At 33.0% G+C, this 144179-nt stretch overlaps 10 protein-coding genes and 1 long non-coding RNA gene across 16 annotated transcripts in view; 6 read left to right on the forward strand and 5 right to left on the reverse strand.

The window, feature by feature from the left end:
* Positions 1-24453: 24453 nt before the first annotated feature.
* LOC108904523 (MPN domain-containing protein CG4751-like) lies at positions 24454-32069 on the reverse strand. Of its 3 annotated transcripts, none has more exons than XM_018707117.1 (8): positions 31814-32069; positions 31547-31660; positions 31184-31324; positions 30899-31130; positions 30735-30837; positions 30508-30677; positions 30207-30455; positions 24454-26034 (listed from the first exon to the last, which is right to left on the reverse strand). In XM_018707117.1, exons 2-8 carry the CDS (start codon positions 31658-31660, stop codon positions 24908-24910), a joined length of 2136 nt encoding a protein of 711 aa, XP_018562633.1. In that variant the 5' UTR covers positions 31814-32069; the 3' UTR covers positions 24454-24907. The 3 variants fall into 3 exon arrangements, with proteins under 3 accessions (XP_018562633.1, XP_018562632.1, XP_023310841.1); XM_018707116.1 differs by having other exon boundaries at positions 30735-30849; XM_023455073.1 differs by lacking the exon at positions 31547-31660 and having other exon boundaries at positions 30735-30849.
* A 55-nt stretch (positions 32070-32124) lies between these two features.
* LOC108904515 (zinc finger protein 2 homolog) lies at positions 32125-39828 on the forward strand. The gene is made up of 5 exons (XM_018707104.1): positions 32125-32312; positions 32367-32932; positions 33003-33296; positions 39342-39556; positions 39618-39828. The coding sequence occupies exons 1-5, from the start codon at positions 32163-32165 to the stop codon at positions 39794-39796; spliced, it is 1404 nt and encodes a 467-aa protein (XP_018562620.1). The 5' UTR covers positions 32125-32162; the 3' UTR covers positions 39797-39828.
* Positions 39829-40565: 737 nt separating this feature from the next.
* LOC108904511 (pickpocket protein 28-like) lies at positions 40566-43364 on the forward strand. Its single transcript, XM_018707100.1, has 5 exons — positions 40566-40716; positions 42230-42404; positions 42465-42610; positions 42803-43094; positions 43158-43364. The coding sequence occupies exons 1-5, from the start codon at positions 40589-40591 to the stop codon at positions 43362-43364; spliced, it is 948 nt and encodes a 315-aa protein (XP_018562616.1). The 5' UTR covers positions 40566-40588.
* Positions 43365-45258: 1894 nt separating this feature from the next.
* LOC108904531 lies at positions 45259-45953 on the forward strand. Its single transcript, XM_018707127.1, has 3 exons — positions 45259-45535; positions 45669-45757; positions 45813-45953. The coding sequence occupies exons 1-3, from the start codon at positions 45345-45347 to the stop codon at positions 45938-45940; spliced, it is 408 nt and encodes a 135-aa protein (XP_018562643.1). The 5' UTR covers positions 45259-45344; the 3' UTR covers positions 45941-45953.
* A 504-nt stretch (positions 45954-46457) lies between these two features.
* Positions 46458-47316, forward strand: LOC108904530 (protein lethal(2)essential for life). The gene has a single exon (XM_018707126.2). The coding sequence runs from the start codon at positions 46621-46623 to the stop codon at positions 47164-47166; it is 546 nt and encodes a 181-aa protein (XP_018562642.1). The 5' UTR covers positions 46458-46620; the 3' UTR covers positions 47167-47316.
* Positions 47317-47668: 352 nt separating this feature from the next.
* LOC108904529 (mitotic spindle assembly checkpoint protein MAD2B) lies at positions 47669-48492 on the forward strand. The gene is made up of 4 exons (XM_018707125.1): positions 47669-47721; positions 47775-48060; positions 48120-48285; positions 48350-48492. Exons 1-4 carry the CDS (start codon positions 47697-47699, stop codon positions 48476-48478), a joined length of 606 nt encoding a protein of 201 aa, XP_018562641.1. The 5' UTR covers positions 47669-47696; the 3' UTR covers positions 48479-48492.
* Positions 48434-52617, forward strand: LOC108904527 (histone H4 transcription factor-like). The gene is made up of 8 exons (XM_018707123.2): positions 48434-48689; positions 50103-50244; positions 50376-50702; positions 50757-50909; positions 50969-51167; positions 51630-51765; positions 51828-51946; positions 52005-52617. The coding sequence occupies exons 1-8, from the start codon at positions 48516-48518 to the stop codon at positions 52480-52482; spliced, it is 1728 nt and encodes a 575-aa protein (XP_018562639.1). The 5' UTR covers positions 48434-48515; the 3' UTR covers positions 52483-52617.
* Positions 48760-49736, reverse strand: LOC108904528 (dysbindin). The gene has a single exon (XM_018707124.1). It carries the CDS (start codon positions 49648-49650, stop codon positions 48937-48939), a length of 714 nt encoding a protein of 237 aa, XP_018562640.1. The 5' UTR covers positions 49651-49736; the 3' UTR covers positions 48760-48936.
* Positions 52618-55178: 2561 nt separating the features above from the next.
* Positions 55179-116943, reverse strand: LOC108904526. Of its 2 annotated transcripts, XM_018707121.2 has the most exons (17): positions 116734-116943; positions 78210-78306; positions 63602-64140; positions 63145-63545; positions 62625-63096; positions 62235-62564; positions 61744-62181; positions 61484-61682; positions 60993-61425; positions 60632-60937; positions 60334-60578; positions 59968-60274; positions 59581-59757; positions 59279-59455; positions 56289-56456; positions 55987-56230; positions 55179-55916 (listed from the first exon to the last, which is right to left on the reverse strand). In XM_018707121.2, exons 2-17 carry the CDS (start codon positions 78302-78304, stop codon positions 55597-55599), a joined length of 4851 nt encoding a protein of 1616 aa, XP_018562637.1. In that variant the 5' UTR covers positions 78305-78306; positions 116734-116943; the 3' UTR covers positions 55179-55596. The 2 variants fall into 2 exon arrangements, with proteins under 2 accessions (XP_018562637.1, XP_018562636.1); XM_018707120.2 differs by lacking the exon at positions 59279-59455 and having other exon boundaries at positions 116734-116942.
* A 4331-nt stretch (positions 116944-121274) lies between these two features.
* On the reverse strand, positions 121275-138235 carry LOC108904518 (inactive hydroxysteroid dehydrogenase-like protein 1). 3 transcript variants are annotated; one of them, XM_018707109.1, is made up of 7 exons: positions 137917-138235; positions 131720-131901; positions 129889-130011; positions 129436-129546; positions 124536-124756; positions 124251-124478; positions 121275-121493 (listed from the first exon to the last, which is right to left on the reverse strand). In XM_018707109.1, exons 2-7 carry the CDS (start codon positions 131892-131894, stop codon positions 121356-121358), a joined length of 996 nt encoding a protein of 331 aa, XP_018562625.1. In that variant the 5' UTR covers positions 131895-131901; positions 137917-138235; the 3' UTR covers positions 121275-121355. The 3 variants fall into 3 exon arrangements, with proteins under 3 accessions (XP_018562625.1, XP_018562623.1, XP_018562624.1); XM_018707107.1 differs by lacking the exon at positions 137917-138235 and adding an exon at positions 137756-137885; XM_018707108.1 differs by lacking the exon at positions 137917-138235 and adding an exon at positions 137752-137885.
* A 5113-nt stretch (positions 138236-143348) lies between these two features.
* Positions 143349-144179, reverse strand: part of LOC108904522 — a 23399-nt gene continuing 22568 nt past the window's right edge. Inside the window, exon 2 of the long non-coding RNA XR_001964234.2 lies at positions 143349-144179. This exon is cut by the window's right edge and continues 456 nt beyond it. This is a non-coding gene — a long non-coding RNA (uncharacterized LOC108904522).

The following is a 144179-nucleotide window of genomic DNA, read 5'->3' on the forward strand; positions in this document are numbered from 1 at the left end:
ATATACATATAACTCGTAAAATTCAAAAGATATTATTAAATCTTACTGCATTCAATAATACATTTACCTACTGGCATATCATAATAATAGATATATTAAACTAGTTGCTTTGTTTTCTTGTTGTAGTTGAGCATGCACCAGCATCTCTTCGAATTGCTAATGAGATTTTTTTTCTTCTGTTAGCTGCAATTTTCTATATAACCTTCAGTTACAGTATTACTTTTCCAACCTCGGTAGCATTTCACTGGAACAAAGCAGTACCCAATTCCGCCAAAAATGAAGAAGAAGCATTGGCATTTTCCTCTGGATGTACTTCTTTTAACTCTTTCTTGATGAATGAATTCCTACTGGTTGTTTTATAGATTCATTATTTTTAAAGCAACTTAAAGGAACCCAAAAATACGTTGAGCATATCGCAGCATATTGTCTAACAAATTCGACCATACCTATGGCCGAAATATTCCCAGATCTGGCAAGAAATTCTCGCACAACCTTTATCTTTTTTGTATGGAATATAATTCAGACAAGGAAGCCTTCGTCTATAACATCTTTTAACAAATCCCTCAATTCCTCTCCTCTAGAGGCTCCAGTGAATCCACTAATCACAGCTAGTTTTGTAACTAAATGTTTTATTTTCGGCTTCTGTCAAGAACTTTATGATCGATATCTCGTTTATTAGAGATTTTATACTTTTTCTGTACCCATCCAATTTACGTTTCAAAAATGCAAATGCAAAAGATGAATTTCAAATTTATTTGTGTTTTCAAATGATGTTAGTGCTATGGAACTGCAGTCTTTATAACATAAAAAACTGTTTTGGAAGAATTATATGAAAAAATATGTTTTATTACGTTCAGGGCCTGTCAGAAGCGCCTCCGGAAAATGTCCTATAAACTTTTTCTAAAAAGTTTTTCACACGTGGAACATGTTTTATTAAAATATCCAGTCTTTACTCTAACGGGAAACGCCGGAAAGGGAAAATTACGCCATAACCATAACCATTCCGTAGTTGGCAGTAAATCGTTTTCTGGATGAAACTGCTGCGCAAACTGCATCTCACCGCGTCAGCAATGCATCGTGAAATACGGGATATAATGTTTTAATGCTACGCCATTTACTGGGATGCGGCACTGAGTACCATCGTTTCCTTCATCCGCATTACGTATTAGATATTAGTAAATAGCTCGTATCGTATGCTAAAATGACGATTTTAAATGTTTTAAAACGTAGATTTATAGGCATTCAAAAATAATTTTCATCGTCAGTACGTCAGTATAAAAATTTGGGCAATAAAACTGGTGTGTGCTGAACTTGAAATAAAATAATGCCTTAGAAAATAAGACATAAGTATGAATATCCAGTAGACATTGTCTTTGTTGTCAAATATGTATACAGGGTGTCCCATTAATATTGCGAAAAAAATCAGGGAGAGTTTCCTTGACCGAAAATGCTTCGTTTTGGAGATACAGGGTGTTAAAATTTAGAGAAAATACAAGGTTTTTCCCTCGGTTTTTCCTAATATCTGGAGAACCCTAATTCCGATTTTTTTTATATTTGGCATTTTTGTTTATAAAAACGGTAGACGTCTTCTGAAGTAATTTGATTTATTTTATCTATTCCAGCGGCGTCCGGGGATTCACTCCTGTTGATATTATAAACCTATGAGACGTCACTGCTGTTTCTTTGAATTTGTTGAATTTGGGGCTCCACAAGGTGTCATATTTTTTTCTAGTTATGCGATTAAAAATACAACTTTTTTGTCTCTATTTTTTTTTGATATCTTGCTTCGTTTTCGAGCAAAAAATGAATATCCTTCCATATGCACATTCTTAAGGGAAGTAGAAAACAAAAATAGAAATTCAATGTTTTAGTTATTTACTAATCAACTTTAACAATACATAACAATAATATTTTTTTAAATAATTAATATTAAGATTAATAATAAGAAAAAGTATTTAACAGACAGCAATGATATGAAAAATACTTTACATATACAGGCGTTACAGCAGTTGCTGAAAATGTGCACCTTCAACTCTAATACAGGATACAGGCATCTATCCTGTGACACATTGATTGGCGAACCCATTCAAATATTCCGACTGTGTTACATTGCGAAATATTGGACAAAATTCTCGCCACTCGCCAATTTTCATCGTCTCGTCGTGATTTTTTTTTTAATAATCTCGTGGTAATCTGAATTTTCATATTTCGGTGAGGTTTTTTTCGAAAATCCCTTTATTTTTTTAATGCTTAGTCAGCGCCCCAACCTCAATGTCGAAGAATATTTTTTTAAATACTCGATGTTCAGTTATAGAAATTTTTTTTTAAAAAGTATCTGCTATTAATAAAATTGAATATTATGACCTTTGATATATCTTTTGTTTTTTCTTCAAAAACTTAACCTCAAAATTATTTATTCTAACCTAAAAGCCTTAAACGAAATTTACATTGGAAAAAAAGTTTTTTTTACATGTCAAAAGTACGAAATAGATTCAATAGAACCCTACGTAACATGTTACACCCAAACCATGAATTTGAATCTAAAAAACAACCTCAAAACCAACATTAACTAAGTTTAAACTCAGTAAATTAAGGATTAATAAAAAGAAAATGAAAAATATCTTTATTGTACAGAGATTCGATCAACAATTTTTTCCGAGAGCACACACCTTGTGCCATACTGTACCCAAATTGCAAATTTAATAAATGGTTAGTAATAATAAGCCACAATAATGTTTTACAAACGTTTTATTGCTATGTAGATGTTTTTATGGAATTTTTCTAGCAAAAAATTCGCATTAAACAAAATTTCAGGGTCTTTAGGTTATGTTTTCAGTTTTGACTAAAGGTATTGACGATCGCGATGATGAACACTCAACAAAAATACATTTATACTTTTTATTAAAGAAAATAATTTTGTGACAATTTGTTTCACTCTAATGATTTGATTTGACAATCTTTCCAGTTTTGAGGTTAGGTTCTTGGGTGAAGGTGTCAGATTTGGGTACAGTATTGCATAAGGTGTGTGCTCTCGGAAAAATTGTTGATCGAATCTCTGTACAATAAAGATATTTTTCATTTTCTGAGTTTAAACTTAGTTAATGTTGGTTTTGAGGTTAGGTTCGTTAGATTCAAATTCATGGTTTGGGTATAACATGTTACCTAGGGTTCTATTGAATCTATTTCCTACTTTTGGCATGTAAAAAAACTTTTTTCCAATGTAAATTTCGTTTAAGGTTTTTAGGTTAGAATTAATAATTTTGAGGTTAGGTTTTTGAAGAAAAGACATCAGATATATCATCAAGGGGCATAATAATCAATTTTATTAATAGCAGATACTTTTTAAAAGTATTTTTCTACAACTGAAAATCGAGTATTCAAAAATTTTTTCTTCGAAATTGAGGTTGGGGCGCTCCCTAAGCATTAAAAAAAAAAGGTTTTTCGAAAAAACCTCACCGGAATATGAAAATTCAGATTACCACGAGATTATTAAAAAAAATCACGACGAGACGATGAAAATTGGCGAGTGGCGAGAATTTTCTCCAATATTTCCCAATGTGTGTGTGTCTAATTGTTTCACAGGATGCGACAATGCGGTTTCTTAATTCGTCTATGGTTTGCACTGGAGTTGTATAAATCAAATGTTTGAGGTGACCCCAAGGGAAAAAATCCAACGAATTTAAGTCGGGAGACCTCGGGGGCCAGGGTAGAGTGCCTCCTCGACCTATCCAGCGATTTGGGTAGATATTGTTCAAATATTCACGTGCAGCTAAACTAAAATGAGGTGGAGCACCATCGTGCATAAAATACATTTGCAACCTTAATGGCAATGGGATGTCTTCCAAAAGTACGGGCAATTAATCCTCAAAAAAACGGCGATAAACATATCCAGTAAGCCTCGGTGGTAAAAAAATGGGTGTATTAAGTGGTCTCCCACAATTCCGACCCATACATTAAGTGAAAACTGGTGCTGATGACGGCCTTCTAATATTGCATTTGGGTTCTCGTCCGCCCAAACATGATTACCTATTATGGAAGTTCATTATGGCTTTTCTAGAAACATTCGCCTTATCCGTGAATTAGTCCTGTAGCCAGGGGGGTCCCAATTGCCTCCTTCATTTAGATGGAGTTACCCAAGTGTTTTTTGTGTATTTTCAGCTGCAGAACACGAATTTTTTGGGTAGAAGTTTGCCCAGATGTCGATAAGTTTTTTATTAACAAAAAACTTGCAAAATACTGAAAACTTAGTTTTTGGCAAATTCTATTCTACATTTTTCGAATTTTCACCCCCCAAGAACGGCGGTGACAACATACCGTTGAGCGAAACTAAATGTGTATAGGACATAGCTAGTACCATGCGAAACATCGCCATAATTTTAAAAATGTTGTCACCGCCGTTCTTGGGGGTGAAAATTCGAAAAATTTAGAATTATTCAAATTATTTTGCCAAAAACTAAGTTTTCAGTATTTTGCAGGTTTTTTGTTAATAAAAAACTTATCGACATCCGGGCAAACTTCTACCCAAAAAATTCGTGTTCTGCAGCTCAAAATACACAAAAAACACTTGGGTAACTCCATCTAAATGAAGGAGGCAATTGGGACCCCCCTGGCTACAGGACTAAATAGTACTGCTACTAAAAATTGAGAGTTTTTCACAATTTTTTGTCATATCCATCGACATAAATCTAATCTTAACGGAAAATCAGTCGGTAAAAGTGCCTGAACCCGTTAGATGTGATAAGGGTATAGATTATTTTTTAAAATCTTGAAAATTACAATTTTCACGATTTTAAAAAATAATGGGTATGTTTCTGGAAAAGATATAATTCATAACGTCATTCTGCCAAATCCCAAAGATAATAGTTTCGATTGAAAATGGATCTTACCTCATCCCATTTAACAACTCGTGTCCCAAATTTTATTTAAATTTTTTGTATCCTCACAGTAGGCCCATACTATCGAGTTTGAGACACCCCGTACGTCCAATTTTATAATTATTGATTGTTCGCTACTGAGAGCGCAAATATGTTCAAAATGCCGGGAAATTTACATTTCCATTTCCAACAATGCGAGTTTACAACCGCGACCCACTTTTTCACAATAGAGCTCGTCAAATAAAGTTCACCAAACAATGTTATACGCCTGGGGCCTGAACTGGAGACCAAAACACTGTTAGAGCCTCCGTACATGGTAAATTTTATCCGCGAGTTTTATTCGTGACATAAAATAAATCATAAATTTTCTCGCTGGATTGTTATATAATTTCCATAGTTATTAAACGTTTGTATTTTGAATATAGTTTTCAGCTTCAGTTTTTTTTTTACATCGAACCAAAATAAAACGCGCAGTGATATTCGTTGTGTGTGGACCTAGCCGGCCATTCCGATTCAGCTGGAGCGACTGGAATTATTCTGGAAACAAATTTATCGGGCCAGTCAAGTTGGCTTCCGGCACTTTCGTGACTTTATGGCAAAAAGTTGGCAAGTGTGTATGTGCTCGGAAAAAGTTTAAAGGAATAATGAATCGGGCACTCGTAAATACGATGGCCGTTTTAATTGTGGCGGAAACATAAAAGGGCGGAAATGAAACGGCAGAATACAGCGGCGCACCAATGTAACATATCCACAGGGTGCGCTTTATTTTGGCATAACCAATAATAGTCTAGGACCCAGATAGGGTTCCGTGGCCAATCAGAGTGCCACGGCTGCAAACAACTTATTCTTAAGTATGTATTTTGACCTCCTGAATCCAAAAAACTTGGTCGCAATGCCTGAAAGTGATCAGTTTAATTGTTATTAACAAATTAATTGTTTAAAAGGCTGTAAAAAGTTTATTTTTATAGCTAGTACAATTTTTTATGCCTTAATAGTTACATTTTCTCATAACATACTTTTTTGAAAATTAAAAAAATATTAACTTTAACCAAAGTTATTGCAAATTTAGTGCAAATATTGCGTCTCCGCGCAAACCAATTTTACCATATCTCTGGTATTAGACGGATTGAGACGTAGGACAAGATAGGTAAGTTCCATTAATTAATTAATTTATTTAACAATTCAAGCAGCTTTGAAAGTTGTGAAATTTCAAGGAAAATGCTGGTTATATTTGTTTATAAGGCTTTTTTTTATTCAACTTCGATGAAAAGCCAAAAAAGTTACCGGATATTGTTTCTCGCATCCTAACAATCATTTCATGCCATATATTTATAAAGGTTTTCTTACAAAATTGTACTAACTATAAAAATAAACTTTTTACATCCATTTAAACATTTAATTTGTTAATAATAATTAAACTGACCACTTTCAGGCTTTGCGACCAAGTTTTTTGGATTCAGGAGGTCACAATACTTAGGATTAAGTTGTTTGCAGCCGTGGCACTCTGATTGGCCACGGAACCTTATCTGGCTCCTAGGCTATAACCACTTAAAATTAAAACCTCGCCTTCAAAAGAACTGTACATTTTTAACATAATTTTTTTCGTGATAGTGACACGATTGGAAACGAACGTTTTGACGTACGATCGTTTCGTTCTTTTGTTCCTCATAGTAAACTACGATCGTTATTTGCAAACAACCCGATGGAGACGTAGGCAGAAATTAAGTTTCGACCGGGTCCATTCCTCTTTCCAGTTCAACTCGGAGTCGTTGGAAAAGCGGTCCAGAGCAGAAATCTCGATAAAATATCTCCAACGTCGAATCAATAATCCCTTTATTGGTACGGCAGGGCCGCGCACCGCAGGACGGCCAATAAAAACAAAACTGGCGGCAACAGTAGTAAAAGAAAAACTAAGACGATTAGACGAAAGAATATTGTTTCGTTTCGCTGCCAGCAGAGAGCGTTCATCTCTCGCGAACGTCATAAATCACCTCCAAATCCTTTTACTAGATCTAGTGCTCCTTTTTAAGAGTTCTGTGAATGGAACAAATATGTCTATGTACTATAACTGCCGCTGAAGTTGGAGAATAGAGTCTATTGTTCAATTTCTTATAGAAAAGTTTTCAATCCGTGTTGCTCAAATTAACTTCGAATATCAGAAGTGGGATTTTTTAACGGGAAGAGTGCTGAATGTAACTCTAAAAATGATGATAATAATAATAATGCTTTAATGGCCGACAGAAATCCATTGCAGAATATGAATAAATAGTATCAATAAAATATACAAAGTGGGTTCCAAAGTAACATTTTAAAAATAGGGACTTCTAGTGAGGTCATCTAGAAAAATCATCGGAAAATAGGCCAGTCAAATTATCGAAAATACCTAATTTTTGCCAAAATTTATTTCAGTAAATAAAGACATACAAAAATTAGGAAGAAGTCAATAAAATTGAATGAACTACTTTACCCCAGTTGAATGTTAAGGCTTCATTTTTTAAATGGCGCCCAAAGTTCGCAAAAAACAATTTTTTTGATTTAAAAAGAAACTAAACATTTTAGAAAAAAATGTTTTAGACAAAAGTTGCAGAGCTTTTTATAACAAAAATTTTGAGCCCAGTCCGATATCAATTGATAAACAAATGTATTAATTATTGCAAAAAACGGGTAAAAATCGCATTTTTGAAAACTGAAAACATCTTTAAAACGAAAAAAGATTTTTTTACAAAACTTTCAGAATATGTAGTACTTGGCAAATACAATAAGTGCATTTTTGTAAAATTGTTAAATATTTGATAGTTTCTGCAAAAATTGAGTTTTTCGAAAAAAATACTTTTTTTCAAGTTTCAATAAATCATACAGTAATGCAATTAAGTGACCCATATTGAGCTTACAATTTTCTCTAAGAGATGTACTTTCCTGTGCAAAATAATCGAAAATATGCGAAAAATCTACTTTTTTAGTTCGAAAATTGTAGATTTTTTTATAGTTGAAATTTCGTCGGAATGACATTATTGTCATTTGAAAGTTTACATTTTTTTATAATTTAAAAAAATTTCCTACGACTAAAAGGAGTCGAGAATTTTTTTTTTTTCAAAAAATCGCTACCACCTCATTTATTAATATTAATTACACATGCTGTAGTTGAATACTGTTACTTCAATATACAAAATAGTTCCCAATGATTGAGCCCCCTTTTTTAATAGTAAACTTAATTTTGTTGGGCGCCATAAAATGCTTGCACCGTTGGACACGTTGAAGCGCGTGGTATATAGTGAATATATCGTCACACACTACATACAACTTACAACGAAGTTGATTTAAGGCAGAATTAATATCATTATATTCAGACAAAAATTTCCTGTCAACTATATGGACTAAATTATTAAAAATAATTTTTTCTTTTTGAAATTATACTTCTTTCTATATAAATTACGTAAAAACTAGAGCTGAGGAACTTATGAAAGTATATTAATGTCTATAACATTAGAAGTAATAATAATAAGCCAAATAATCTACCCAAGTTATATTGAACATGGTTAAATTCGTTAAAGTTGAATAAACTTCAAAAATTGTTAACAAAGTTTATTTTTCTATCAACAGAATTCAAATTGACAAAATTTGAAATATCTAAAACGCCCACAATGATTACATTATCTCGTTGCATCAATTCCAGTTGAGCAAGAGTATAAAAAAATTTGTTATTTATTGTTACAGATGTAGAAATGTATAAATTAATAACAATAAACGAATAAAGAAATCAACATTGAGAAGATTTAAGTTGAAATCTATTTTTACAGCAATTAAAGCACCTCCACCATTCGCTTGCTGGGATGGACCTGAAATTTGCGACTTTTCCTATACGCTACGTATAAATCAGGAAATAGTTCACTATTTAGAACACAATTCTTCCATATAAAAATATTGTTCCTGATACACTCTGTACCATATTTTAGGAGGTTTTTGGCTGACGACTTTAAAAGCGCTGTATAATTAAGGCCTGTCCACACCCCCATTGTCCTAACAACTTAATTAGTACGTCCCGGTAAAGCGGAAATGGTTCGGAAAAAGGAAACTTTCGCTTTGAGACGTAATGTAACCAGATAACGAAACGGACCCGACGGCAGGGTACAATTTTCGAATTATGGTGCGGTTGCCCTCTGGTTTTTGCGCCTTGTTAGAGGGAAAGACTGTAGAGTGTGCGGTCGACGAAGGTTTTACTTCATCTGGACAGTGGTGTCGTTAGGGGGACTAACGGACTCGGGGTGAAACTATATTGGAACAGGTGCTATACGTCGTTCATGTTTCATGTAAATAAAATTGTAATTGTCATATTACCAGCAAATATTATTGTGGCCTTCGTATTGTGCGAACAGTGAGTAAAAAATGTCACCCATGTATATACAGGGTGGGACATTAGTGTGAGAACGTAAAATAACTCCCTTGTTACTCATAATACAGAAAAAAATATATATATAAAAGTTATATAGAATCAAGAAACCTAAACTGCAAAATTATTTTGATACATACAGGGTGATGAATAAAAACAGGACACGCCAAATATTACATTTTTAAATGGAACACCCTGTATATTTTTACACATATGGATTTCCGAGGAAATTCTATATATAGCAATATATACAGTCTATCATTTTAGTGCGAGGTTGCCAAATTATATTAGTTATGTATTTTTGCTCCAAGTGTTAGTAGTTGAAAATTCCAAAATTCGAAGAATTTTTTACATAACTTGGCAACACCGCACTAAAATGTTAAACTGTTTATATTGCCATATATAGAATTTCCTCGGAAATCCATATGTTTAAAAATATACAGGGTGTTCCATTTAAAATACATATATAATATTTGGCGTGTCCCGTTTTCACTCATCGCCCTGTGTGTTTGAAATTAATTTTGTCCTTTAGGTTTTTTGCTTCTGTACACTTTTATACAAACTTTTTTTCTGAATTACGGATAACAAGGGAGTTATTTTACTTTCTCACACTAATGGGCTATCCTGTATACTTAGCTTCAAATTAATCAAAATTCGTCGAAATAGCTTTAGAATCTTCAAAAGAAAAAAGAAATTGTAAAATATGTCAAGGAACACCGAAACGCTTTTAGAATAATAACAAAATTCATCAAAAACCCTGTATAGAGCGTTTACGAACTTCGAGAGGATTTTTTAATGGTAAGTAATAATGAAAAAATAAAAACTAATAATAATAAAAATTGTTAAAACTTATTGAGAACCTCTTGAATTATGTCTTACATAGAAAGAAGTGATTAGTTGTGACCAAAGATAGAGCGCCTCACCTTTTTATCCCGGTGCCTTTGTGATAACAAAAAATTTGTCCGTCTGTTTTAGATTATCATCAGCCCTCGTTTAATTTTCAATGCGGTAAAGTGCAGACAGAGCCAGTCGAGCTATCGATGGAGTCAGCGATTCCAAAAATGTTTCTTCGTACTACTGTGGTAATTAGAAAAAAAATCGATCTATTTACTCTCCAAATAAGCTCTGCAAATTTGTAATCACCCTGTATAAATTATACTCATCTGTGCTACAATCATTTACAGATTTAATAGGTATAATTGATTTTCGCTTACAACTAATATAGCAGAAGATGAACAAATTCAGCTTGCTAATACTAATCTATATATTTTACATTTGCGTTACCCATAGAAATATTTTTGTAACGCGATCTTATTGTTCGTGACGAGATTTACGTCTAGTTCGTGACCTGTCGGTAAAAACGCGGAGCAAAACATAACATCTTGGCTCTAGCTTACTCACGACCTCTCCATATGATATTGCCGACCCCTCGACTCGAAGACGCCATATTTTTACAACCAAAAATATTTTGCGACCAGTAATATACACGTTATTCTGAATTTTATCGAATACGATTTCCAAACTGTAACATTTTTAAATACGTCTCTATTACACACAGGGTGTTCCACATAAATTCAAAAACGCAATAATATACAGGGTGTTCCATTTGAAATAACAAAGTTATGTAGTGCCCACGCGAAATGGAACACCCTGTAAAGCTAAAAATATTTCTTTACATGGCCTACATTCCATACAACTTTTATTAAAACTATTTTTTTATAAATTTTACAGTTATACAGGGTGATTCAGTCATAATGTCATTAATTTTAACCACGTATTCGGAAGGCTTAATAAAGACAGAAAATCGAAAAATAAAATGTTTTACTCGACTTTTAAAAATGAAGGAAATCAACCCATAACTCCCGCTAAGAGGGCGGCCCTGCCAGGTGCCCGGAAGCTCGGAAAATTTTGTAACGTAATGTCACGAACAAATCGTCAGCTGAAGCGAACAGCGTTGCCAAGTTCACATCATAATCTGTGGTTCACATTTAATTAATCCGCCTTAGTATACGGATACATATGTACGAAACCAATAAAATGTAAATAAAGTATCATGCTGCATTTTATTATAACTAATTTTAATAATTGTATTAACTTCAGTCAGCTTTCGTTAAAAGAAAATAAATAAAGCAGAGGTTTGTGGCACACCGTATATTATCAAATAAAAAAAGTCGGCACACTAAATACCCGAATATACAAAATACACTACACACGGTTACAAAACCTTTACCTAACAATTTAAAGCGTTTATCAAATCTACCACCCTCCATATCGCCCGCATTTTTCCCGCAAAGGAGTTAACATAACACATTTTCAAAAAGTTCAAGCTTTATTCCTAAATCGAAATGCAGCAAAACTTTATTAACAAAGTGCTCTGGACGGATGAATGCTATTTTACTCGTGCTGGCAGTTTAAACAGGTAAAAAACATAAGTATTGCTTTCTCAAAAACAATAAGTACCTACCTAGGTTACTCCAAAGTTTAGATTTACACTAAAGTTTATATTTATTATGTAAACTTTGGTTATACGCAACTGGATATTGAATAATAAATTGAAACACTAAAATTGTGTATTATTTAACAAAAAAAATTATAAAACGTGAAAATGTTAATAATATTAAAAATGATAAATTGTAATAACCGTACATTCGAAAACAATCATCTCTATTAATTCCATTCAATTTGATGACACGATTTTCTTTTGATAAAAAACCCACAACTTTTTGCTCTACTTTGCATGGAATACGATCCTACTACAGTTCGTATTAGTCGTTATCGTATTATATTAGTATTTTTCGTATTATATTATTATCGTATTATATTAGTATTATTCGTATTATATTATTCGTATTATTCGTATTATATTAGCCGTTATCGTATTATACTCATTTTTCTCTAGCTGCTCTTAAAATTAATGACATTATGACTGAATCACCCTGTAGAGTTACAGAAGAATCCGTCTTAGGTGGAACACCCAGTATACAAACAGCTGGTGACATGTGGAGGGTCCCTGCAGATTGAAAACAATCTGTTATGCGCTCATCTGAATTTGCTGGTTTACTGAAATTTGCAATGAAATATGCTGTTTGAAAAATTGAAATATTCTCATTCTCGATTACTTTTATGTACTGTACTTCGAAGACATGTTAAAATAGTGTTATACGAAAACGAGTACATCTAGGAGAATCTATAAAAGGTAAGACATACGCTAAATTGAAACAGCTACAGACAAAAGCACCGTCTTGCACAACAAAGGAGCTATCGATGCATGTATCGTCAAATCCAATTATACTGTATCTAAAACAACCCCTATGTTTTTTTCTTTAGCGCTATCCCTCTGGGCAGCGATTGCATTTTAGATATGTTAAGCATCAATACAGAGCATTCTTTGTGAGGTCCTTTGAAGCCCTTGCTATTTTTTGTCCTTTCTACTTATCAAGATGCTTTTGATCAGCGTTTGCAAAGCCAGTCTAGCCGAAGAAGTTAGTAAGCCGGTCATTACTCGCAAGACAAAAAAAATGGACGCCTCCACAGCCAACTAGATTTGCCGATCGGGCGAGTAGATGGTTTTTTTGTTTTAGGAAGGTAGTGATGCTTCTATTACGATAGAGACGCTTTTTTGTGAAGTGAGCGGAAAATTCTTCTTAAAAGTTGTATCAGTCTTTTATCCTTTAAGTTCATTAGATGAAATATTAATTGAGACAGAAAATAATTTCGGTTCAAATGTCTTCTTATTAAAACGTGTTTTCCTTTGTGTAAATGTCCCCGATATTTACTCACGTAAAAGGACAAAATTGTGCCTTGAAACCAAGTACACGCTTGAGTAAAAGGCACCTAAATCAAAAACGTGAAACAATGCGGATTGAAGTTTTTGTTCGATACGTGATGTTCGTACAAAACTGCATTAAATGGGTATTTTGTTAGACCCACCGAGCATGTTTATTACCTAATTTACAAAAATTATAAAACGCTTGCACGCGCTGTTGTAAACAAACTAGCTCAACATCTAGTAGGCGACCAAAGAAGTGGGGAAGACAATAACGATATCATTTGTTTAAGAATTTTGTATGCAGTCGAAAGGCAACAACGAAATACAGGGAATGAATACAAAATTATTGAATTCTACTTTAATTTAATTTACCTCCATGCAATTTGCGAATTATATTTGTTATAAACTAGTCATAAAAATTAAGGTATAAATATTCCAAATTTTTGGTGATATTCAAAGAGCTGTAACTAGGAGTGAAATGGTCGTGGAGAGGATAAAAAAAAGGAAATTGAAGCTTCAAGTTTCTAGTTTTCGGATATGAAGTTTAAAATTTTTTAGCATCGGCGATTTTTGAGTAAAAATAAGAAAACCAACGAAATTTTTTTTTTAATTTTCGAAGTCTAAAAAGAGGTCTATGCTTTAATAACATTTTTTGGTAATTTCACCGTAAAGCTCTTTTAGATAATTTAAATCTCTTCAATTTGAGCTGTTCCAGAGCTCTGTATGATGATTTCTCACAGTTATCGTCGATCAAAATAAAAAATTAATTTTGGCTTTGGCAATCAATTACTCGGGAAATGATTGTACAGAAAATCCAAGCAGGGTTTTGAAAACTGCAAAGTTTTCGCTACGAATCGTATTTATTGGTTTTGATAAAAAAAAAATTTCGAAGTGAAAATGTTGGTTAGTTTAGAGGTTTGCATAATTGGGAAATTTTTTAATGTGGCATAAATTTGCGAATAATGGATAAACTAAGGATATTGACTGTAACTTTTCAGCCTCAAAGTGGCCTAAAGAAGTCCTGACAGTTTTAAAGCGCTGCGATATTTTTTCCTAGCGATCGGAACGTTTAAATTTGTCGATTTTGCTGAAAATCAATGTAAAGAATAATTTTTCAATTTTTATTAATTTTTTAAGCCATATTTTCTTCATAAAAACCGTTAATTATTGTAAAAACATATTAAATTATTAAAAAAATATATATATACAAGGTGATTTATAACTGCGCGTCATTAAAAATACCAACCACGATCACCAAGAAATTTATAATATTCGCAGATTTCGAGAAAAAAAATTTAAAGTTGCAACGTTTACAAGCACTACGTAGCTGACAAATTTGATTTGACAAATTCCTATTTATTCAGTATTACTGTGGTTTCCATGGTGCTCTTATCATCGTGGTTTATTGTCTACATCAGCCTTAAAGTGTTCAACCTGGCCTACGTGTATAACAATACAGATTTAACGAATATTGTTTTAATTTATGACGTGGGCAAGATGCATTAGCAACTTTTTGCTTCAACGCTATACAAACAATTTTTTCAATTTTGAACATTTTGAACGTAATTATCTGAGGTTCGCAAATAACTCATGTTGTCGTCTCCATCGACGTCCCTTCAATACATTTTTTATATTTACACACCGAATTCGCTGAGGAATGTCTTTTCCAGAGAAGTTTATACTGCATCGAGGATATTCGAACGAAAACCTCGGTTTTCTGCCGATCGGCTAGAACGTGCGCAATTTGGCGTGGATGTAATTCAAAGTTTCTCCTTATTTACTGCTTCCTTTTGTCTTATGCGAACTTTTCGGGGAATCTTTATTATATACGAGCAGTTTCAACATTTCCGGGATCGTATATCTGAATATATTACCCCTCCGGAGACATTTTTAATGTAATTAAATCGTACATTGTACGAGAATCTTTATGGTCAGGAAGATCATAAAATCGTAAATATGTGTATTATATTCAGAATAATTCGATGAGAATGTATCTCTCTTTTGATTTTGCATACTTATATGTAGACCCAGACATGGTACGGGTAAAATGAGGCTGGTTCACGAATTCCCGCAATATGATTCTTATAATAGACATTTCATTTCTTGGTATACTTATTTATTTATATATTTATTGCATTTATTTGTCCAAAGTAGAGATAGACGCATTTAGGAAAGTTAAAACAGGTAGGTACTATTAAAGTTATAAAATCCTTACAGAATTCGGAACGTTTTTTTTTCTCTTTTCTTATTCAGCCACTTCATCAGCTGAATATAATAATAATATTTAACAGCAGAAAAAGCCTAATGTTAAGATTATTTATTATTCTTTGCCCGCAACCAGATGTCAACGGTAAACCCTGCACAGTATAAATTTAAGCAGAAACCGATCCTGATCCGAACGCTTACTAAGGGCAACGGAGGCTAGAAACCAAAACTAAAAAGAAATACAAGTGTCTAGGTATTTAGATTATGGAAATAGAAAACAATAAAAGCTACATTGCATTACATTAACTTTGCATTTAGATATATTTAAATTTAAATGATTTAAATCACATTCCACTAGCCTATTTAAAGAACTCTGAAGATGAACTCAATTGTGATCATTTGACACAGAAGAAAACATGTTTAAGTCATCTGCATATATTAATTTATGGCGACTGAGAAAGGTAGTAAATCATTAACAAAAGTAGATAAGAGAAGAGGGACCAGATTTGAAACCCTGGAGTGCTCCAGACGTTAACAAGCTTTTAAGGGTAAGAATACGTGTTTCCTAAAATACTAATCCGAAATTATTTTTTTTAGTCAAATAAATTCAGTTTATTTAAAAAAATAAAATTTTCGTTTATGTGGGATGATAGGGCTAATGGAGAACATCCACTCTAAAAAGTAAAGCCCCAAAGAGCAGTTACTTCACGGGACGATGTGGAAATTTTCTTTTTAATAAAATTTTCCACCTTTCCAAATGTACAAAAAAAGAAAAGTGGTACTCCTTGCCTTCTATCAACAATGATCACAGAATTATGATACAAATGACACCACTGTTTCTGCCTCGGTTTCTGCTATACTTATCGGTGGCCTTAATGTCACAGCTTTTTATAGAAATGACATACGTATGAAACACTTCTTAAAAAATCGTGATGAGTCACCACTAGTTGACTTTAGCGATTTTAACGATACCTAATACAATTTCTGTTCGACGTTTGTATTTTGATTCAATAGTTTATACAGAGTAACAAAATCATCGAATAGTAGCCCCATTTAAGATAAATAAGTAATATACAAGGTGGAACCGAAACTTTGTGCAAAATTGTAATGGCGAATTGTATTTCAAAAATTAAGACAAATTGTGCAAAATTGTAATGGCGAATTGTATTTCAAAAATTAAGACAAAGTAATAAGTATGCGCAATCGCTTTGCTTTCGAAATACAGGTAGACTACTTGTTTGTTATTTTGTGAAATAAAGGATGGAATGTCGAAGGTCCGATCACGCCACACGCCCTGTACAAGAGAAAGCAACGCACGGTTCGAAAAAATCCTTTCCTTTTCCAACAACTAAATATATTATTGTCTACGTGGACTTCACAAAGAGACCGGATAGGAATACTAAACTCGAGTATTGTCTCGAGTTAAATAGAGCAAAAATACAAGGAAAGCAAGTCCCATGTTTTTGTATGTACTGACCATCACTGGATGAATGGACACAATTACATTCGATTGTCTTGCTTTTATTTATGGTGGATACATGTGCATATATTTTCTGTGCATCCTTTCTAATAGGCAAACGGTTTTTAAAAATGATTTTTCTTCAAGTGAAAATTTATATAGGGAGGGAGAAATTCTCTATATGAGTATAGATCATTTTAAAACTGCATTTTCTCTTTGAATCTGATTGACAAAATATACCAACACAACTTCAGAACATCAGCAACCATATACACAGGGTGTTTACTAAGCACTTGTACAAAGTTTAAAGGGTGAATCTTTGACTAATTTTAAGATTTTCGTAAAAAGTTCATATGAAAATGGGTCCGCAACGGCCACAACCAAGACAAGTTAAAAAAATGTATAGTAAAGTTCCATAACCCTGAGATCTACGAAAAAACTTCCTTGAACACATCTAGTGAAGATACAAGTATTTAAGACTGTATACCTACAGTTTTTTATAGAGAATATTTCTTATTTTTTGCCCACTTTAGTTTTAGTTAATACATGGATCTGATGGAAAATGTTAAAGATCAACATGAAACCAAATTATTAAATTAAAAATATGTCATTCCCAAAGTTCTTTGTTATGAAGCATTGAAAAAAAATACCTAATTGTATGAACCTAGAAATAAAAATCTGTCTTATAATTTTTTTTAGAATCAATACTAGAATGACTAATCATATTTTTGATCCCTTTTTAAGGAAAAATACTTACTCTACAAGCTTAACATTAGTTTGTATTTGTAAAAATAATACGCAGAAAGATTTTTTATAAATTTCAGTGAAAGTAAAACCGGAAACAATTTATTACCAGAATTCATTTTATGTTATCTCTGACATATTGAATAAGTAATTCACATATTTAATTCCAACTATTTCTGATATATTCGTGTAAATGTAATTAAATCCACGCTCAATCGCTTTCTAATTGGCAAAAATAATCCATTACCCAGCAAATTACTTCAATTAAAGCGCTTCGCGATTACATAAAAACTAACAGCTGCAACTAGAAATTTTATGCAAATATATGTAGGTACATTTGACCATATGCCTCCGGCAAGTCAATGTAATTACGAATTCTCAATACTTTTACTTTTTGGCAAGTAAAAAAAAAACAAAAAAATAAATAAATGAAAAACAATGAGACTACCGGGAGGTCACAGTTGCATAAAATGTAGGCCTAGACGTAGACAGAAGTCTTTTGCGGCTCTGGTAATGTCAATACGTTATGTAATATTAACATTTGCCATATTTTAAATATCTCCGTAATTAAATTTGAACAGTATTCGAAAAAGATGTTCAAATACCAAATAATTAATTTGTTACGACTTTTAATTGGGACAATTTTTTGTATTACCTACTTATTGATATTACCACAACTAGACGGGACATCCTAGATAGAAGTGTTCTGTCATTGAGTTTTGTCACTTTTTCACTTCATTTTCTATTACTTATAATATCTCTACTCCTCATTCTAATTACGAGAATTAGCCCAGAAGTCGGAGACTTGTGCGGGAGAGGAGGCGGCATATTATTATTACGCAGGCCGCATTTGCGCCCAGGAACGACTTATGTTGGTAGGCCCTAACCACCATTCAGTGCAGGAATGAGGGAAACCTGGAAAACCTCATTAATTAGGGGGGTGGTCAAATGCCAGCCGGTGTCAATCTCTCACATTGACCCAAGCCAACATTCTTCCACCCTACCATACCTGCACAGAGGGCGCCAATCCTCCGTACAAGTATAGATAATCTACGGTCACCGGCCGCGGGATTCGAAACCCGGGCAGTTCGACACATCCATTTAAGTACTGACGCCTTAAACCGTGCGGCTATCGACCGGCCTAAGACGACTTATTTATTTAAAACTCCATTTAGTAACTTGTAGACAAATATGAAGTTTTCCTGAATAAAAACAACAGTTTTTATCTCATTGTCAGTTTATACGTTATAATATACATTTTTATTTGTATAATCGAATACAGCAAACCAGAAAATTCTAATTTTTTAGCAATCTCTCCCTCTCTCTTTCTCTCTCTAAGAAGTTACAAATTAGTTGCAAACAAAAAATCTATAAAAAACAAAATTAGAAGGAAAACAAAACTCCAAAACGTAGAAAAAAGATCTCTAAAAAACACCTTACATAAATATGTGCTGACTCCAAATTTGCGAAATCCATAAAAAAAATGTTTACACTTTTTAAGACAAGCTAAAATATGTCAAATTTGTAGTACACATGTACTTGAGACACTTCCAAAACTTCGACAGTCTAGCGAGCATATTATTATATTATATATTTTAAATAACCAACTGCAATAGCATATACAAAATAAAATAACCATCAGGTAATCTACCTATAAGTACGTACCTACCCGTAAACCTATCAAAAATTTTAAAACATCGATTATATTTCCTTGCGCGTTCATGGCATTATCCCAAACAAGAGATACTATTACGCTTATGGTTATTATTAAAATTACAACACAATACACAACCATCAATTAAAAACACCACGTAGGTATAAATATTTAAATTAAATCATTCTTCTAACTATGAGAATAAAAACAAGAATCCACACAATCAATCATATAGGTAGAAGGTAACGGTTGTAACAATCAAAACAAATGCAAACGCAGAGTGCAGTGACCATCTCTGCTAGTTTTTTACTCATGTTCTGTGCATAACAACACACAATCACATAATTCATGTTCTCAGAAAAAAAATCAACAATCGAGTAATTTCATTGCACAAATTATTTGTTATGTATAAACACTGTATGCACTGTGGTGCATTGTAACGGCTCTATTGCTAATCTAATTAAAAATACATGCAATCTTTGGTACAAAAAACACATTCACCTGTTTGCCGGCCTCCCAACTTCAAACATCCACTAAGAAAACAGAAAAAAAACAAACTAAAACCACAACAAACACGGTCCTGCACTGAAATAAACAAAACTCAAATCAAAACAAATCGCCGGTGTTTGCAAACCAAAACAACCCGTAACGCAATCGGTTGCGTGATCACTTGAATCCTAGCTCGGCCCCAGGATTTTCTTCGATCAAAACATCAACACATGTTCGGACGAAAGTCCGGGGAACAACAAATACTTCCTCTACCATGTACAAAGTCGTACTATGGCGGGTTCGTACGCGGCGGCGTAACGCGTGACAGCGGCTTGCGCTGCGCCCTGCGCCAGTGTTTTGATCGAAGTGGAAGTGTGTGGTGAGGAGTGCGCGTGCGCGCGCCCTCGCAGCACACCTTGATTTTGGGGTGAGGAATGAAGTAAGATGACGTCGATTTTTGATGGATGTTTGAGAATTTTTTGGGAATTACCTATGAAGCGTTTAATATTATACAATTGTGCAGGTAATGCAATGTTTAATGGGTGTCTGTTACTGTTTAAATTAATGTTTTCTCCTGCTCGTGAGTTATATTCAATGCAGAGGAAACAAACCTGATTAAATCGGTTCGTAGATTTTATGGTTGGAAACAATTCAGTGACGTCTATATAAAATATTCAATAATGAAAGATAGATCACTTGTCACTTTATTTGTAAAATTCCGTTACAAAGAAACTCATCAATATGTTATGTCTTTCTCGAGTTTTCTCGTCTTCGAATGGTGGAAATAATTGAAATTTAGTAAATTTACAGTGGCTTTTGCTATTGGCTTTACAAAGTCCTTAGCTTTGTATCCTGACACGCCATCTAGTACACAAAAGTTATATTATACAAATTAATAATATAAATTGTATAAAGTTATGAATGAATCTTTCAAGTAAAAAAAATCAAAGCACGCGGAAATGTACCTATTTAGAAAACTTTTTGTTTTGATAAAAAAAAATTAAATAAACAGCAAAAAAATTAAGGGAGCAAAAAATTTTTTTTAATGATTTTTGAAACGCTGTAATTTCAGGAATAATGATATCGAGAAAAGAAAAGAAGCATCTTGAAGCTTGAAGATTCTAGTTTTGAAATCTTGAGATAAAAAAATTTTTTGAGCAACATTCTCGTTGCAATTAAAAGGAATAATATAAAGCAAAAATTTTACAATTTTTTTTTTCCAAACTGTCATGCGCTCAGAAAACTTTTCTGGCTTAATCAATGCCAGGGTCATTTAGCGTGACTCTTCAGCTTCAATTTGCTTTTTTTTTATTTTCTGAACGATTATTTCTCATACCGAGATATCGGCTATTGAGTGAAACATTATTTTTTTTTTATCATCGATATCTCATAAATTAATGATCCTGATCCTATAGCGAATGGAAGATGGGTTTTGGAAACTTGAATCAATCCTCTTCAAGAGCCTTTTGGTATGTTTGAGAAAAAAATATTGTACTCTATTAATTTGAGGAAGTCCAAAAAATGACTGCTGTTTTAGAAAATCGACTTTGCTGCGAATTTTGCGAAACGTACTAATGTTTGTAAGTTTTTTTTTAGCTCAATACATGCCCATGAGGCCCGTAAATTTTGAAATCGATCAGTCAAACCGTTTCCTTTTCTTGAATCGTCAGTTTTATAAAAAATTATAGAAGTTTATTGCTTGTTTTTGCGTTATTTTTCTCACAATTTCGGGTTAAATACTCATCAAATACCGAAAAAATAAAAAAATAAGAATTTTGAAAAAAAATCAAATTTTTAAAAATTTTGTGCGTTATTTTTGTCACAACTTCACATTGAATATTTATCAAATGTCGGAAAAAAAATTGTACAAAGATTTAATTTTCTTTTAATGCAAAAAAATTTGGAAGTTTTGAAAAAAAATGTTTTTAAAGCTTGAGAACTTTTGAAAAATTTATCAATAAATCGTACAGCGATGCGTGTAAAATAAATGCATGAAGTTTTATTTGGGGATATTAATTTAAATGAATGAACTGAATGAAAATTGAACAGAAAATTCAGTATAATTTTCTGAATATTTTAAAATTAAAAAAATTCAAAATTTAATTTTTTTTTAATTTCAACATTTGGCCATTTGAAATATTGAAATTATATATTCGAATACATTAGGGATATTCGAATTTTAAAAAAATAATGCAAAAAAAATTTGAAAAATTAAATTTTTTTCAAAATTTCGATATTCAACGCGAAAAATAAAACAATTTTTTTTTCATCTCAATCATCATTAATTGATGTTTAAGGAGCAATAAACCTCCTTCCTGCTTCTTTAATTTTTTATAAAACTGATGACTCAGGAAAGGAAAACGGTTTCGTCATCTACAAACATTGGTACTTTTCGCAAAATTCGCATAGTCGTCGATATTTCGAAACAGCAGAGAAAGTAATTTTTTTTGCAATTTTTCAAATTAATGCGAGTATAACAAAAAAAAAATTCTCAAACATACCAGAAGGCCTCATATTGACGGTCTTTCAAAAATCACAAAAAAAAAAATTTTTTTAGCTCAATACATGCCATAAAAATTTGGAAACTTTCCTGCTCCCTTAATTTTTTTGCTGAGTGTATGAACAACCTTTTTTATTTTTGCGACAAAATCGGGAAGAGGAGTGAAATATCAAACCACGAAACTAAATATAAAGCTTTAATAATTCATTTTACATCAATTTAACATGATACACTTTTCAGTTAGACACTACAAACTCGAATAAAAAAGTAAAAAATATATTAAAAAGCATTTTGATATAAATTAATAAATATCACACAAAGCTATCATCTAAAATTTTGTTATTCATACTTAAAAAAAACATTCAGCCTATGTAATGTTGGACACAAACATAAAAATAAGCTTTAAATATAAATGTGCATATCACATATTTCATTTATTTCTACAACCAAAAAAGCTGCCACTGTCAGAAACCGACATTCTAGGTTCAAAAAACCTAAGCTTAATTATTTTTACTAGAAATTTCTATAGTATAATAGTCACTTTTTTTCAGAGTATATAGTGTGGGATTTATTTTTTAAAAATGTGTAATTGGCTACCTAGCATTCATTCGGCTGTACTATCATTGTCAGTGGCATACGCAATGTGGGGCTTTGGGAGTTAAAATGTCAACCTCCCATAATGAGTAACTTCCATAGATTTTTTACCTTGAAAAAAACAAGGATATCTGGCATTATACCGATACTCCAGTCGAATTAGATCATAAAACATGAAAATTAGGGCGGCCCAAAAATAACGAATATTTTTTTTTTCGTGTCTCGTGAATATGTTAGTTTATCATGTTTCAAGAGCCCCCTCAAAAAATCAGCTCAAAAAATTTTTTTTAGAAGTCGCTCAAAATTTTTAAAAATTTCCAAAATCGTCAAAAATTGAATTTTTTTTAACTTTTTTCTCGTTATTTCATCATTTTCTAGGTTGAAAAAATCTCGATTCTGAAAATTTTAAATCGATATTTTAATTTCTAAAGGTCACTCATAATTATTTTAGCTGTATTAACATAAACTATTAGAGATACAGGGTGGCCCAAATTTTAAAAAACTGAAACAATGTTTTACTGAAACATTTCTTAAAATGTGGTATCAAAATTCTTGAAATTCAATTAATAAACTGGAAACAAGTGTTTTTTTAGCTGTAACTCACGTTTATAAAGATAATTTAAAGAAATTTGGTTTCTGGGCTGGTGTCATGGTGTTCCCTAGCTTTCAGTATACCGGGTGTTTCTGAGTTGAAGCGATAAAAGCCTAGGGGAGATTCCCCTCAGCAAAATATGTAAAAAGTTCATATGAACATGGGTCCGCAAGTGCTGCGTTACCAAGATACGGGGTGATTTATTAAAATAGTTTAAAAAAAAACGCGTTAGCCGATTTGAATAAAATTTTTGCAGTTTTAAAAAAATTATTGACGGTCGGTTTTGGTGTGCAGCAAATAAAATCCTCTCTCAACGGAAAAATTAAAGTATTTTATTGAAAACAAAAGAATAAGCGTTCGCTGGAGAGTCGTCGTGGTGTGGAGTCCCTCGCAGGTATAAGTATTTGGTCCTTGGCGCCAATCTGCCGTGATCCTCTTCCGGGAATAATATCCCGCGTTACACCTTATTTCTTGTCGCTTGCAATGGGTAGACCGGTCCGGGTGGCATTAGACTGACGCTATTGACGTAATACTTAAAATGGAGACATGTATACCCATATTATCATACATCAACTGAACCGATTAGATTTGATCCAAAATTTTCAGGGGCAAACCCAGCGAGCAAGTCGTTTTTTTGTAGGTTCTCGAAAACGAAGCGAGACACTAAAGAGAGTTAAGAAACACAAATGCACTATTTTTAGTGGGTTTATCTAAATATTACATAAAAACCGCAAAAAAACTACAGGGTGATATTCTTTTCTACAGAAAAAAAAAATTACTTGCTCAAATCTAATTAGTTCAGTTGATGTATATTAATGTGGGTACACATGTCTGCAAGCGGCCCATTTTAAGTATTATGTCAATAGCGCCAGCCTGACACCACTCGGACCGGTCTACCCGTTGCAAGTGACAAGAAACAATGTGCAACGCGGGATATCGTTCCTGGAAGAGAGGACCACGGCAGATTGGCGCCAAGGACCAAATACTTATACCTGCGAGGGACTCCACATCATAACGACTCTCCAGTGAACGCTCGCCCTGACAACACTTATTCGTTTCTTTTCAATAAAATACTTTTATTTTTCCGTTGAGAGTGGGTTTTATTTTGCTGCACACCGAAAGCGACCTTCAATAATTGTTTTAATAAACCGTAAAAATTTTATTCAAATTGTTTTTTTTTTAAAAACTCAATTTTTTAAAAACAATTAACACACTGTATCTCGGAAACGAAGCACTTACGGACCTAAGTCCATATGACCTTTTTTACTTTTTTACTTTGCTGAGCAGAATCTTCCCTAGGCCTTTGTTACTTCAACTCTGACACATCCGGTATAATATCAGAAAATTTTAGTGTTTTTCCTTGAAAACTCCCGAAAAGTCACCTTTTTCGCAACCTCTCAAGTGGCGTTACCACTTAATAGTTTACAATATCAATGTTTTTTTTTTCTGTTTTGGTGGCTAAATTTCTTTTATCGACATTTCAGACTGCGCTGGAAAAACAATTCAAAATCTCGATTCCCGCCTATGCCACCGAAAACTATTATTCGAAAAAGCATTAAAATCGCGTCACCACCTCCAATAATTCGAATAAAAACACCTAAATTTAATAAACCGTCTCTCTACATCCACCGAAACCCACTCTATTCCCCGGCCAAATTCAACGGCTTATCCTCGCCCGCTTCCTGCCCGCCCATGAACGTCCCGCCATCCCCCATTCCAATACTCAAGTCTGTTGGCGTGTCAGAAACATTCTCCGACGCAGCGCTGCCCTTCGAAACGCTCAAATCCAACATCGACCCCGAATAGTCCATTTTGGGCATCTTCGCCATCCTATCGCCCAGATCCCCTTGCTTCCCCACGCCGTATAGGTAATCGCTCAGGCTGGACTTTCCGATGCTCAGATCCGGCACGGAGAAGTCTTGTTTGCCGCTCGAAAGCTTGCTGAGGTTCGAAATGTAGTCCGTCATGGAGTATTCCTTGCCGATCTTCGACAAATTTAAGTCCGGCATGGTAAAGTCCATCTTGCTCTTCAACCCGAGGATGTCCATGGAGTAATCGGAGGGTTTCGAAGGTTTTATGTCCGTGGGGATCTTCAATGGGGTAGAAGAAGACGAAGAGTGTGGTTTGTGGTCGGTTTTCGATTTACCCGTTATCGGACTGCTCGTAGACAACGGTTTTAGTAATTCTTGCATTTTGAACAAGTTTGTTTGCAGGAACATGTTATTCGCCGCTAGGGTGCTGTGCGCCATTGGATCGGGAAGTCCTAGGAGGCTGCTAGCGCTGGGAAACTTCCCGGAATTGAATAAAATACTGGATATGTCAGTCGGAAGCATCAGATTCGAACTCAGGCTCACGGGGGTGTTTAAATTGGGTAAAAGTTGGCTGGATTTGCTTACGTTCGGTATCGACAACAGCGTCTCCTTCTCGTCAGACGAAATACCCAGTTGCTCTCGGATAAAACGCCACAGAGTGGTCTCGCTTTCGTCCCGAGGGAATTTCGAGATCAGGGTGCTTTTTAATTTGTCGATGTAGCAAGTGGTGCCCAAGTAACGCTCATTGAAGTTCACAAAATCGTTTTCTTTCCTGTAATACTCGACGCACTTCATCATCTCGTCTTTGATGTTCGGGGTGAGTATGGAGTCCTGTATAACGCTGTACGACATGAGCATAGGCCGGCCGTACTCGTTCGGTTTAGTTTCGGGGGGCGGGATCACCCAGTAAGCGATGATGCTGGACTCCAGCGAGGCATTCTCGTAGTTGTACGGTGCTGAAAATGTCCAAAATATGTTTCACATCATTAACGCACCAGTAATAACAGTAACACAAAAAAAAATTGTTGTACTTTTCATGCGACATAAGTTATCCGTAGTATTTTTACCTCCTGATCACGAATCTGGTATCAGAATTGAGCTATCACATCACAGGAATTTCCTAACCTCAAAAAACAGGTCAAAAATAGCAAAAATTCACAAAAAATTGCTAGGAAAAATAGAAAAACTTTTTTTTCTATATTCAAATGTTCATTTATATAGCTAAGACCCTGCCGAACGTGAATTAGCGGTCAGAATTGATGGTTCTTTTTCTAACCTCAAAAAAAAAAACAGGTCAATTAAGGTCAGATATCACGAATTTTCAAAAAATAATAAATTTGCGCCAAATTTGGTATACGGGGGTTTTCGGGGTCGCTGATCACGGATCCGAGGTCAATTTTGCAAAATTCAGGATGGCGGATCCAAGATGGCTGACCAAATTTTCAAAAAATAACAGATTCGCATCAAATTTGGTACAAGGGGGTTTTCGAGGTCACTGATCACAAATCCGAGATCAGATTTACAAAATTCAACCCGTGAATAGATCTTTTACAGAAAAAAGAACAAGATATAGCCGAAAAAAGTATGTTAACACATGATTGGGTACTCAGGTTGTAAAGTAAAATATTACAAAATGAATTTCGCAATTTTGACCTAGAATACGTTATTTTTTGATAATTTGGTCCGCCTTCTTGAATTTTGCAAAACTGACGTCGGATCTGTGATCAGCGACCCAGAAAACCCCCGTATACCTAATTTGGCGCGAATCTGTTATTGTTTGAAAATTCATGATATCTGACCCGTTTTTTTGAGGTTAGAAAAAGAACCATTAATTCTGACCGCGCAAAAAAAACTTTTGTATTTTTCGTAGCACTTTTTCATGAATTTTTGCAATTTTTTACCTGTTTTTTGAGGATAGGAAATTCCTGTGATGTGATAGCTCAATTCTGACACCGGATTCGTGATCAGGGGGCAATAATACTACAGATAACATATGTCGCATGAAAAGTACAGACAACTTTTCTTTTTTTGCGTGGCTGTGTAATCGGCCCAATTTCGAAATTGATTTTTGCACAAACAAGTGTTGTTTTGACTGCCTTTATTTATAATAATTATAGGTTTATTCAATTAAATCGGATTGTAATCCCAATTTTTCTGATCAATACATTGTTTTACTCACATCACTACGTTATTAATTGAGAAACATAAATTTGACGATACTGAAATCGTACTCAGATACAGATAAAAGAACACCGATTGATAAAACATTAATATCCAGCTTCAAGTATAAGTCGTTGATGTGAAGCCATTATTAGAATAGTGCCTATTAATTTTCCCCGTTTGTTTTTTTTTAATTGATTTTGTTCTTTATTCTAAGTTTTTCTCATAAATTGGTGTGATTTAATTTAACTGTGTATCTCAAATAATGACAGGAATAAAAAAAATCGCTCAGAAAATACAAGACCACAGTTTAAATCAAACAGACATGTCATTAAAAATGTCTATATTAGTGGTGTTACTGAAAGAGAGTAATTTAAAAAAAAGCATCAAAATCAGATAAGACATTCCCAACAAAATCAACTTTGAATTTGGGGCCTATTTTTAGCGATACATTAATTGTGTCTTGGAGTTTATTTACACAAATAAATCAAAACAGAAAATTTATTAAATTTTGATACTGTGCAAAGCAGACGATTCTTTATACAGGGTGTCCCAGAATATGTGGGCAATCTCTCGGATTTATACAGGGGATGTTAAACATGACAAGTCCCTATAAAAATTTTCCTAAAGGTCCCCCCTATCGATTTTTTTTTATAGCTTTTAAAATACTTTGTGTGATTAAATTATTTTTTAATACAATGGACAACAGATAAAACTCCTTAAAAATTGACCCCTGAAAGAAATATGTCATTTTTTTACATCCTTTAAGATAAAGGCACAGAAATAATATTTTTAGATAACTTAAACCTTAAACTAAAAAAAGGCACTCTTGGTTGATATCGATAAAATGAACTGTTTCCGAGAAGAAATATTTAATATGTTTTTTATTAAATCCGTAAAGAAAAATAAAAAAATTTCTTCTGACTATCTAAAAAAAAAACACTTATTTACATTTGTTTTTTTCTAAAAATAATTGTATTACACAAAGTATTTTAAAAGTTATTTAAAAAAATCAATTTTCAGTCCTTTGTATAAATCTGAGCGATTGCCCACATATTCTGGGACACCCTGTATGTTGACAAAATGTGACGACATATTGAATATCTGTAGGCGAGATATAACCTACAAAGTGTATTATATCTTAAATGTCACTGTTACTCAACACCTACTGCCACAAAGCATTACTTTGTATGTACTAACAGAGAGCGACCTACTAATTCATAGGTAGTATAAAAACAAAACTAGTGTTGCACTAAGCGAAATAAAGGTTTCAAATAATGATATTGTAGGAAACATTTGAGATAAGGTTCTTTCCTACAAATTCTTACAGCTGCTTAACTGGGAATTTTTATTATATGACCTAATTTTTACGTTTAGTGTGTTATATTCTAATGCATGCATGTGAACGAATTCGATTATTTTAAAGGAAATAAATACCTAATTCGGAAACCATTCAATGTATCGTAACATATAACGTGTAAAGGAAAAACTGACAGTAGTATGTCACTGTTGGCTCAAGCGGAAAAAATATACTTGGACGAAACTAAAGATAAGAAAAATAGGGCATATTTTAGCTCTCTAAAAAGGCTGGTACAGCAAAATATGTTGTACTTTTCACTGATACGTTTTTGAGAGAACCACAGAGGTCATTTTAATGATATAAATACTCGTATATGCTAAAGTCCATTTTTCACTAGCAACAATCCGAGACATTGGTAAGTTTAGTCATAAAATTATCGACAGGTAAGCTTTGTTTCCTGTGAATCGCGAGGTAGCAAAAATTGACCGCAAAAATCGCCCGTTTTTTCACAATTCGCAGAGAACTAAAGAAAACAGATAAAAATATGTTTTTGGTCTCAAATTACTCGTAAAAAATTAAGATGAGCATAGCTTTTAGTTTTTTGAAAGATTTATTCTCATGACTGTAATAAGCATGTTGGATTAGAAAATCTACCCTTAAGCGCGCTCAGGGGGTGGAATCATCCACAAAAATAGAGAATATCAGAAATAATTGTAAAGATACAAAAAAAATATATTAAGATAATTCACATGATAATAGTTTTTAATTGGTAATATTCAAATTCTTCATTTTTCGCATTTTTTCAACCCCTAAGTAGGGGTGATTTTTAAAATTTTAAAAATACTAAAAGCTATGCTCATTTCAGTTTTTTACGACAAGTAGCTTGCGACAAAAACATATTTTTATGTATTGTTTTAAATTCTCTGTGAATTGTGAAAGAACGAGCGAAAATCACAGGTTTTTTGCGGTCACTCTTTAGGCTGAAGTTCTCGTAGGAAACGAGCGTTGTGGACGAAGTGCCCAATGCTGCACAAAATTTTCGCAGCCTGTAAGAATTCTGGACGGAAAGGGAACTCGGGAAATGGCGTCGATAGTTCGCCTGGTAGGAATTTTGGACAGAAAAAATTTTCGAAGAATTTGCAAAATTTATACTTGACTTGAGATAGTTTGGGCAGGTAAAATTTTAAGACGGACTAGATAAAGAAGTCAGTGCGGGGCTCACCGATTCAAAAGTTAAGGTAAGTCTCTTTCTTCGTCGTGAGGTTTTTTCTAGTGCAGGGCACTAAACGGGTTTTTTGGGGTTTTGAGTGATAGTGACTTGTTATTTCAGTCCAATTTCTGATTAAAAAAAAATTGGATGCACATGCAACATCATGTGATCAGAAACGTTAATTTTGTATAAAAAACTCCACCTAAATCTTAAAATTTATTCATTCTTCACTAATACCGTTTATGGAATAATTAATTATTATGGCCTTTGTTTCGTGTGAAAAACAGCAATTTACAACTAAATGTATCGAAATTTAGATACATTTTTTATAATTAAATAAATTAATGCAATGCATTTGCGGTAATTTTTTACAAATAAATTTTCAAATAACCGGCAAAGCGTAAATGCAGATTTAAGAGAAGAGATAAATCGTTACGGAAAATTAAACATACACTTACAAATAATTATTCCGACACAGGGAGTGTAATTATTGTCCGACGTTCCTTTCATTTTGATCTGATAATCTAACTGGGCATCTACGTCCCTCAAAGTGGGAGCCGCTGCTGCAAACGGATGGGAATGGTACCACCCGACTAGAGTCAACTTTTCTCTGTCGATCGCCTTGGATATTTCCAGTTCGACCTGTTGAGCGTTCTCCCTGTCCGTTTTGGTGCAACGGCAGGGAAAGGCGTGAGTTATCTGCAAATCTAAAAAATACGTGAGAGAATTACTTGTTACATTCAATTAGGTACGCCTTACTGTGAGCGTTTACGTCCCAGTAGCCGGCTAAGTAACCCGATACCTCGGATTTTGTCAAGTGGCAATGGAAATCCATTAACAGTGCGGCGTTCGTCGAAAGAGAAACCAGGAACGGCTGAATTTTGCCCAGATTGGAAAAAGGTACGCAGTCGATCATAGTATTCGCATCACTAAAAATAAAACTCACCTTATAAATCGCACCACGTTCACAAACACTCAAAACTTACTGCGTCAAAGTCCTATTGGCAATCGTGTTGTGTTTCACAACAATCCTTTGATACATCAGGGAATTCGACATGTTCTTCTGCAGTAACTGCTCCAGATTTATACCTAGAAAAAGACCTTCTTTTGAGAATTACACTGAAAATAAAAAAAATACACCTATACTAACTTTCTTTCTCAAGTTTTTCCTCTTCTTTCTTCTTTTTGTACCACACGTTCTTGTATGCATCCAGTTTTCTGCCTTTGTATTTTACAGATGCCCAGCCGCAACCCGATTTCTTATCGGGGTTGATAAATCGTTTACAAGCTATGGCCCAAGCACTTGGAGACGCAAATACCACGTCGGTTTCTTGGCTTTTTATTTTTCCGTCTCCTAGAAGATCTCCAACAAATCTTTGCCCCTAAAATACACCACACATTAAAATCTAGACGCTAAACATGTTCTTATCCTTACGAGATACTCAATAGTCATAGTACCAGGCCCAGGCTCTAGGATACCTGCAGACAATAACATCTGCAGGGTAACTGTTCTGTTATTAGATTCCTTGCCGTGTAACTGCTTATTGTGACCTTTTCCATGGTCCCCATCGACGTCCTAAAACATAGATAATCTAAGCGGTTCCAAAACTAAAGGGGACAAAATCTAAAAATTGGAAAAAGGGGAACAAAACATGTGAGTGTGTTAGTCAGACAAGTAGGTACTTATAATACCTAAACATAAAAAAACCATAAGATATAAATATTAAAATCTGCAAACCGGGACATGCAATTAGCAAGCTATGAAACAAATCACAACTCAATTAAAAACAAAAGAAACCTCATCAAATTCTTCGTTATCTTCCGTTTCTTCTTCTGGGTAATTGTTTTCGTCGTCGTCATGGTTTAAATTAGTACTATGACCTAATAATGCTGCTTCAAGTTGAGACTGCATCTTAAGAGAAATAAGTGTTAATAGAAATGCAAATAAAATTATGATAAAAAGTACTATCACCTCAGAGAAGCCAAAGCTTGTAAAATAAAAGAAAATATAACCTTAACCTCAATTCACTACTATAAACGATCTGTTGTATATCAAATTACTTACCTCTGATTAGCTTTCCCCTTGGCAATTTATTCAGGATAATTTTTACACACCTTTTATATTTACTGGTTAATTTTTGAGTCCCAAATTCATCGACGTCTTGATATCAACAATTCATTCCCGGAAAATGTCCAAAATATAAATGGAATCTTAAGATATTTTTGTCAAACGATCTTTTTCGAAATTTTTCCTTTCATGTTTTAATCTTGAATTGTCTTGAATGCTTCTATTTATTTGTTTATTTATTTAAATAAAACCAACGCCTCAACTACCCCGAAAATGACATCTGTCAACAGTGTCAATTGTCAAAATATTGGAAAATGTAAATATTTTTGTCGGCAAATTTAAAATTATGGAGAGTGAGCAAGTTTTATCTCAAAATAAATTGTGTAGGACTTGCATGACTTCAGGAAACGATCTTACATCGTTATTTAACATTTTGAATATCGGAGGTAAAGAAGAGCCACTAAATTCTATACTTCTGAAGTGTACTTCAATACAGGTATATTTTATAAAGTAAATATTACTTTAAAATAAGTTATTATTAAAACTTTAGGTAACGAGCAACGATATATATCCTCAGCATATTTGTAACTTGTGCTTGGACAAACTGACAGCATGTTACTTGTTTCGACAACTTTGTTACCAAACTCACGAAAGACTGGGTCAGATGTATCAGAATGGAAATTTACCGTATTCCTGTATGAAAGGAGGTGATTCTCAGTTACTGGAAGGAAATACAACAAATGACGTGTTTTATAAACAAGAAGTAGTGGAGAAAAAGGAAATAATTGTAGAAAAAACAGAGTGTGTAAGTCAAGACGATTATGGCAATCAGTACGACGATATAAGCAATGATCCTTATAGTTACGGCAATAACAACAGTAATTATGATGCTGTAAGTGATTGTAGAAATAGTGATGACAGTAATGATAAAAATTTTGGTCACAATGAGAATTTATATCCTGAAAATGTTCAAAATTCTTCAAAATCAAGCCCTAATTTCAGTTGTTCTAAATGTACCAAAGTATTCCGTTCTAAATATACAATGCTCAGGCACATGAAGGTCCATTCCAATTCTGAAAAGTTGAAGTGCAAAATATGCCAAAAACAATTCACCAGGTAATAATAATATTTCTGTTGATGTTAGGTCTTTTAATAATTTCTTAAATACTTCTAAATAAAATTATAGGTATCGTTTCAGAGTTTCAGACGTGAAGAGACACATGTCGGCGCACACGGGGAACAAGCCCTTCTGTTGCATTGTGTGCCAAGCGTCTTTTACTCAATCGGGTTCGTTGGCGGTTCACATGAGAAAACACGAAGAGTTCAAATTCCCTGCTAAAAAGACTGCTAAACAGCTAGACGAGAAACCCCATTTGTGTTCGATTTGCGGAATGGCATTCAAACATTCCTCCAGCCTCACGATACACATCAGGAGGCATAAGGGCGACAAACCGTACAGCTGTAAAGTGTGCAATATGAGGTAAACGCAAAGTTGATAAAATTTTTCGATAATTGTATTGAAAAAATTTCTGTTAGACACTTTAGTTTTGATGTCTCGAAAGCGCTTACACATTTTAGGGCAGTAGATATTTTTTTCACTTTATCTGAAACTTTCACCGTTTATAAACGCTTTTAGGTGAGAATGGTTTATTTTAAGTGTGGATCAGTTTGTTAGAGGTAATATTTAGTATTGTTTCTTTCAAATTTATCATTTTAAACAAATTATATTAAACTAAAGGAGTGGCAAAAAGCAAAACTGCAATGGAAAATAATTTTGTTAAAACATTTGCATTTTATGACATTTCCGACATGTTGTTTTAAAGTCATTCTGATATATTTGAAATATTTTTTAATTTTTAATAGAAAATAGTTTTTAAAGCACTATGTTTAGTCTGTGAATGTCAGTGTCGATGATCTCTGACATTGATCTAATTTAGGTGAACTATACAGTGTCCCACCTAGAATCGATGGATATCTAGGAAACTGTTCGAAGGATTTTTTTGAAATTGTAGTATTTTGATACGGACCGTGGGGCCTACCAAGTTAAAATATTTTCAAGGTCATCGTATTTCCAGTTATACCGGAAGTCAATACTAACTTTCTTATTTTAAATGGAACCCCCTGTATATTATTGCATTTTTGGAAACAGCATCCATTTTTAAGTTGAAAACATATAGCACACTCCGTATTTAGGATTGACCGTTTCCGAAATATTTTGATTTTTAAGCAAAAACTGACAGATGCAGACAGCAAAAATTAGTTTTCCTGGAATCATAGGTTTATTTTTTTGTGCAAATTGGACATTTTGTAGAGGAAGACCTAATTTATCGAATTTGACATGAAAATTTTCCAGTTTTTATACAAAGGTGGTCAAAAAAAATTGTCAAATATGAAGTTCAGAAAATGTAGAAAACTCGAAATTTTTAAATGGAAACCCCTAATTTTTTTAACGCATTCGCATTCTGCACAAAAATTAAGTGTAACTTTGTTAAAGTTTCCCTATACCTAAACCCAGTGGTTTTCATTTTATTTAACATTTTTCTTAAAATGATGTTTCCATTTGTTTCGCACATTCTAGGTTGGCAGTGACAGGTAAATAACAATCAACATAACTACTGTCACAGGCTTTTAATTGTCAAATTTATTTTAATTAATGTTCAAAATGCCTTCTTTCAACTTCCCAACTTTGTTGTTACTGGAGTACTATACACACTATTTTTTGGTGTCCCAAATAAAATAGCATATATCACCGGATTCTATTAGAGCACTGACCTACAAGGAACTGAATAAATTTGAAATTTAAAACCTGTGACAGTTGTCATGTTGTGTACCTAAAATGTGCGAAACAGATGAAAACATCATTTTAAGAAAAGGGAAATGTTTATTCGTAAATAAAATGAAAACCACTGGGTTTAGGTATAGGGAAACTTTAACAAAGTTACACTTAATTTTAGTGCAGAATGCGATTACGTTAAAATAATTAGGGGTTGCCATTTAAAAATTTCGAGTTTTCTACATTTTCTGAACTTCATATTCGATAATTTTTTTTGATCACCTTAATAATATAGATAATATAGATAATAAAGATAAAAACTGAAAAATTTTCATGTCAAATTCGATAAATTAGGTCTTCCTCTACAAAATGTCCAATTTGCACAAAAAAATAAACCTATGTTTCAGGGAAAACTAATAGTGTTTTCTATTATGTTGCTCTCAGAGTGCTTTGAGTGCAATCTGTGACGTTATAAGTTCTGTTACGGAGCACTCCGAATCCGAGCAGGAGCAATCCTTTTCAGAGCAAAATGAAACACACATTGGAAAAGTAGAGGGAAGATAACCTCGAAATTTCCTTCAGCTAGAGAAGATTTCGTTGTGCGTTGTGTTGTAGTACTTGTCATCAATTGAAATAGAAAAGATAAAACAAGTCAAAGTAGCGACATAACAATTTTAAACGTATGTACTGATTCACACAACCGACGTTTTCTATTCATATCAAATTAAAAGTAAAAAACTAACACGAAACGAAAAAAACAAATCGCCTGTGATGTTTACTCAACTCAAACCTTCAAATTAAATATGGCCGCTTTGTTTACATTTCCCTTGCTCCGACAAATTTTTCAGATCAATAGAGAGCGCCCTGGGAGCGTTCCATCACAGATTTCGAGCAAAAATGGAACGCGCACTCTGAGAGCGAGCGCCAAAAGGAACACGCGAATCTGAAACAGAGCACTCTGAGGTTGTTCTGCGAGCAATAATAGAAAACACTATAAATTTTGCTTGACAGTCTGCATCTGTCAATTTTTGCTTAAAAATCAAAATATCTCGGAAACGGTCAATCCTAAGTATGGAGTGTGCAATATGTTTTCAACTTAAAAATGGATGCTCTTTCCAAAAATCCAATAATATACAGGGAGTTCCATTTAAAATAAGAAAGTTAGTACAACTTCCGGTATAACCGGAAGTACGATAACCTTGAAAACATTTTAGGTTGGTAGGCCTCACAGTCCGTATCACACCATCACAATTTCAAAAAAATCCTTCGAGCGGCTTCCCAGATATCCATCGATGGAGTTCGTGGTGGGACTTCCTGTATAATATCTATAACCTGATGCGATATGACAACAGGGTAGCCCCCTGATAGGCAAAAAACAAACAGCCAACATTAATTTGGCAAAATAAGAATGGCCGAATATGACACCACTTTATTACATTTATTTTAGTTTTCAGTTTATAGAAATGTTTGTAATATACCAAGAGTTAACTTTGCAACTTTCTTGCTTGAAGTATTAACTTGTCTTTTGTACGGTGTGTGTGTCTTCATTATTAAATTTCTGAGTGTTATGGAAAATCATATGAATAAAAAATAATAAGGTTTGACAACAAAAATGCATGTCATAGCTCTCACTTAGGTATCTGCTTGTTGCTAGCTTGTGTTGCAATGTAGCTTCCATATAAATATGACCCCATTCGAAGTATACATACACACCCTGTATATGAGCTGTATTAGTTGAATATAATTTTTTATTTTCTGCCATCGTTTCTTAAATGTCGTCTTAAAACGTATATTTTTTTAAACGTTTGTTACTCTGGTGGATCGTAAGTAGTCCAAGCATTATAGAGAAATGCTTACAGAAATTATTACCTGGACAAAAAAAAAATATGACCGTATAGAAAATTAAATTTTAAATTGCGTTTCTTGTTCTTTAAACTCGATCCAATATGGCGAACATGGTTAAAAAAAAATCGCAAAGTTGAAAAAAACGTTTTTTCTAAAATAACTAAAAAAATATAGCACGGATTGAAAAATTTTAAATGAGAAAGTTGTAGGTTTTAAAAAGGTCTATCGACTGATTTTTTGAAAGTATCGATTGCTTTGTTACTTTTCGAGATATATCGAAAAAACCGTTAAAAATCTTCTCTTTTCACTTCTTCTATAACTCGTTTACATTTACGTGCCCATATTTGCTATTTACTGCAAGCATAGCCCGCGGCAAGCCAAAAAAGTACATTTTTGAAAAATTTAAAAATATTAATTATTTTTCGAGATATATCGATTTTTTGAAAAAAAGGCGCTCTCGAAAATTGGCTAGATCTTCTCAGCGGATAGCCCTACAGTAACGATTTTCGGTTTATTTTCTTCGTAAAGAGTTATATTATCATGCTGTTAAAAAATGTTGACGATTTTATTAATTTTAAGGATCAAAAAATGACTTTGAATAAGTTGCACTTTTTTGGGTATGTTTTTTTCAAATTACTATTTCAATTTTTATTTTATGAAAATGACTTTTAAAGAAAGAAAACTAAACATTTACGGGTCTATTTTGCTTCTAAGGCGAAAATGCTATAATATTCGTGTTTAGCTACCCCAGATTAAGTACAAAAAAATAATAAAAATTGAAATAGTTATTTGAAAAAAACATACCCAAAAAAAGTGCAACTTTTTCAGTCATTTTTTGATCCTTAAAATTAATAAAATCGTCAACATTTTTTAACAGCATGATAATATAACTCTTTACGAAGAAAATAAACCGAAAATCGTTACTGTAGGGCTATCCGCTGAGAAGATCTAGCCAATTTTCGAGAGCGCCTTTTTTTCAAAAAATCGATATATCTCGAAAAATAATTAATATTTTTAAATTTTTCAAAAATGTACTTTTTTGGCTTGCCGCGGGCTATGCTTGCAGTAAATAGCAAATATGGGCACGTAAATGTAAACGAGTTATAGAAGAAGAGAAAAGAGAAGATTTTTAACGGTTTTTTCGATATATCTCGAAAAGTAACAAAGCAATCGATACTTTCAAAAAATCTGTCGATAGATCTTTTTAAAACCTACAACTTTCTCATTTAAAATTTTTCAATCCGTGCTATATTTTTTTAGTTATTTTAGAAAAACAGTTTTTTTCAACTTTGCGATTTTTTTTAACCATGTTCGCCATATTGGATCGAGTTTAAAGAACAAGAAACTCAATTTAAAATTTAATTTTCTATACGGTCATATTTTTTTTGTCCAGGTAATAATTTCTTCAAATTTAACATTAATCGGTGACAGAATGCTTGGACTAAAGTATTTTTGGTTTATTTTGTCCTTCCATGTTGTGAATGTTCTATTATTTTGTACTTGCTTGAAATTGTTCATTATCGTTAATTTTTCACATATCTACATGTCTTCCTTATTTTCCATTCTCACTTTTAAGATTCTAATGTTTTTTTTCGATTGCCCCGACAGACCCCTGTTGAATACAAATGTGAAATTGTTTCGAGACGGTGGAATACCAGTTTCCAAAACATCCCTTGTCTGGCAGAAAATGAATCTTCTCTTATGCATTTTGTTTCATCCAACTATAAAATAATCCAACTTAATCTAACCTAACCTAAACTAACCTCACTTATTATATCCTTATCTAACCTAATTTTTGACGACAATGGCAGATATTCACATACTGATAATTTTTACCATATACTCCAGTTTTTACCCAAAACAAATTTCATATCGTTTTGTGTCGACCATGTACCATTTTCTAAAGACTACAGAAATCATTGACGATAGGTTAGGTTGAGTTAGTAGGCTATCGATTACATCCAGAAAACAGGGTTAAAAGGAACTATGACGTTCAAGCAATTTTATTGCATGAATCGTTGAAAGGGTCATTTTAGATGAAAAAACCGCGAAGTACTATTAAATTAGAGGGTGGAGATAGGGGTTAAAATGCACCCCTTTCAGTTTTTTAATTGTAGCTCGAAAACAAAGCAAAATTTCACTATTGTTCATAGAAAAAATTTTGTAGAGAATTGAATTTCCCATCGAAATGGCTTATTTAAAAAATTTAAAAGGAAAATTTTATGCAAAAAATCGTTAATCAATTTGAAAAAAGCAAAAAATTCGATTTTCTAATTTTTTAAATTTTTTGCCTCTAGGTTTTTTTTGTGTAAAGATTGCGATAGGCATTGCTTCATAAAGAAAAAGTAGATAAAATTTCCTTCAAAAAAAGAGGTTGTACAGTAATTTTGGATGAGAATTGACTCAAACTCAAACTTAGCCAATTTTTCAATTTTCGTCGTGTTTACCCTTATACATTTTAATTCTCATTTTTTGCAAAAAAGGAAGGATTCGTTCAAGGATTTTCATTACATGACTTGTTCAAAGGGTAATTAAAAATGAAAAAACCAGAGGGTTGAAATTGAAGATAGGGGTGAAAATGCACTTTTGCAGTTTTTTAAATATAGTAGGTACGAAAACGAAGCAAAATTTCGGTATAGTTCATAGGAAAAATTTTGTAGAGAATTGAATTTCCCATCGAAATGGCTTATTTAAAAAATTTTATTCAAAAAATCGTTTATAAACAATTCTAAAAAAAGTAAAAAAATAAGATTTTTTCTTTTTTTTTCTTTTTTGACCAACCTTAAAACAACTTCAGATTCAAGTTTGGGAGTTCAAAATTAACTGCTCTATAATACCAATTTATCTTATTTAAAAACAAATTGTATGTACGTTTTCAGGAAATATGTAGTTTGTTTTTCTTTATAGATTTGTGTCAAGTGGGCGACTAACCTCCCACATGCGCGTGCACACGGGAGAACGACCCTTCTCATGTAAACATTGCGGAAAATGTTTCGCACAGTCGACTGTTGCGGGGAAGCACCTCAAAACTCACTCCGCCGTGAAGCCGCACCAGTGTTCGTACTGTCTGAAGACTTTTTCCACTGTATACTACCTGAACATTCACAAACGGTCTCACACAGGTACTATCGACTCTTCCATTAATTATTTTTTTGTTATATTCCACGTAAAAATGATTGTTAGGTGAGAAACCCCACGAGTGTAACGTTTGCCACAAGACGTTTGCGGATCCGAAGAATTTGAAGCAGCACAAGAATATACACTCGGAGAACAAAGCGTATTTGTGTATTATATGCGGGAAGTCGTTCAGGAGGAGCCACCACCTAAAGAATCACATGAAAATTCACACCAAGGGTGCCTAGTTGTATATTTGTGAATAAAAATGTAAATAGTGCGAGCGTTTTATTGTAATGTGTTGTTCACAAAATCTTTGCGAGTTATAAAGCAACTAAACAAACAACCGGAGTTCCACAAGGATCATATTCAAGGCCGCTTCCGTGCCACTTATTTGATACAAGATTTTGGATAAATTGTTTTTATTTTGAACATACTGGTGAGAAATGAGACTTCTTTAAACAAGGTACGTATTAGTTTGCACTCTACTCTTTATTATTTTACGTTATTATCTTTAAATTGATTTTTTTATGCTTACACCCTGTATAATAATTTACAAACATGTCCCCGTTAATAATTTAAATGCCGCAGAGGATATCTTGTGTGTTTATCAATTTGACCTACTTTTCAGCACATTTTCTTTTTTATAAAATGAAATTTATTAGAGTTAGATGTTATCACGGAAATTTTCTATTTTTCACATATTTATTTGTCATGCTATGACTTTGTCACACCATTTCCAACAAAAGCAACATTAAAACAATCCTCAGCTTGAATAGTTAATCAAATAAAATGGCGAAGTCTCGAAAGAGCATACGGAAAATCCTGAAACATTTTTTTGACAACACCACCATCCACGCGTGTAATTTTCTCACTATGGAGCATATTTCTATCTACGAAAAGTAAGTTTACGTGTGAAGGGTATTAATTTTTTTTCCAATAAAGTACAATTTCTCAAATTTAGAATATTTTGGGGGTTGGTAAACATCGTGACGATTTTTCTAACGATTCTTTGGATCCGCTTCTTGTGGTTGTGGTATATGACGGACTCCACCTTCGTCAATTTTGACGGCACTATTCCTCTTCAGGAAGTGGAGCACCCTGGGGTTGCCATCTGCAACATAAATAAAATAAGCAAGAAGCGAGCTTACGAATTTGCAAAAAAACTGTAAGTTTGCACATTTTTTCAATAATTCCAGCATAATTAGTATTCACAGTTATAAATAAGTATTTTTCTGTCTTAAATCAAATAATGGTATGCGCAATATAATTTTTCTAAAATCTGGTACCTATACAGGGTGTCCCAACAGGAATCGCCACTATCGATATCTTGGAAAGTACTGATCCGATCAATCTGAAAATTTGGCAACTTTGCAAAGGCAGTAGGGCCAACACAGCTAAAAATTAGACCATTTAATACTAGGTGTTTCATTTCTGCTGTTACATTATTTTGGTAACTTCAAACAGCTATAACTTTGTTAACTTAAATAGTACACCCCATATTTTTGTACTTTGTCGTATGCAGATTGAAATTTCCTTTCAAGCCATATAAGCATTGTTAGGGTTACCATTATTATTTTTAGAGATATTTGCAATTTTCTCTTATCAGACCTGCAGACCTGTTATCAAATTGGCTATGACTAGAAGCACTCCAAAAACAATTAGTTGTCAGATTATTGTTACGTCTGTAATAGTTTTTTCTGAAAATTTCAATAAAAATGCCTGGAGATCGTTTAAAGTATACTAATCAGGATTATTTTAATTTGTTTGTTATTTATAGACATTGTGACAAAATAATTTCAAGAACATGTAAAGAATTGCCCATAAATAACAAACAAATTTAAATAATCCTCATTAGGATAATTTAAGCGATCCCCAAGCATTTGTATTTAAATTTTCACACACGATAATAATTTGACAAATAACTTGACAAATGTAAGGTTCTTTCAATTGTTTTTGGAGTGTTTCTGATCATGGCCAATTTGATAACAGGTCTGATATGAGAAAAACTGTACAGAAAATAGAAAATTGCAAATATCTCTCAAAGTAGTAACAGCAACCCTAACAATGCTTATACGGCTTGAAAGGAAATTTCAATCTGCATACGACAGAGTAAAAAAATACATGGTGTACCATTTAAGTTAACAAAGTTATAGCTGTTTGACACTATGAAAATGTAACAGCAAAATGAAACACGTAGTATTAAACATTTTCATTTGTTGATATGCCATAATTTAGTGTTACCTATGCCCTTTCCCGGTACCAAAAATCCAATTGATATCGCGCTTCTGAAAAGAATTACTAGCTTCTCCGGGGACCCTTGCATCTATCAAATTTTTTCTTTAAAAATTAATATCTCAAAATCTATAACTCCTAGATATAGGGAATATTTAATAAAGTGACCCTCCAAATTCATGTAGAATCCGAAAATGCAATAATATATAGGGGAACAAGAATGTCAACAATTGGTATAACCAGACGTGCCATAAATTTCTAAATATTTTAGCTGTGTTGACCCTACTGCCATTGCTAGGTTGCCAAATTTTCAGAATTATCAGATCAGTACTTTTCGAGATATCGATAGTGACGATTCCTGGTGGGACAAGTACAAATATGACCGAAAGTTACAGATTTTTAAGGTGCAGCTCATTTATTTTTTACTATTTGTTTGTTTTTAACAGCAGTCCCTTAATAAAAGAAAATAATATAACGGCCATAATGGAAGATATTAAACTGATCGGGAATCTCTACAATTTTAACAATTATGGCGAAGAAAGATTCGAAAAGGTCCAGGAAATGTTGGATAAATATGACGGAGAGATCAATTTCTATGATCCAACTGGGCAAATTATAGAGGTAAGTTGAAAATGGTAACTATATATGTAAATTTCCATAAATGTGCCCGATTTAATTCAGTTGACTACACCGTGTGAGGAGATATTGCAGAAGTGTCGATGGAACAGTCAGAATTACCCTTGTGAGGACATATTTTTAACAAGAATGACGTTTGATGGGGTCTGTTGCGTTTTCAACTACATTAGGCCTAGCGAAAGAGCGTCTTTGTAAGTACTGTCTTTTATTAATTCGTGTTTGATATATTTTACAGCGAGTTTTGTGAAATTGAACCAAACCAAATTACTAAAAAAATTGTAGCTCTTTTATTACGTTTAAAAAACACTTAATTACAAAGTTAACTATTACGCCATTACTATTTCACGATAATGTTATTTTTATTATTGTTTTCTCTTTATTAGATATATAAATCAGAATCGACATGCTGTACCGTCAGAACCAGAAGTGTCTCATGGCTCTGGCATGCAGTACGGTTTGGAGGTCGTACTAAATAATGACGTGGACGACTATTTCTATCCGACACTGGAAACCACCGGGTTCAAAGTGCATTTTTTCCATTGCAAGGATTTCCCCGATGTGCTAAGCGGTTCGTTGAAGGAATATCTTGTCGATGTAGGCAAACGGATCTTGTTCAATATAGAAGTTGACGTCATCAGGTCCACACCTCAAATCAAATCTATTCCCATACATTCGGTAACGAATTTGCTTTTGCGTAATAAATTCGTTGTTAATAAAAGTTTTAAATGTTTATTTTAGAGGAAATGCATGTTTGACTCCGAGGCCAACACCTCGTTTGGAGCCTACAGGCAAAGCGACTGCTTTGTAGAATGTAAAATGAGGAGTATGCAGGCATTGTGCAACTGTGTTCCGTTCGTAATGCCTATTGAACCTGAATCTTCCAAATTTTGCAGTGTCTGCACTTTAACTGATATCCCTTGTGGCAAACAATATTTTCGTACGTAAAAATCTGATCCTTTATACGAGAGAGATGTATCCATGCAACAATAACTGATTACGTCTATTCTACCCCAAATGAATGATAAAGTGTTTGTCTGGCTAAATTCATAGTCGTGTAATTCTGAAGAATATATCAGTACCATTGGGCGCGTTCAACAGATACAAACGTTGGCAAACTGTTTATGATTAATCTACTGAACGTACAGTTGAAAATACGTTAAATGTAAACATGTTTTCTAAGCTGTTGCCATTTTCGCAAGCGTAAAAATAAAGCGCTTAAATCTGAAAACCTGTTGAAACGTAGCGGGAAATTTTGAATTCAGCTCCTGATTGGGTTATGTTTTATGGTGGTTATGTCAAAGTGTCTTATTGTTGCTGCAATAGACAACGAATTCGAATATTTCGAAGTAAAATATGTATATAATGGTGTCGAATACACGATTGTGGAAATGTCGACAGTACACAATTGTTTAGACAGTATTTATTTGAGAATAATATAGTTTGAAGTTATTATTATTAAGTTAAAAATTACTGACCTCAAATGTTGCACGAGACATTCTAAAATGTTTTCTAAATTGTAAGTCTGTGTAATTGGGCACTATAGTTTCACAAAGTATGTTTGTTATTACAAACCGTCGATCCTTTGGAAAAAATTCTCCGTCGTGAAGGGGCTCCAAGAGGTCATTTGCTGCCAGTACAGTTCCAACAACTATATTATCTTTCAAAAATTATGTTTTCAAATTGATAATTCATTATTTGAATTTGTTAAAAAAAACAAGGTTATGTCAAAATAAATATTAAATAGGCCGTTCAGCAGATCATTAAACACCACTAACGGTTTACGATTTAAAACAAACTAAAACCGTTGTATAAGTAAATAACTTATACAATGCTAAAACTCAAACTGCTTCTAAATAGTTTTGTATCTGCTTCTGCTGAACGCGGCCAAATTGATCTTTGAAAATCACCGCGCCATTATTCTATGGCTAGAAATTGGCCTCAATGATTTGGGATCGAGGGGGATTATCCCTCTTTATCCTGCCTCATCTCGTGTAGGCCTGGACAGCCTTCGTAGGTGGGCCCCATCCGTCGTCTACCCCGACCGCAAATGCGGCCGGTGTAGGCGCTTTGTGGGACCTCCTTTTGTCCTGGCTGGGCCCCGCCGGCTAGGGCCCTTTCTTCTGGCGCTCTTCTTGCTTCGCCGGCTCGTCTGTGTAAACCCCGGGGGTAGTGTCATGTTTATGTGTGGTATGGTTGGGTAGGGTAGTGCGGCTATGCAGCCTGGGATGCGCTTTGCTAAGGTGGCCCTTAGGCTAGCGCGGGAGGGGAGGGTTAAGGAGGGTATGGGGGGTGTGTATGTGTGTGTGTGTGGGGGGGGGAAGGTGTGTAAGTGTTAGTCGTGTGGGGATGCCCCCTCACGGGGGCGTACGTGTCTTTTGGTGTATTTGTCTGTCTGGTATATTGTTTGTCGGGGGTCGCAATTTTAAAGAAATGTATTCTAAAGTAATGAAAATAACTGATAAATAAGTAAAAACTTACCTGGGCATAACCCCGGCACAGGTGCTGTAACAAAGATGCCGACGGCGTCTATGCTTAAGCCGGGGATTAGGTCGGTGATTAAAAGGAAAGAAAGGGATTCTTTCCAGGTAGCCTTAATAAAGGCAGGTAGAATTTGCTCCTTGCACTACACTTTCACAAAACACGTGTGCTCTGGTCGGCTGCCCGCTAGGAACTGAAAATCACCGATTCAGATTTTAGATCTACTGGAATTCTTCTTCTTCCTCTTTTATTGGTCTTTGCCGAATTTGGCAAAATATAAATACATTTTCAAGGAAACTATTTGATTTCAAATTTCTTCATTGTTATTTTCAATCTTTTATCTAATGACACAAACCAATTTTGTTGTTAAAAAAGTTATACTAATAATAAAACCTTTTGTTGAAAATTGGACTACATTTTCAAATACTTGTTCAAGATTATTTATACATGTATATATATAGTTACTTCCTGAAAACTGTTTTTGTAGAAAAATGGACTAGATATTTTCCCAACGGTGAAGACGATGATAATTTAGAATTAGAAAGACATGATTCACTGAACTGTGACTGTTTACCAACGTGTGACAGCGTTTATTACAAGATGTACACCAACAGCTTCCCTCTGGGGGAATCAAATAGGTCAGACTATTATTATTTTTTTTATTTATATGGGATGCCCGCTATAGCTACACCCTTTCTTTGCGTCTTTATTGCGAATATTTGGCATTAGTTATGTTTACATTATATACCTAATGTATAAAAATATTTCTAGGAACATATCTAAGATAAACATATTCTTTATTAATGGCTTTGGTAGCCTCTACAAGATCGATATGACTTTTACTTGGTTTGAAGTTATAAGTAAGAAATAAAATTTATCATTACAAGCATATTTCTGAGTGATGCAGTTTTTTAGGTGCTTACGGAGGTCTGATGTCTTTAGTTATGGGCTTGAGTCTTATAAGCATCATAGAAGTTCTCGTTCTTCAGTATAAATTAATATTCTATTATGCACATAAATTATATTCTCAAACAATAAATTGAAATTATAAGAGAACGTTTTTATTATTTTTTTATTAAAAAAACGTCTACCCTCAAAATACCTACCTACATAAGTGCAGTTTTATGTCATTGTCATTCTCTACAATTATCTAATACCTTTAAGATAAACTTATTTAAAATGTAGGTGCAAAATTATTCTTTGGAATTCCTTTGTTAAAAATAACTAAAAAGGCTCCATTTGTTCTAGAAAAAAATAGCAGTAAAAAGAATAAAACTTTGATGGTTATCACTTACCGTTCTGTTGATAATAAAGAGCCATGAAAGCGAAATTTTATTTCAATAAATTTTTGTTTTTGTGAATGTAATAGTAGAGTGCGTAATTTTTTCTGATATTCATTACAAGTTAGTACCGTTAAAAATCTGATAAATTAAATGACAACATCCAACTTCATAGATTAAATCACTATTGATCTGTCTAGGCACATGTTTAGTATCGGATGAACATATGTTTTCTGGATTGTTCTACTTCCATCGCCATCTAATGGCAGATCGCGTACTCGAAAGTTCCAGAATCATCCAATCAAGTATAAAAGAAGGCTTAGGCGCGATTCTCCCCAGTTCAAACAAGTGAAACAAATAAAGTGCCAAATCGAGAAATAAATCGAAGCGAAATCGAATATTTTAGTGTTTTCGGAGTTGCAAGTGAAAGAAATTTACAGAAAATGTCGCTCTTACCATATTTCCTTGACGATCCTTGCTTGTTCCGGCCGTCGAGGCTTTTGGATCAACATTTCGGGCTCGTGCTGGACCCGACCGATTTAATCCAACCTATGAATGTCCCCAGCTTATTAATTCGTTGTCCTGCTGGTTACTTCCGGAACTGGAAATCATCAGCCTCCGAACGAGATTCAGGATCGGCTGTAACTTATGATAAAGACAAATTTCAAGCTAATTTGGATGTACAGCAGTTCAAACCCGAAGAAATAACTGTTAAAGTTACCGGGGAGAATACCATCACTATCGAGGGTAAGCATGAAGAGAGACCGGACGAACATGGTCAAATTTATAGACATTTCGTGAGAAAGTATGTTCTGCCCAAGAACTGTGACATGGCTAGAGTGGAATCGAAGCTGTCTTCGGATGGTGTGCTCACCATAAGTGCCCCCAGAGTAGATGATAAGCAGATTGAACACAAAACCATTCCAATATGTCAAACTGGAGAGCCAGCTAAACCAGTTGAGCAGAAGAGTGATGGGGACAAAAAATAAATTTTGTATTTTTTTATTGCCGTTCATATTGTACCAGTTATTAATACTTTTGTACCAATTTTGTTAAGTCTGATGTAGCACTTAGTTTTTTTAATTATTAATTATTGTTATCTGTTCTTGTATGAATTAAATAAAACGACGGTTTTTTTTGTTTTTAATAAATGGAGCAAAATAAAACTAAAAAATTTTAGTATATATTTTAAGTACAGAACTTACTTCTAATTTCTCCTAGGCAAAATACATAAGTTCATAGGCTCAAAAACGTGGGTTGCGACGATTGGTTCTTAGATTCTTGGCAACATTCACCATATCACCTAGAACAGTTTAAAAAAATAAAGTTTTTACCTCTACCCTCCATAATTTGAACGCCTAATACCAGGCAAATTTTCTAAATTGTTAATTAAGCCTACAGTGTGTAAGAACTACGTAAGTTGTAAGGAATATTGCCTCCAATGTTTTAAATATTGAGAAAAAAAAAACTCAAAATAGTTGTTAATAACTTAATTATTTGACCACCTGTTGACAATCAAATGTCTTTGGCTTCTGTTAAAATAAGTAAGATTTTCCTTAAAAACTTCCAAGTGCTACTTAAAACTGAGATATTCTAGATGTTGCTGACATTCTGTGCGAATTTTTTGAGGTTATACTGCACAATGTCTTGTATATAAGGAAACTGTATCCAGAGACAATTTTTGTACCCAAAAAGAAGTATGGGGTTGTCGTTTATCAGTCGGTTCATCCAGATCTGAATGAATACATCAATCAGTGTTTAAGAGCTGTCGCCTTTCACGCCAAAAACAACAAATTGAAAAGGCTGTTTGTATGTTTTCATGACGATGTAATTTTTGAAAAATATGTTTTCGAAGTGTTAGAATTGACAAATTTTGTAGAGAGGTTTGTTTACATTAGTATTTGTATTTCTGACACATAAACACTATTTGCTTTTGTTTCAGTGATCCTTTTTTGGTAGATTTAGAACAGTCGTTAAGAGATTTTATGTTAAAATTGCATTCTTCACAAAACTATTTGGAGGACTTATCAGATAATGCTACGTTTAGTGTTAGGATAGAGACTACTGCATATTCTAGCTTAGAGTTCAATCAGAATCCTGCATTTGAAGTGAGTATATTAATCTTTCAATAACAAAACCGTTGTAGGATATATTAAAATCACATTTTTAAAGAACTTTCCCTGGATTGAATTAAGTGAAGAAAATGGAAATTATGTTAGTTCTCCAGACATTGTTCCAATACACTCGGTAAAAACGTCATTTTTGACAGTCCAGGTGTATGTAGAAAAAGAAACCGAGTAATTTTTTTAATTAGTTATTTAATATCAGTAAGATAAAGATGGAGAATGCAGAGGGGGGACTTAAAAGAAAAAGTCGTTTAGCAGTTTTTGAGCATGTTAGTGAGAGACAAAAGGATCCTAAGAAAAATAAGTTTCGACCGAATCGGCTCGATTTAGAAGATTCTTCTCCGTCCGAATCCGAATTGGTTATTGACGACGAAAAGGAAGAACCTGTAAGTCATTTCTAATAGTATAAATTTCTTTTTCAAGTACTTAGTAGTTTGATCTATCAAAGAAAATATGTTTGATTCATGATTTATTGAAAACTTTACATATACAATATAGTCATAAATAAAAAAATAAACTATAAATTATTTAACAATACCTCAACAGTATTTAAGTATAGTACAGTACAGTAACAGTATATATTTAGCAAAATACAAGGCTGTTGTTTAGACCAAATCGTTTACGAAACAACCTTCATGAATTTTCATTAAAGAATTGGTCCAGTTCACTTGGATCATAATCGATCTGGATTTCTTCTAGTAACGCACCGTTTTGTTTCCTTTGGTTAATTTCTGGTAAAGTTCCCAGACTTTTGTATACCTCTAGGTCACTTTTGAAAGCATCCTGGAAGGCTTTTTGCCTTTCTTCCATCACACTTTTCTTCTTCGCCTCATATTCGGCCACTTTCCTTGTATGGTTTTCTTCCAAAGTATTCTTAAAACTCTCCAATGATTCTTCTTTCCTCAACTCATATTGTTGGAGGTGGAACTGATGTTGCACTTTTAGCTTCTCAAATTCTATTTCGTCTATTAAATTTTCTAGGTCAATCAATCCGCTTTCTATTTTATCTGATAGTGTATACAAACTTTTGATGTTTTCTAAGCAGTTCCCAATGTTTCCTGGTAGGTTTGAGTTGGAGAGTATATGTGTAATTAAAGACAAGTTTTCCTTGCTACAAGTAATGTTAGATGTTATTTTAGTGATATCTTGTGCCACAATCTCGGCCTTTTTGGCGTTATCTTCATTAATTTGATGCAATTCCTCCCACTGGTTCTGAAAATGCTGTAAAATATCGGCGCCCGCATACAGGTTTATGGCCTCTTTTTCTTTAATTTCCTTGCCTTCAGTATTGAATAGTGGAACATTTTGTTTGACGTTTAAAATCTTTTCTTTCAAACTGGACAACATTTGTACCACATCGAGAAGGTTTTTTGTTAAAAAAGATATTAAAATGAACTATTTTAATCTATCATCAGTCTTGAAATAGCTGACGTTTGACGTTCTCGTTCAGGGGGGGGGTTTGCGGTTTGCAGTAACGCGAATTTTCATCGCATAAATGTAGTTATAGCAGTAGATCAAATACACAATGTGTCAAACCGTGATGCACTCAGTAGGTTGTTGTTTTTGTTATCGTGATCAGTAACCTTACAAAATAATGTCTTGTGTTGTTCGTTATTGGATACTGTGTCTGTAGGCGCATTAACGTGACGTCACTGTCGTAGTATTTTTAAACTTTTCTTCTATTTTTCTAGTTTATGAAAAAAAATTGGAAAATAATATATTGACGTTGTACGTACTAAATACTGTTAATTTAGGTTAGAACTGACATTTTTGGATATATTTTAAGAAATAAATTTTAGGTAAAATGTAAAAAAAATGTTTTGATACCTTTGACAAAAGAAATATTGAACTTAAGTTGTGAATGGAGTTCTTGTGATGAAATTTTTTACTCTTGGGACAAATTTAATGCACATTTAATGGAACATGCTTCATTAAAGTCAGGTATGGAAATTATTTGATTTATCTTTTTAAGTTTTCTCTTTATAAAAATGCTTTATTTGCTATTCTATTTCCCAGTAACTATTTAGTAAAGGTGATGCGAGTGATTTAAATAAGTGCAATTTTTCTTTTAGAAAATTTTGAATGTCTTTGGGGCAGTTGTGAGGCCACTTTTTCATGTTGTTATTTCCTATCACAACATGTATCATACCATGGTTATTTGACCAAGTTAAAAAACATCGGTCAAAATGTTTTGGACAGAAACGATTGGCCGACTTGCAATTTGGAAGAAAACTACAAGATACCTGTGTCGCTCGAAGGTTATACATGTAGATGGGAATATTGTTCGGTTAATTATTGTACAATATATGACTTTTTTTCACACATGGAAGTACATGTTCAGAACAACCCTCGTGTGTCGAATGAATCGTTGAATGAAATCATAATGTGTTGTTGGGAAGGTAAAAAGTTGTTGTGATTCTAAAAGCATTGGTTGATTTTAATTTGTTGTATAGGTTGTAATACGAAATTCTCTACAAAATACAAATTGTGCGAACACGTCCGTACGCATACCAAGGAAAAAATTATCGCCTGTCCCACTTGTTGCACTAGTTTTTCAAACAAAACCAAGTTGGGCGATCACAGAAAGAGGCAACTGGCAACTGATCGTAAGTAACTCTTTAGTGTGACGCATTCCGAGATTGTTTTTATTTTAGTGTATTTTTAGTGCAAAGTTATCAATGTTCGCAATGTTTAAAGCTGTTCCCTAGCGAGCGGTTGCTTAGAGAACATATGCGCTGTCATATAAACCATTATAAATGCACGATGTGCGACATGACGTGTCCGAAACCTTCCATACTAGCTAAACACATCCGATTCAAGCATATTAAGGAGAAACCGTATAAGTGCACATCATGCCCAAAAACGTAAGCAAAAATTTTTCTTGTGAATCTCATTTGTGACGCATTATCTTGTTTATGGGCGTGCCGTGCCGTTCCTGGTCAGCATGGTATATTTATAGTTAGACAACTGGGTGGCGACACTTCCGAAAAACCCCTCTCTTGTCTCTTTTAGAGTTTTATAGGTCTTTAGTCGATGCGCAGCCAAAGAGAGTTCGCGTTGTTTTAAAGTCTAAAGGAGACATTACGAATTACTAAATAATAAACTTTTTTGTCCGAACATTTACTTGCCACCATATTTTCTAGTTTTTCCCATTGCAGTACAACTTTTTTTTTTTTAAATTCATGTCGATCGGATTTCTTGACTACTGAATTTGTAGCAGTCATTTGTGTGGTCGAGGTGAATTTGGAAAACCTCGTTTAAAAATGGCATTAAATTTGTAATAAATAATGTGCCGTTCGAACAAAATTATTTCTTTTTTTTTTTAGATTTGTAGCAAGACATAATTTGATGACCCATCTGAGGTCTCACAATGGAGAGAAAATAATGAAATGTGAATTGTGCGATTTTGAATGTCGAACCAAATTGAGTCTGAGCAATCATTATGTTAAAGTGCACGAAAAAGTGAGTCTTGCAATAATTTTACAGTTTATTTGGGGGAACCTTGACGTGTTCCTTATTTTTAGGTCCGCCCCGTATACGAGTGCCACTGCTGCAAGCAGAAATTCCGACGGGGGGGTTACCTGACAAAACACTTGATGAAGGTTCACAACTATCACTGGCCGTCTGGACATTCCAGATTCCGGTAAGAGAATTGTTTGCTTTCGGCTGAAAATCAGTCGATAAACTTAATTATCTTCCAGTTATCTTAAGGACCAAGACGGCATCTACCGCTTGCAAACGGTACGTTACGAGAGCCTGGAGGTGACCCAGGAGATGATAAAAAGCGAGTCGTTGCAATTCAGCAATAAAGCCAATAGTGTGAATTACAGTCTAAAGTACGACAACGATGGGAAATCGAATTACATTCTCTCGGTGTTTGAGGACGGCGAGCAGTCCTTTAAAATGACTGAAGATGAAGAGAAGAAGAACATTCTCATAACTATAAACGACGTGGACGAGGACGGGAACATCGTTCGATCCGAGGTAGTCGAGTCGGGGGAAATTGTGACGACGGTTGTTCGTAATTCACAACAGATCGTCAGAATCAGTGCGGGGGCAGAAGAAAATCAAGAAGGCGCTGGAACAAAACGCGGGAAAGGCAAGAAACGGAGGAGGAAGCGAAAAGCGCCGAGGAGGAAGACTCGGACCTCATCGGCGACAAAAACAGATGGAGTATGATGCTTTTCCGAAAAAGCGATTTTGAACGATGTGTCGAAATAAGACCATCTAAAAGTGAGTAATATATTTTACTTTTTTTTTACTTTATTCACTTATTTCTGTAAATTTTCTTGTTGAGTTTGGTATTTTTTTAAGTTTAAAACTGTAAGTGTAAATATCGTATTATTTTTGTAAATGTATTAAGTTCACAAAAAAAAAGCAAAATGTAGAACTAGCAAGCCAATAATAATCTCATATTTTCTGCAACATGGTAATTTTGTTTCATATTTTATTTAAAATCACTTTAAGCAACATTAAAATCTAGTACAAATCAAAGGAGCACATTTCTTGCATGAAGAATGCTCAAGTTTAAATTTCTGTAAAAGAAAATCATGTTCTACTGTGACAGTATTATTTTGTTCGTTCTTTCGACGGCGGTAAAGTGCATCGGTCAATATGACGCCTGAGTGGCAGCGGTTACTTCGGGCGCCCGTTTCTGTTTATAGTTTGGAAACACCACTGCTCAGGCAACTACAGTGAAGAGATGGTATGTCCAGGGATCAAGAGAGACTTCACACAGAAATAAAAGTCACACTTGATAAATACTTGATATACTATATGTATACAGTCCTACAGGTTTTTAAACATAATAGTAGGTGTTGCCATATATATTTTTTTTAATGAAATAAGTAATCGAGTTATAATTCGTTTTTTAGACTCTCGTCTACGCCATTACTGGGCAGCTCCCGATCTCTGTTGTACATGAGCACTTGTCACTGTTCCCTGATATACCTTTTTAATCCAACTGTGTGAAACCTACAAGGTACCAGAGAGTGAAACTGCCATGGAAAATAACTTTGATTACTTTTGTATGGCTTTGTGACATTTTAATGCTAATCTGATGGATTTGAAATATTTCCTAGTTTTAAATAGAAATATTTGTTATAATCTTAGTGACCTTTGATATTGATCAGATTTAGGTGAACGACATAATCAATCCACCTGATGTGATATGACAAGGTGTTAGACGAACAAAAAAACAATAATAATTGTTTAAGGTTACTGCGCACCTTGCATTATTTGCAATTGAAATTTTATTTTGTACAGAATCTTCTATATGTCTCCATTACCGTACTAGAAGGCAACCCTCCATGTCGTTTAATGGTGGTAATATTGGCCCCTGCTTCGGCTAACAGAGTGGCGGAAGAACATCTAAGCTCTGCCCTGTATAAGTTTCGGATGAGGAAAATTGAGATAAGTTGCTATTTGTTTTGGCGCGTTCCTTACTCTGTTGACGCCAACCTTTTTCCCTGACATACTACACAAAAAATCTTCGACTTGTAGTAACTGCCAGACGTAAAGCACAGAATTTGCAGTATGTCTTCATTTGGTCTGGACTTGAACGTCTCTGTGTATGATATTTGGAATCGGGAATTCTTATAATAATAATAATTGAATTTTTGTCTTTTATATCATCGATTGTTATTTTTAGTAGCTCATCTCTTCTCAAAGCTCCACAAACACCAATTAATTATTAAAATGACTTGAAAAGTTGTTCAAAATTAGTTAAATCTATTATCAGGTGCTTCTTGTAAAAATCTCTCAATTTCTTCTTTCGTTAGAATTCTGAACTTTCTCGGACGGTGTCTAACTGATTTTCTTTTCAAATATAGTATTAGTTTTGGAAATTTTCAGATATTTACATTTTTTTAGCATTCAGTGTAGTTTTTAACATGGCACATACCGACCATAAAGTCGAAGGTTTAATTTTATTAATTTTATATTCGAAATATGCCAGTAATACCGCTTCGTACACTTTTTGAATTTTCTTCGAACTACACCACCCCTTGAATTCGTTTTAGACAATCTCGTACTGTCTCAACGATTTTTTGGGGATTAATTGTGAAACAGCACTTTGTGCAGCTTCCAATACTTCTCCTGGTAAATGCTCGTCTTCACTTTCTGAGCTCATTTTGAATTAAACACCCTCAGAATTTGAATTGCAATATATAAATCTGACACTACTTTTTCAAACAACTAATTTTTATTGTTTATTAGGTTGCTATCGTTATGATAGTCACCGCATCTAAACCGTCTTGATTCAAACACGGTTCAAACAATTTCATACATAAATTAAATTGTTGTATACCTATAACACAATTTTATTTGCACTTTTCGAAAAAAATATTGTTTGCATCTGGATTGCGAAATACTTTTGCGTTCTGAAATGGATAGTTTGTCTCGCTAAGCTCGGTAAAATAACTTCCATTCTTGAACGCAAAAGGACCATTTGGCGTTCTAACTACAAAAATACAAAAATAACTATTGACAAACTTATGACGTGTTTCTGAAGGTCAAATATAGTCTCCATATAAGTATGACCCCCAATCAAAGTTATATCCCGTATACAGTGTGATCATTATTTTTTGTCACGTTACAGGTAACTTTTATATTTTTAGAGGTATTGGGATTGGTAAAATTAGTGAAAATTAAAAGGGAATGTTTGAATTTGGATTGTTTTGTCAGAGAAATAAAAAGTTTTAGTTTTTACTATTTTATAAAATTAAACCAACGCATATGTACAAATGTTTTATTTTTATATCACAAACTTAAATGCAAAATATAAATATAATCTTACCGCTAAAAAAAAGTACAAAAATTGTCTTTATCGTATAAAAAGGTTGAGCTTATATTATTTAGTCTTATAATATTTAGAGGTAAAATACAAAAAAAAAAAAATCTAAAGGAAATCTAGGAAAAAATATTTACAATAATTATGACTAAAAAAAAGGCAGTTGGGAGTAGCGAACAATTAAAATGAGTATTCAAAGAGTATCGTCGTTGTCTCAACCAAAATTTAAAATTTATTTAGCTATAAATTTTTGAATAAGCGCTAAATTTAAAATTCGAGTCGATAGCTCACAGCGAAAAAAAAACGATACAATATCACAAACTAGTCTTCAAAAAAAAGTAATTTCCTATAGTTAAGTTTGACACTTAGTTTTTAGTAACGTTTTTAGTAACTCGTGCCACAGGGAAGCTTTGTATCAACGATAATAAATTTGAAACTAAAAAAGTGGTATAAAAATTGCTTCAGCCCTAGAAAAATAATTTAACAGTCCAAACTCTGAACCTTTACATCCTACTATTGGTCCCTTTCCACGTCACGTTAGCCCTCGGGTGCATCGGCAAGGAGTTCCTGCTCCCGTAAGTCGTCTCTTCCTCAAAGGCCTGGTTCACGTGTCCGTTCTCAAACACCTCCTTGGCGGGTATACTGCTCGCTACACTGTTCCTGTGGTTTCTCTGAGCTACGTTATTGTTCCCGAATTCGTTCTTCGCGCCTAGGGTTTGCATGTTTGACTTCCTTCGTTCTGCCATGACCGAGTTCACTCTCACTTCTAGAGCTTTCATCGTTTCCCGTCGCATGGTCATTCGCCTGCTCAGCAGTGGAGTACCTAAGCATGGAAGTCATGGTTAGTTTCGGTTTGAATGAATTAATAAAATGTCTGTTATTTATTTTTTTACCTCCTTCTGGGTTAGCGTTGAGTTTGGCGAATCGTTTCTTGAACGCTACGTCCAAAGTTCCTATTTGCCTCTTCTTCTGCGCCGCCTTTTCTAAGTTCTGGATAGTTTTCCTCCTGCCGATGCGGTCGGGACCTGAGCCTGAGTCGTTGTCGTAGTCGCCGTCGATTCCTTGCAGTTTTTGCAGTTGCTTGACGATTTCTATGGCTTGCTTGTCCAGTAGAGCGTTAGGGGACATTTCTTCCTTCTGTAAGTGGTCACGGTAGTCATTATAATGGTTTGAGTTGGATTGTGTGAGACTTTACCTTCTTGGTGCAAGACCAGTTGAGCTCTGTAGATGCCAAGATGTGGGCTATGGTACCAAAACGATGGAACAACATGGCGGTGAACTGTATAACCAAGATAAGGGCGAAGAAGAATACAAAGACCAAACCGATCGGTTCCAGTTGCAAGTATTCTTTGGTGATGTGCACCTAAAAACACACCAAGCTTTCAAAATGCAACAGTGAAAATCAGTTTATGGAGTTTTCCCAAAAATATTTACAATTTCCTTACTTTTATACATAATTCTTACATAATTTTTACACTACAGTTTCTTTTGAGAAAACTTGTTTGTACACTATAGATACATGCAGTATATACAGAAATCACTTGGTGGCGCCATCTGTACATCTAAAGATTTCGACAGACGGTCCAGTGATTTGTGCACATAGTTTAGAAACACATTTTTGTTAAGATTATTCACAAAAGAAGGTAGAGGATCAAACTGTTAACAACAGAGGACAACAGGAAGAGGACAATTTAAACCGTTTTTGTAAGAATCCAGAAGTCGACAGTAGTTCTCAAAAAAAGTTTTGCATTCCAAAGAATGTTTTTATGTTTTTGTTAATGATGGTTTGATGATTATGATTTTAGTGGTGAAATGATTACAACGTTTTTTTTTTTCTCTTTGAAGACCAGGGAAAAATACTGGATGGAATATTATTTATTTTAAATTTATAGTTCTTGGTTTCGTGACGGGTGACATGGAGAAATGGTATATGGGTATGAGGGCGATGACTGTTACAGTTTGTTACATTTAATAAAGTAACACACCGTTAATGATAGCTGACTTGATGTTATAATGCCCGTTTGCACCGAAGTTGATAAGTGTTGCTTAACAAGTCATTCTTAAGAGCTTAGGCAACCCAGCTTTGCACGGCTGGTACTGTCAACTAAAAATGCCTAAGTCTTAGCGTCATCCATATTGATTCATTTACAGTGAACAATGACAAACTACCACGTTCACTCTCGAAATGATGCGATCACTGATTGGTTAAACAAAATCTCAAAAAATTGCACCAATCATAACTGGTGAAACAGAATGTTATGTTTTAACGTAATCTTGATCTTACTGCTTTAATTTTACCTAAATCTAATTGCCATCGTGAAGAAAATAAAATTACTGTTCCAAAGTAACTGGTCACGAGGCTTGTAATCATTTATGAAGCTTATAGTTTGTACTTTTAATTTAAAGGAAAAATGCAATTGAAACAAATGACATATTTTAAAAATTTAAAAATTTAATGTTTACACAAGATCAGTAAATACAGTTTATGATTATCCGGTGCAATACGCTAAAAAAAAATAAAATAATAAAGTATTTCAGTCAACATTAATTTATCGAAAAGTTATGGGTTTTCAAGTAGGTTTAGCGTCGCCACAAGACCGTCCTTCGGAGAAGGTTTCATGAAATGTAACAATATTTTTGAACACAACTTTTTGAAGTTCACTTAGACTGTCGGGGCCATGTGTTGAGCAACTGGTATAAAGAGAAAAATCGATATTTCAAATAACGCGCGAAATGCATTCCAAAGAACGTTGGAATTCCAAGATTAAGTTGTTAGATGTTGTTAGAAAAATAATAATAGATCAAATAGCTGGTTTTTAGGCGGATTTTCGAAGCAATAAGAATAGATTAAATAAGATTGACTAATCCGACCCGTATTGCTACACGGAGTCACTAAAGGAAGGCTAGGGTTACCTGCGAGTTCAGTTAGTCACAGAATTATTTATATTGTAAGTCCAGTCAATTAGGTAATTATTAACATAGTATAGTTATACCAAAGCGTCCCGATATTCAGGAGCCCACCAATAACATAAAAACAGAAACTTCTGAACCCAAGAAATGGGCGTGTCGAAGCGAAGTGTCGAATTCAGGAGAGATCTACGAAAAAAGTCAGTTCTTCCTTAGGTTCCACATTGAACAGTCGACTTAGTTTTAGAGTCTCGGGTTAATTTAGTAATGGATAGAGTCATTCCAAATTTTGCTATGGATCGTGCATTCCCTGAATCTCGGTATGCTGTCGCGTGTAAATAAATTAATTAATAATGTTGTTCGAGCCCGTTGTGTCGTTATTTTGTTTGTTTGTTTTGTTTTTATTGTTATTAAACCCATTCCTGGAAAGTTTTGGTGTTTCTTTTTGTTTCTTTCAACTTCAGTGTCACCTTGTATAGCCAGTCACTGGATTACATTCTACGTAAGCAATAGATGGTAAGTGTCTGAATTTCATTCTCTGAACATACAACATTTCTAAGAAGATAATTAAAGAAATAACCCCTCAGGTTACAATTGTAAGAATTACCTTATTGGATTTTCTTAGTATACTTTCGGTGCAAACGGATACAAATGCATTATTAAATGTAACAGAAGGTGTGTTAATGATTATTTCCTTCACACAAGTGACAATGTACAACGTGCTGTAAATTTTAATCAACTAAATCCCAGTTTTAGTCAATTGGAGGTGTGTGGGGGCGGTGTCTGCGTGAAGCATTACCTTAGTAGTGTTTCAGTGTATTTAATGAACACATATAGTGTTATGTGAGACAAAAAACCTTGCAGAAGAGAAGTGTATTAATCACAAAGTCGTGTTCACACTCAAGTAATGTAAATTAGTGTTGTACATGCTACCAAGGAATTGTGGTCCATTTTCGGATGATATAATTCGACGTGTACCATTCAAATATATTAATGTGGTCACTATTTGTCTGTAAAGTTCTGTTTTCTTGTACAATCGTTTAGTCGTAAATGTTTATTGTTTGATTTTGATATTTTCTCGTACTTGTTGTCTAAAAATTGGAAGCAGTGATTCAAAAAGAGTTGTCTTGGTAAAAAAGTAAATGTATTGACTGCCGATTTGTCGATGGACCACAATTTGTGGGCTTTTACAACATACATTACAAGAAGTAAGTCAAGAGACTCATTAGTATCCAAAATCCAGAGCAGAAGACACATTCAAAAAAGACCTTTAAATACCTCGGCCGTCTCCTCAATATAAGTAATATTAGTTCGCACTCCGAGAGGCCACTTAACATGGATTTGATCCTTATTAAGTTGCAGAAGAAACACGACTAACACGAAAAGGGCATTGAACATGAAGAAAGCAAAAACTGACTTATTTCTCAGTTCGATCAAATCTTTCGCTATTCTGTCCTGTAAAAAGTTAAAAAATCACATTAGCTATGCAGTAAAGGGGGGGAGCGGCACGATCCCTGCGGGTATCTGTAAGAACCGAGAACGAAAACCCACAAAATATCGTGCGCACCCCGTGTAGTTACCTCTTGTGTGCTCTCGTCGTAAGTTATATTGGTTCTAACGCCGAACGGCCATTTGATGTGAAGATAGTCCTTTTTCAAGGTCAGCAAAAATACTATTAGCACGAACAGGGCGTTCATCATAAAGAAAGCAAACACTGATTGGTCTCGGAGTTCCTTCAAATCTGATGCTATACGGGCCTATAATTTTGCACATATTATGGGTATGGGGTAATTCTCATAAAAAGCAATAATAACTAATATAACTACTACTGAAATGTTTGTTCTGCTGTTCATTATCTCGAATTAATAAGCAAATTTTTATTTATTACGAGCAATGTTTGAAAAATCGCGAAAGGAATATTCTAAATTGGAAAATACTGCAAACTTCAACTATTTTAAAAGTGTTACCTTCTCCTCCTTGTTTTCATCGAGAGGAAATAGATATTTCTCCAAAAGGTCCTTCCAGAACTGCATCTCATTGCTGCTTAGATATTCCACCTCTCCTTTTCCAACATCTGGGTCTTCAATCCAGTACGGATTGATCAGGTCGTCCCTCTTGTTTTTGGGAAGAGTAGAAGCAGTCTCAGAGTCCGACTCGACCGAAGATTCTCCTTCTTCCTCTTCTTCGGTGACGGGCTTCAAATGAGGATCGCCTTGACGGGAAGAAGCAGACATGCTCCTTCTTCTAGAAGTGTGTCCTACTGGATCGATGACTCTGAATAAGAAAAAAATAATTGTTATTCCATGAGGTCATATTTGGTGATCAAAAATTACTTTTCAATGTGGTCTAAACGTTTGGAAAGGCTGTCCAAAGAATCAGCTATGTGCATAAGTTGCGCTTTTTCATCCCCAGATTTTTGATGTGTACAAAGCATACATCTAAACAATCCAGCAAGGGAGATTTCAATACTTCCCTCGTCATCGTCATTGGTACCTCCAGCTTGTAAGAATCCTAGCAGGGATTTTTGTTTCTTTTGCTTTTGCGCTAACTCAGCTGCTTTCTTGTCTTCTTCAAGTTCCTAAAATGACCATATGGTTTAGAAAACTAAACGTACAAACGAACATGTCTTACCTTTTTGGTCTTTTTGACTGCAACTTCTCGAGTTCCCCAAGAAACGTTGTTAAGGTTGATGATGGAGTAGAGAATCAACAAAAGGTACATAGAAGGTATGGACAACAAGTAGATGATACCAGGAACGATACACCAAAACTCTTGGGGATGCAAACAGGCTGCTATGAAGAAGGAACCCGTCATGGCTATCAAGAAAATGGCTGACGGTGATCCCACGCCGTCCTCGCGCAACTGCAACGCCGTACCAACAATTACGGCCATCATAATAAGCGCGTAACCAGTGGATAATATTTGTGCGGCTAACAGCTGAAAATAGAAGTGTGTGTTAGTTACAAGTTATAATTTTTTATTGGAGTAGTACCTGTATGTTAGATTTACAAGTGAAGCAGACAAGCATGAAGAAGAGAATGGGGTAGATGTTGTAGTAGAAACTGGTCCAATTGTCGATCTGGAAAGCCGCCACGAAGGCACCCACCAACATAAGAAATATAGTACCAGGTCCAAGGATGGTACCACCCATAAGAAGGATTTGGTAGCCGATGTAAGGCATAGATATGTTGTCGTTAATATCGATAGTTCGTCTGGAGTCCATGAGCAGATCCATAATGTTAGCGATGGTGGATGGTACCCATCGACGACGTTGGTTGAAGAACTCGTTGAAACCTTCGGGGGCGTGGGTGTAGGCATCGGAAGCGGCTGAGTATTCGACACGGTAACCTCTTTGTAGGAGAAGCGTACATAACCAACGATCTTCTCCCTGATCGTATTGCACGTAGTGTCTCGCTTCGGCAGAACTGAAAGAAGATTGGGTCTTATTAACATGAAACATGACCTATGGCTATAAAACTTTACCATGTGGTATACTTTTTCATGACATTATCATCCATAAGAGCCTTTCCTCTAAAGAGAGAGAAGCACCCTGGACTACAAAGTACACAACCGATGACGTGCTCTGTAGCTTTTTGCAGCCAATGCCCAATAGCGTACTCGAAGAGTTGGTACCACACCATAGGGCCAGATCCAACTGGATGGATACGTCCACAAGCAGCTCCTAATCAAACAAAAGGAACATTAATATTGGTAATGTTGACGTATATATAAACCATTGTTACCTAGATTTTTGTTCTTTTTCATCAAATCGATAAGCAGTAGCACAGCTGAAGGCTGGAAATCGATGTCTCCATCCAAAGTCAATAAATAGGTATTCTCGGCGATGGTAGCTTTTCTATCAACAGATATTGGCAGTTCCATGAGCCTGTGACCCAACAGGTAGTACATGTACATGACTTGGGACCATCGCTTTCTGTGCCTGATCTTCATTTTATCTTTAAGATGCGCGATCATCTTGGTTTTACCAGGTAGAGACCAAATGAGTCGCCCCCCGTAAGGAGTTGGTATTTTCTTCGGTGGACGAACTCGGATGTGTGTTTGATGGACGTCGGAAGCGGCTTCGTCGATGGTCGCTACAAGAAGCTTGACGAATCGATTCACTTGAGTGTCATCGTCATTGTGGTCCGATATTTCAAAGGCATCATCGAAGAAAATATGAGCTGGAATAGTAGTAAGTGTTAAGGGATGCTACAGTAAATATGTCGTTACTTACTTTCGAATTCGTAGTAATCTGGATCTACAACTCTCAAATATTTCTGAGCTACCCTTCTGGCCGATTGATCTTCATCAAGTCTGAGAATAGATTTCAAGAACTCTATCATTTCTTCTTTGTTTTCGTGCCACATAGTGGCACAGCTGTAGATTCTTGTTATGTGGTCTGAATTTTTAACTGTTTTCGGAGAAGATCCATCGGTATGATTGGAGATGGTTTCATAATATTCATCAGCCTTTTCTTTCTGGATTTCATCCAAGTCTTCTGGTTTCACATCCGCTTCGTCATCTCTTCGTCTGTTCATCCCCATACTTTGGTCAATTAGCAGACCTAAGTACAAATACATTCTATTACTATAACATTTAGATTAATGTGCACCATAACAATTACCTTCGTACATGGGCGTGACTTGCAACTTCTCCGTTCGCGCCAGACGCTCGCATTTTGGTGTCCATATGTGGATAGTGATCCAGGTTTGACTCAGCAACCATAACAACCAAATCCAGGCGTGCTGGTGTGAAATAAAGTCGTTCAGGAACACAGCCGCGGGTGTTTCAAAGAAGAGGTAATCCGGGATAGTATCATGGAAGAAGCAAGGGTCTCCATTTCTCAAACCGCATGCTGCTATAAGCATGGATATTGTGACTGGAATTGTTAGATTTACTGGAAAGGCATAGGAGAATCCCTGAATCATGATTTTACACGCGAATTTTCCGAAGATGTAAGCGAAATATGAACCGGCAATGTTGATCAATAAGACGTAAATCGGGGTTATGTCACTGGACGGTACCACGGTGTCGTCGCCAGTTGGGATAATCTCGGAAATGTCTGGAAGGGATGTTCCGCCAAGAACTGGTTTGATCTGAAATAAAACGGTTATTTTTGGAGTCTACAAAATTTCTCAATTTACCTCAAGTATAGTGATGGGATGAGCATTGAAACCTTCTGAGAACTCTGTGAAAACAAATCCTAGTTCTCCTTCCCTGGCCAGGATTATGAACAGCATGGTCAACAAGAAGCACAGGATCTTCCATGTGGATATGAACATGTATGTGAAGTACCTAGTTTGGTCAAAGGTTTCTTTGATCTTCCCTAATTTCTTGATAAAAGGTAAAGGCGAGTGTTTGGAGATGTAATTTTCCCACCAACCCAGCGAGACTAGAAAAATGGCTATGGGTATGATCCACAGATCTGCTCTCCCTTCTATGATCGGCCAAACTATAAAACCAGTTGCTTGGGCTGATATGGCTACGAGATCGATGATCACCTTGATGAATCGTTGCGATTCTTTGTTGTTTCTCGAAAGTAAACCTGCAAAAACATTTTTGTAGTAAGCGTTCCACAAGCGGTCTAGTTTCGCCTCATACCTAACACTCCAGGTACAAAACAAAGACAGTTGGTAAGCATAGCCCCCTTGACTACGTCTATATCAGGCAGGATGTGAAACATTAGAAGGGCCAAGCCTATCGTGTGACCCGTTTCCGTCAGGAATATGGTAAGGAAATGCGAAAACGGCGGTTTCTTCGACGATTTGAAGAAGCACATCCTCGTCGATCTGAACAAGGCCCCCAGTTGTGGTACTGAGAACGCGATGAAGATGCACCACATCCACGCCACCCTTTCGGGCGTTGGTAATTTAACTACGAATTGCTTATCTCTACCTAATTCCTTATTACAGTATTGGATGACCCTGTCGGGCCTGATTTGTGAGGTCATGAACAAGAGGGTTCCTTTCGATATCACCCCGCTCGCTAGGACTATTATGAAGGTTACTAGATAGGCTACCACCTTTAGGATTTTCACGGTGATCTCCAGACACTTTTGGTTCGCCATAGAACCAGATTCCTCCTTGATGGGAGGATCCCTGAAGACGTCCCATCCTTTTGTTTCTTGGACGGTTCTTGTACTGAAACGAAAAATAAATTTAGTTTGATATTGTAAGTTCGCGTTCGTACATATGCCATATCGCGTGAATGGTGCATGTCGTTAAATTCAAAAGCATGTGTTCACTTGCCAAATATTTGTCAAAGTTACCTATATTTGAGAAGATACGACAAATATTTGGTAATTGACTTAAATTATGATTCTGAACGAATTCTGGAACGAATTATGCGGGACTTGTTATGATAAATTAGAGTGAGAATATATCATGTTCCTTTATTGTGATATTTACAACCTTCTTAAAACCGGGCGGGTGTAAAAACTTGATTACAGGATTATGAACGCAAGGCCGTTCGTAGATCCAGTTTTACAGTAAAAAAAATCAGTGAACGGAAACTTTCGCGCAAAGTGCTGGTGCGGTGAACAGAAATAGCGCAGTCTAGCTGTACTTAGGATAGAATTGTATAATCTTAAGAGATTCTGGCCTTGGCGTATTTGAAAAGAATCTTATAATGTTTCTAATGTTCTTAAAAAAGACGTTAAAGGCGTTAAATAAAGGAAGTGTCTTTTTTACCACTTTGCAAACTTGTCGCTCAAAATTTTGGAGGCAAAAACTAATCGAAACAACGGTACTTGTTTATAAGTAATTTCTAGACCAAATACTGTTTTAGAATTATGTATTGAATTTCAAATTGTTCTATTTGCATGTCATTAAACACGTCGTGGGAGTTGAAAAAATTAGTCCAGCCCAGCTCTTAACAGAACGGTTAACTAAAAACAAGGCAGCGGTGACATTTCGTTAACAAGAGACAATCGACTGGCTCTGCATGACTCAGAAGGGCAGGCCGGAGCCGAACCCTCTTAAGACCGTACGTTCTTGTATCCGCGTAGCGCCACGGATATAGTTATCCTTGGCATTTCGCTCTTAATGAGACATTCCCGAATTCTGGTCAGTTATCTCGAGCTTTTGTTGTGCTGCACTGTCGGATCGCTCACTATTTAATCGTTTATAAATTAAGGTTCGATTGTGGAGTTATTTTGACGCCGAATTTCGTTTGGGAGGTATTAAAATACCGATACCCCTGTTAAGGAGATAATAGGATGGTAATGGTTTCATCAGGATGGGCTCGATAATTTTCGGACTATTAAGTTTGGTATTGATGCGGTTTGTTTTGGTTTAACATATTCGAAGCTCGTTTAGATTAAATTTCGAACAAAGAAGGTGTAAACATTCGATATTTTAAATTTTGACACAAATTGAAATAAACCGGGTGAAACAGAAATCGTTAATGAAAACGGAAATATAAAAGGGTCTAATATAGAACTTTGAGGCGCCCTGATACTAGCGACTACAAATATTAATATTTTTCCAACAAATATTGGTTTTGCTTCCGATTTTGAGCAATTGTTTGTCTTGTTCGTCGTAACCCAGTAGGACTGTTGCGTTTGCGGTGAATGTGTACATATTCTGCAGAAATGCTGTCTATAGAAGTTATTCAATGTGTAATCTAAAATGAAGTCGGTTGTGAAATTCGTAGAGCTATATTAGTACCGTTCAAGAATGGAATGTCGCACAATACTGACTTAAGTAACATAGCCATTCACTTTTGAACGACTTACAGCATTAATTAATCGTGGTTGGCTGTAAAATTAAACATTTAACTGTTCTAGTATAGTAAAATTTGATACGTTATAAAGTAGGCTGAGAATAACCGTTTGTTTCACTTGTTGAAAAGAAAAATTAATAGGGGTCAAGCCTGGTGTTCCTGATGGAGTACCATTGGAACTGCATTTAAATATAAAGATTGACATGGTCTTCATTCTGAATTTCTTCTTTCTGGAAGTGTCTCAGTAACTAGTTAGCATCATACTATACGATTAAACGTTTTGTAAAAAATTGGGCCCATATTTTATAGTAAATAATAATGACATGGCCTTGTTTATTTTTCACTTTCACTGTAAATCATACAGCCTACAGTAAAGACTGTTGTAACAAAGATAATTAAATTCAATGGACTGAGCTGTCTAGCATAACAATCATCATTATTTTCTTTAACACCTAGCAAATGCCCATTCCCGCTATTAAAACAGTCTAAAAAAAATTAATTGTCAATCTTACAATAACGAGGTAGGCCATAAAGTACGAAGAGAGCGATACTTCCATTAGTGAAGGACAAATGCTTTACTCTTAGTTAAATTATCCATATGTACTCGGAAACTGGTTTTATTTTTAATAAAAATTCTACAATTATAATATTTCTTGATTAAAAGTGAAGTAGTCTAGTGTCAATTAGATAAATATGAATTAAAACGGAAAGTGGCCTAAGAACGAGACCTTGGGGTGTGCAAAGAATTCAGATTTACTGTAAATTTGTATCGAAACTTATTTATATAAACTGGAATAACACCTGATGATTCAACTGGTCCTTTAAATAGCAACAATAAACATTTAGACTCGCTTCAAAACAAATACTTCCTGACATATTTCTTTCTGACAAAGAAAGCTTACAATTATTACTACAAGCTCGAAATTATACATGCAACTCACGAGTCATACCCATAATTCCGTTGTTCGTTCGAGTTCCTTAATCGTTTATTAAATAGCGTTATGAAAAATAAGCCATTGACTCCGATTCGAGGAGAGCCCATTCCGTAACTAATAGATGCATTACACGAACCCATCAATAACATCTTTCGGCGAGCCCACCTCGAAAACAAACAGTCGGCTATGGAATCCTACCAGTTCATCGTTTGTTTTTCAGAGTTCATCAACTCGCGAAAGAAACAAATCAACCGTTACGCATGGCAGGATGGCTAGATCAGAGTCGTAAATTTCGACAGAAAGAAAAACATTCACAACGAAGACAATACAAGTGTGGGAGACTGCAAAGGACAAAAACTGACCGAATAGATTGTTGATGCGGACGTTATTATAGTAATTATAAACAGATTTTATTCAGTAATGGGCGGGTTTGTTTCATTGTTCGAATAATTGCAGTCAGAAGACAGGGTGGAACAGATTAAGTGTATGTTCTTTCTTATACCATCAGGTTCATTTTAATCCACCCTGTACGCCCCTGTACCGCGTTCTTTTGTTTCCACAATTACTCTTCTAAGGTGTACTTTGTTTTGTCAAGGCCTGCCTCGAGATTTTCAGGAATTTCATCGGGAAAGCGTGAACGATCGTTTTTGGCACGTTCTGTTCGGTTTTGCGTGTTCTGGGGCAATTGGTGCTAATGGGTAGTTATTACTGCTAGATATGTTGTGTTTCCGTAATTGCGTAACTCGTTGGATTGCGATTTAAACACGTAACGTCAGAGTTGGCGTTGTAGGTCAGCGTTGCGATATTTTTTCGGCGTCTTGTATGGTGATGTGACATTGGAATGTGGTCAGTTTTGTGGATAAAATGTAAAAGAATTTGATGACGCGACATTCGAGTCAAAAATGTGTTCCAAGAACCAAAGGGTAGGTACGAAACAAGAGAAAATAGAGGTAATAAAATCGAGTTGTCAAACGAAAGATTTAAACAAAGTTAGTGGTGTTGATTATAAACGAAAATTAAATGTAAAACTAGAAAGAGAATAAAATGTTCGTTAAACAACAATCAAGAAAGAAGATGTAGAATTCTTGTCCTCGGGCAAGAATCAGGATCAGGATCAGATAAAAAATGAGCTCTGTGATAAAACAACAGAAACAGCCTACTATACCCTGTGTGAATGTGAAGAATTAGACCAAAGAAGACAGGTTCTTTGCAGACAACAAAAATTGGAACCAAATTTATCGCCTAACATATGTGAAAATGAATGACCCTAAAAATATGACCCCTAAACTTATAACACGATTTTGTAGTTTTTCACAATCTCGACACCTTTGCTTGTCATTTGCGTACTTTGACGTTTTATATCATTTTTCATTAAATGTCAATAAATACACAGTGCAATCGATTGGAAAAAATGTATTTAGCAAAATAGCCATTTTTTTTAAACTGCCTGAACCTAATACATCCGCAGAACATTGCTTCCGCAGTAGTTCCACAACCCTGCTAACTCTGGAAGTTTAGCCCAGTCATTATAGACATGAAAAAGCCTGTTTCGGGAAAAAAATACTATTAGAAGTTTCTCTGCGGAATATTGTTCGGAAGTCTGTTATAAATAAAATATCAAAAAATCAACTCGAGGCTAGTTGGGAAACTTTGTTTTAACAGTGGTCGAAGTTATGGAAAAGTGGTTTTTTGACTCACGTAAAAAAACTATTATTTATAGCGAAAAAAAGTTAGGTATTAAATAAGCCTATAAAATGAGAAAAGTCCGATTAAATTCCGATAATTTGTTTATGCACGAGAGCTCAAAAATGGTCGAAAATTGCCGTTTTTTTCAATAGCTAACAATTAATGCAATTTTCATCGCAGACACTTGTAATTCAGGATTTTTGAGGCTTTTTACACCCTTAATAAGTGGTAAAAATTTCAGTCCGAAATCTTCATTGGTTTGGCGTTGGAGGAATTTGTTATCTAAGAAGATGTTGTTTTCAATTCATTTTTCCGAAGCTCACAGGCGTCGTAGAGTTTCGATCATTAGTTGTTTTTGTACCTAAATAGTTGTATTGACCTATGCATTTACTGAGAATTTAGTTTTTCAAATTTAATTTGTTTAAAAATGACTGAAAATATGTTAATATTTATTAAATTGTTAAGATAGGTAATAATTATAAAATAAAATAGTAACCTCTATACTTTAGTTTTCTTCGAATTTAAAAAAAAATCGTTGTTGTAAGTTGATTAGAAGCTGAGATAATTTTTTTTATTTATTTAATCGCAGTGACCTTAATTATTAATATTAAGAGCCGAAATTTGGAGAGAGTATACATTAAGAGCTATATTTTCATGTCCTACATTAACATTAAGGTGAATTCAACTATTTAATTTCGAAAAAGAAGATAGCGGCGATGCGTTCTATTACTTGGTCTAGCGAACGAGTGGGGAAGGCGAGGCTTAGCATGCGCGCTTAACGATGTAATAAATATTAACATTTTTTCAGTCATTTTTAAACAAATTAAATTTGAAAAATTAAATTATCAGTAAATGCATATGTCAATACAACTATTTAGGTACAAAAACAACTAATGATCGAAACCCTACAACGCCTGTGAGCTTGGGAAAAATGAATTGAAAATAGCATCTTCTTAGATAACAAATTCCGCCAACGCCAAGCTAATGAAGTTTTTGGGCTGAAATTTTTACCACTTATTAAGGGTGCAAAAAGCTTCAAAAATCCTGAATTACAAGTGTCTGCGATGAAAATTGCATTAATTATTAGCAATTGAAAAAAGCGGACAATTTCGACCATTTTTGAGCTCTTGCGCATAAACAAATTATCGGAATTTAATCGGACTTGTCTTATTTTACAGATTTATTTAATACCTACCTTTTTTGTATAAACCTTTTTTTCTCTATGAATAACAGTTTTTTTACGCCAGTCGAAAAACTACTTTTTCATAATTTTGACCATTGTTTTAACAAAGTTTCCCAACTAGTCTCGAGTTGATTTTTTGATATTTTGTTTATAACACGTTTCGGAACAATATTCCGCAGAGAAACTTCTAATAGTATTTTTTCCCAAAAAAAACCAAAAAGAACGGCCCAAAAAAAATTAAGAAAATAAATAATTTTGGTAAAATTTTCCCTTGTTTGAATTTTTGGTTAAAAAAACCAATAAGAACCCCTAGCTATCAGCTATATCCGCGAACTACTAATGCTCATTTTCTGCCCTTGTGACACAATATAGTCGTCTATTGTTCTTGGGATTTTTAATCCTGTTAGGCTTCTTGTTTAAATGACGAAGAAAACAAGTGCAAGAGATGAAGAAGGTTAGTAAAATAACAACCCATGAAGTAGATATGGAACAAAAGAAGTGATATAGATTATAGCTGCAAAAAAATTCGAGAAAATTTTTGGAAAGAGCCATTAAAAAATCGTATTGAACTATTTGTCGTTCTGCCATTTGTTAATACTCCGACACTTTTAGTTTTACAGTCGATTGCAAGTACAGCGACGTCTCCTTTCGTCGAGTAGAGCCACAATTCAGAACTGACGCGAATTTATGGCTACGCTCCCGACAATACAAAGTACCAGAGTGCTTGCCTTGTATGACAAAGTAAAAAAGGCTACGGCCCATTAGGATTTATGCGCTGCGTTCGTGGGCGTAGGCCGCTTTGTCGGAGCGCCGGCCGGCTAAATCCGGCTGGTGTGCACTGACCTTACCGTGGCGGGCGTGGATCAACCTGACCTTGGCTAGCGGCCCTTGTCCAGGGATAACGTGGAGGCATACGGGGGAGCGGCGCAAAAATTCTCTCGCGAGTTGGACAGCTGCGATTTTTGATTGTGCATTGGCCTAACTTCAAATTTTGATTCGGACGAACAACGCTTCTTTTTCAAGATGCAGCAAATGCAAAAGTAACAGCACAAGTGTATATCGTTTTTTTTATTCGGGCTCACCATGTTGTAGCCCTCGAAGTTGAGAGATGAAAATATATTTTTTGTTGTAAAACTTAGCGATAGTTACTTTGGGGGTATAGGTCTATTTTTTAAATTTTAATAAGAAGTTATGATAATAATATGTATATTTTTTGTTTCCTATTTGTTTTTTAAACCTAAGGACTACCATATCTCTTTAGCCATTGAAAATATCGAAAAATTAAAACCAGACTTACTTTCTTATCCTTTATGTCTAATGCTTATTACAATATTACTACTAGATTTCGCTGAGGCTTAGAACAGAACCGCGCAGTCCACCATATGGCACATCCATAGCCGTCTAATTTTTACCGTTTCGACTAGGAAATAAACACCTACAACAGTACTTGTCGAAAACGGAACAATAACCCGCGAACTCCACTTATTAGACTTAATGACGTCAGGGCCTCGTCATTTTTTTTAAAGACGGAACAAAGGCTGCTCCAGTCACCCAAAGGCGGGTCGCCCCGTCGAGAAGGTCGTTTGTTGGCCCCTGCGTAACCGGTCGCCTGTTTCGCATATCGAGAAATTTAATGGATCGCCATCGTATGGGCATGGGCTGTTGTACGTGGAACTGGCCATCGGATCCATCAGGGTTATTTGCAGGCGTGTTACCTCAAGGTCTGGGGTGTCTTAGGAGTGGTTGACAAATTAATATGACGGGGAATCGAAGGTCAGACGCGGGCTTTGTCGCTGCTATGATACAGCGAAATTATACTGTGAAGTTTTATATAAAAAAATGTTTGAATGACGTATTTACAAGCCGTACAACGGTCGAGAGAGAGAGAGAGAGAGAGAGGCGTTAACGAAATTTTAGTATGACAGCTAGTACAGTAAATAATATCGCATTGCTGTTAAAAATTTTGCCACTGGCGTCTCAGGGGGTGAAAACACTGAAAACTGGATTGAAATGGGGAAATAGTGGCTTATTTACTGTCAAATTAATATTAAAATATAAACATACTGCTAGAACAATATAGACCATCTCTTTACTTCCAAATACTTCCACCGTCGTCTGAGGAAGGTGAAAATTGGATTGGAAAGGGATAAAAATGATTTTTTTTAATCGATAGGGATATGTTCGGGTGTGATGTACGGCTTGCCCAAATTTGTCATGTCCGTGAGTTTTAGTTGCGCAGTACCAGCTTTACCAGACTAGCACCGGTGCTCATTCTCTTACAGTCCTATTTTTATGCTTGTCAGTCCGCTAGCTTGTACAATATTGTCTGCGGTTGGAGTTGTTAAAAAATCCTGCTTGTTTTGCGGCTCAAAATAAGTCGATTTAACTAAACTTGCCTTAGTCCAAAAATTGATAATAACGGAGTTGTTTGAGAAAAAAAAAATTAATTTAAGAAATTTTTATCTAATATGAGTAGTCTTACCTCAGGGTAAGGTTCTGAAAAGATTAGTTTTTTGACTTTAAAATATTGGTACTGATAAATAAATTTAGATACGTAATCTTGAGAAGGAAAAAACATACAAAATATATTTGAATTTTAACTGACCGCAGTTATTCTATTTCTCGTAAAAATAGTTTCTAATTCATTTAATTACTCTGATCCAATATATTTCAAATTAAAATAAAAATTATGTGATTAATTTATTTTACTATCTGTTCCTAACTTGTCATCTGTCATATAACTCCTTGTTGTTTGTCTCCTTGCGCATATTTCTATATTACTATTTCCTGTCGGTGACTTGGATTAGATCTGTGTTGACTCGATACTCTATAACAGTTAACTCTGTTTTGTTATTGGACTTAAGTTTCTATTGTCCGTAATCTTCAATTAACTTAGTTCTTGAGACAGTTTTTTTCTACTCCTTCTTATAAATGGTTGTTCTTTATTGGATACATTTATTTCTTTCTGGCAATCAAATTATCTTCCTTTTAAATTAAAAATTTTATTTTCAAAACTTTTGCTGTCAGCTCTTCCAATTTATTTTTTTTTCTTAGTTACCTCACTCTTTTTCTTTCCATGTCCCACAATTTTTTTTAAATCACTTTCTAATTCTAGTAATCAAAATTTTTATTAGCAATCAGATTTTCAATTTCGAATATACTTTATTACATTATATTTCCTTAAATTTTGTTTGAAATTTTAATATACCAATTTTTCTTTATTTTATCTATTCTTTCTCAATTTCAACCATCTACTGTATTCCTATCGGTCACACTTACTCAACTTATAATTTATTTCTTTAAAATCAATTTTACCAATTTTATTTCACCAAATTTGCCTTTCTCTTTGATTTTTTAAAATCTTTGCCCCAACTCATTCCATTACAATATATTTATTTATGAAAAAAATAGGATTTGTTAAGGGCATAATTAAAATTTTCTGTAAATTCGAAGATAATCGGCCTACTTTGATATTTTCTAATATTATAAATCATTGAATAGTAAAATCAGAACCGATTACCACTAAATTTGGGACATAAATAACTTTTTTAATATTTTTTTCTGATCTCTTACTCAAAAAACCTACATGAGATGCAGAAATTGACAAAATTGAAATGGACAATTGCTTCCTTTGGAACATAGAACTAAATTTTCAATTTGAACAACTTTTTACAATTAAATTTTTCGGTCTACGAAAATAGTGCTTTAAAATAGGTATGTATGTTTTATGCCCCCAATAAGTCCTACTTAATTTTTCAGAAATAAAAATGTTTCAATATCTTTTTTAATCAAACAGGATTATTTCTCAAAATTACAAATTCAAACACTGGTCCTGACAATCTGGAAACATCCTGTACAGTTGACTAATTTAAAATTACGTTTTTTCATTTAAACAGAACTATTTTTTTTGTAAGAATAACTTTTCCAGAAAAAGAAAAATAAAAAAGTTTGTCCTCTTTTCAACTTTGCAATCGGCAACAAAAATTAAACTGGATCGAAGTAGGACAATATTAAAGTTTTTTTGTTTTTTTTTATCTATAAAAGATCAACACAAAAAAACCTAACAGTTGTTGCGACGACCATATGGATAAAGAATTGGATCTTCGCATGGCCTGTCTTTCATTTAGAATCTACTTAGAAAAATTGCACTTGTTCAATCGAATATTCCGAATTTTGCATTTGTAATGAGTATTTTGCTAAAAACAAATCATTTGTTTCCCTGGTAATCACCACTTAAAATACACAACGGCGGCTTTGGAAACTTAAAAGATGATATATTGGTCCGCTTTGCGCAAGGAATGTGGCAAGACCAGAAGCAGTTCATTTGAATGTCACCGAATAAGGTCTCGATCTCGCAGATGTTATCGTTAAGACAATTCTGGTTATTCGTGGTCTTACTTAATTCCATGATTTTGCACCTCACGCTCAAAGCAGACAGGATTTTGACCTTTGATAATTCAGAAAGAAGAACTAGGACTATTTGTCATGATATTAAATGGAGATTAGATCAGAATATGACCATCTGGTTTTCCTGATTTTGTATCAATTGAATAATGTGGTTCTAGTGTTTTTTTTTGGCTGTTATAATTCAAAATTATTTCTAATGTTATTTTCGAAGACAAATATTCTGTATGAAAAAATATGTGTATATGTAGACAAAGGAACATAGCAGAATTTTTACGAAGGTCGCTACAGTTCATCGACAGGGTCACAGGATATATCAGACCCGTTGTTCGAATCGCGTCGTGCTAAAATGGTAATTTTTAGAATCTTTTTTGTGATATTCTCCACACGTATTCAAAGCTGACATCACCCTCGAAAATGCTACCTGTCTGGGTTCCGTAAAACCACATGATGAGTAATACAGATTTAGACTATTTCAGGATTCAGAAATACTAAGAGTTCGATTTTAGTCAAAGATAAACCTAAATATTCATTGCGGTCATAAAACTTTTAACGATTGTAACGAAAGTACACCACCATCACGTATGTCGTCTATTGGAAACACAAAAATACAAAAATGGTGGTCTGTGGTCTGTTCTTTTGATGAGACTTTGCAATTGATATGTTTTAGGACCCTCTGAAGACGAACGAACCTTTGATAGGCAAGAAGCAGAAGATCAGAAGTGGGATTTTTAAAAATACATCTTTACATGGTATTGTTGAAATGTTTTAACGAAGATAAAATATAAAAATGTGTTTTTCATTTATTTTCCTACGAAATTATACATATACCTTGAAGTAAATCATTTCAAAATCGTCCTCCCATTCGTGTCACATCCAAATATAGTCATCATTAGATCCTAATTAGCCTTTATTTATAAATAGTTTTACGAGATTACGTTTTTATAATCAAGCAGGTATTTAAGAAAACCGGTTGTGCTTGGTATAACTTCTGCACAGGTTGTTGATTCCGATTTTAAAGTAAATAAGAGTACACTAACTTTCTAGATGTGTTGACCTGAAATCGGCCTTTAAGGAAATTACATTTTGCTAAACAAAGCTATTTTGACAGATTGATTTTTGTTATTCTAATCGGGATTTTGGTGGTGAATATTTTTATTTTCCTGAAGAGTCGATTGCATAATATAAACACGTGCGCGTACCTTGGTACAAAACTGTAAATTTTTACATAACCAGTTTATAGAAAACCACAAAGCACTGCCTCATCTGTGACTACATATTTCAGTAACTCCGTCCACATTGTTATTCAAAATGCAGTTTTATTGTACTGCGATTTATTGAGCAGGCGAGTAATAAATCTTGGTAAGCTGTGAATTAATGAGAGAAACTTCGGTGTACAAGACAAAATCGACGGGGTAACGCGATATAAAGTAAAAGAGCAACAAAACAGCGGAATATCAATTGGCAATCTTGATGTTATAGTGAGGTAAAAATAGTTATGTTTTCGATATTTCATTATTAACGTGGCTGTTCCCACAAAAGAGAGTTTTCTACAACTTTGTTTCTGGTATCGAGGGACATTTTGCTTTTAAAATAGAGTAAAAAATAACAATACCCAAGTTGAACAGTCTAGTCTTAGTCTCCGATAATGTATCGTTATTGTTCATAAATCTAGAGGTGTTTAAAATATTTAGCTTTACTCACCTTAGTTTTAGACCAAGAAATAAAGGTGAAAAATCATGGAGAACTAGTGAAAATTACTGGGCGTGATTTTATTGTTGGAAAGTTTTGGAAATAATAATACAAAATGCGTCTCTTCAAATGGGTCATGAAAAAAGTATAGCGTCATTGTTTTTTATCAACAAATGGGTAAAAAATTCGTCATTTTTCGTTCTACGCGTTATTGTAAAAAAAAACTATTAATCTAGAGAAACTCATATTTAAAATGAGACTTTATAAGTTAAAATTGCTTTATAAACAAAAAAGTTATTGCAAAATTAAACGGAAAAAGTGCTTTTTCTTTAATTGTTAATAACTTTTTAAATGATTAATAAAATTTTACCAAATTTTCCCAAAATATGAGTTTTTATATGATTAAGAGACATGCAAAGTATGGGCTCGATCGGTCAAATAGTTTTTGCAAAATTCCATTTACTTATCCCATGTTTGCAAAAAGGCCTATTTTCAAATGACTATTCCGGGGGCAGGGTTATGACTAATACATTCTTTTTGGGCTCATTTTCTTCGAAGGGACACCAAGTATCCTCTAGTTAAAAAAAAATATATTTTTTTCAAATTTAGTTGTATACAGGGTGTCTCATAATTAGCTGCCATCCCTGAACAGGCCGATTCTATGATCAAAACTAAGTAAAAAAGTTCATATGAACATGGGTCCGGAAATGCTTCCTAAGGGCACAGGGACCCATTGAAGAGGGAGGAATGGAAATCATTTTTTTGCAATATCTCTCAATCGCGTTGTGATAAATGAATGAAATTTGGTATACACAGCTAAATTTTGATGAGCAATTTGATGGACTAATCCATTTATTTCCACAAGGTCCATTGGGGTGGGTACGGGGGGGCCCTTGGTACTTTGCGTGTGTAACTTTTTCATCTTTGACTTTTTAACAAATTGGACAGCAAATTCCGTTTTCCCGAACTGTTTTACGTTAAAAAGGTACTCTTGTTTCAAATCGTTATCTTTAACGGTTTCTGAGAAAATCGCTCTTGAATTAATCCCACTTTGGTCAATTTCATAGTAATTTAAACAAAAAAAATTTTTTTGTTTAAATTTAATCTAATTTTAATAAAAAAATAATAATAAAAAATTAAATTAAATAAAAATTAATCCTTTAAATGGAAAAGAGAGGAAAGGAAAATTATTATTATTTTTTTTTGTTTAAATTACTATGAAATTGACCAAAGTGGGATTAATTCAAGAGCGATTTTCTCAGAAACCGTTAAAGATAACGATTTGAAACAAGAGTACCTTTTTAACGTAAAACAGTTCGGGAAAACGGAATTTGCTGTCCAATTTGTTAAAAAGTCAAAGATGAAAAAGTTACACACGCAAAGTACCAAGGGCCCCCCCGTACCCACCCCAATGGACCTTGTGGAAATAAATGGATTAGTCCATCAAATTGCTCATCAAAATTTAGCTGTGTATACCAAATTTCATTCATTTATCACAACGCGATTGAGAGATATTGCAAAAAAATGATTTCCATTCCTCCCTCTTCAATGGGTCCCTGTGCCCTTAGGAAGCATTTCCGGACCCATGTTCATATGAACTTTTTTACTTAGTTTTGATCATAGAATCGGCCTGTTCAGGGTTGGCAGCTAATTATGAGACACCTACTACAATTGTTACCAATTAGAAGGCACTTTTTTCCTTAATAAACAAATAAAATAACTCCGCAAGTTTCTACGACCAATAGGTCCGGAGTTAGCAATATTTTTTTAAGTCACAGAGCAATTTGTTGTAAACATTAAGACCTGAAATTTTAACATTTTGTAAATGAAGGTTTAAACTTTATGCCCTGTTAATTTTAATTGAATTTGCCCATAATTGATCAATCCAGAGAAATTTAGAAATTGTCGCATAAATTTCATTCTGCAAAATAATTTTGGATTCGTTCATTTTGAAGAAGAAAGTTATATAATAATCATCTCTCCAATTTATCTTTTTTTTCGAATATCAAGTCAGAGAATTTCAGAGGAGCGTTTTTCAACTGTTAATATCTCGAAAACAGTTGAATGTATAAAAAAAAACTTAATAGGAAAAGTTTTATAACTAGAAGTTCTTTCCAATGTCGAGAAAAAAATGGGTGAATATACACCAATTATTTTATCCTTCACTTGAGTGACATTAACTGAAAATTTAACACCTTATCACAATTTAATTATTTTATTAACAATTTTCATTTTGACAAACAATCTGGTACTCAGTGTTATATTATAAAGATTTTCTCATCCTTAAATTAGGACATTAAATTTATATAAACTCTCTTTTGAAGACGAAATCTCTTTAATTTGAAATATGAAATAGTTTTTGATTTTATCAATGATAGTCACAAATAAAGGAACATCGACTAGACTATAAAGCTTTACGCTGATGTGAATAATTGAAAATATATTGCAAAGCCGCTATTTATGTTACATGCAATTTTGCAAAAATGTAAAAGAAATAACTAAAGATGAGTAGTGTGCAGGGAGATAATTTCTAAGCGTTTCGGCAGCTTTGAGGTTAACTTCAGTATTTTTATGCTACAATACTTACCTTCCCCCGTAAATATTTTCAGTGAGTGGCACACTTTCATCGTCTGAAAAGTTGTCGTCGCTGTAGTTTTCGCTCCTTAGGCCGGTGGAAGTCATTTCTGAAAAAAAAACCAAACACTAAAATCTGTAATCGCTTAAAAGTTATGTTAATATGTGTTTAACAAAATTTTCTTTATAATTAAAAAAAAAATACCTCTTGAAAATAGTAGCTTGAAATATTTAACCGTGATGGTTTGATTTTAAAACATTGTATTGGTCTTTTCAATATGAAATATTTTTTAATATTAATTACCTAATTAAACTCCTGACACCAATATTTAAAAGTATACACGACAGTAACAGTTTCCTAATAGCGCTGCTGAGTGAAAATATTGTTATTAACGCTATAAAAATAATGTTGGGAGCTAAGTATAAATATTTTTGTTTCGTTTAGAATTCATAACAATTGAACTCAGGTGTATAAATATTACGTAATATTTTATTGAAGCATCAGATGACTTTAAAGCGCAATTTCTCAAAAACTATTTGAGATATCAAGGAAAATCAAACAACAGGGAATTCGTTTTTAAAAGGGCTGTCGAACGAGGTCTCACTCCGTATATCTTACTATTAAAAAAAAATAGTGTAATATCCGGAACGCCACAAGTGCCACCTATGCGTGGGTTATAACAAAAAACTAATTATTTCGGCATTTTGCAAACATATATGTAATAAAGTTTTATTAATTTTATTCCAAACTTTTGGGATACGATATATGTTATAGATATGGTGTCATCTGAAATAATGTACGTACTACTTTGCTGTGTTTTCGAGATACAGGGTGTTGAAATTATAAACAATATCACATTTTTTTTAAATATATTTGAAGATCTCTGAGATAGATTTACTCCAGTAGAATTAATCATAAAACTTGAACACTTGAAAATTAATGACCGCAAAAAACCTATGATTTTCGCCCTCTCGGGAATTCGCTCTTTTTGCATTAAATACAGCTTATTTATACAGTAATTGAAAAAAGAGAAATCACCTAGCCCTCTTTGGTTCCAAGATAACTTTTCTTTTATAATGTAATGTAAAAAGATTCAATGTATTAAGGAGGTATATCGGGGTCCGACGGAAGTGAGGATCGCAGGGGGGTCCTATGCTTTTCTTATGGGACTAAAACCCGCTGCCAACTTGAGAAAATTAAATTCTATTAAAATTATTTGCGATAAACATTATCTATATGCACATAGCATACATATTGAAAATTAACAACATAAAAATATCATATTTAAGTAGTTTTAAATGATATTTAATGAACACATAAACACTATGTAGATGTGGCAACAACGCTAATAATCGAGTGCAGTTGTACACACTGCCAACCTACAGACCTCGGACATCGGAGATATTGCGCGTCAAATTCGGGTAAAGATGCGTACGCGTTCAAAAATGTATTGTGTGTAAACTATGTAAAATATAATTATTATATATAGCAAATATATCGTATTATCCTCGCGAAGATTTGTATCCTTTNTTTTCAGTTTTGAGAAAAAAATTTTTTTCGCCAAGTTACATAACCTTGAATATAGCAAAAGTACGTGTTTTTTGCACTTTTAGGTTAGAATATCTCGGAAACCTAGGGTGATGGATCAATTCTGAGGCCAGATTCGGATTCAGCGCGCCAAATGCCTTCGGAAGCGTAGTGTCTGATCTCTGGAATTTTTTTTTTTGAAATTTTGTCGGCCTGTGTTATTTAATAGTGTCTCAATCGCTTCACGCAGATTTATTTAAAAAAAATTATGTCATATTTAAGGAGTTGATCGTATGTGAAATAAGCCTAGGAATAAAAAAAGACAATCGATAAGTCGTAAAATAATAGCGCCCACATCAATTTTACAAAAGAATTGTCATTTGGACGTTTTTATGAGATTAATGTAAGCACTATAAATTTATTTATTGTTTATATCTTTTCTAGACATTATATAACGTTAATATGACCTGCACTGTCTCATAAATTGAGTAAAATGGCACAACTACAATAACCATAAACTCCTACTAGCGTCTATCAAAATATACCAGTATCGAAATTGGATTTTCATAGATCTTCTGGGAAAACCAGTGAATTCATTAAAGTCACCGTTGTTCATTAGTTTCTGTGTCCTGGAGATTCTTCCTTGTAATTTTGATGACAGCAGCCGTAAAGATCGCAACTACGATATAGACCGGGAGATATTAGACTGAAGTTCGACGACGTCTTTCTCGTTTATGCCTCTGAGAGTACTGACAGGTAACCGAGAGATAAGTGCAATAAACTAAATTTAAAAGATGGACTGCGGGACACCTTTGTGAAAATTCAATTTTCCTTTTCAAAAAAATAATGTGTACAGCGACGTATTTCTCACTTATGCCATGTTCGTAAGTTGAAGAGAAGTATCGATTTTATCACAAAATTTTTTTGGCATAAGTGTCGCAAGGGACCTAAAAATGGAAAACTTTGTAAGAAAATGTGGAAAAACATCTTTATTTGTCTACCAATTTCTCATTAATGCCAATTAGAAATATGACATTATTATATTCGAAAAGCTCATAAAAAACATTGGCATAAGTCCTACTAAGGACTAAAGAAAATAGAGCTTTGGAAAAGCTGCGGAAAATTTTTATTTTCATTCTATAACTTTCTCATTTATGCCGTTGAAAATTTATGATACTTACTATAAATAATGTACTGTGTCAAGTAGGCATCACTCCTCTATGGGTTCAATATGAAGGCATAAGTCTCAAAGTTGTAGGAAAATTCATGAAAATTTTTACGTCTTTCTCGCTTATGCCATTTTGCATGCACGTAGGAAACTACATTATAAAGTCATATAAATGTAGGCATAAGTCCACATTGGATTTTCATGTTGTAAATTAATTTGAATTTTAATATGAGTCAGGTCGACAAAGTAGAAAAATTATAGAAAATTGCCACAATTTTCTCGTTTATGCCGTTTTGTACACGAGTAGAAAATATTATTAAAAGCCACTTTCAAGAGTGGCATGAATGCCACAAGGTACCGTCGTATGTAAAATTTTTTAAAAAGTTGTCAAAAATTACAAATTGCGGTTATTTCCTCGCCTGCGCAATTTTCGATATACTTAAATTAATTTAAAAAATGTATGATAAATAATGCAAGTGTCGGAGAAGATATCTATATAAAAAATGAATATTTCTAACTATAAAAGGGAATAAAAAATTTAAAATAAAAAAAATTTCATGAAAAAGAGAAAGCTTTATATTGGGTTTAGTTTGATTTTTCGACATGTTATTTTTTATTACGATAATTCTTAATAACTTATAATAAAGCTGGTAGTAAGGCCTTTATTTTGATCCGTTTTCATCAAGAGCTGCAGATAAAACTGTTTGAAATTTGAAAATGTAAAAAATCATAAAACCGAAAAAACTTTTTATTTTTGATATGCTTTAATTTTAAGTTAATAAAAATTTGTATTATTTTAAGTGTTATTGTTTGTGTTAGTTATAATTAAAAATTAGTAATTCAAAGTCTTTGAGGAAGCATTCTGACAATTGAGTTGGCAGCGGTTTTTCAATTCAATTACTATTACTTAAATAAATCTTTTAATATAAAAATAAAATGTATAAAAGTACAAATTAAGTAATTAAGGTACAAAGTACCAGAAACAAAAAACAAAATTCAATATACATGATATTAAATCAGTTATAAATCAGTTTCTTCCCTATGTATTCTAGCTTAATTATTTCTTCTTCTTCTTCTTCTTCTTCTACCTTAGTCGGCTCAATTCAAGTAGATCATCCTTGCACTGAAGCGGTTAATTCAAATTATATAATATTTTTAATTTTTAAAATTTAAATATATTGTTCATAAATACGTATGGTCTATTGTGATAAAATACTCTACTCATTTACGAACAAACGAGAAATTTGTGGCAATATTATATAATTTTTCTTTTTCTGATCATGACTCAAAGAATAATTAAAAATCATTTCTAATATGTGGGGACTTAAGCCGAAATAGTTTATTATTAACTTTCATTAAATACATGAATTACTTATATTTATAAAAATTAAAAATACGCTAAATGCAAGTAAGTATAAGTATTTCGAAAATTGCGTAGGCGATGAAATAAACTTTTTAAAAATTTTTACATACGACGGTACCTTGTGGCATTCATGCCACTCTTGAAAATGGCTTTTAGTAATATTTTCTACTCGTGTACGAAACGGCATAAACGAGAAAATTGTGGCAATTTTCTATTATTTTTCTACTTTGTCGACCTGACTCGTATTAAAATTCAAATTAATTTACAACATGAAAATCCAATGTGGACTTATGCCTACATTTATATGACTTTATAATGTAGTTTCCTACGTGCATGCAAAATGGCATAAGCGAGAAAGACGTAAAAATTTTCATGAATTTTCCTACAACTTTTCAAAAAATTTTTAGCATATAGTCCTCACCAGGGACTTATGCCCTTTAAAAAAAATGAATACTTTCATTTTTTTCTTTGCAATAAGCTTTAATTTATTCACGAGAAAAACGTTGACCAAAACGAAAAATTTTCCGCAGCTTTTCCAAAGCCCTATTTTCTTTAGTCCTTAGTAGGACTTATGCCAATGTTTTTTATGAGCTTTTCGAATATAATAATGTCATATTTCTAATTGGCATTAATGAGAAATTGGTAGACAAATAAAGATGTTTTTCCACATTTTCTTACAAAGTTTTCCATTTTTAGGTCTCTTGCGACACTTATGCCAAAAAAATTTCGTGATAAAATCGATACTTCTCTTCAACTTACGAACATGGCATAAGTGAGAAATACGTCGCTGTACACATTATTTTTTTGAAAAGGAAAATTGAATTTTCACGAAGGTGTCCCGCAGCCCATCTTTTAAATTTAGTTTATTGTACTTGTCTCTCGGTTACCTTTCAGTACTCTCAGAGGCATAAACGAGAAAGACGTCGTCGAACTTCAGTCTAATATCTCCCGGTCTAATAGCCCTTCTCCATGTTGGAGGTGATTGCGAATTGCAGAAAAATGTTTGTTATTGATTCAACGCATCCGGCTGTATCGTGGGAAAATATCGAGTGGATAAATATAAGCAAAAGGACGTCCTTCTAACCGGCTACCGTCATGTGGGAGTAGATGAGGCGATACAATGCTCGAAACCACAAAGGAGTCATAATAATAAAATTAGTAGTTCGTTTGAACTTGTAGGAACATTGACAAAAGATCTTACATTTGTGTGGATGTTGATGAAATATAAATTAATTTGTCAAAAGTTCAAAAGATCATTGGCGTAGGAATTTTTTATACGGTTGTATTTAACATTGCATCTCTAATGGACATATTTAGAATTATTTTTTATTTACTTCACTGAGCTGTTGTAAGTTTGCTTTAATGAGGGAAGTCATCGATTAAATGTCTGACTGCTAACTGGAATTTCCATATTTTTGTTTGGGCCACCCTGTACAACTGCGCTTCGTAATCAGAGCGTAAAATACGTAGCACTCAACATATTAATAATCAATTAGTTATTAAAAATAACAACAACCATATTACGGTAATATTTATAACACAAAATCCTGTTCTAATCAGTGTAGCGTTGCAAAAATTGTTACGAGTAAGAAACGAAGTCTATTAACCAGTTAAGAAAATTTCGAATTCCTTTTATCAAGTTAGCGGAGAGTGAGACATTCGATGCGAGAGCCTGCAATGTTAGTTGCCGATAATACAGGCGATAATTGGGTGTATAATTGAATTATGAAATCAAATTGTCGCTGGACTACTTTCTATTGTTAGATATCTGATTTCGTTTGTTTTCATGCGCTTTGGTATACTGATCCACATGTATCTCTTTGAAGCATAAGTTGAATAAAAGCAGTATTTTTTTTATTGTCATGTTTTAAACAATTGAAAATCGTTCAATACTCTTTGGTATCTACTTATAATCTCCTAGACTGATGTTTGGTAAACTAGGAGGCCTAATATGTAATTATTTCTCTTCCACTTCACTTAGCAATTCAAAAAGTTAAATAATAATCCTAGAATTTGTTTTTCAAGTTTGTAGTTACACGTAGAATGAGCTGTGTATGTTAATCTTTTGAAATACTACTAGTTATAAGCTGATACAATCCCAGATCAAGTATTTAATACAACGGTTTAAAAGTGAAAAAAAAGTGTATTATGTAGACTGTCAAGCATTTAACTTTGTGCTAAAGCTCTTGTGGTATTCGATAATTTTCATTTATTTCATGAATATTAAACAACGTAGAAAAAAATCGTGTATAAACTGCATCGTTAAACACTTTTTTTTTAATATATTCATGGTTGAGATTAAACCTTACCTTGACTTTTCTAACGGTAACTTGTCGAAACTTGTATTAAAAACATGAACGTAACATATTGACAAATGTATCAAATTTTTCTGCAAGGTCCTTCCTGATATGTGGTACGAGAAAGACGCAAACCAGCTGGTTCTGTTAATTGAAAAAAATAAGGAAATGTTTGTAAGTAAGCAGTTCTGTAACGTGCATAGCCATAACTAGGAGTTAGGTGTGGTTGATTCCGTTTGCAGCAAAAACTAGTTAGTCGCGGATTGCTGTTACACAATCTACACCCGTTACTTCGCCTATACAGAGCGTTTACCCATTGGAAACCACAATTTGCGAACTACGTTTTCAGATTCAGTCAAATAGTAGCAATCACAGGATCACCTTGGATTGTTTTTTGGAAAATTTAGGTAAAGCGTTATATATTTAAAACTACTTATATGAGTTAGTCAACTTTTTTCAAAAATATTTCCAAGGGGTTTTTCGTTGTGACAGTTTTTGACTTGTTAGTGTTAATTTTCGTGCTCTTGTACCAAATCTCATAAAACTTTCTATAAACAAATTAAGAAAATTCACCATTCTTTCCAATCTAGAACATACTTAGGCTCCTATGTAGTAAAAGAACGGTAACAAGCAGTCTAGAAACGTACAATAATTAAAAACTAGTGTATAACCAACTATTTGCATTAGGCATGATTTAAATAAAGCTAATAGGTGTGTAGCGGCAGCAAAATGTCAAATAATTATTCAGTCTATCTGAATGCCGTGGTTTCCAAGGTAAAAACTTTTACTTTGCCTTTATCAGATCCAGTTATTATGAGAGGAATTTGAAATAAATCGCAAGAATGTAATGACTGCAAACAGATGAAATGAACAACATTGTTTTAAGATTTTTCGGTAGAGCTTTCACAAATTTGGATCAAATCATCCTCGATTGTTTTGGATCCCAGGAAAAGATCCATATCTCGATGTAAATTCTTGTTAAATTGGGATAAACTTATGTAATTCCCCTATAACGAAAAAAAGTAGATTTCTAGTGTCATTATATTCCCTAAGTTGAAGAAACTTTACACAAGTCATATATATTTTCCTAAAATGTCTCATGACTACGTCATTGGTACTTTCCATGATTATCACTTGATTTGGTGGAAATATTTTACAAAAAATGCATACCATAATTACTTCTTCCTTTGATACCCGGCTGTTGAAAGCGAACGTGTTTAGTTCCGTTTTCCTTGGTTAATATCGACGTCTAACCACAACCCACACTCTGCTATAACGAAAAAATTAAGGTCTGCACTTTGACTCACTAATTAGTGTAGAGTTCTGCGACCTTGCTATAGTCGCCAGAATCCGCTACAGTGCTGGACCTAAATTATTTTAGCTCTTCAAAGTCTTTTTAAAGGTTACTCACAGGAGTACAGTCTAAACAAATTATTTGTTATCAAATGTATTATTTCAAAGAACAGAATGTCAAATAAGTGTATAAAGACATAGTAGTTTCATTCCAACCTATCAGCGTGATAATTTAAGGAAAAATAAATAGAATTGGATTAATTTAATAATTATTATCTCTATTGTTAATTAAAAGGTAGCGGGTATTTATTTCCTTGACCTTTGGCTCAAAGGTATGCATGAAAAAGGAACTAGTGTATTTATGGACCGATTTACATAAAATTCGCTTTTCACACAACAAACAACATTCTTCCGTATTGTAATTGTTTTGGATTAATTTATATTATTATGTTAATCCTCAAATCTATTTTGTAAAGCGAAGAAACTTTTACTTTTATGGAAATTGCCGATGGAACATTTGTATGCGTACAGGTGACCGATTCAGTAGAAAGTTTTTGAATAGTATCCAGGAAAATGACAGGAATGTTCAAACGTTGTATATTCTGTGGCAATACAAAGCTCGAGAATGTGGCTTTTCAGACGAGATACATGTAACTATTTTTTCGTCCATAGTCGTCCAGACGCAACTAATAAAACTTCGTTTTGAAAAAGTATGGATAATTTTAATAATTGGTAATATTTTCTTACATCAGGAAGAAGTGCAACGCAAGAGTGAATCTAGAATTGTTCATCCCGTTGGTACTGTCAACTAAAAATCCCTAAATCTTAGAGTCGTTAATATTAGTGATTCGTTTACAACGAACAATGACAAACCGTTCATTGGCTGAATAAAGTCTCTTGAAAAATTACACCAATCAGAAACAGAATGTTATGTTTTAATGTAACATTGATCTTATTATTTTAATAACTTTTAATTTTACCAAAACTGCGAAGGAAATAGAAATACTGTTTCGAACAAAATTACTGGCTACGTGTCTTGAAATCATTTATGAAGGCAAGGCACTGTATACAATACGAGGGTTTATAATCTGGAAGAAATTAGAAAAATTTTAATTGCGTTCCGTTATATTTTCCTAAACATTCCATAGTCTTTAGAAGTTAACAATCAAAACGCATTTAAAGTGACGTTATTTTATCACCATGAGAAACTCGATTATTGTCAAATTGTCAAGTGATACCAACCTAACTTAATTTTAAACTAAAGAAAATTTGTCAAGCAACTAGATTCTAGTTTTGTTTTATATTGGCAACACTGCAAACTCTTGTTACCATTGATTTTATAAGCTAGATGCTTGTTACAATTAGTGTCGTATCCTCGGTCACACTTTCTTGTCACGTGTCGTGCCCGGTTAAATTGAATTATCCGAACAGTCCGCTGAGTATCTCCATCTGAAAGACCGATATCGGACATCGCATGGTAACAGCAGTAAAAACCACTTAGACGCGATTGGTATCTGCGGAGAACAAAGAGAAGGCGCTGGAATTTCAAAATCGCATTCAAGGAAACACATTTTTTATTGGGAGGCCCCGCCCGAGCGGGATAGGTGCGATTAACGCCAAGAATGGACGTGTTATGGGACAAAGTGAAGCACATTGTTGTATAGAGCAGTGGAGCGTTATTCTGTCATGAGATCGTAGGCAAATTTGTTGAATTTGGGGCTCCACAGATGTAAAATACTTCAACCATAAAATTTGTGCGGGGAGGGGGCGGCTTACTACTATTATTTATGCCAAATGGCAGAGTTGTATTATATCTGCTAATAGATGTTCTGTACTAGACTTACTAGCTTGAAATTGGGAACATTTTGAACATCAATTTGGCATCTGAGCAACAATCGCTAATTTTATTAAAATCCAAAATAAATAAATATACTTTCATTTTGTCCCAATGATATTCTGTCCTTCATTATGAAAAAAGTTGCAGGTATTTGGTAAATTTGTCTTTTCTTAGCGGTAATTTTATTAAACATCCGAAAAAGTGTAAAGTATATATAAAAAATAAAGTGCGCTTAAAATAGTGAACTATACTTTTGTTACCCTGAGAACTAGTTTTTCCAAATTTTTTAATTCCCTTTTAATCGTCTATTAGTGTTTATTAAGAAAAACAAAATAATATTCAAAAATTGACATGGTTTTCGAGTTATTGGACTTTTTGTGATCTCAACAGGACAATTGACTGCATTGACCAAGATAGATTACTACAAAAACTTTACGCTTGTAGAATCCAAAATACATACTTAAGGGGTATGTTCTTTTCTCAAAGTCAGAAAACGATATTTTAGTATTTTAAGCACATAGGGTGTATGGGTGTATAGCAGGGATCAGTTCTGGGCCCCTTTCTGTTCATATCGTTTATTACACACGACTGAAGCTTTTCGATACCTGATAGCTTCGTAATACTGCTTCATATTAAAGATATCCAAGCAAGTATTCAATTTTTTTTGAAAAATAATATTTCATTTGCAAGGAAGCCACTGGAAAAAGCAATCCTAAGTAAAATGTGGAAATGGTGAGAAATATCGTGGTAATTTTTACGTTTTAATCTTTGTCAAGTGTGATGAGAATAACAAGGCTACATTATTTAATATCAGTTATGTGTTTTTTTATTAACATATTAACTTTTAACTTTGCTAGCTGTTTGCTGAGTATCGTTGGTATAATTCAATGCTAATTAGGGTATGTAGCCCAAAGAGTGGGTGTTTCCTGCAATATCATCAGTCGAGACTAGATATTTTTGCATATTTAGATTTTTGGTATCAAAGAATATTGATTGACTACAATTGATAGAATTTTCAGAAAAATGTTTCAATTAGTCGACGACAGATTATCAGTCTCTGTATTTTTTCAATAAATTGCATTGTTTGTTGAAGCAAAATTACAATAAAGAGTTGGAATTCAAGAGAAAACTAATTTTATGACATTTCATAATCGTCAAGGAAAGATATGTATAAATTTAGATAATTAAATTACAGTAGATGCAACAAAATCAAGTCTTTTAGTGAAAACGTATTTAGTGCATCATCGTGTATATCCTTATTTTGTAAATTTTTGCTAGTTTTGCCCATAAAAAGAAAAATGAAGTTGTGGAAGAAAGCACTATCTTTATATTTACTTACAGAAATACCTGCACTCATCGTCATCAACAAAGTAGACAAAAGAAATCTGCCAGTGATTAAATTTAAATCTCTTTTCCAGTCACATTGTCGCAATAACGATACAAAACTATTTAATAAGTCTTTTATATCGTTAATTATTAACAAACTCTGCCTCAACTTCTCTAGAGAATTTACAGAACGTGACTAATCAATTACATACAGTGTGTCACAATTGCTACCGCTTTATTTCGTTATACCCGTTGGAATATAAAAGTTTTGGTACACATAAGGAAACCCACACAGACTCGACTTGGGCAATAGGAGTAATAAACCAGTTTTGTCGCAACTTTATTGTAGTCAAAGTTCCCAAAAGCAAATGTAAGTAATTACAGCGTAATCGACTTTTTTCACTTTCACGAGCTGGTTCCGCTTTAGCGCAGTTTCTACGATTTAATAAAATGATATTAAAATTATATTTAATTCTTAGAAATGTGGTTGAAGTAAAAATAAATGTAGTGTAAGCGGCTTTTTTTACTGAAAAGTGTGGTAATCGAACTTGATCAGAAGCAAAAGGTTAAATTATGTAGCATTAAATATAACGCAATCTTCTTCAAACTGGATGGAAACAAATTCAAGGGGATTGGAGAACTGCTCAATAATATTGCAAAATGTATACAGGGTGTTTCTAAAATAGGGTTCCAAACTTCTGTTGCGTTTATAACTCGATAAAATAAGCCAAAAAGTTCCTATTAACATGTGCCCTAAAACGCACCCTTAGGAAGTTATACTGTTTTTTTTTTCTGTTATTGACAAAACGGTCGCAAATAAATAGAAAAAAATGTATGGGTCTTACATAACTTTTTACGTTAAATAACATGGGCTACTCCGTTTTTCGACATGCAAATCATATGCGTCCCATTTAGGTGAAGGGGGTTTTCGGCCCGTAATTCTTTTTATTTCAATTTTTTTTACAATATTCTCTACAGATTTATAAAATCTTAACAATTTTACGTAAATCTATTAAACAATTTTAACACCTATTAAAGTTCTTGAAAAAACCTTTAAATTGAGTGGTGGTAGAAGTTGTTAGCATAAAAAGTAATGAAGTTACAATCAAAATAAAATTATTATCTTGATTTTTGAGAAAAAAATATCGGTATTAGAATTAATGATTTTACGGAAAAAAAATTAAACGTATTTCTTCTACAATTTACTTTATTTATGTATTAACAGTAGATTCTGGGAATTTGAACGATTTTAGAAGCCAAAATTTAAAAAAAAATCTTATTTTTGAATAAAATTTTTCAATTTTTTAAAAAATCACCTTTTTTCAAAAACCAACAGTTATAAAAAAATATATACTTAATAAGAAATTGTAGGTTCTTTCTTATTGAACAATTTGCTTTTTTTAATTTTTGTAGGACAAAATTTGACTGTGTTATGACCGTTAGAAGCTCAAAACTAAGATCCAAGGCTGCCTTTCCAAGTGCTTAAAAAAACTGCAAATCACAGAACTTAAAGTGCTTTAAATTTCCTACAAAATGGGTTTTTCAGTAAATTTATAACTAAAATTACAAAAGTTATGGTAAAAAAATTAATCACATTTTTTCGGTAAAATTTTCGGTGCGGGTAAATTACCATCATCTTTGTGTATTTTGGAGCATTTGTGAACTGATTTGAGTACTTAAGTATTTTAATAATATACAAGCACACGCGTATCCATTTATAATGTATATATATTTTTTTTATTTGGTATAACTAACAAAAAAATATTAAGAATAAATTTAATAAAATTTAAAAAAATTAATTATATCATCATACGTATTTTTAGGAAATTTTTCTATAAGGGGTAGGTCTTTCATATGGGTTTTTTAGGTAGCTGAAAAGTTGCAATATATCATAGATCATTTGAAAACCAATAAAAAGTTTATAATTGAGCATGTGCATACCATTAAAACATCTCAAGCTTCCAATAATATTTTATTTTATTATAAGGGATGATTTTTAAGGGTTGCAACTTTGTAATGAGTCGTAAGCTTTCTAAAGAATAACAAAAGAAATGCAATACATTGTGAATGCACCAAAAGAATATTTTAAACTGTTAAAAACTTTTTTTTTCTATTTTTTTGGCCATGGAAGGTTAGTTTTTAAGGATTTTTAGGGGTTGAAAAGTAATTAAATTTCATAAATTATATTAAAAAACATGAAAGGAAACAACATATTTGAACATGATTACGTAAATCTGCGATTTTCGCATTTTTTTCGTACAAGGGTAGTTTTCACCCCCAAATAGAAAAAAGCACACATCTAGACAATATAACTTTTGAAGTGGGGGGTCAGATGAGCTTGTATGCAAATTTTCAGGAAAATCCATGCTATCCGAAAAAATTGGGAGCTTTTACTTTATTTTCGCCTTCAGTGACTGGACTATTTATTTTTTTTAAATAATTGTAATAAATTAGTATAAATATTTGTTGCCAAAAGAATTTAAAACTATAAAATTTTATGTTAAAAAGTAATACATTTCCATATTTTAAAAACTTTGCTCTGGAATTTTAAATTAAAAAAAAAATAAAAATAAAAACCTGGCTGAGAAATACTATGGTACAAAATCATCTCAATGGTCTTAGCAATGATGAGTATACACATTCGACAAACTTTTAAACCTTGTAAATCGCTGTATCGAGTCAGAAGTGGACTATTTTAAATAAAATAAATAGGTTTTTCCAAAAAAACTTTCTGTTCTTATTTTTAAAAAGTCCTGTTTACTTTCGAAACGTACATTGTATATATCTGTAGACTTGACCATTATATCTTGTGATATTTTTTTATCACTATTTTGCAGTAGCAATCTTAAGTAAATGAGCCTCGTACAAAAAACCATCCAACCGGCTATGAATTTACCTCAAGAAATCAACAAATCGAGTACGAATGTGTAGAAAGCCTATCAAGTCGACGTGAAACCGTGCCAGTTCGACTTGTATTGGACACAATGTGAACAAGTCGGATTATGTAACGGGCCTAATAAATCGGCAAACATAAAATCAAGCTACAACGCCGTAGGTGTTTTCAGAACGACGAAACTGGTCACGTTCTTGTACCTAGACGAAAAAAATGATGTTTGATGTAAGCAAACTGATAGCTGACAGCCACTGAAAATTTATCGACAGCGTTGCACACTGGGTTTTTAGATTTTATGACTATGACTACTTCTTTCGATATTTCAGCATTTTATTGGAACTATCTGTTTTCAGTGTTACTCGAATATGCCTTTTAGATAATTTCACTCTCCTGAAAAGGGTTGTTAAGATACATAATGGTCAGTGTCTTTTTTGGCAACTGGTAACGTCTGTAGTACCTCAAGGCTCCATACTGGGTACCCTTTTATTTACAGTCTTTATTAATGACATTTTGGTTGATTTGGTTGTGCACTGTTACAGGGTACAACAAAAATAAGGTTATCAACTTCACCAAATAGAACTCTTAAAATTAGTAGGGGTACTTCATATAAAATGTTTGCCTTTTCAACACAGGGTGTTGAAAAGTTGAAAGTTGAGTTTTTTATTTCAAATATTTTGGAAACGGTAGGAGGGAATAATCCCAAATTAGGTACGAATACTACACTACATACTTCTCATAACCTGAAACCTTTAATGATTAAGAGTGTAGTCCAGGTGCGGAGATATGGGGATGTACGACCCCTTTTGTCTTAAATATTTCTTGTATCGAATCTAGGGGAGAGCATTTTCAACATTAGTTAAAAAAAAATAGTATTTGTTACTGTTAGCGTGTCTGTTTCATTTTATTATGTGATACTTTGTTAATAGCATAAATGTTATATTCTATGAATAAAACATAACCTTTTTCTTAGAGATGTTCTAAAGCAGAACTGGTCTTTTCATTGTACTTACATCAAATAACTGGAGAACGAAAGCTCGCCCGAAAAAAAAGTTAAGTTACACTTTTTGCTCTTAAGGGAACATGCAATTTAGATATTCACCTAAATTTTCTTTAAAGTCAGTGGCGTAGAAATATTTAAGAAAAAAGGGGTCCTGAATTAAAGGTAAAGTAAAGGTAAGTAAGTAAATAAGGTAAGATAAATAAGGTAAAGTAAGGTAAGGTAATAAAGTAAGTAAATAAGGTAAGTTAGTAAAGGTAAGAAAAGTAAAGATAAGATATTTATATCAAATTTGGGATTATTCCCTCCTACCGTCAAAATATATGAAAAAAATTTTTTTTAGCTTTTCAACACCCTGTATCTCACCAAAGAAGCACTTTAGGCAAAAATTTTAAGTGTTCTATCTTTTGGGAAGTTTGTAACCTTATTTTTGTTACACCCTGTATATTTTTGTGATCTGGACGTGTTAAAGAGGCCCTGTCATTTACTTAAAAAAAATCTAGGTTTTATTACTTTTAGTTGCAAATAGTTCAGCTTCAATTATGTTAATACTGTCATTTTGTCTAATTTCCAGGGCAGGATATAATAATTTTTTCTTTCGTTTAGAAAAAATTTGGATGCAAATAAAAGAACTAAAACTGCACAGTACAAGAAAAAATTCAGAAAACAATGAGAAAAAAAAACATAAGTTTATTAATAACAATTGCCACGAATCATTAAAAAGTAACGAGATTTTCGCGTCGTCTCTTACTTTAATTATTTTATCACTTTTTTTTCGATTTACATTATCCATAAATGTAGGCTTTTTAAGAAATTCTAGGTTCACCAAGAAAATTAAAGAATTTGAACAAATGTTGTATGCATATAAGATTTTTTGTATACTAAAACTTTGTAGTGGTCATTTGATATTCCCCTAATAATCTCTGTACTTTTTCGTGACTCACCCTGTACCTTTTATGGAATTTCTGAAAATTGTGCAAATAAAAAACGTTTCGAAAGAAATAAAACGTTGCGAAAAGAATGCCACTTAACATACTCAGTGGTTATGCTATAACAGGTAATAATTAGAACGGTTACGTCTATCTAATAAAACGCAATGGACGAATACATAACGAATAATCAACAAAACAGTTACATCTAACGTTAATACATCCACAGTCACGAAACACGGAAGAAGACTATATCGATTCCCTCTAATTGCACTCTTCTTCGCCAATTAACCGGACTTTCACCGAAAAAACACGTCAATTGCAGCGGAAAGCCACTTAGATCAGCTGTGCCCTGAGACAAAAGAAAAACGGGGGCAGCTAAGATGGAGATTGGTAGAAAGCCGGTTAAAAATAAAGGCGTCGGCCTTGGAAATCGACAGCTGAGGCCGATTCAAAACAAAAAGCGGCGAATATTAAAATGGGATGTGTGGTAATAGGAAATATGGACTTAATCTGATCGTTTACATTCTTCAGAAGCTAAACTCCTTGTTTAGAGGATACAAAAGAGTGAGAGAAACCATTCTAAATTAAAATAAATTCGGTCTGGACTGAGGTTATGTAATTGTTAATTGGATTTTTACAACAAACAAAAAAATTTAAAACGGGGACATTTCTGCATTTTTAAATACGAATATCCATATTTATGAGCGCGTTATTCTTTTTATTCTATTTAACAATCCAGGCATTACTGAATTATTCAAAAAATGTTGACCGTTTTGGAAACTGGAATAGTAACGTAAAATTTTGCATCAGGACAGCGTAAACCTTAGGTTATATCGTATTCATGCCTGAATAAACGGTTAAGAACTATTTAGAGATGCTCAGAAACGATCATCCAATCATTTTAATTGTATCATCGTCTTTTTCGAACAAGACGCTGAAATCTTATTACTTCTCCGTCACTGGGATGCAGAAAAACAACTGACAATCGCAATAAAGCAACGCCAACTGCACTTAGATAAACACTCGTACGGTCAAGCACCAACGAATGTTAGTTTAAAGAAAAATTACAGTTGCCTGTAATTCAGAAACGCCTACGCTTTGAACTTTGCACCGCAAAAATGCCTACCACTCCACACATTTCCAGGAACGGAAAGGTTTAAAGGTTAACAGCCGGTTGTATGGTAAATTTAGATATTTCAGATGCGTGGGGTGCAACATTTTTTTATGATTACTAAGTGAATGAATTAGTAAAATTTATTTTTAATAACATTTACTTCCTCTAAAATAAATTTCTTATACAGGGTGTATCAGAAAGTCTTCCTGTAAATACATGTATATCTCCTCTAGTTTTCGAGATACAGAGCCACAAAATAAAAAGAATTTTTACGAAAATTTCCAAATGATGCGAAATATTTTTATGAAATTTAGTATTCCGGCGTTTGTAAGAACGCCAAATTCGCTGGTCTAATTATTTTTTGGATATTTCCTTTTACATTTTAAGTTCTAATTTTTTTAAGGTTAGGTTTTTTACCATTCGGGCTCCAAATCTAATGGATATAATGTGGGCGGTTTTCGAGAAAAAAGGCTTTTAATTGAACTCTTACAATAATACGGTGTATAAAATAAGTGACTTTTCTCAAAATAGGCTTTTGTCAAAACTTTTTGATGGATGTCTCATAAACGAGGCATACATTTTTAGTAATATTTTAACTTTATATCAAAATTTTAGTAATTAAAAATCACTAACATTTTGATATAAAGTTAATTAGAGTTTAAAATATTGTTTATGAGACATCCATCAATAAGATTTGACATAAGCCTACTTTGAGAAAAGTCACTTATACAACGTAATATTGTATTTAATTAAAAGCCTTTTTTCTCGAAAACCGTCCACATTAGGAAGTTCTAACAAAAGTACATCATTTTTAGAAAATAATATTATTTATTATAAATCGGAGTCCTGTTAAAAAACCTAACTTTAAAAAAATTAGAACTTAAAATGTAAAAGGAATGTAGCATAACTAGCGCCCCCTATGAAATATCCAAAAAATAATTAGACCAGCGAATTTGCGCTCTTAAAAACCCCGAAATACTAAATTTCATAAAAATATTTCGCAATTTGGAAATTTTCGAAAACATTCTGTTTAAAAAAATTATTTTGTGGCTCTGTATCTCGAAAACTAGAGGAGATAGACATCGAGTTGATGTGACAAAAAATTCTTATTTTTGTCGTACTATGAATCTATTACCCTCTGTATTTACAGGAGGTCTTTCTGGAACACCCTGTATATATTTCTCATACAAAAAAGGGAAGATTTTTACAAAGTAAAAAACATTTTCTTATTGGCCTTTTTCCCTTAGTGCAATAGTCTAAACTAATTAATATATAAAAAATAAAAAAATAAGTTTTAAGGGCAACAAAATATTTATACCTATAGGGTGTTATTTAAGTACGTGGTCAAACTTCAAGGGGTGATTCTTTGTGATTCTGTGACGAAAAGTTTATATAAACTCGGTCCGGTAATGCTTCGCTTTTAAGATACAGCGTGTCAAATTTTTTTAAAAAATCGTTTTTTTCGGAAAAATCTTAATTAGCCTTTAGCCGATTTTCTTGAAATTTGGCAGTATTATTTATGGTAGAAAGGGGTTAATTTAACTCTAACTAGATTAAAATTATTAAGTGCAGTGACGTCCCGGGAGGCACCTTAATATTTTTGACAAAAAAATGTGCGTCACTGACATTTTTAAAACTTCTATAATTTTTTTTTTGGCATTAAGCAACTAGAAATACAACTTTTTTGTCTCTTGAATTTTTTTCGTGTCTTGCTTTCTTTTTGCAGAAAAGAAAATAAAAATCACGTAGGTATTGCATGTCCATCTAAATCTAAAACCAAATTGATTGTTTTTATCTTCTAAAACATAATCTCATTTTTAAATATTTTTCAACTGATTTCTCAAAGTATTTATAAGAAATAAACGTTTATAGTTTGTAATTTCAGTTTTGCTACCATTTTTATAAATTGGAGTTACTACAGACGATTTCCTTGCATTAGGAATTGCACTTGTGAAAATTAAATGTTATATCAGTGTTTCTATGAATTTTACGTTTGTAAATATTGTATAAGTTTCGAACTATAATAGCCTTGTCAGATGCTAATCTCTGTAACTGCATAAACTTAATAGGTATAAGTAAATAACGAATATGTGTCCTTTACTTAGATTATGCTGCTAAAAATTTCGACTTTTATGGAAAGCGTAAAATGTTATTCCTCTGTTATGCTGATTTTTTCTGACATTTCAAAAAAATATATTTATGAGAAATAATAATTCCTTGTTCTAATAATTACTTGTGTTGACTAATATACTTGCCATTTAACTATTTCTATTCCTATTACCTTCAATTTCAACTTTCGATTTTTAATAATTTCATCGATGACACCAGTTGTATCCACACTAAGGTCAGATATCGCATCCTCAAATCTACTACATCTAACTATCCTCAGCATACCTATAAGTAACTCGCATAAAATTTGCTGCAATATCCTGCGATTTGTCATATCTCTTCGCAGTATCAGAAGATAAGACTAACCGGTTGAGTCATAGGCGTCCTTAAAATTTTTCAATGGGAATAAGAAAAAGTAAATATGGCACATATGATTAGAAATTTTGTTCTAGAAATATGAGTTACAGAAAATTTTAATGTCTAGGGTAAGAATTTATAAAAAAAATCAATCATTCAAAAACCAATAAAGGAAAATGCACTTTACCAAAATTTCAGATGAACATTTTATAGTTTCAATCTTTTCTTCGTTATATATTCTAAATAACAGAGAATAGTAGTCGATTTATTTCGGTAAGTGATTAAATCCTATAAATTATATGTCTATTTTGCTCCTCCGCCTACGCCAATGTTCTGTTTGGATATGATGCGTCGCTGACCTTTGCTTAACACACATGCACAGTTAATAAGACATCATCTAGCCCGAGGATGGTATTATGAAATTCATATGTGCGGTAATTAATAAAATAATATAAAATTGTTGCTCAATAACATAAATTGAGTTGGTCATTTCTAGATAAGCCTGATTTGCATTTGCCGGTCGTTTAGAAAAGACGAAGGAAAAATTTTAAGTGCCAAGGTGTCGAGATTAATTTCTCATAAATCGAGGTTGTTATCGTTAAGGAATTTAATATACTGTGCGTTGCGTACTTCGCTTCCAGTAGGTTGATTTATTATTGGAGGTAACTAGCAACATTTTTGCTTCGGAAGACCATAGTGCTCACAATAAGATAGTATTATTATAAACAGTGCCCTCAAATGCTGTTTAAGAGTGGACAAAAAGTATAATATTTGTTATTATTAGGAACAGTGGTAGATAATTTTTTTTAATTTGATATTCTGCTTTAGCCTATGGTGACATTGAAATAAAAACAGTCAGTATCCTGTTGACTTGAATAAAAATGTTTAGTGGAAATCAACCCAATCAAAACTGATCTGACTGAAAATAAATTCTAAGTTCCTAAAAATAAATAAAAACTTCTTTTTCTCCACTCTCTCTCAAGAAACATTTTAGGCTATAACCTTATAAGCATTTATTTTTAGTACTATTACCTCCCAGAGTACAGTATACTATCTTTTTGACACGCTGTATAATTCCTAAAAAAATAGTGTTTCTGTACTTTTCTCGATGGACTTGATAACATCACTTTGTTCTTTTTTCTTGATTAGATACCGCAGCTGTAGGAGTGTGACGTCATTTTCCTACGATTTTAAACCTATTTTTATATGGTTTTTCGCGATAAAAGAAACAGGACAAACATTGCAATCGACTTTGAATTTCCATCGCTTTGTTAAATAGCAATCGTCTAAGAACAATCTTATTATCTGATTTGGTTATTTAAAATCATAACAATCCCTTGATCTATTGTAGTTACATTGTGAGAAATCTTTCCAATATGGAGCACTTCGTGGTGCTGGGATTCGCATGTGTATGACATTCCATGGGAACTGGAGCAGTACGACTGAAGTCATTATGTTATTCAATTGTCTATACAATCATCTTCAATGTATGTAGGATGCTACATTCTCTTTGTCTTTGTTTTTAAAACTGACGAAGATACCTACATATTTGAATCGGTATCTTTCGAATATACTTTAAAGCATATACATGGTGTTTTAGTTCGGGTGAATCAAACTTTAATCACAAATAAAATTATAATTCAGAACTGCCTTATAAAACAAGGGTCTAAATCTCACCGTTTTCACTGTACAGGACCGTGTTCGTCGGTTTTTAGAATCATGTTTTTGAAATCCTTGGTATGTTTATAACAAATTAACTCAAATTTGGTGTGGTGTTAACATTTGCACATGTACATAATTTACGGTAAAATTTACAAATTTGTGGCGTAGGAATGGGTAGTAAAGCGGGATTTTTTTACCCCAATTTCTACACCAATGCCCTAATAATCATTTGGGATTCATTTTTAGATTCCGTGGACAATTCTACATAAAAAATATATACTTGTTGAAAGTCGGTATGATGTATCGTTTTACCGAAAATCTCAGTTGAATGGGTTCTTCTGATAAGAGAGACATGAGTATTCATCCATTTTTTACAAACATTAACTAATATTTCAAATCTTAAAAATAAAGTGACAGTTCCTAATGACAGATAAGTCTATTATTGTTTAGTTGTTTGTTCATGTAATGGACACAGAATGCAGATTTAAAATTAATATGTAGGTGTAATTTTTTAAAGAAATTTAATGAGCAAGGATTGCATTTCCCTTCAATATAATACTCGTTTTGCGAATTTAAATGATTTAAATTTTCTTGCTGTAGTAGATTCCACGAAATTTCCCGAATATGCGAAAATTAATTTGAATGTTTATTACAAATGTATCCAAACGTTTTTGAAATAGATAGGTTGAAAAACGAACTTAATATTTTGCACAGAGACACGAACAAATTCGTAATTTAGAAGCTCAAAAAACGGTAGAAATATTACACAAGTAATTTAAAATGCTATTTTCGGAAACATACAAATTGTTTTGCCTATAGTTTTAACAATTCCTGCAACAAGTGGTTCGGTAGAAAGAAACTTTTCGTGTCTTGAGCGCATTAAGACTTAACTTAAGAAATACGATGACACAAGAGCACTTAAACTTATCTATCAGTGATGGTGATAGAAAAAGAATTATTGCAGTTTTAGTGCCGGTCCCCAATTTTATGAAGTGAAAAGTAGAGGCAAATGAAATGTTGGCGGCGTTGTTTTATATGTAAATAGATAAGTCGGCTGGCTACCTTTAGTTTTTATGTTTTTTTCATATTTTTTAATATTTTTAAACCAAGTAGAAACAAGTTTTTTAATTATTAGGTAAATTAATTTTATTGCAAGTAATATTTTTAAAGTTCTGATGTTTTTTAATTTTCAAATTTATGGTTGTCATTTTAAATACAAACATCAGTTGTGCCTTTTCCGAAAATGTAAAATAAAACAGTTTTTCCTGACATATAAGGTGCTTACTTACATAAATATAAAAATCACTTGTAATCTTAGTTTTTCGACGTTCGGAAGTTCTTTCATCATTGATAAATGGATAGAAAAAGTGTCACAAGCATTTGCCGCAGATCTCTTATGTAAATGTTGATGAAAGTTGACACATTTAGATATAATTTTCGAAAAGCGTTAAACTGACATATAAATCAATCTATTCAAAGGTGTTGCAACAGATGCTTTTCCTCCAAGCTAGCAGCACTTGGCATTTCATATAATCCTAATTGGCATATCTGCGTTACAAAATTTCATATCGACAGCCGACGTTCCTCATTCTCAACGTTAATGAGCATACAGGGTGGTCGCCAGAATCTGAATATATTAATTTATATTAGGTAAATACTTTTGAGATTAATTATTGATCTTTTATCTCCGCAACAGTCATTTATTTTAAGATCATTTTTTGTCTTTATCGATACACACAACCATCGAAAAATCGACATATCCTTGCCTGGTATCTTTTGTTTTGTGTAACATATGCGTAAGAAATTAATCATGTTAATCAAGAAAACCCTGATCTCATTAACAATGGATAAAAGGAGGAAGTCAGGCTCCGCTGCTAATTTTAACGTACTGTAGAGATCATTTGGTTCCGTTCGAATAAAGAAACTAGAATCGTTCTTGAAATTTGTCTGAGGCGACTTACCCTGTAGTTAAGACTTCGTATCACGTTCGATCTGCATTTAGCGTATGGCACAAGTGAAAGTGGGTCACAGCCGACTTAGCAGCTGCTGCTATCGCCGAGAGCAGCGTTATTATAGACGCTATAAACACTATCGCGAATTTCCTTGATAGAAAATGGAACCCACGAAATTATTTGAAGGTACCTATTGATAGACAAATACTAGCCATACAGTTGCTTGGAATTGTGTCAAATGGAACACAAGTTGTTTGTGGGATAGATTTTTAGAAACTTCTTCATATGAGAGAATATAGGATTTCGAAAGATTTCCAAAGATTTCATGGAATTTCACAATGTGAAGCATAGGTTATATCTTATAAATAAATAACAATTGACATATATACTAATATTATAAAGAGGAAAGATTTGTATTTTTGTATGTATGTTTGTTACGAATAAACTCAAAAAATACTGGACGGATTTCGATAATTATTTCACCATTAGAATGCTACATTATTCCTGAGTAACATAGGTTATATTTTTTACTAGAAAAAAATAGGGATCCTTACTAAAACGTAAATAATGTAAACCAAAGTATGAAATCTAAACTAATCTATAAAATCTATACTAATCTATACTAATATTAAAAAGAGGAAAGATTTGTATTTTTGTGTGTATGTATGTTTGTTACGAATAAACTCAAAAACTACTGGACGAATTTCGATAATTCTTTCACCATTAGAATGCTACATTATCCCTGAGTAACATAGGCTATATTTTTTACTAGAAAAAAATAGGGATCCCTACTAAAATTTCAATAATGTAAACCAAAGTATGAAAAAAATTGCCATAAAATGTCTTTCATCGCATGCGCTGTAGAAACTATGAATGATAGAACAAAAAAATGTCCTACAATATTAAAGAACATATCAATATCTATAAAAAACTTCGCGGTACCATATATATTCAACTATTATAGTTATGTCACTATAACTACTTTTTTGAAAGAAATGTTAACAAAAACCAGACAATGTCTAATAGACCACGTTATTCATGTGTTTGTATTAATCCTTATCCAAATAAATCTATACTTCTAAACTAATATTATAAAGAGGAAATATTTGTATTTTTGTATGTATGTATGTTTGTTACGAATAAACTCAAAAACTACTGGACGGATTTCGATAATTCTTTCACCATTAGAATGCTACATTATCCCTGAGTAACATAGGCTATATTTTTTATATCCCAAAATGTTTAAAATAAATGTCCACCCGTGCGAACCCCAAAAAAATCCCTAAAAAGTAATGTTTTTTAACCCCATTTTTGGCGATTTTTTCGATTTTTGCAATAATAATTATGATTCATTCGATATGTAACTAGACATATTTTGTTAAATTTAATTACAAACATTTTGTTCCTCTTCCATTTTCGCCTAAAATCAACTCTTGAAAAGATACATAATTAAATAGGAAGAAAAATATGACATATTTCGAATTTTTTTAACATATTGCACCGCGAAAAGTTAAGCCCATTTTTTTTTATGCGCATAGAAAAATTTTCATTTCTACTGATATTTTAAAGTCAAAAAGCCAAAAATCTCCGTGGATATACGATTCACCCAAATCAAAACAGATACCGCCTAGTCTATAACGAAATAAATTAATTACATATGTACCCTATGGTCGCCAATTGCAAAATTGCCTTCCACTTCTTAGGCCTTAGATAGGAATCTTTAACCTGCCCTTGTTGTTCTCGTCCTAGACTCTGTGGGGGCTAGGCCCAGCCCCAGAACGACAAGAGCAGGTCTAAGAAAAATTATCGTGTTAAAATTAAAACCACAACGCAAAAAATTACTTGTGGGGGCAGTTATTTCTACCTCTTGCACCCCTTTTTGCTGTAAGTTTCTCCTTGAAAGCCTCTTAATTTTCAACAAGGAATCGTCTCCTTAATTCTTCGCTTTCATTTACTTACACCCTGTTACCTAAATACCAAACCACCAATCCCAGCCAATAAATTTCCATCAAATAAAAATAGCATTTGTCAGACGTTCAAATTCGCTGATGCTCAGCCTGACTGCTTATTGCAACACTTAACAGGCGATGCCTCAGAGTTAACCGTTTAGGAATTCCACATTTTTATATTTCCGAAGGTTACTCGCCAGACCCATCGCAGCAGTCTCCGCATAAATGTGAAAGGTGCGAATTCATCAAACCTTCTCGACTTCGACGACGTTACGTATGCTTTGACTATGCTATAGTAATGCTAGACAATAGTTAATAGCTTCATTGATTAGTTTGAACTATGGGAAAACCTTTAAAAATGAAATGGAACCTCTCGTAACGTGTGAAAGAAAGTGTGAGCTTTCGTTGTCCGTTATCAATAGAGAAATGATTAACAAAGTCTGTATAATTAACAGGAATTACATTAAATGAACTTAAATGCAATTACTGACCGATTTTAATCTGTGTCAACAAAATTGGGTGCTATGAAAATGTATTTTTTTCATTTCTCCTTAAATTTTGGTCCTTCGAGCCGGATACAAAATAATGCTGTTCTGTTCCTCTTCCACAAAATTACTATGTCCATGTAATATAGTGATACTAATAGCGGCTTTTATTTGCCATTAAGCACTTTTTATGTATAGGAAGTAGTACGTTATGCATTACTTTTTTACGACAAAACCAATATGGGGAGAAATCTCAAATTTTCGCGGCAATTTGTTTCTTCTAACCGCTCAAGAAAGCAGTGAAAGTTTCCTTGCAACATAACGAGAAAAGTGTTGAAATTATTACAATGAAACGTCGTTATTAAATTCGTATTATTTCATGTAACAAAGTATGTATATTCTGACTTCGCAATAACAAAAAAATGATACAATATTAATTAGATTGCTTAAAACTATGTATCATTTGTAAATATTCATATCTCGGTTGGTATTTTTGTAGTAGATATGTTTTAAAAAGGAAATCTTACAAGGACATTGAAACTAATATCCATTTTTTAATTTTGTCGTTATCCTGAGCTATAGTTGTTGTCAGCGGTCACAAAATGTCAAGGTTCGCGACTGTATTAATTTAGAATACTTGAAATTTTGACCGAAAAAAAATCCTTTGCAAAGCCATTAAGCTGTTATATTGAGAAGACGTTTAGGAAATAAAAAAAATGTGGTGTTGTGTTTGTAATATCTCTAACTGTTACAGCAGGTCATCTTTTTCTTTAAATATTTTTTTATTTATGTCCCAGAAGCATAAAAACGAGTATATTGCTTTCAAGATGTTATGTAATATTTATTTTAGTAAAGATATTTTTGACTTTTAATTTATTTAACTTCAATGGGATGATATATTTTTAGAATATTTACACTAGAAGAGATTTTCTGAACGTTTTATATTAACAATAATAATAATAATAATAATGGCTTTATTGTTGAACATCCATTTATTAATGCATATTTAATATAAATGCAGATACGAAAAGTAAACACTCAAACAAAGTTGCAGAGAGATTAAAAAATGTCTACATATTATCGAAAGATATAATCCCGATCTAGTAATTATGCCACAGCAACCAAGATTTGCATAAAATTATAAAAATGGATATCGGCATGATCGGTATTAAAGTAAAATGTTTTGGAAACATTTTGTTATGTACATCTTGAATGTTTTCTCAGTATATTTTGTATTTTATATAGAAGAAACGAATAATATCGATACGAAACGTTTTTGTACGAAGAAGACAATGAGGAACATTCTCTTAGTCCAAAGTGGTAGCATTAAATCTTGTTAGTAGTATTACGTGTTAGTGAGTGTTTATTTCTTTGATGTACAACAATTTTAAAAACATTCTTTACAAATATGATTTTGTAACATTGGTAATGTTGATTCCAAATGATGGACCCATACTGAAATTTGGGCCTAACAAACGAAAAGTGTAATTCCATTGCTAAAATTTCTACATTTCCTTAAAATACAACCATACGATTTTGCTGACCCATTTATTAAATATCTCCGAAGGAAAAACCACAATCAAAATGTACACCAATGGTTTCATAGCAGGGAAGTGTAGTGTCAGTAGTAACATGTTCGAAATAGTGGGTAATATTTTCCTGGTGTAAGAAACAACTTTACAGTTAGATATATTAAGGCTCAATTTGTTTCTAGAACACCAAATTTTAAATTGGTTAAAGATTTCTGTAACGTTAAGCAATCACCCATAGCGACAAATAGAATAATAAAGTTTTCATCCCATCAGCAACTAAGTAATAGCATATTACAATTTACTGTTGAACGTCGTTAATAGACGGGAAAAACTATAAAGGTCCAAGTTTTGCGCCCTGAGGGATCCCGGAATTAAAACAATATTTACACTCATTTAAACTTTATGTTTTCTACTATCTTTTTGTTTTCTTGAGAATAATCTTTCATACAGGGTGTCTGCGAAAGGTTGGGAAGTCTCGAAGCTGGAGATATTGATGGCCAAAATAAATCGATTGAGCTCAATGTGCTTTATGCAAATGTTTGCTGGTTTCAAAGATACAGGGCGTTCAATGTTTGAATTTTATTTTGAAATTTTTCAATAATTTTGAAAACTGTTAAGAGTATGAACAAAAAAGTTGGCACTAGTATGTTTTTTGACATGACAAATAAGAATTTTTAACTAATTTTGGCGTTGTTTGTATAGGATGCCAGTTATGCCTTGTTACTTTGAAAAATAAGGGAAAATTTTTGTGTTTAGAATTACGGACATTGTGGTATGGAAAATATGAACGCAACGCCAAAATTACTTAAAAATTCTTATTTATCATGTCAAAATACATTATTAGTACATTGAAGCTGAAAATCAGCTGTAACATCCGAATTCTTTGAAACTGAATGGATTTGCATGAAAGTTTAGAATAAGGCTCATCTTAGGCTCAAGTTGAAAAGTGGCATAAGCCCGATTGACGCTTTTTTAGGGGTAAAAACTACCCTAATTGAAAAAAAAATTGAAAAAATTAAGTTTTAAGCATTTTATTGATAAAAATCTTATTCAAGCACAAAGATTAAATAATGTTCCATATTCTCGAACATGTTTTATGATCTTTTCGACCCTTTATTTAATCGTTAAAAACTACCCCTTTGCAAAAAATAATGATAAAAAATTACTTTTTAAAGATTTGGAATGATTAAATCATGCAATTATTTAAAATAAAAGTTACCTTATAGCTAATAAAAGAATGTTTCCCTTTCAACCCCTAAAAACCACCCCTGTATTGACAAAAATGATAAAAAATTACTTTTTAAAAGCTTGGAATGCTTTAACCGTGCAATTATTTAAAATATACATTCCCTCATTGCTTATGAAAGAATTTGTATCTCACAACACTTTTCAACCCTTATAAATCACCCCTGTGCTAAAAAAAATATAAAAAATTACGTTTTAAATCTTGGAATATATAATTGTGCAATAATTTAAAATAAAAATTCCCTTATATTGTTTATGAAAGAATATTTTACTTTTGCCATTTTCAACTCTTATAAACTACCCTTTTACCAACATTTTGCTCCAAAAAATGAGAAAGCCTATATTGCTCCGAAAAAATTTCATTGTTTTTTTTTTACCATAACTCGGTTAATTTTGAAGCTGTAGTGTCCTACAAAAAGCATTTTAAAGATAATTTCAAGAGCTGTAACATCGTTTGCATATAAAACTTTTTAAGTTCTTCGTTTTTTAATGGGAAAGGATCGAAGGGGTCGAGACATGTCGTTTTTTCACTAAATTGGATACTTCAAACGGCGATATCTCTTTTATTTCCTGTAGAAATAAAAAACAGCAAAATATTTGTTGAAAAAAAGCTACATTTTTGTTGTCTACCATTTTTTACGTATCTTCATAGTTTCAGAGTTATTATATAAATAAGGCATTTTTTTTTTTAATATTGAAAAATACGTTTTCAACTCTTACCGTAGATTATTAAAAAAGTACGCATTCTAAACCGGTCTAACTTCAGGATCGTATGAAAAACACTAAAACAAAACTAATTGTAAAGGATCTACGACTAATTTTAATTCTGATGGAAATGCTACAGCGTTTACTGCTCATTTCTTCCTTAAAAAATATGAGCAACCCCTCTGTTTTTGACGATAACTCCTTTAATTTTGCTCTAATTAACTTTATAAGATCACATTTTGAAGGTCTCTTTGAACACTACAAAAAACTCCTGGAGTGTTATACACGTAAAATTAATCCTTTTTCCGTTATTTGACGTTGAATACATCGATTCGTGTATTCCCCCCCCCCCAAAAAAAAACAAGTCCCCTTCCACTAACTATATTTCGCTTTGTATAGGACGTACAACACTTTTTAAATAACGATTCTCTTTGTTTATTTATAAGCTACATTTTTGCTCATTACACTTTTTTTTTAATAAAATGCGTAGTTTTTGAGTTATTCGTGAAAAATACTGTTGAAAAAGTGTTTTTTTACAAGTTTTCAATCGTGAATAACTAAAAAACTATTGACTTCTCGAAAAAATTCTTTGAATATTTTTTGCTCAAAATTTGATCCAGCGTTATTTTTGAAAAAAAATTTTCACCCCCCAGGAAGGCGTGTCAACCCTTCAACAGGGTGGAAGCGTTAATCGGCGCTATGTCACTAATGTTCATTTACCTTTTCTCTAACTATCTGCCAAATTTCAAGTCGATCGGTTCAGTTTCAAAGAATTCAGAGGTGAAAAGCTTCAATGACCGTACTAAATAGTACCAATTTTTTTGTTCATACTCTAGCAGTTTTCAAAATTATTGAGAAATTTCAAAGTAAAATTCAAACATTGAACGTCCTGTATCTTTGAAACTAGCAACATTTGCTTAAGACATATTTGGCTCAATCGACTTATTTTGGCTACCAGTATCGGCTTCAATATTTCTTAACCTTTCGCAGATACCCTGTATATTAACGTTTCTTGGTATTGCACTAATTTTCAAATTATTACTTTACTATTTTATCATAATTATACTCGTATTTGTCAATAATTTCCTCAAACTTAAAATTATTCAAAAATGTCTGCTCCTTCATCTCGTTTTCTTCTTTCACTCGTAGATTTGTTTGTCGTCTCCAAGTGTTTATACTAAAACTATCGAATCTTCTTTCAATTTCCATGTTGCAGTTAATCCGAAACCAATATTTTCGAAATGTAAACTTGATATAGTGACAAATTCCATCGGAAATCAATGTTACTGATTAGTGCGCGACTTTTTCATTGAAGATCCTGCGTTCCCGTTAGGTAACGCCGTGTGAAAATCCAAACAATAATTATCATTGACAACGACCGGCCTTGGGCGCTGATATGTAATCTTGCGGTACGTTTTACCGTACACTACGTTATCCACATCCACTCCGCTGAAACAGACGCTTCTCTGTACGTATCGATAGAATATTCATCTTCATATTTATTACATGACTAAGTCGGCGTTATTTTTAGCTCCGCATCAGATTGTTGCCTCATCCCGAACCGAGAAAACTGCGAAATTGTTGGGCAATTCTTGAAACGTGTGCGGAGTATGTATTTTTCAAGCAAGTAATATAGGCGAGCGGTTCACCCCTTAAAAAAAGGCATGAACTGACTAAATTTTTAAAACAAAAACCTACAGCATGAAACTTTTTTTTATTTTATAAAGTGTATTTTTATGATAATTTACATATTTTTTTTATATTTTTCGGCGTGGTCAGTCAATTGTTATAAACAAAAAAGTTGTAAAAAAAATTACTGGCCGAATGACTTTGAAAACAGTTTTTAAATAAACACTTTTTGTACTTTGACAAAAATTCTAAACATGCCTTGCTTCCGAGATATTTACAATTTAATATGAAAAAACTGACGAAATCGACAGACTTTCGGAATTTTTTTCTCAAAAACTACTGAACAGAGTTTAATTCTAAAAAAACCATAATAATCGGCAGATTTTCTACTTTAAGATATATTTTTGTGGTATGGGTCAATCATTTTATTGAAGGTCTAAAGTGAGTAAAAACAGTATTAAAAAGNAAAAATTATACTCGCATATAATTTTTTGGAAACATTTTTATAAGGGGTAGAGTATTTATGAGGGGTAGGTCTTCCATAAGGGTTTTTTGGGTGGCTGAATAGTTGCAATATAGCATAGATCATTTGAAAACCAATAAAAAGTTTATAATTCAACATATGCATACCATTAAAACATTTCAAGCTTCCAATAATATTTTTTTGTTTATTTTATTATAAGGGATGGTTTTTAAGGGTTGCAACTTTGTAATAAGTAGTAAGCTTTCCACAAAAGAAATGCAATACATTGTGAATGCGCCAAAAGAATATTTGAAACTGTTAAAAACTTTTTTTCTATTTTTTTGGCCATGGAAGGGTAGTTTTTAAGGATTTTGAAGGGTTGAAAAGTAATTAAATTTCATAAATTATATTAAAAATCATGAAAGCAGCTTTATCCAATATATTTGAACATGAATTGAATCTTTAAAATACGTAAATCTGCGATTTTCGCATTTTTTTCGTACAAGGGTAGTTTTCATTCCCAAATAGAAAAAAAGCACACATCTAGACAATATAACCCTTGAAGTGGGGGGTCAGATGAGCTTGTATGCAAATTTTCAGAAAAATCCGTGCTATCCGAAAAAATTGGAGCCTATTTTCGCCTTCAGACTACTAGTATGATTTTTGACATGATAAATTAGAATGTCTGAATAATTTTGACGTTTGTATAGGACGTCAGTTATGCCTTATTACTTTGATAAATAGGGGAAAATTTTTGTGTTTAGAATTACGGGCATTGTATGTGGAAAATACGAACGCAACGCCAAAATTATTTAAAAATTCTTATTTCTCATGCCAAAAAACATAATAGTGATAATTTTTTTGTTCATACTCTAACAGTTTTTAAAATTATTGAGAAATTTCAAAGTAAAATTCAAACATTGAACGTCCTGTTTCTTTGAAACTAGCAACATTTGCATAAAACATAATTGGTTCAATCGATTTACTTTGGCCATCAGTATCTCCTGCTTCGAGATTTCCCAACCTTTCGCAGCCAACCTGTATATTAACCTTTCTTGGTTGCGCAGTAATTTTCAAATTAATTCACTACTTTATCATAATTATACTCGATTTATCAATAATTTCCACAAATTTAAAATTATTCAAAAGTGTTTACTCCTTCATCTCAATATTTTTGTTTTTTTCTTTCACTCGTAGATCTGATTGTCGTCGCTTCATCTGTTTTGGGCAAGGCTTTATACTAAAACCATCGCATTTCTCTTCAATTTCCATATTGTTACAGTTAATCCAAAAGCAATATTTTCAAAAAAACTCATTATAGTGACAAATTCCATCGGAAATCAATGTTACTGATTAGTGTGCGACTTTTCCATTGAAGATCCTGCGTTCCCGTTAGGTAACGCCGTGTGAAAATCCAAACAATAATTACCATTGACAACGACCGGCCTTGGGCGCTGATATGTAATCTTGCGGTACGTTTTACCGTACACTACGTTATCCACTTCCATTCCGCTGAAACAGACGCTTCTCTGTACGTATCGATAGAATATTCATCTTCATATTTATTACATGACTAAGTCGGCGTTATTTTTAGCTCCGCATCAGATTGTTGCCTCATCCCGAACCGAGAAAACTGCGAAATTGTTGGGCAATTCTTGAAACGTGTGCGGAGTATGTATTTTTCAAGCAAGTAATATAGGCGAGCGGTTCACCCCTTAAAAAAAGGCATGAACTGACTAAATTTTTAAAACAAAAACCTACAGCATGAAACTTTTTTTTATTTTATAAAGTGTATTTTTATGATAATTTACATATTTTTTTTATATTTTTCGGCGTGGTCAGTCAATTGTTATAAACAAAAAAGTTGTAAAAAAAATTACTGGCCGAATGACTTTGAAAACAGTTTTTAAATAAACACTTTTTGTACTTTGACAAAAATTCTAAACATGCCTTGCTTCCGAGATATTTACAATTTAATATGAAAAAACTGACGAAATCGACAGACTTTCGGAATTTTTTTCTCAAAAACTACTGAACAGAGTTTAATTCTAAAAAAACCATAATAATCGGCAGATTTTCTACTTTAAGATATATTTTTGTGGTATGGGTCAATCATTTTATTGAAGGTCTAAAGTGAGTAAAAACAGTATTTTAAAGAAAATTATTATAGCACTAAATACATTTAAATTTTCTTTTTACAATATGTTGGATTAGATTATATTTACAATAAACATTATTATGATTTTTTTAATCGATATATGTTAACAGTACAAATGCTCAAAAGATCATTTAGTTTGGTTTTGTAGCCGGAGTAAGGTTTTTGCAAGTAATTAGTAAAATTTAAATATTCGATTTTTGGTTTTATAAATGGCTAAAATTGACTTGAAAGTTATACCAGAACTAAACTAAATAAGCTTTTTAAATCGTAAAATTAACCTAATAATAATAATTGACCTAGCGGTCTCGAAAAATAAAAAAGTTATTGGATAATTTATTGTATAGGGTAATTATTTTATTTTTATTTTACAAAAATATTAAGAGCAATAAAAGTATATTAATTTCTTTTTTATTTAATTTTTAAATAATAAGTTTTTCGTTAGTTCTCGATTTGAAATAAGCGTTTGATCATCAATTTCGGATGGAACATTCCGACATTCATCTGAGCACGCACAGACTGCACAGCATTCTAGGTTCGATGACAAACAGTTACAATTTTTCGTAGAACATTTTCCACTACATGAACAAAAATATGTTTATCATGATCTTCTTTAAAATACTCTTTTTTTACTCGCTTTAGACCTTCAATAAAATAATTGAACTCTGTTCAGTAGTTTTTGAGAAAAAAATTCGGAAAGTTTGTCGATTTCGTCACTTTTTTCACATTAAATTGTAAATATCTCGGAAACGAAGCACTTTTACAATTGTTGTCAAAGGGCAAAAAGTGTTTATTCAGGTCCATTTTACAAATGAAAACTGATTTCAAAGCCATTCGGCGAGTAACTTTTTTGTTTATAACAATTTACTGACCACGCCGAAAAATATAAAAAAATATGTAAATTATAAGAAAAATACACTATAAAATAAAAAAAGTTTCATTTTGTAGGTATTTGTTTTAAAAATTTAGTCGGTTACCTTCATTTAGAAGCATCTTTTTAGGGGTGAACCGCTCGCCTAATAGAAGCTATGTAGAATTATGGGAAATATCTAATTAGTACAAATCGTACAGATACAGGTATAAAACGCGTCCAGCCAGAAATATCACCAGAGCTTAGTCCTATTGGGAAGTACGAGTAAATTCTATTACGTCACATGACATTTAAATTTATCGTCAACAATTGATAATTATCAAAGTCTATTAAAGGAGTACTTGCCAAATTTATAGGGTTATCATTGGAAATAAAGTATCAGGTTTCCCCTTAAATATTTTTATTTTAAATTACCCTATCGCATCTGCCCCATGTCGCGTCGGTTCATTTACGGATCACCCTGTCTATCCACGAAATATTTTAAATACGCTGTTACTTTTTGAAACACGTTTTTTTGTTGCTTCCGCTATTTTTACTACTCTCCACTGTTGGAAATAATCCATATCCGGTATTTTCCTCCATCAAACCGCTTTGTTACTTCCTATATGCGTTGTATTAAGTCAACTGTATTAATTTATTTGTTGAAAAAACCAACAATGCATTGGAAACAATAATCGTATCGAGTGTTTAAAAAAAAATAACCACTTTCTCGGCACGCAAAAAAAAACGGAATTACATTATCCAAAATATCGACTACAGTTGCATAACAACGGGTTTGTCTGTTGGAAAAAATTGCGATTAAAACCATGCTGTCGGTTACTAGATCGCGTTTTTATCTCGGTCTACGCTTGCATGAGCTTGATAATTATGTAAAGACCGAGCCAGTAGTCCGAGAAAGACTAAATTAGTTGGTAGCGAGATATTAATGATAGTGCCAGCGGTAGATCCGATAGTTTTTAGGTCAGTCGGACGGACAACGACATACGGTCTTGTTTGAAATGGTTTTTAGAGTCGGAAAATAGTGCCATATAAAAAAATATAAACAATCTTCAAACAATCCGAGTAGGTACTTTTCTAGTATTAAAAACTATAAATGGTCAGCCTGTGTTTGTTTTTAAATTATAAATAAGAAAAACTGACATATTTCCAAATAATAATGTTAGATTTTATTAATAGTCCAGGCGGTATCTGTTTCGGGTTGGGTAAAACGCATATGATCGGAGATTTTTGCTTTAACGGCTTCTAAATAACATCAGAAATGATAATATTTTTATGCAAATAAAAAAAACGTGGGCTTAATTGTTATTGCAAAAAAGTATAAAAAATAGCAAATAAATTAATTTTTTTCTTGGATTTCTCGTCGACAACTTAGCAACTATTCATGTTAAACAAAAATGGAAGAGGAAAAAAAGTTTTGTAATTAAATTTTGATCAAGATAGAGTTAGTTGAAATTCGAAAAAATAATTATTGTTATTGCAAAATCGGAAAAATCATTTAAAAAATTGTAAAAAATGCTAGTTTATTTGTCAATTTTTGGGGTTAACTTTAACGGGCTATAACCGAAAATAATGGGCGGATCATCAGATTTTTTTTTAAATACTCGTCTTTCCGAGTACTTTCAAACCATATTTTAAAATAAAAAAAAATTTAAATAAACATTCAATTATTGCAATTGTTTATAAGCGTGAAAATTGCGAAAATGTTTAAATAATCACCACGGCTCATCTAATCCGATTTGAATTTTTCAAAAATCATTTTAAAGCTTGAGAGCTCTTCTTTCTGTGGTGAAATTTTCGAGTATTCAAAGGTTTTAGATTTTTATAAATTTGATTTTGAAATTTTTTTCATTTAAAAAAATTAAACAATTAGGTATTACGTAAAAACTGTCGAACCGAATTGGATAAAATTTTGTATGATGATTCTATGCACTAAGAAGTTTAATTGAGAAAAGTAGGAAGATCCTAGGTATTATTCAAGTGTCTGAAAAAAATTGTCAAATAAACTTAAATGATTTTATTTTTTGAAAGCAACCTAGTAACTTTCTTTATTTTTATTTTAAAAAAGTGTTCAGCACTGATTGTATGACTTCAGACAATCATTTTCAGAGAAACAGTAATCGCCTTTACGATTGTTAAAGGTTGTTGGTGTTTTTTTAAAGTAACATCGTATTTTCTGTTTTTAAAACATGTAATAAACAAAAAAAATACCTCGGTGTGTGTATTTGTTTTCAAGTCATGAAAAAACCTATATCGTTGTATTTAATTTTTTGGTAAATAGAGACAATTACAAAACTTTAAATAAAAAAAATAATATTTTTATTTCCATATCCTAAATATAAATTTTATTAATAGTTCTTTAAAATGAGCCGTCGTGTCTTGAAATCGATTAAGGCATTTAGAAGTTATAACAATTTAAAAATTCTATATTGGCGTTGCTATGCTAATAACAAAAAAAGTTCAAACAAAACTTGTGAAGGGTTTGGCAGTGCATCTAAAAAGTGTATTTTCAACTTCTGTAACACTATAGCAGTTGCGCTCCCTAACGGTGAAGTTACAAATTTGAAAATATTTTAAATCAATTTCTTTTGGTCGGTAATAAATTTTTTACCCCATAATCCTAGCACATCTAGTTTCCCATTTACAGCCGATCCTTACTGCTAATGGATCACCCTGTATAAATATTTTTATGTTAGCTTCATTAATTTTTTGTAGATAAGCTTTCTTAATTTATGTTCACACTATGGATATCCTAATCTACCACAGCACTCTTGTCAAGTTATTATTGTCAAATTTAAATTAAACTATAACAAAGAAAAATCATTGAACATTTAAAATTTATTAAAAAAAATCTATGCATATACAAGACAAACAATGAAGTTGTTGCAATTTTGTATACACAATTTTTTAAAAACATTTTGAATTTAACTGCTATCAGTTTTTTTTAACAGGTACTATTTAATTTAGGTTCAATAATAATGACATGAAAAGGATTGTGGATTGGAATATCCATATGTTGGTATAATCCGAATTATTTTTTTGAAAATAAATTTTTTAAAGCCCTTGCAACTTTTATAGGAAACTTTTTTCCTACAGTCAAAGATAAAAAACTATAATTTTCTGTGAGAAATTCTATATTTCACAGAGGCGAGACTATTACAGACCTTGCAAAAATATTTTAAGAATATTTTTTTATTGATTTGTGACGTAGAATCTGCCATTAAACCAAACGTTTTAGTTGCACCCTGTATACTTGAGTACAGTTAAAGATACAGTTGGCTTCACCAGTAAACAATAAACATTTTTGTGAAACCATTGATCTAAGCTGAATATTATCTATCTGTACAATGAAATAATGACATCTTTGTCTTTACACTGATTAACTGTATTTTTTTATTTTTATCTGCAATAAATCTGAAATTATGTCCTACTAATCCATGAATAATGCATGACTGTGCTAAAAACCAATGAATAAAATTGCATAACTATGTTTCCTAATTTTTTAAATTTGGAAAATGTATTTCTGAAACTGATTCGAAGGTTGACACAAGCAAAGGACTTAATCTTTCAAGTTATACGCGAAGGAATCTCTTCCTTTTGACATTTATTGTTGTCTAATTATATAAGTACAAGAACAAAGTGTGTATTCAAAAGGAGACATTTCAAAATGTCAAAATAAAATTAATGCATAACTATCTCTTGAGTATTATTTGTGAAATTACGGCTAAATGTTGAGGTTTTTTAGAAATAACTGCAACAAAGTATGGTAGACTAACAGTCTAAATTTTTCTTTCACTGAAACTATAACAAGATACAAAACGCAGGGGTTACCTACTTTGTAATATAAAATCAAGTGCCCCAAAGTAATAATTAAACCATCTGTCTTCTCAACAAACTCAGAAATAAGTTTATGGGAATCTTATTATGTTATATGTCCCTTTATTTTTAACGTATCGTTATAAATCTGAAACATTCGAGACTATACTTTTCTATTTTGATTCTTTAATTGATTGATACAGAAGTGTTACTTTGTAAAATTATTGTGATATCAGATCACACAATACAAATGTGTAAATTTCGACATTTTCTTGTTAAAATTTCTAGTGCAAAACATACTTATTAAAATGCGATAAAAAAGAAACCAAATTAGATGACTCAAGCTGTCTATTTTTAAAAGTTTTGTGATAGATGCAAAAGCCTCAATTTATGGTATAACTCTTTATTGTACCTAATCTTCGACGTACCTAATTTTTCTGAATCCAATTGAAGAACACTGACGCTTAAATCAAGATAGTGTGTGCGATAACCGCAAAAAAACCACGATAATTCAGCAGAGGAATGGAATATGGAGATTTCAATGCTGGCGTCTTATGGGAACCGCATTAGACTTGGTAATTTTTATTATTTCGTTACAAGGAAACGGCAGTCTGAGTGAATATCAAATTTTTGCTGTGCAATTCGAATGACATTTGCATCCACGATAAAAAAGCTTATAACGACGAGCGGTTTTTGACCAAAACGTAATTTGTTTACATCTTTAAAAATCATATGTGTGTCAAACCCTCCCACACTTTCAAAAGATTCGCGCTCATTCCCTCTTTCAATACTGGCGCAAGAAATTTTGTAACTGTATTGAAATTCGTTCGTCGCATAACAATTAGAAGCGGCAGGTACTTACTAGAAAGTCGAAAATTTCTCCCCTACGACTATTGGACACTATCACACTAAAGAAAAAAAATTGAAAGAGTCCCACTATCACTCTCCTTTATGTCTCATTTTCGCGGGCGACTACTTGACGTACATCTGGTCAGACATCGCGTTCAGTTGTCAAAGTCAGTATCACAGCCAACTTGCGACCAGGCCACTATCGGTCAAGAACTGACACCTGAAGAAGTGGAGAAGTTTGATCCGGCGGTTCTTCAGCTGCGCAAGCGTACAGGTGGGTGAATGTCTTGAGAAGGTGTGTAGAAGACCTCCAGGATACAGCATTTGGTCGGCCGGATTCATGTGAGATACGCGAACGCCTGGACTTAGGCAGCTGTCTACACACGATAGAAACGAAGTTTTTGTTCAGGAAAGTTGAACATAAAAAGACGTATTAAGCGATTTTTTTTACTCTGAGATTTTTTTTATAGAAAAGTGTAAGTTTTGAGGTCAGAAAACATATGTCACACGATTTTCTTAATAGTTTTCCAGTATATTTTTTTAAACAGATTATGTGAAAATTAATGTTTTGTAGGTAACTAAAATAATGGTCAATTAAATTTTAAATAAGAAAAGTGAATTAGAGGAAAGAAAATTGTGAAAAATTCTTGGAAAATTTTATACAGTTTTCCGAGGATTGAAACGTAAGTTACGAATTAATCACGCGTTTTTTAATATTTTCCAGAAAAATCCGTTTTTTTTTAATTTTTTTTTGCGACAGCGATGAAGCAGTTTTACATAAGAAACCTAGGTGTAGAAGTCCATAAAAAATTGTTAAAAACAATAAATGAAAAAGGTTATTCTTTAATTATAAAGAAATAAAAAAAATTATATTGATATAATTTATTTTTCATAGAAGCAATTCTGTAGCAAATTTAATTTTGAACAAATTTTCTTTGAAACTTTTTTTCGAAAAAAAATGCATTTTCATTGAGATATTGGTAGTTTTTGGCCAAAAATGCGAAAAATGTACAGGGTGTTTCACGAAGAGGGCCCAGTAGAAGTATCTCAAAAAGTAGTAAAATTTGCAATCTGAAAATTTGTATACATGGGTTTATTAAAAAGATCTATTCAATGAAAATAGTGTCAACTTTCTCGCGCTTCCGATTATACCGGAAGTCATCATCAATTCTGTTATTTCAAATGGAACACTGTATATTTTTGCACCTTTTAATTCTACGTAAATTCTATACTAATTTCATATAAGGTACTATACATAATTTTAGAGTTGTTTCAAAATCATATGAGCTTTGACCTTGATATGCGCAGAAACATAATTCCGGCCGTCACCTAAATTATTCTACGTCCTAAAAACATTACATCCATTATTCACAGTCTATCCCGAGCTCTCGTAGAGTAAACAAGCCTTTGCTCCGATTACAAATATCATAATAAAATGCTCTATTCTTTATTATTTTAATTTAAGCAATAAAAATATATATAACGAACGTTCGCCAGTTGACTTTATTGATGCCCGACGCCTTAGTTCATTTCTGGTTGTAATGAGGCACGTGGTCTAATTCTGAGTCAATGTTTTCACAACGCGCTTATTAGAAGAATTATGTGGATACGCCACGCCTTTCGCGCATTTCGCGGCTCATGAGATTTTGAAACTACTCTAGCTCTTGTTTAAGGTTATTCGTAGGTTATCTTTTGTTTTTTAAGGGTTAACCTTTGCTCTCTGATTATGAAAGATCGAGTAATTTTGCGATAGGATTTATGATTGATTTATTTTTGAAGGTCAAGTCCAAGGTTATTTAAACGCCATTCCTTGTTTTTTTTTCGGTAGTACAATTTCCGACCCTGAATTATCAAAGAACGATACATTTTGTGTTTGGAAATGTGGTAGGATTTTTTTATATCATCCTCTTTTCAAGGTTAAATACCCTTCTTGAACTTCAAAGGTTGGTATTTCATGAGGACAGTGAGAACATTACCTCTATAAAAATAGTTTGCGTCATCGGGAGTCACCATTTGGTGACCTTGGGTTTGACCTTGAAAGAAATTTTGATCAAAATTACTAAATTTAATGCTATGCGATTAGTTTAGTTAAGAGAAGTCTAATTTAGTTGTAGTCGTAGACAGAGAAGTCTCATTTATTGTTTTTATTAAAAAAAACAAAATAGGCTTTATTTTTGTTTATTAAAGAAAAAATAGTCCCATTTATTTCTTTTGTTATCAAAAGAGAAGTTTTAATTTTTTTGAGAGAAGTTTGATTTAATAGTCTTGAGAAAGTACTTAACTAAACTTTTTGACCAGCCTTTCCAGGGTTTAAAAGGCCCATGTTGATTATTAAGGGAAATGTGTAATAAAAGTTTCACATTTCTTTTTTTCTAATTTAAGAATGTTTTTAAGGAGCCATTGTGAAGATAAGTTACGAAAAACTGCAAGTTCACAAGAGGGCCTTATTATACCACGTTGTTGGTTTAATAAGGCCCAGAGAGAGAGAGTTTTTTAAAAGTCAAATGTTTTAAAAGGATTGTCTTGTACTATTTGTCTAACTTTTGTGATAACTCGAACTAATAAACTTTGTAGAAAACAACAACAAAATATACTATTTATTGCATATTTAAGTTAAGTGGGCCTTATATACCTCAAGTACCTTATAAAGTAAAAATTTAGCATATGGTTTATGTCACTTTTCTGTACAAAAAAAGTATTTAAACAAAACGTGTGCAAAAATATTTTCAGAATTTTTAAAATTGTCCAGAAACTATTAATAATATACATTGTATCCACGGATAGATTTGGAACGAGGAAAACTTTTTCAGTTTTTTAGTTTTTGGGAAAATTCTATAACGTACCTGCTAATTTTCAAAATATTGTATATGCAACGTTACAATGTCCGGCATATTACAGTTTATTTCAGTTACTGTGTTACATATTTCATTTCTTACTGTTCTGATTTTTTATGTATGAATGTTATGTGGAAATAGAACACGATAATGTTGTTAGATAGTTAACAATTATCGTATTATGCTTAGAAAAAAAAAACGTTTATTTGTTTTTTTCCTCCTGGTTAAAGACAGCAAAACTATATTTGGAAAATTGAAACTGCATGACGAAAATGTAAATTTAAATTGCTTGTAGTAGTAAAAAATAATTTAGAAATTTTTAGATTTTATTAAAATAGAACGAATCTCAACCTCCTTTAGGTTTTCACTTTAAAAAGTAAAAATATTTGTTAAAAAAAATGTTAATTATCTTAAATTTTAATGATTTTTATTGAAATTATTGGTATTTGTTAGTAAGTTTCATGAACACTTTTAATAATTTGTATTTTGTACTGTAGTACTGCAAAGATTCAGTTGCAGTTTTAATTTATTGTTTTTACCATATCCAACACATTATACATCTTACTGTATAGTGTGTTGCATATGCAACAAAATTCTTTAAATTACAACGTCTCATTGTATTAACTAAGTTAGGATAAGGAAATAAAAGTACCCTATAAATAAATAACTAAAGACTGTGGCTTAATTTGTCGGATATGTATTTTGTATTAATATTTAGATACATATTTATTATTTTTATTTTATTTAGATAGACAAAGATGTAGAGCAAATAAAAAATTTGCTAATATGATGGTAAATTTTTAATTTTGAGGAACTTGTAATTTCTAAAAACGCTTGTTGGTTGGCTTACTGGTTATGGTTAACGACACATATAACAATAACATATTTGGAAAATGGTGAAATAGAAATAAAAATTTTTTTTAACTGTGATGAAAATGTATATTTCAATTGAATTTGAATAATAAAAAATAATTTAAAACATGCAATTTGATTTTATTGAAGTATAACTAATCCTCAACCTCCTTTAGGTTTCCATTGCCATTTAAAAAATTTGTAAAAATATTCATTAATAATATTATTAACAGTCTTTAATTTTATAGTGTGTTTATTGAAATTATTAGCATGTGTTCGTAACTTGACGAAATTTAAATCGTTATTTGTAGTTCTAGTGCTAGTTAACAATTAACTATATGCAACTCAATATACAACTTACCGTGTACTGTGTTGCATACACAGCGGAATTGTTATTTTTCTATTTAAATTTACGAGTATAACATTGTTACAAGATACAAATACACTGTAGATAAGTACTTGAAATATGTAAAACTTAAGCACAGCAGCAGTCGTTGAATATAACAATTTGAAAGTATATTTATATTCAGCAAATTTTTAGAATTACTAACATCACTCTTACAAGTTGCCTTAAAAGCTAAGAGTATGGTCATTGGGAGATAACTCCTTGTCAAATATTTCTCCAAATTTCATAATAAAGTCATATCCAGTTAATATCATGCTACTGAGTTTATAATCAAATAATATTTTGATAAGATTTCTTAGTGCAAGACATCTATTGCATTTGTCAACATTTAGTGCTAATTTGTTTAACATACACCATTATTGGCATTTAGTTGTTTAGTGATATCATTAATAAAGTGGATTTTTTTTTTGGTGGGTGAGGAGAAGGTTCCTAATGTAATAAATGTTAATTAAAAATGCGGTATAAAACACAACACTACTTTATTTTTAAAAAAGAGGCTAGAAAAATTTACAAAAAACTGTCCTAATTTAATTTACCTAAGGATTACTGTATCTTGGCAGCTTCTTCACAGGACTTGCTTCCCGGTTTAATCCTTGAAAGATACTCCTTTCTAAACGCTAAATTGATGTTTCCTGCTATGTATATCCTTATCCACGTTGGTGCTAACTTCAAGAGGAAGGTCTGCAAGAAAGTGTTAACAATAGCAATTAATTGTATCAGTTCTGGTTTAAACGTTTGCTATTATTTGTGCTGCAATTCTAACAGCTGCGTTAATGCATAACAGTGGAGAAAAAAGTCATTTGATAAAATTGAAATTCATTTTCTTTAATTGCCCAAAATTAGTTCCAGTCGTAAGAAAGCTGTCTATTGAAACAAACCTAAGTGAAATGTGGAAAAGAAAGATCTCTTTGAAGTAGCTGTTTGTTTACCTGATTAATCTATGCCAAAGGTGATGATAGAACAGCAAGGATACAAGATACTTCTTTGAATGAATAATCAATATAAATTAACAATTTCAATTATCAGGTTTTAGTATTTTTATATCAGTAATAAGCATCAAATATATCAAGCTGCCCTTGAATATCAGTATAATTTTGACATGCATGAAAATCTATCCAACAATTGATTTTGAGGAATGCCTATAGGTAGGTCAACTTAAGGTTAAAAATTTTAGATAACGACGCTGTATATTTTCAATGCTATTGAAAGATTTAGTATAACCAACCTGGATTCCAAATTAATCACCCATATTCAAGCCTAATTTCTACAAATGAATTGTAGAGTGTGTTAAGTAGATCAATATCATTAAAACCTCAATTATGATTCGGAGAAAACAAAAAAAAGCTTTAAGAGCAAGCTCATTATCAAATCTAGAACAGTTTCTCAAGATGAATCCGACATTTTGAAGGCTGACCTTGTCACATATTCAGTACGAGTCGAAAATGACGATTCCGTGTCGAAATAAATTTCAAGGTCTTAGACTTACACTTAGAAATGTGCATGCTCAAGTTATTTGCGTTACACCATACCTGCATTTTTGTTGGATTAAAAGACAATCATGTATAGAGTCAATTTTCAATGACTTACGGTCCTCAACAAATATATGTTCACATTCTATAATAAAAGATAGGTCATTTATAAACAATGGCCTCAGGTTTGACTCCTAGGGAACTCCAGATGTAGCTGAAAAGTCAGCAGCCACATTGGTGGTCATTGTAAGCAACATACTGCTGATTGTCTTGCAAATAAGCCTGAGATAATTTCAGTAAGGCTCCCCTAAAACCAAGATTTGGAGCAGATGATCTTTTCTCTATGAATCCATGTTGATACGGACGTATGTAGTGGTCTCTAAGGGACAAATTGCTGCATACAAAGATATCCCAAAGAGCTTAATTAAGTTACAAGTTCTTATAACAAGTCTACAGTTATATACCCTGATTCAAGAATGCTTTTTAAATTTTCTACATAGTTGTAAAGATTGCAGACCTTAAACAAACGCTTAGGTGGGGAATTCTGGAAGGAAGCCTAGATAGTTGAAGTGAGAACAGTGTGGATATAAGAGTAAGACGATCGGCGGGCAGTGTGGCAAAGTAGTGAAAAATTAGAAGTGTTTAACCGGTATTAGTTAACAGGTAATTATTCTCTAAGTACTTTGTTGTTAATTGTTCTATGTAATCTTATGATTGTGATGGTAATAGATGTTTCATGATAATAATTTTGTGAATGTTTAGCCTTCATTGTCTTATGCTCAGGGGCGTATATTTTTCTAACGTAAAATTGTTACAATTATTATTAAAGATTGCTCATTATTTATTACATGTTAAAATATGTATATATGGTCGTGACTGCCCGGATATTGCAATAACAACTCCTTTGTTTCACATTTAACTTGTTTTGTCATGATTACGTTGTTCGAAAAACAAGTAATAAAGCATTTCTTATGATTACTTTATGTCATACGCATATAAGAGCCTTGTTGAATTTACTAACATTTTCGCCCGTGAGGTATGAATCTGAAAAAAAAAGAATAATTAAATACAAAAAAAGAATTGCTAAACAGATCTTCCGAAATCTCAACTCATAGCCGGATTGCCTCCCTCCTTGAATGGGTCTCCAGTACATTCCGGCCCTGCCGGCTAACTAACACCAAACCTCTTCAGTTTTACTTGGAAGTGTGTATGTCTAATTCGAATGAGGTGATATTTAGTGAGACATTAAATGAGTCGGATGTTATTTATCAGTAGCAAAGGATCTTAATTTATGCCTTTTGTTAGCGGTTGCTTTGTATTTATATTTGGGTAATTAGAGCAACGATCGTGAGTTTCTCTACCATGCTATTTCCCCACAGGAGCTCTAGGTGAGCCTGGCACTATTATTTTATGTTAAATGGTTGTCAATGTTTTTGTTGTTTTTTCTATTTGTCACGTTTAATTTGAAGACCGTTGTACGTAAATAATAAAGTTAGGTGTATTTACTCTGCTTTTGTTTTATAAAATTAAACCATACTTCTCCTCTTTAAAGTTAGTAGCCAGTGTCTTCCGGTCAATTAAAAATAGATGTATACAACGTAGGCCACAATTACGTTTATATATTTTTTTGATCGAACCCGGGGTTGTTATACTACAACTTTTATATAATTATATTCAAATACAACGATAACTTGTCAAACCATCATATGCAGGATCAGCGTTCAGTACGTATGAAACACCAAACCTCGGACTAAAGTGACATCAAAGCGAAAAGAAAAAACTTGGTTCTAATTTTAAATAAACTGATAATGACTTTGCCAGTTCCTCACGCAAGCTGGTGATGAAATCATATACAGAGATTAAGGAAGGTCACTCTATGAATAATGACGTATTACACAATACATATCTCAGCTGAAGAATCCTTCAAATATACGAATGATTATTCCAATTAAATGTTAAGCGGACTGACCTGAATACCATGTGCCCAATGACCCGAAGACTCGTCCATTTTCCCCAAAGTGGCCACCGCGTACTTAGCGTACTGCTCGGGGCTGACAACGAAGATTTTATCCTTGGCCATCTTTTCGCTGTAAGCGTTCATTTTGGTGTCGACATACATGGGCATCAGATGCTGGACCGTGATGCCATACGGCTGGTATTCGTACCTCAAGGCAGCTGAGAAGCTTTTTATGTAGGCCTGCGAAAGTCAACGTATGGAACATTGGATGGACTATGACAGAAGCTTGCTATGTACCTTTGTTGCTGCGTAGATCGCTATGAAGGGCATCGGTTGGTGTTCTGACCCGGACGAAACGTTGACTATGGCCCCTCGTCTTCGCTGCTTCATGCCCTCCAAGAAGGATCGGCACATCAAAGTGGCTGCGCCCACGTTGATGTTGATGATGTCTTCGATGACTTGCTCAGGGACTTCCGTCACGAATGTTGGGTATTCGTACATCTTGCCTACGTTATTTACTAAAAAAAATTAAATGTAGTGGTTGGAGAAAATTAAAGTAGTTATATTTTGCCGCCATATAAACTAGAAACAATTTTTTTAATATGAAATTGCTGCGAATACACCTGATATATACAGTGTGTCCGCGGATGGGGTATCACACGCTTGTAAATTTTTTTATTGTTGATTTTTCTAGTTATTCGAAAGTTATTCTTGATAAAACGTTTCGCTTATCTTGGGAAGCCATGGACAGTAATCAAATGTGTAATAGAACATACAGAGCGTCCAAAAAACTTCAAAATGTGAAATTTTCCTTAAGCAAAGTGCCTTTCATTTTTGTTTTCGTTAAAAACTATGTTTAACAAAGTTGTTCGAGAACTCAAGAAATGCTTAAATACGGGGTTTAGTCAGAAAAGAACATTTTGGTTTCACCTCCTGAAACATTGTTGTACTTCAGATATAAAAAAATAATAAATAAACAAAGCAAGATATAATTCAATTTTGTGACAACTGTAAAAAAATATCTGCTTTATTTGAGCCACCTTGTAAATTTTTGTTTTGATTTAATAACCGTGTTTGACCCGAATTCCTGTCAAATTGTTTGTTCCGCTCTATCCAAATTACGACGTTCTTTAACATAAATTTCACATTATATTCCCCCCTAATTGATTATCTCACACAGTCATTCTCTTTTTGTTCACTTTTACTTTCACCCATTTCTAAAAAAACCTATCCAAAATATTGTTCCTGGCATACAACGAAACGTAAAAAAAACAACAGTTGTATTAGTAAAATTGTGCAAGTAACGCCTTGAAACGAAGAACTTTCTCTAATCTGAAACTATGTTGTAACACCTTCGAGTTGGACATTGAACTTCAGCTATTCATTCGCTGGCGTAATTATACCAGATAGTTTACATAATCGACTGTGAAGCTGGTTCTTGAAGGAAATTTGTGACATTTAGTGGGTATTTACGGTAAATTGCCCAACAGTGTTAGAGATGGAAATATTTTTATTTTGGGACAAGTCGTTTGTACACGCGTTTCAACATTATGTGGTAAATGCAAAATTAATTGAAAACGACTATTAATACATTGATTTTAAGGAGGTAAGTGAGGTAACTTACCTCCCTAGGAGAAAAAGCGATTTCGTGTTATAAATGCATATTTTATGAACAAATAAATAAAAATATTTGATGAACATTACATTTTATTGATTATTATGAATTTATAGTAATTGTACAGTTATTACATTTAGTAACATTTATAAAATCTGGATAATTATTCCCCTCGCGTTTACTAATTGTCACATTTTTCTCAAAATGATTTGACCGCTCCATTTCAGTCACTGGAGGCTCAATATTATCTGATTGATCCATTAAAACAGCATGATGCGACGTACTACTAGAACCTGAAGTTGAACTGTGATTGTAAAGAATCCTGTTGGCTATTTCATTTTTGTTACTTAAACGGTGAGCAATATAACTTTCTGCAATTGTGGCTGATTTCCATCCACCATGTCACTCGTTAGCCAGTACATCAACTCCTGTATTAGCCAGTAACGTTGCCGATGTTCTTCGGAATGAATAGTCTGTATATGTTTCAGGATGTTCTAGTTTCAAAAACTGTGCAATCTTATTAGGAATCATAGAAAGGGTATTCTTGCCGACTGGTTGGTTGTAACATCTACCTGCTTGATAGCGCATAAAAAAAGCATGAAATTTCAGTTTTAATTTCCAATCTAATCTTGATATATTTTTTGGGAATTTCTAGGTGAGAAACAGAACCCAGACGAGAAGTAATTGTAAACGTACGTGACATATCATTTTTAGAATCTGGAATTGTAACTACAATAATGTCATCGAAATTTTTGAAACTGACGTTGTCAGTCAAGTAAGTTTACATAACTCATCAGAACGGCATGCTCCTGCAATGTCTAAGACCGTCACTATCTTCATTAGCAAATATGTGTTGTCGGGTGCCAGAACAAGAAAATCGTTGACTTGTTCTCTTGTAAAAACGTTTGACTTTTTAGATGTATAGCCGTCATTCTTACGTTTAAAAATGCTCAGCTTGGGGTATTTTGATATATCCACGTTCTCCTCTATAAAAATAGTTGACTTAATCATTGAGTATTCACTTCACAAACTCGCCAGTAACTTTAAAGTTCTTGACTTCTCCGTGAAATATGCTAGCAGTGACATTTCAGGAACACCAGTATTTTTTTCTGGCACCATTCTTTGAAATTTCTATATGCTCGTCTGTAGCGCATTTTCGATTACTCGGGCAATAAAAATTCGCAGGCACCATTTGCTGCACTTTCTATTTAAAAATCACTCATTTAGAAATAATTCAAAACCAGCAAAATTACAACTTTTATGTAGCTTTGTTTATAAACACCATAGAAACGACAAAAAAAAACCAAGGCGACTTTGCAAGATTTCGAATAATGTCAAAATGAATTGATTAAGAAATGTCAAAAAATAAAACCTAATCTTTATTTCATGAACCATAAAGAACTGTGGTAGCAGATAAAATGTTATACACCACGCAGCAGTTAAGTATAATTGACCAGTCTCAGACTCTCTTGCCATCCCTCGCTCCGCTCGGGCGCAAAATCGTCCTCGACTGGTAAATAATACTCACCTTTATGGTGTAAATAACTATTAAAATAAGGATAAGATATCCCGGAGGACTATGAAGATATCGCAAGTAATAATTTTTCGCATTTTAGGAAGTTCGTATAATAAATTATCTTACTTTTTATCGTCTTCAAATTGTCTGGGACAATTTAGGACAATTCTTATTTAATATTGATACTTAACAGACCATCAACATCCTGAAATGGATGGATAGGATTTTTGTCATTGGTAAATATTGTAATATTGTAAAGCCTCAGTGGAATCCAATTTCACAAAGCAACTTCTAATTTTAATGTAAATACTAACAAGTAGTTGTTTAATGTTACCTTCTTTTTTATACTTAGGTACTCAGTTTGATGCGACATTATTTTATTTTTTTTTAATCATTTCAGAAACATCATATCTTTCCTGATTTTCTATGGATGAAGGCAAAATGAAACTATTTTAATGATAAAAAGCTTGTATCCACCTCTGAGAACAACTTAAACCTTTTAAGGAAAGAAGGTACGGAAGTTTCTGAGGATGTAAACAAAATATGACTTGTTTTTTTTTGTTATGTAAGTTATAATTGTTTTATTTCTCTAGTGACTACAAGTAGTGATTGGAATTTGACTTCAGTCACTAAAACCAATCTCTTTTAATTATAAGAAAATGTACTTCTCTGGTTCACAGCAGTATGGGATCACGAAACAGTACAATTTTTGGCTTATGTATAGAAAAATTTCACAGATATCCCATTTATAATGAATACGAAAACATGGGGATCGAATTTGGAAATGCTAAGTTATCAACTAGAAGAGAAATCGGAAACATATGTTTTTTTAGCGAAAGTCATAAATCGTTATGCAAATTCTGCTGAAATATTATGTAAATTAAACTTTTATATCGCTGCTAGTAGACTTAGACCAAGAAGAATGAATTCCCTCACAGTGAAAATGAATAATTTGTCATGATATTCATTTAAATATTTTTTATATAAGTTTAAATAAACTGAAAAATATTTTAAAGATTCCGCTGTCCAAAATTGCTATATAATAACACATTATTTACGCAGGTATCCTTTTCTATGTATGTTTTGATTCTACATTTGCAACGATTTGGTTCTTGAGATACAGAGCGTTAAAAAAATATATATTTCAGCAATTATTGTAAATGTTATTAACTTATTTGTAGAAGTAGTTTAGTCTTGCAATTTAGTCTTAAATAAATGATCTAAGTTTGTCACATCGCAGTACAATCAATAAAATACTCATTCTTTCATTTGTTTTTTAAAAACTCTTAATGATTCAACTTACAAAATTCCAACGCAGGTTTAACTATAAATCTGTTTTTTACAACAACTAAGAGTATCTTTTGTACGTAAAATTGAATGGAGAATAGACATGTTTATTCAAAAATGACACAAAAAATTTATGGTTATAACGTTAAACTAAAAACTAAGTAAAGAAAATGAAAAAAAATATATATTTAAAATATTTTAGTATATTTTTATATTTTATTTAAAATATTAAAAAATATATTTAAGAATATTTAAGTTTCCCATCATCAAGACCAACAGTTTCCCGAATTTCGTCAAATTGCCATGTTATAGGACAAAAATATAATCAAAATACCAGAAATTTTATTTTGGACGCTCTGTTTCAAGAACCAAGTCGTTGCCCATGTTCATATAAACTTTTTATCTTAAAATTAGTCAAAAGTTTACTCTTTAAAGTTTGTACAGATACTCAATAAACACCCTGTATAATATTATTTCGTAAGTTTTCAACAAATTTTAAATATATTTTCCTTTCTTTTTCTCATTTTTAATCTAATACTTTCAGAATTTAATTTATTAAGACACTATTATGGCAAGCATGACTAATTATTCATATATATAATTTTAATATAACCGTCATTTTTTTTAATACAGTATTTATTTTTGTTAATATAAACTGCTTATGTTTGACATTATTTGTAATCTATAAGCATGAAAAATTCATTGTTTCCGAAGAACTACTTGATTTTTGGTCAACTAGCTAGAACACCAAATCAACTGAATCCCTATCAGATACGTACCCAAAATATCTATTTCTAACTTTCCAATTTCCTCCTTAACTACTTCCACTGCTTTTCTGCCCAAGGAAAAATCTGCCGCAATTATTTTGGTTTTCACAGAAAACCTTGACTCTGGAAACGACAATGTAAATTAGTCAATGTTTATAATGGAAAAATACATAAAGTATGCATATTGTTCCGTTATAATTTTCAGTAAATGCATTTAGTTTATCTGCTAGTAATAGCAATAGCCTTAGCAATACTTCGTTTCTAATTAAGGCCAATTAAATTGCAATAGATAGTCAGTAATTGACCTAAGATAGTGTAATAGCACAAACAGTAGATTGCGATAAGTAGACCCATATATTCATCGCTAAACAAATGTAGAATTATGAGTCACTGAATTTTGTTTAAATCAATAATTAGGTGAAATATCAAGCATATTTTTTTCTTCACATAATCAAATATATTTACCTATTTCTTTAGCGGTATTTTTTAATCTTTCCTCATTCCGGCTAACAAGGACTATGTTGATTCCCCTCTTAGCTAGCTCAAAGGAATAAGCTCTCCCAATGCCGTCTGTTGATCCAGTGACCACTGTGAAAAAAATACAATGGTATTAACGTTCAAATAACATCCAAGGTACACCAAATTGTGCGATATTACATGAAAATCTTGTTTATACTGTAAGAATTCCAAGTTACTTAAATATCCAGAGCTAAGACCTATAGAATAATTGAAATTAAGTGGAATTTGTGTTAAACATTCATCATATGTCACAAAGGAAACGAAGCAAAACATTTTAAGCTCCTCATTTCGCAAAAGATCCAAATACTATGTATGGTTTAAAGGTGTATGACCTGCAGAAAAGTGTTGTCATTTCGCAAAAACTTATGCAGTTGCAGGTGCATTTCCTGTACGAATGTTTGTTAAAACAATGCTTAGCATTATTTTTTCATCCGTGGCCTACTTTCCTTAAAATAATAGGTGTAATTATTGCATTGGTAATAGCTTCCGTATTGCTGCTTCGTTTTACGAACAATGACATATTTTTTTAAGCGAAAACTTTGGTATGTCGTTAAGGAAAGCTTACGTGGTACTTGAAATTGCAATTTCCGACAATAATAATTTTTCCGCATGGCAAAATTTGCGGTGGTTAAAGAAAATGTAAATGGTGAAAGCGTAACTGAAATACCATTGATAAAGACGGAAAAAGAAACAAAAAGATTAATGCTAGAACTAATATCACATTTAGGAGGCGATATTAGAGAAAATTTGATGATTTTTGTGTAATTCATTGTTAATTCCATGTGATAAATTGAATTAAACTAACCCCAAAAAAGTTATATTCTAATATATCGAAAACTAACAATACTGACATATTTAACATCTTCCAAAACATTGTAGCACCTATTTCAATGCAAGATAATTGTTTTTTTAAGATAACTGTTGCATTACAAGCGGCATTACGAAAATCGATTCGCTAGTGAACATATCGTTAGATCGTGAAGTAATTACGTTAAAACCCACAACAAAGAAGTCTGAATGCTGCAGGCCATTTACCATCTATTGCACCAACAGAGCTGCATCGACTTGTCGTTTTGCAACCAATCTCTCTTTATCTCTTTTCGTTGTTTAATCAATTCTTTGCTTACATACATAGCGTCTGCTAACATTCGTATCAATGACAATTTAACAAAAAAAATCTCTATACTCTGCGTCATATATGTATTTTAAATGTAATCTAAATGTATGCATCTTTTTTAAACATAAATATCAACAAATTGAGATTAAATCTTAATCTGCACTTAATTTGTGCGGTTCACATCTGGCAAATGGAAACACAAGAACAAATTATACTCATAAAGGATATGGATATATGTATATAATTTTATCTACATATACAAACAGAGTTATTGCAAAATGTACAGCTGTTTTTTTTACGACATAAAGCAGTGTGCTACCATTAAGAATATTTAATTTCTCGTAGAAATCTAATTGACCCATATTGTCGAAACAAGAAAAATGTTAGCGACATTCTTCCAACTTGCGTAGGTATATTTTGCAACGGACAATTTATTGATATTTGTTAATAAAAGTTAATATGACTTGAAAGTTCAAGTTAGCTTGTCTGGTCGTTGTTTACATAGAAAATAGCCATTCTCAAGAAAGCCGTCTGATTTCGACAATAAGAATGACCTTCGGAATAATACATCATTGGAACCAGGTAAAAATGATAAAATCTTTTTCTGATCAATTTTGCATGTGTTGGTACTAAAAATATTAAAACAATGTTTTCACTCACAAGCCCATGGCCCGAATTTTTTCGCTAGTGCAGTTTCTTCATTGGGTATGAAGTATGGGGCTAATATGGCCCTAACGGCTTGCAAGAGAGACCAGAGGTTCTCTAAGAGGAACAAGAATATGGCCAAGAGTCCAACCGCTGCCAGGAGGAAGGTGTAGATGCAACAGTCTGCCATATTACAGCTGGAAAAAAGCTTATGTTAACAATAAAGTAATAATCTCTCAGGTTACATTATTAAAAAAATTAAAAATATTTTTTTTATTTGAACACCCCGTACCTTTTTAACGAAGTATCCTAGATAAAAATAGGTTTCATTTTTGGTTATCGTTTGTGAATCACACTGTATAACTCGAATAAATAGTTAGTTGTTTAATGTTGTTTTCTTTATTTAAATTAGTCATTAGCCAATTAGTCAAAAACATTTAGTCGCTAGTAATTGAAACTTGATTTTAGTCACTAAAAATCAACCTCCGAAACGCCTATGAGACTGCAACTGTTGGACAAAACATATTTTAGTCTAAAACTAAGTTATTTATCGTATGGGTATTACGTTTCACTGCGTGCCCACGAAAATGATTAATTTGAGAGTAATTAGTAAATTCTGATACGCCGTGGTAATTTTGCTTTTAATCTAGGCAAAATCAAAGTCATTTCGTAAGGTAAGTTTGGAAATTGAGCGGATTTAAACAGTTTAAACGAAAGCTTATTTAATAACTATAAGACGATTCAATTCAAGGTGAAGATAGTATCAGATATGTTCATACCGTTATTTTTCTTGTAGGAGTTATGATCTTGACAAAGTTCAAAGCGATTTGACAATTCTGACATTGACAATTAGCTAGATTATTCATGGATATCATATTTTCTACACTATTCTTCTCGTTGCCCATCCTGATAAAGCGCAGTACCAGTACCCAGAATATTTATTTACTTGCCAAAATCAGAATTTGATAGTATAGTTCTTGTGCTGTTTCCATAATTTTACAATAGAACCACAACATTCACGAGTCATAAGTTTGTACCAAAGATATGTTATTTGGTATTTTATTTCAAAATGTATATTTTATTATCTAAAGTTATATTTCACCAATTTGTTAACTGTAAAATAAAGGTTGACCGCGGAAAAATCAGTTTTCGAAAATTGCGCATTATTATTGCAAAAAGCGATGGATGTTGATGAAATTTATGGAAAAGACGGTCAATTCAAAGACCAACATGTGTGGCATAGGCCGATTCGATTGATCGTGAAATTGTTGCTCCAGGCATTTGTTAATAAATTTCGTTCGTTTTTCTGCAAATAATTGTTTAACTACTAAAAGTTTTATTTAAATGGAACACCCCACTTCTTTTCCAATTTTCGGATTGCCCTAACTGAGCTGATTCCAAAAATATACCACAAGTTGCTTCTAATTGTTACAGGGAGGACAACAATACGGAATGGCCCGCCAGATCACCAGATTTAACACCGCTCGACTTTTTTCTTTGGGATTATGTAAAAAGCAAAATATACGTCAATAAACCAAACAGTATTAACGATCTGAAGGAACGAATTCGGCAAGAAGTTCGAGCGATTCCGCCTAAAGTCATTGGGAATGTACAGCAAGAATTTACTTCCCGTCTGGCCCATTGTTTGGCAGTAAATGGTCAACAATTTGAACATTTAATTTAGGTGTTTCTGATGATTTGATTCAATTTTTAGTACGTTTATTTATTTGTAAATAAATTTAGTATTTGTAAATAATTTGGGTATCGTCGTCCTCCCTGTAACAATTAGAAGCAACTTGTGGTATATTTTTGGAATCAGCTCAGTTAGGGCAATCCGAAAATTGGAAAAAATTGGGGTGTTCCATTTAAAAAAATTGTGATGACGTCATTACTCGAACATAGGTCACCCTGTATATTAAATTATTATTTGAAAAAATAGTAAATTAAATTCAAAAATCGACCTGTTTCGGGAATGTTTAATAATTTCTTTTGTTTACCTAATAATGAATTTGTGCATGACTTTAGGAGGACACTGTATTTAATTTTACCACTAATGCTAAAAAATAAAACAAATTTTCAGGTTGAAAATTTGAAATTAAAAAAGTGATAGGTTTCAATGTATTATTACGAAATCTACCATGAAAAAATCAGTGCGATTGTGGAAGATCCTCGGGATCGTCCAGACTAATAATTAATTAATTTGTTTATATACTTGTAAACTATTCAACTTACCGATTCCAGATTTCGTGTGAGTTATTAGGCAGTGATAAGGAATGAGAGGATGCGATGTCAAAACGTTCTGGTAATAATAACGCAATTTATAAATGTTTAATTCAAAAGTGATAAATAAACTCCCTTTGTTTATAACTTTTGATCTAATCAATATTTTTTGACGCTCGAGGGCTAGTTTTGTAGGTCTTTTGAAGACAAAAAAAGTACTTTACTGTTTTCTCGTGGAAATTAATGGGAAAAAGCTATAAGCGAAAAACGTGAATTTACGTAAAAATTATACAATTAACCATCCTGTATGACTGTGAAACTAATATGTTACATTAATTACAATACATATGTTACATAATATTTAGCATCTATAAATTCAGCTTTCCGAAACAAAAAGCCGCTCGGAAATTCGCTCTTTTTGCATTAAAGACAGCTTATTTTTACAGTAATTTTTTGAAAAAGAGAAATTCCCTACGCCTCTTTGTTCCCAAAATAGCTATTTTTTTATAACGGCAATTGTTAATTAATTATTAGATGTATCGGACTGGAATTTTAGAGACAATTAAAGAAAGGGTTAAACTTTTATTTTCAGAAAGTTTTGCATTGATAGTTCACGTTACCAGCTGTAAAAGTTAACGTTAATGAACGGCCTGCATGCGGTAGAAGGAGCGCCGGCCCCGCGCATGCGCGTTAATACCGCCCTCGGTCACGCACGAGATTTTTTAATCGCGTTTGAAATTTTCAACTTAACGTCACGTGTTTAAGTTTGTCGCCAACGGCAAGTGTTCTCTGTGTATTTGTTTTTGTTTTAGGAGTGTATATTATCAGCATATCATTCTTATCTCCCACAGACAGTTACTTTACCAAGCCCTTCCCTCCTTTTCTTTCTTCCTTTCCGTCAGTAACGACGCACTTTCCGAGCTAAAAAGTGATCGCAAACAGACATTCTCTAGTGCGGCAGCATTTTTACGATCACTCCGTATAAATGCATTCATCACCGACTAAGTTTTAACTCGTGACTAAATTAATATTGTGAAACGCGATTAAAAATATTAATTACACGAAAAGCATCCTGTTCGCATTTAGTTAATAACAGTGTTGAAAATTCTCTACAGTTTCGAATTTTCGCCCGTACAGTGTTGCTTGCACAACAGTGGTGGGCACGGAGGAAAAAAAGGGATATGCTACCGAGATACCCTTCACCTATTCAGCATGCAAGCGACTTGCGTTGCTCAATAAGCTGGTAATGCACATTGCATTCTACACAGTCACACTAACCTTGATTAGTGGATTTGCGAAACGCACAATATTCGTTTATACAGGGCGTTTTCTATGTGCGTGTCGTGAGTTTAAGGGGTTATTCTTTGGAGCATTTTAGGCCTTAATATAAACATTCATTTATTTAAATATTTAAATCAATAATTGTTTTTATGGAATATTTTTGGGCAGCCCTGTATATGGATGTAACAGTATTTCAAAACAAAAGCAATCGACTGTTTATTAAATTAAATCCGTATAATTTTAATACCTTAGAATAAAACATGAAAAGTATTTTGACTCCTATATTAAATAAAACAAGTTTTTTTTTACTTTCTATATTTCACAATATGAAATTGGTAAGGCCATATTAATTGACCTATAACTTTCCCTGCGTGTTTCTGTATTCTGTATTCATATGACAGTTATTAGTGCTGAACACAAGCAACATGAGAAGGTAATGATATGTGTATAATACTGTTTGTCGAGTATGTAATTGTGGGACAGTTTTATTTGCTAAAGCTTTAAAGGGACTTTCTACTGTCAATATTATATAGTTTTGTCTCTAGCTGTTACGAAAAATATGTCGATGTCAACTCACGATAGTGTTTGCATTTTGTAGTTAAAAGTAATGAATATGTAAATATTTCTTTAAATGACCGACTACAATACTAAATTCGAAATGTCATTTAAATTTATTCACATACTGTAGTAGCAGTATCAAGAGATTTTTATACAGGGCGATCACTAGCAAGTTGCCATCCCCGTTATGTCTATGTCTAACAATTCGAGATATGAAGAAGAGTGGAAGAATGATTAAAGTTACAGGAATTTTTTTAAGTCTTAATACTTGTATTGCAAATACGTAAAATTAGTATATTTAACAAAAATGTAATATTAGTTGTTAGTAATTAGGATCTAGGAAATGGTATAAAAGTTTTTTATCTTGTTTTAGCTATCGTTTAAAATTTTTCCTGAGTACGACTCTGAACGCTTTCAAAATATCCATTGGAGCAAGAAACCTTTTTAAGCGATTACAATAGTAATATCATCTAATTGAGAATTAAAAATGACTAAATTTTGTCATAAAAACAGCAGTATTTAAAAAAATTAACCTGTTGACGGCCCCTCGAAGACGAAACGTCGGCTTGCAAAAATGTTGACGCCGTTGTATAGAGCGAAAAAAGTGGCATTTTAAATATGCAATTTATTTTAAAATTCGGTTTCAAATAAAGCCAGAAAAAAAAATAAAACGATTTGGCAAAATTTCGGTTTTTTCCGGATATCTCCGGAACTACACGGAATTTTGAAACTTTCTAAACGGCATATTGTTAGGTATAAAAACACAACTTTTTTCTAATTTGAGCCACCCCGTATCTCTTACAATTTCCTAGATCCTAATGCTATCCTATCCGTATCTTGGACACACTGCATAATAAAAATATCATTAGCAGTGCTAGAAAAAATATACAGGGTAATTCTCTGTTAAAAAATAAGGTGGGTCTTTCATATAAAAAAACTCATTTCCCTGTGAAGATACAGCCACTTAAAAAGGGTGCCAAACAAAGTGGTTTTTAATTTTTTTCTGAAAAAGTGATAGAAATAAAATTAAGCAGACATTTTTTGCTATCGCACTCAGTAAACAATTTGTTGATTTCCCCTACGGTTGTAAGGGGTAGAAAAAGCCACCCTTAAGACTTGTTTCATACTTTTATTATTAATATCTTACAATTTAAAAATTAATTTCAGATAACCTGATTCGTTCTAAACAAAAAAGGTCCCTTGAAATTTTTTCGTAAAATTAACGATTTCTGGGCAAAAAAATTATTTAAAATCAATTACACGGCATGATTGGCATAAGGCAGAAATATTATCGAATATAGTAGGCGGCTATCAAGTTGACATTTTGTAATGGCAGCTTAATTGTTGTAATTGATGCAATAAATGTATTAAATATGTGAAGAAACAAACATTTAATATAATTTTTATGATATTAATAATTTATAATAGTTTGTTTTTTCACATATTTAATAAAATTATTGAATTAATTATAACAATTACACACTCTGTATATATGGTAAATTTGTTAATGTATTTTAATAATAGATGTCCGACATTTCTTGTCAAGAATTGTTTTTTTTTTTCGATACCATCAATTTTTTAAATCATTTATTCCGTTTTTGTTGTCACATAAATTAAAAAGGTTATCTTTTGCGTGGACATTAAAAGAAAACTATTAGATACTTTGATTACTATACAGTATGATTTAATTTAAGAAACAAATAGAAGTTTTACTTAAAAAGAAATGTAATAAAGTATGAAAATTTTAATAGAAAAATTGCCCTGATTATGTCAATAATATCAAAATTCTGATTGACAAAAAACCTCTTTTTTATACTGAGTACTTCTGAAACTAAGTACATTCTACTCAAAGTATGAATTTTTAAACTGTTTTAATAATCAATAAATTATCTCTTTATCCTGTTTGCTATATCGATTGTAAATTGTTGAAAAATGTATTAGAACAACATGCACACTCTGTACATTGAACTGGAAACAATTATACATACGTACATAATACAAGCACATTTCAAACTACTCCACCAAATTAAGGAACCGCACTTTGCTTACTAACACATTCCAAACCGGCGAAAAAAAAACATAATTGACGTACCCGAACGGCGATAAGCCTTATCTTGCGCGATATAGCTAGCCTTATAACTAGAACAACTCACCACTAGTATACAAAACTCAGTCAATGGCACAACAACAAACCAACTTGCATATTCAATTGTCAGTTACATTATTCATCGGACAAATCGCAGTGGCTTTGGATTCGAGACGGCGACGAAATATGAGCAATTGTTTGGGCCCATACTGCCTCCCCCTACGAGGATGATGGGGAGACTTTTTCGTGGTTGGTTCGCCGTATAAAAATTGGTGGGTTTTAATGGTGAAAGTACGTTCTAGATTGGATTCGTGGCGTTTGACTGCAGTTTATCGATTTAGGCAGACAGTCGCTTGTTTTGGAAGACGGGCGAAAACAGCCGAGAAAGTATGGGTGGATGGTGTATAGGGGTGGGTCGAAACTTGCTCGGAAATTCGAAAAGTCGCAGTAGACTTGACATTCGATTTTAAAGAATGTACCACATGAATATCGAAGAAGAATATCCTTTTTTACCTCCTGCATCTCCTCCACTGTGAATAAGAAAAAAACAAGATTATTGCAATTAATAATAAAAAATATGTCTTTTAAAAAACATATACTCTATTATTAACAATCAACTGCCAAAAGCAAAAATTTTTAAATAAAAAAAATGCATAAATAAATGCCAAAAGTTGCAACAGAAACTTGGCAACAGTGCACTGGTATGCTGACTTTATTATTTCTATGATGCCAGTCCTTGTCATATATATAGGTATACAGGATGCTATGTGATCGCTTGTTCAGCTGATTGCTTTAACCTATTATATGTAGGATAGAGAACAGAGTCGGTAGAAAGGAAAATTTGTGAACAAAAGTAAGTATGATTGCTTGAAAATTAGAAAAGTAAATAGCAAAAGCAGGAAAAAAGCTGTTGAAGAGAAGATTGTGGAGCCAGAACCTCAGCACACCGTTCGACGACATCAACTAATCGACATGCAAAATATAAATATTTCATTATGTGATTCTGAATTTTTTATTTCTTGTATTGAAAGTTTACCATACTTTATAAATAAAAAAAGATTTCAAAAAACATACTTTATTTGAAAATTTTTCATTTTTTTTCGTGTTTTTGGACCGATGTTCGTAAGAAACATTTTGCATAAAATGACATTTCTCCCTTCATATATTTTTGACATTTTCGAGAGACACCCCGTAGGATCTTTTTTCAGGTTTGTATCGATAGTAGATCTATTTATAATATAACCGTTAGGTATATTTTGCAATAAACGTTATATTTCATCTCACAAAACTGCTTTATTTTTTTATTGATACCCACTTTCAAATTAAATAATAAGAAAGAATATGTACTTTCGTTTTGTTACAAAAAATAACATAGATAGTAATTGCTCTTGAAATCATGTCATCCTAAACAAAAAAGAACAACAGAATAACTACTACCACTGAAAACAAGAAAGTAAACAAAACAATTGGCTACTATAGCTAACAATAGCGTTGTTGTGACAGAAACATAAGAAATTATATATCTATCTACTAAGCAGTTGTTTTACTTAATGAAACAATTGAATTCCCACAGATAGGCCACTGTTCACGTTATATAAACCTAGAAATTAAGTTAATGATGTGTATATATCATAAAATTAATTGGCGTCTAATGAGTGATATGTCTAGTTAATTATAAATGGCTTGCGTTCCGATATTTCCCATTGTTGTAATTTCCCTATATGATAAACGTTAGTATAGTAAATGGTCTTTAAATATTAAATTAAAATATACTCTCTTTCAAGAATTGATCTTCCAATAATCGCAAGATAGCTAAAGCAGTTATTTTTTGGACCATATCTGAGTTAATACGTTTTGGAACCGCGCCATTATTCCATGGCTAGAAATTGGCCTCAATGATTTGGGTTCAAGGGGGGTTATCCCTCTTTATCCTGCCTCATCTCGTGTAGGCCTGGACAGCCTTCGTAGGTGGGCCCCATCCGTCGTCTACCCCGACCGCAAATGCGGCCGGTGTAGGCGCTTTGTGGGACCTCCTGTTGTCCTGGCTGGGCCCCGCCGGCTAGGGGTTTTTGGAACCAAAAGACGATGTAAGATGATTTGGACAACAGATGGCGTGTTGTAGTTCATGTTGCAAGCAATAGATGGCGCTTTTAGTATTATCTTGTGAAATCGATCGAAGCCCTTATCGAAGATATTGATAAAATACAACTGTACAATTTTAGGCAAAGTCCCTATTGCCAACCTTGCAATATGTTTGATTCTGTGTAAAAGTATGATCGTCTCCTTTTTTATATTTGCACTATATTTTGTGTTTAAGACAAATAAACTAATACGAAAAATTAAAGGTTCAGAAGAAGTTCCGAAATTTTTCCGCGATTTTTGACAGACTGTATGCAATGCCGCTGTCTCGACGTAGCGTATTATTTGAAATTTGCAGGTGTCCAAGCAAACAGAATGATAGAACGCGAGCGAGCGAACGCCGTCAAGTGCAGCGAATCTACAGAAACTCTCGTTAGACTTTAGATGTACCTCCGTACCCGATAAAGCTCCTTAATTCCCAATAAGACCATTTTTCACCTAAATACAGTCTGTCAAAAATCACGGAAAAATTTCGGAAATTTTTAATGATATTTCGGTTGAACCGCGGGAGATATTTTGAATTAGAAACGGATCCGTATTTGGAAACATGAGCCTGAAACGCAGAGTTCAATCTCCAATTTCTAATGCCAATTTCCTGCTGCATCCTGCTTCGAAGAATTCATAGGTCGGCCGTCCCGGCGGCTTGTAGTGACATAATAAGCGATAATAATCGCGGGCGGCTGGCGTGCACTTGAGCGCGGAGCACATGTGAAAAATCGATGTGTGCGGGAGCCCGCCCTTTCTTGATAATCCCGCGGCCCATAAATATCCGTAATGCGCTCGCATGGCCGCTGGCTGTGAATGAGATAGGAGCCCAGGGGTCGGGTCGGGGGCGTCTGGAGGCCGTTCCCCCGCATACCCGAGTTGTACCCTAAATTCCAGTTATTTGTCTACGGAATGGAGATGAGTTCTAGGAACGAAATGCGGAATGGTAAGGCTCCGCGTATGTTTCATGTTTATTGCTCGGGAATAGGGGGTGCTCCGCTCATAAGTAACTTTTTTTTCGTAGTAGATGCAGTCTCTGTAATTTAAATTTTCAATGTTCCTTGCAGAGCTCTGAGAATTTATTTGACTGAACTTAATCCCAAAAACTGAGTAAAAATATCTAACGTGATATATACAGAGCGTTCATAAATGGTTACAAGCCAAGTAATTTTGTTTAGTACAGTTTATTTCCTTCATTTCGGTAAAATTAAAAAAAAATATTAATCCAAGAAGATCAAGATTTCATTAAATTTTGTTTTAATTTCTGTTTCACCGGCTGTGATTGGTGCAGTTTTTCACGAAATTCAATTCAACCAATCAGCGACCACAACTCGAGCGTAGCGTAACAGTTTGCCATTGTTAATTGTAAACGAATCGTTAATATTATGATGGCTCTGTATCTTCTTGATTTGCGCATCTCGCAAACAAGTTGAATTTGGTCAAGCTGTATCACCAACACAACGAGAAAGACAAGACCTATTATATTAACACTAGCGTTTTATAGACAAGAAATCGCACTTTTAATAAGACAATGATAGGACAAGAAAATCTATCTAAACTATAAAAATGTTGATATACAAATTGATAATATGTGAAATCCGTCTTATTATAAAAATTCCCAATACCAAAACCAAGAGACCACGTTCTTTTACTGTGCTGGGAGACAATTATTTAAGTTTTTATCTTTTGTAACAATTCTTCTGTTTTTCTTAAAAATAACTTCATATCGTATGGTGAGAATGACGGCAAAAGCTTCCGTGCGAAACTTGACAAGTCCAAACATGCAATTTTTTAAAATACAACAATTCCTTCTCAGGGCAATTCCATTTGTCCCAAAAAAATTATGTTTGGAAAATCAGCTTGTAATATCTCGATAACCACAATAACCAAAAATGAACAAAACAATAGTCATTCATATTCAAACTATTAGGACTGATAAGAAAGAATGGACTTTGATTAAAACTTAGGTCAGCAAAAAATTATGAATTTAAAAAAGATATTAGAAATGACAAACACAATGAATAATTTGCTCTGTGTATGAGTACTATCACATTTATAAATATATAATTTGCCTTTTTTTAATACACTGTTCCGGCACTTATTCAATTCTGCTCGAACAATAGGTTTTCATATAGTCCTGTTTAAGGAGACTTGTCATCTTTTGCAATTAAAACACTGCCGACTGATTTTGCATTTGAAGTAAAATCGCTATATTATCTCAATTTTGCATTTAGGTGTACTTGTTTAGTTTTGCGCGGCAGTTTCTCAAATGTATTGTAATAGAATGAGTTGTGGCAAAGATTTTAACATATCAAAGAGAAAGGCACATTTGGGAAAATAAAATTGGTAAAATTGATTTTAAAGAAATAAATTATAAGTTGAATAAGTGTGACCAATAGGAGTACAGTAGATGGTTGAAATTGAGAAAGAAAAGATAAAATAAAGAAAACTTAGTATATGATCAATTAATTTTCGTAAGAAATGAATTTCAAATAAAATTTAAAGAAATGTAATGTAACAAAGTATATTCGAAATTGAAAATGTGATCGGTAATACAAATTTGGATTATTTTTTTCTCAATCAAAGACTTTCTCTATAAACATAACAAACAAAATTTGAATTAAATAACAAACTATGTACTCCTGTGAGCTGGCGCCCAGACAATAAAGAAGAGAAATAGGATCCAAAGAAGAAGAAGCGAAGTAGAATAAGTAAATACAGGTAAGAAAATTACCATCTCACAAGAATTTATAACAGTAGTATGTATATGTATGAAAATATACATACGAATGAGTTTAGTCATAAATGTCTATTCATGCAACCAGTAATACACGTCAGAAGTATTGTATACAACAGTTTGTAACTGAATCTCCTCTTTTTGATAATTGATTTTATCATAAAATTTTAAATTTAAAAAAATTTAAATATTACTCCAAATTCAACGCTATTGTTTAGGTATTGGCTTTTATATAGTATAATTCTCCCAAAATATTAATTCACACTACCTAGTTATGTTCGTCTTCAAGAAAAAATTCTGCATCTATGCTATTGACTTAAGTTGACGAATATAGTATGCATATTTTCTAATATACAGAGCATTGAAGTTTAAAAAAATATAGTTCTAGGCAAATAAATATATTGAAAAGAAATTTTGAGTATGATAAACACAAGTCTCAGTTTATTGTCAGAATTTTCGAGGAAATTGTATTCAACTTGCTCATATCTACATCACTGATTTAAGCTGACACTTAATTTTTTTATACTTTGTTTCCTACCAACTACTAAAACTTCTTAAGTGTTTCTAAAAACATTTTTCATTGCTCATCATCTTCATGGACTACTGTGTACATCAATATTTCAAAGAAAACAACCGGGCAATTCTCAAACCATTTATTTTCCAATATTCGAGTAAATACATTGTACAAAGGGCTGTATTACAACCTTAATGTAGCCTTAGGTGTAATAAGTAACCGATATAATACGTGATATAAATAGTATAGAGGCATGGGTATCATTTATTTTTCAAAAGGCCACTATCCGCTATTGAATACAATAATGTTTGACAACCCCTTGTATAGAGGGGGAAACAATCTATCTAGACAGCTACGGTAATGTCACTAGCCAAACTTTAGGTTGTGGAACCCTTTGCCCTGGTGATAAAAAACGTGCCAGATTCGAAAATAGAAAAAACACATTAGTTTCCAATATTGGCTTTTTTCGATTCGAGTGTACTCAAATTATACAGAACTTTTTTTACTGTTCATTTATAATATGAAGTCAGTTACAACTCTTCTTCTTCTGCCTGATCAAGCCATTTGTCTTCCTCTTGTATTTCTTCTTCGTCTTCTTCATATGCTTTCTGACCAGCGGTTCAGGTGCTGCCTCATCTTTTCTACTTAGTTTTTAATTACCAAGGCAAAGACTCCGGTTAAGATTACTCACTGTAGAAGTTGGATACGGATTCAACAAATGTGTGGCTGCGTTACAGGTCTACTCTTTACTTTTCCTACGGCTACCTATTTAAAATTCTGCACCTTGTTATGTGGGCTACTGATCCCTGTGTGAGAAAGACGGACTAACCCCTTGCTTACGTATATTTGTCTTACTACTACGAGAGTATAAGAAGGTACGCAAAAATCGTATATATAAAATAACATGCAATATAATACTTTCGTATTGAAAATAACTTTTTACTAATGTTAAACC

This window comes from Anoplophora glabripennis, unplaced genomic scaffold (assembly GCF_000390285.2).
Source record: "Anoplophora glabripennis isolate ALB-LARVAE unplaced genomic scaffold, Agla_2.0 scaffold112, whole genome shotgun sequence".
Taxonomy (NCBI): domain Eukaryota; kingdom Metazoa; phylum Arthropoda; class Insecta; order Coleoptera; family Cerambycidae; genus Anoplophora; species Anoplophora glabripennis.

Excerpts from the sequence above, each read along its gene's own strand:
- LOC108904523 (XM_018707116.1), bottom strand. The coding sequence starts at position 31,660 with ATGCAGTCTCAACTTGAAGCAGCATTATTAGGTCATAGTACTAATTTA. Across the intron at positions 30,850-30,898 it reads GGAAAAACTTGAGAAAGAAA|GTCTTTTTCTAGGTATAAAT; the intron begins GTTAGTATAGGT and ends TCTCAAAAGAAG. Across the intron at positions 26,035-30,206 it reads CTGTGTCGGAATAATTATTT|CACCGTACAACTACGAGAAT; the intron begins GTAAGTGTATGT and ends GGACATTTTCAG.
- LOC108904529 (XM_018707125.1), top strand. The coding sequence starts at position 47,697 with ATGTCTTTGGCTTCTGTTAAAATAA. Across the intron at positions 48,061-48,119 it reads TTGACAAATTTTGTAGAGAG|TGATCCTTTTTTGGTAGATT; the intron begins GTTTGTTTACAT and ends CTTTTGTTTCAG. Across the intron at positions 48,286-48,349 it reads ATCAGAATCCTGCATTTGAA|AACTTTCCCTGGATTGAATT; the intron begins GTGAGTATATTA and ends ACATTTTTAAAG.
- LOC108904527 (XM_018707123.2), top strand. The coding sequence starts at position 48,516 with ATGGAGAATGCAGAGGGGGGACTTAAAAGAAAAAGTCGTTTAGCAGTT. Across the intron at positions 48,690-50,102 it reads ACGACGAAAAGGAAGAACCT|GTAAAATGTAAAAAAAATGT; the intron begins GTAAGTCATTTC and ends AATAAATTTTAG. Across the intron at positions 50,245-50,375 it reads ACATGCTTCATTAAAGTCAG|AAAATTTTGAATGTCTTTGG; the intron begins GTATGGAAATTA and ends TTTTTCTTTTAG.
- LOC108904526 (XM_018707121.2), bottom strand. The coding sequence starts at position 78,304 with ATGACTTCCACCGGCCTAAGGAGCGAAAACTACAGCGACGACAACTTT. Across the intron at positions 60,579-60,631 it reads CAGTCAAAAAGACCAAAAAG|GAACTTGAAGAAGACAAGAA; the intron begins GTAAGACATGTT and ends TGGTCATTTTAG. Across the intron at positions 59,456-59,580 it reads ACGACGAGAGCACACAAGAG|GACAGAATAGCGAAAGATTT; the intron begins GTAACTACACGG and ends AACTTTTTACAG.
- LOC108904528 (XM_018707124.1), bottom strand. The coding sequence starts at position 49,650 with ATGTTGTCCAGTTTGAAAGAAAAGATTTTAAACGTCAAACAAAATGTT.
- LOC108904511 (XM_018707100.1), top strand. The coding sequence starts at position 40,589 with ATGACGGACTCCACCTTCGTCAATTTTGACGGCACTATTCCTCTTCAG. Across the intron at positions 42,405-42,464 it reads CAACTGGGCAAATTATAGAG|TTGACTACACCGTGTGAGGA; the intron begins GTAAGTTGAAAA and ends GATTTAATTCAG. Across the intron at positions 42,611-42,802 it reads CCTAGCGAAAGAGCGTCTTT|ATATATAAATCAGAATCGAC; the intron begins GTAAGTACTGTC and ends TCTCTTTATTAG.
- LOC108904518 (XM_018707109.1), bottom strand. The coding sequence starts at position 131,894 with ATGGCAGACTGTTGCATCTACACCTTCCTCCTGGCAGCGGTTGGACTC. Across the intron at positions 124,479-124,535 it reads CGATCTACGCAGCAACAAAG|GCCTACATAAAAAGCTTCTC; the intron begins GTACATAGCAAG and ends TGACTTTCGCAG. Across the intron at positions 121,494-124,250 it reads ATTGGGCACATGGTATTCAG|ACCTTCCTCTTGAAGTTAGC; the intron begins GTCAGTCCGCTT and ends ACTTTCTTGCAG.
- LOC108904530 (XM_018707126.2), top strand. The coding sequence starts at position 46,621 with ATGTCGCTCTTACCATATTTCCTTGACGATCCTTGCTTGTTCCGGCCG.
- LOC108904531 (XM_018707127.1), top strand. The coding sequence starts at position 45,345 with ATGTATATATATAGTTACTTCCTGAAAACTGTTTTTGTAGAAAAATGG. Across the intron at positions 45,536-45,668 it reads CCTCTGGGGGAATCAAATAG|GAACATATCTAAGATAAACA; the intron begins GTCAGACTATTA and ends AAATATTTCTAG. Across the intron at positions 45,758-45,812 it reads TACTTGGTTTGAAGTTATAA|GTGCTTACGGAGGTCTGATG; the intron begins GTAAGAAATAAA and ends GCAGTTTTTTAG.
- LOC108904515 (XM_018707104.1), top strand. The coding sequence starts at position 32,163 with ATGGAGAGTGAGCAAGTTTTATCTCAAAATAAATTGTGTAGGACTTGC. Across the intron at positions 32,933-33,002 it reads TGCCAAAAACAATTCACCAG|GTATCGTTTCAGAGTTTCAG; the intron begins GTAATAATAATA and ends ATAAAATTATAG. Across the intron at positions 39,557-39,617 it reads TCACAAACGGTCTCACACAG|GTGAGAAACCCCACGAGTGT; the intron begins GTACTATCGACT and ends AATGATTGTTAG.